At 40.2% G+C, this 144,179-nt stretch overlaps 2 protein-coding genes across 2 annotated transcripts; both read left to right on the top strand.

Annotated features, from left to right (window-relative positions):
- Positions 1 to 43,428: 43,428 nt before the first annotated feature.
- Positions 43,429 to 104,253, top strand: hs6st1a (heparan sulfate 6-O-sulfotransferase 1a). The gene is made up of 4 exons (XM_062440896.1): positions 43,429 to 44,302; positions 96,300 to 96,522; positions 98,017 to 98,265; positions 102,120 to 104,253. The coding sequence occupies exons 1-4, from the start codon at positions 43,803 to 43,805 to the stop codon at positions 102,435 to 102,437; spliced, it is 1,290 nt and encodes a 429-aa protein (XP_062296880.1). The 5' UTR covers positions 43,429 to 43,802; the 3' UTR covers positions 102,438 to 104,253.
- An 8,337-nt stretch (positions 104,254 to 112,590) lies between these two features.
- On the top strand, positions 112,591 to 143,004 carry uggt1 (UDP-glucose glycoprotein glucosyltransferase 1). Its single transcript, XM_062439972.1, has 40 exons — positions 112,591 to 112,635; positions 114,681 to 114,819; positions 115,184 to 115,263; positions 115,575 to 115,705; positions 115,822 to 115,934; positions 116,035 to 116,209; positions 117,356 to 117,452; positions 117,547 to 117,625; positions 117,872 to 117,972; positions 120,888 to 120,987; positions 121,115 to 121,175; positions 123,209 to 123,300; positions 124,894 to 125,044; positions 125,555 to 125,674; positions 125,763 to 125,848; positions 126,546 to 126,681; positions 126,819 to 126,950; positions 127,963 to 128,127; positions 129,802 to 129,922; positions 130,800 to 130,898; positions 131,652 to 131,746; positions 132,148 to 132,354; positions 132,463 to 132,594; positions 132,739 to 132,869; positions 132,951 to 133,046; positions 133,373 to 133,475; positions 133,602 to 133,681; positions 134,498 to 134,687; positions 135,131 to 135,289; positions 135,411 to 135,496; positions 135,657 to 135,741; positions 137,170 to 137,258; positions 137,377 to 137,478; positions 137,630 to 137,714; positions 138,346 to 138,528; positions 138,679 to 138,839; positions 138,976 to 139,090; positions 139,537 to 139,653; positions 140,829 to 140,979; positions 141,678 to 143,004. The coding sequence occupies exons 1-40, from the start codon at positions 112,605 to 112,607 to the stop codon at positions 141,695 to 141,697; spliced, it is 4,596 nt and encodes a 1,531-aa protein (XP_062295956.1). The 5' UTR covers positions 112,591 to 112,604; the 3' UTR covers positions 141,698 to 143,004.
- Positions 143,005 to 144,179: the final 1,175 nt, after the last annotated feature.

Genomic DNA, 144,179 nt, shown 5'->3' with positions numbered 1-144,179 from the left:
AGCAATTATGTGCTTGTTAGGAGTGGGCTGGAGATAAGAAAGATGTGTCTTGTGTCTGATTACTTTTGCTCTGTGTTCCTGGGAGAAGCCTGGGGGTCCTTAGAGGGACAGTGCCAAACCCCCTCTGCTAATCTACACTGGGCCCTTGTGGAAATAATGCACTTTTGCTTGTATTGGATTATTCATGCATGAAATATTGAGTAAATGGGAATGTGGGAGAGCTTTTATGCGAGGCAATAGTTGCGAACATTAGGCACCCCCAGTCCTCTTAATGTCCCCCCCCCCCCCCCCCCCTCTGAACAGTTTGAACGGCCACCTCACATGCTTCATTGTGCGGTAAACACTTGACTGCATGAAGGTACCGGTACAAATAAATGCTGAGTATGAGTAAGGTTTTTAGATTTTGGTAAAAATTACAAGGTCAAAACCTCTCTTTGAGTGCTCACAGTAATCACACGCAAATGTGTAGACACACTCACACAAACATACACATAAACCATCTCAGCCTGTGCTATGTGTTGATGAGACAGGAGCATGAGGGCTTGTATGTGCATCGCTAATGTAATTCCATCTCACCAGATGGCCTGGGTTTCTGCAAAAACAGTTTTTTTTTAACTCTTCCCCCATCTTCTCCCATGTTCTCCTTCAATCCTCCTACTCCTGTATGCTGCACCTCTTGTTCTCTTTCTCTCTTCGGCTCCATCCTTCAAGTCTTTTTTTTTCTCCTTTTCTCCCCCCCAACTTGATTTTCCTCGTATATTTCATCTGCGGCTTCTCCTCTCCCTTTCATTCCTCCCTGTCGTTCTTCTTCTGTACTCATTTTTCAGGCTCCCTCTCCCTTTCACTTCCTCTCTCTCTCCTTCTCTTCACCATCATGTGATCTTAAGCAGGACTCATTATCATCAATCAATGGCTGAACTTCTTACGCAGCACCTATGGCTCCAGTCAAGTATTCTGCAATGCTGATCCGCTCACTCACACACACAGAAACACATGCTGAAGCCCCTGCTCTGTCTTTATCTCCGTGGCTGTTTGACCAGTCAGATAGAGTGTGTGTCAGACATTAGACTGACATGTTTCCTATGCTCAGGGCTCTCCCTCCAGAGGCATGGCAATCAGAAAAGCTCATTTGATTGAATTGATGCTGCGGGCTCAGAGCTCAGGGCCTGGCTGAGTGATGGCTGGGCTGATTATAATGCGCTGCAGCATTTGTCAAACATGCTTGCAACACAGTGGGCTATACTCCAGAAACCAAGGATATCCTACTGTACGGCCCCCATCCTCCCTTTACCTACTGCCCTTGAGCAAACACCCACGTCAAACCCCATCATCAGAGAGCCAGGCAGGAGAATTGACTGTCGGGGTGTTTTCTGCTCCTCGCCTCGTCATCGAAAAAGACCATTAGGGTTGTGGCGTCAAGGGTACAGTGAAGGAGGTTTTTGTTTTGGATAGCAGCCATGCAGTAGAGTATTCAGGGGAACTGGGGATTTGAATAGCATTCCATTACAGAGCACAGCAATGTGGGCGATAAACCCAGGTTTTCCTGTTTTTGTTGTTTCTCATTTTCTGTGCCTGAGCATTATGACTCCGAAATGTGTTTTGGTGACATTAAACCATAAAAAAAAAAAAAAAAGGCACACAAAGGAGACTACAGTGTAGGGTTTTTTTCAGCCAGCTCAGAGGGTTTCCATAACAAATGTGGCGCTGTCATGTTAAGTTTTGCATGTGAGCTTCTTTAATCTGTATACCTATCTAATGTATTCTTACTGAGCTACCACCAAATGTAATGATTCATAAGTGCTGATTTATTCTAGTGTTCGCAGTAACATCAGCAAAATACTGTGTAAAGGCACGAAATCTGATGTAAAATGTCTGCAGATTTCAAATATTTTCTAAAAAACTGTTTTCAGTATCACTCAGAGCTAAATTTGGAAGAGGTTATCCCTGACACCTGGCTCTCATTGCCTTTTTCATTTTTGTTAGTCCTTCATTTTCTGCCGTTATAAGAAAAACACCTTCAAACTTTTTTTTCAGTTCACTGAACTGAAGCAGAAGAGGAGACACAAAATGTTTCAAGGTCAACCGTAAAAGCTTGGCACAATACTCCCTCCCTCGATCAAAAGATTTATTGCTCAAAATTTAACATCCCTGTAATCTTGACTCTCATCAGACCTCTCTTCTTCTCATTCTCTTTTGTTGGTTTGATTCGCCTCCAATTGCTTCCCTGGAGATTTGAGCTCATTTCATACACTGTGCACAACAGTTTACACATTATTGCTGGAATTTACACTCTGTAGAACAACTGTTTCCTGCAAAATATGGTTATACACCACTGATTTGCTTTGCCAAATATGTACTGTAATTCCTGCTTGGATTATGTTCACTGGCAGCATGTTTTGCAATCCATGAAGTGTGATTAGGCTAGGATTTTTGGATCCCTTTTGTTGTTATATATCATACAAGAAAAACAAATAAAATATATGCAGATACTTTAAGAATGAACATGTTGCATTGCCAGTGAATAGTTTTCAGATAGGAATTGCATTTCCCACAAAACAGATTTGCAAATTATATAGATGTTATTTTTAGTTAACAGGACTCCTGTAGAGACAAGAAATAAAGATAAACTCACTGCACATAATCGCACATACATCAACATCACCTGTGAACATGTGCGCACCTGTGCACGCTCGCACAGCAGTGAATAAAGCCAATCAGTGGAGTCTGTCATGGCTGACAGTGAGCTAGAGAGCCAGTCATGGCTCTCCCTGAGGCCAGATGAAAATATATGAGATGTACACTCAAAGTTCACTCTGAAATTCCCCTCTCTCATTGTCACTCTACATGATTCTTTCCATCTCTCTCTTTCTACTTTTTTTACACACACACACACACACACACACACACACACACACACACACACACACACACACACACACACACATTTCTGCTTGGCTCTCAAACACCTGTTCCTGAGGTAGAATTTCTGAGTAGCCACAGAGGAATCCATTGTATTTCCTGCACATCCTTCTTACTGTACCTGGAGACGCTGCTGCATGCCAGAGCCTTTTTAATATTTTCTTTCTCTTTCCTGCCAGTCTCTCCTCTCTTGCCACCTCTCTCCATCTCCTTTATTTTATCTAATATAATAGGATAATCGTGTCAGTGACCCTGACTGCACAAACCCCTCAGGCGATTATGAAGATGAAACAAAGTGGTTTACATAATTCTGTTGACCTGTCAATTTGCATGTGTGTGTGTGTGTGTGTGTGTGTGTGTGTGTGTGTGTGTGTGTGTGTGTGTGTGTGTGTGTGTGTGTGTGTGTGTGTGTGTGTGTGTGTGTGTGTGTGTGTGTGTGTGTGTGCAAATGTGCATGTTTGTGCATGGACTACACATGCCTGTATTTGCTTTTTAATGGCATATAATGTGTGACCTTGTGTCAAGGAGTTATCAGCATTTTCTCAGTTAAGCCAACTTACCTGAATACAAAAGAGGTCTGTTGGACTTGGGAATACAAGCACAGGATTTCTCCCTCCCTCTCCTCTTTCTCACTCTCTCCCCGCTGTTTCCCTCCATGGGTCTCTCCCTCACGGTGTGTGTGAGAATTAGCAAGGTTGTTTTTCAGTGCTGCATAGTTGCAGGCTATTATAGAAGCAATACCACCCAGGGGACGGAGGCATTATGAGTGTTGGAACAGCTAAGAGCCAAGGAACAGATGAGTTCTCCCCTGGCTGTGTCTCTATCCATGCTTTATGCTGGTCCTGTGGGCTTTCAGCCTCCATAAACACACATACTGTATAAGGCTATTCTAAGATTTGCCCCGTTCCCCCATCCTGAAACTCCAAAACTAATGCTGTTTAATAAATTCTCAGGCTTGGTTGTACATGTGTGGTTTCTTAACTAGAGAATGATCACGTGACTAGATGTAGTGTAATACTCCATGTTTACACAGAGGATTGTGTTTCAGTTAAATGAATTATCGAGAGGAGTCACAGTGGGAATTCTAATTGTGTCATTCAGATGGAAAGTTTTTTAAACTTGGTGCTATTGATGAAACATGTTTAATATGCAGCTATATTAAAGGGTTGTTTCACCAAGTTATACCATTTTTTGTAGATGTTATTTTATTATTTATAAAAATGGAAGTGAAAGGAAGTTATTTGTGTGTGACAATTAAAATATTCAACATCATCAACATCTCTTTTCAGAAACAGTGTTCAAACAATAGACTGTATATAAAGATTGACTTACCAAGGTGTGACGCATTGGTTTGCAATGGAGCCAGTTTTGAAGCCCAGAGTTGCTGCTTATAGTCTGCTCCATCTTTTTTGTTTGGAGTCAGGAACATCCAGGAGTGCAGTGTGTTGCCTTTTCAGGCTCTGGAAACATGCTAACGTTAGCTTACTAGGAATCCCCCTATACACACTTGGGCTAACATCAGTTACTTTAGCTAAATTGTGCAGGTACTGTAATTAAATAACAACAAACTTAGTAAAATATAGTGACATTAGTCTGATTCAGTGAGAGTCCAGGGGCCAGGGGGAGCAGCAGGTGAACCAACTGTCAATCACAGTCAATCAATACTCACATGGCATTTCTCGTGAGAAGTTGATGCTTTTTATATGGGATTCAATTGGTCGCCGGGAATATTTTGTAGTCAGCGTCTAGCTGTTGTTGAAGGCATTGTTCTTCAAGGTATTTCCACACTGTCTTCATCCTCAAGCCATGGTAGTTACCGTTTGATCCAAATACACAGTTTCTTCTGTAGAAAGTTTTATTCTCATTTAAAACTATTCATAGGTGGGTGTGTGGATAATACCATAATACCAAGTATTTTTAATAATATTTTGCTACCCCGATAATTAAATTGCCTTTGTCAGTTCAATGATCTCTCTGATATTGTGTTGACTGTTCTCAATCAGCAGTGACTGATATAGCTATCCAACTGATGTCTTTTTCAGTGTAATAGAAACTGCAGCCATGGTCGCCTGGAGCAATCACCCTAACATTGGTTGTCTTGTTTTTTTAAAAAAACAAACAGGCCAATTAATGAGTTGTTATGTCTGTAAATCAATTTATAAGCAGCTGTGTAATGCATCAGTTACTATTTTTGCCATTTTTCTGTAATTATTTTTGTGACCCAAAACTACAATTAGGTTGGTGGTCATATTAGTATTGCCGTAATTATCAGTTTCAAACTTGAAAATAGCATAGACATCAACTTCCAAGCTGTAATTACAACTGGGAAATGCTGATTTTTCTGAAAGCTCTCTCACTTGACACTTTATAATCAGAAGTGCCGGAAAAACTTGGATGCCTCATTTCAGCCAAAGTTAAATTACAATCACACAGCTGTCTTAAAATTAACAATTAACACAGATCTTAAAATTAAAAAGCGAGGGAATCTTTCCCATCTCTACTATCCATTTCCCTAATGTGAACACACTGTTAGCACACTGTTGCTTATACATAGTGAGTGATTTTTATTTTTTTTAAATCTATTTTGTATTTTGGCTTATTGAATGGAAATTTGTGTAAAACTACCTTGAATTATACTTCAATTTCTATTTCCATTAATGTTTTTTTACTAAGTTTGTGATAAGACTGTCTTTACACCATTCAGTGTGCTTACGTAGATGATAATGATGTCACTCGTCACTTGGCTATTTATATCCCCCCATTTCCCGTGGGTATTTGCCTTAGGAGGACCTGTAGTTAATTGAAATGCCAAACATTTAATAGTATTGGGTTGTACATAGAAAATGCTGTATCTAGATATTGCTAAAACTAAGAGGGACAGTTTTTTTTAATGTAATCTGGATAATTCAACCCTTTGGACTGGGTTGTGATTGTTAGCATTTTTAATTCAATGTGTGATTCATTTGAAAACAACAAGGACAAATTCAACTGTCAAGTCTACCCACTGTGTTAATGACCCACAGTTTGGCACCCACAAGATTCAAATACCACGCAGTAAGCATGTAACCACATGATGCACTGACACCTCCTCATCTTTGTCATGTTTCATTTGTTTACATTTCGCACCAAATACAAACGACAGCTGTAAACGACTGGTTCTCCTTCCCTCTCCACCCACTCCCTCTCTCCCTCCCTCTCTCTATCTCCCTCTCTCTCCATCCAACCTCGGTAAGCTATGAACTGGAGAGGGTATAATTTATCATGAACATGACAAATTACTTTTGGTGGTGTTGAGGACTAGATTGGTTGCCCGTGTGTGTGTGTGTGCGTGTGTGTGTGTGTGTGTGTGTGTGTGTGTGTGTGTGTGTGTGTGTGTGTGTGTGTGTGTGTGTGTGTGTGTGTGTGTGTGTGTGTGTGTGTGAAATGGCACAGGGCCTATAAAATGATATGCAGTGTCTTGGCTGCAAGGTGGAAGGTGGGAGCTGATTTGAATTACTGCTTTGTTCTGGATGTGCTGGTGTGTTAAGAACGACTCTGGCCACATGCTGCGGCCAGAGATCACAATCTGCTCTTTATACTGTACCAAGGCGTGTGTGTGTGTGTGTGTGTGTGTGTGTGTGTGTGTGTGTGTGTGTGTGTGTGTGTGTGTGTGTGTGTGTGTGTGTGTGTGTGTGTGTGTGTGTGTGCATCCATGTACAGATGTGTGTCCATGTGTTTTCATTACTGTGTCTCTTCTGAATGTCTGTATTTTATGCATTTATTAACTCGTATGTGTTCATACATTTAAGCGTGTTTCCATGTCTTTACTGAATATGCATCAACTATGAATGTGTTTTGGTTTCCACGCAGATGTTTATCTTATATCTTTCCCAAACAGGTGTGGTGTTATTGTTTTGCAGATGTCTCTTTCCATACGGGCGTGTTAGGCACCAACATCTAGCAGGAACTGGTTCTCATCAGTGCTAAAGTAAGCAGTATTGTCCAGATACACGCAATGCTGCAACAGAACAACAGAGGTAGGACCAAAAGGGAAATAAGGGCTCTCTGTTGATTCACATTAGGCTATTATCACGCACTCTGTCATGCTCTTTGTAAGGGGGAGTCAGTTAAGAAGTTTTCCATTCAAGCAAGAGAAAGAATTCAGAACAGCATTTGTCTTACAACACTATAGGCATTGACATCTACAATAACTACAATAAAATATTGTTCAAGACATCAACACACCTTCACAAACACCTGTCAAATAAAATGAATTGCTTGTGCTTTGATGTTCTTGTTTTGAAGAGTAATACTAGTTGGAATAAAGGATCTGCATGCTCAGTTTGTGATACAAACGAAGAGAGTTTAAACCTTTGACTAGAGGGTAACAGCTTGTACTGGTTGTTCAGTGAGAGGACAGGGTCTATAATTAGTTTGGCACTGGAGTTGTGGAGGGTGTGAGAGTTCGATGCAGTACAAGAACTGTACCAACCTAAGAAAAAACAACATTAAGATGCTTTGGACATCGGTTTTGGAAGACCAGCTGCACATTGGACATCTTTGTATTAGTTTTATGTTTTGAATATTGCCAGAGTGAGGCTGTGTTCAAACCAATTTGCAGCTCACCCAGTCCATACACACAACTCCAAGTAAGGTTGTTGTATGTCAGAGGCATAACATCAACATGCATGGGTCGATACAAAGAAACAACGAGTAGTAGAAAATAAAACATTTTGTTATAGTTCATATAAATAACCAAGTTTAAAAGAATGAAACACTCATTTAAAAATGACTACTGTTTGCATTCAGTAGTCTGATAGGAGAAGAAATGAAGGACTGGATAGAACATGGTCAGATTGTCTGATAATTCCTGCTGCTTTCTGAGCAACCTGTTTCTCCCAGAAAGAGCACAAGTCGCCTTGCTGGACTCCAATTATCTTGGAGCAGACATTTGCAATACCATCTAGGATATTCTTGAGTGTCACAGGCAACCAATTAAACCACCAAATAAATGGGAAAGTTAAGGAACTTTCAATGAATATCTGATGAGATCATATATAAAGTAATATCACAGATGTGAAAAGAGTTAAGTTTTGTCTAAGTTAAGCTAAGAGTCGAACACTGTTCCTAGATACATGTGTTGACAATTTGAACATCCTTGCCATGTTCAGTGCTAGATTTTGGTTTGCCATTATTCTACATGAAATCAATGATACATTCCTTTGGGGGTATTATAGAAGATGTTTTCCAGGTTGAAGGAATCTCGACAAGTTCAGCAAACACTAAGCTGGACCTCACTAAACTGCTCAGCACAATAGTGCAAAATGTGCCACAGATGGCATCAGGACCAGCAGCTCTCCTTATGTTCACCCTCTTAAGTAGGGCTATGACATATTCCTGAAATATTGCAATATCATTCTGAAGAACAAGGGATCCTCTATGCATGGAAACATTTTCAGAGAACTCAGACCTTTCGAAGCAAGAGAAAAATTAGTTGAAAGTGTTCGGCAAATCAGAATCATCCACCCCATTTACACTGATGGATTGTTTAGTCTCATTTGCACATGGATTAATGGAGGCCATTGTTTTAATCCCTTGCCACTGCTGTATTACATTTTTATTTTTTCCCCAATACTTCATTTTAGCCTCCCTTATTTCATTACTTCTCTTATTTCGCACTTCTCTGGCGATAACCTTTTTCTCCAGGCGATTGCCAGAATAATAGGTCAGTTTCTTTTTTATGAATAACTGTTTTAAGGTCTTTTGTTACCAAAGGCTTCTTATTTGGATAAATAACCACCTTTTAAGTTAGGATGACTGAGACGACACAGAATGTAATGTACTATATGTTGAGAGAGTGTCAGATAGTTCATTAATATCATTGCAAATATTAAAACATTGTCTTCTGACCAAGTCTTCACTGTTCTCTCCACACGCTCAAGGCACCTACAAGAGGGTTTGTACATAGGCATAAGATACACACAAACTGCAGAGATTTGTAAACCCACTGAAGCATAACAAAAGTCGATCATAGAATTCTTCACATACTGTTTATATGTCCTCAGTCTTGTTTAATTGACAGTTCAATTGATCCTCTGGGATAGATTTAGGGGCATCTGGCCAGTTCGATGTCTGGGGTACATATCACAATCGTGTTACAGTACCTCTGGTTGACGTAGAAGCACACACTACCTTCAATTTGCTTGTTGGTAACCTTGAGTGACCGGACCAGTCGAAATAGGCTACCAAACCTACTTATTGACAGTTCCTCTTCACGGTCTGATTTGCTGAGCCATGCCTCAGTAAAAAGAAAAAAGGCAGGTTTTCTTCAGTTCGCGTTTGAATTTGACCCACGCTTCCAGCTCATCTAACTTGTTGAGGATAGACAGCATGTTAGAGAGAAGGACTGTTGTCAGTGCAGGAAGGTTGTGGTGGTCACTGTGACCCACACTTCCAAGTCCTTAACATATTTTACACCTTCTTCATCTTTTACGCCAATTAGTCTTTTTATCCATTGGAAAAGCAAAGATGTCGGGTTGGAATGCTCTGTGGTACAACACCAAGATTTCACACATTGAATGGACGTTAAAAACAATTAAACAAGATAGGTAGGCTACTCAAGTCATAATAATAATAATAATAATAATAATAATAATAATAATAATGTGCTGATATTGATTATCAATAGTTTTGAGCTGAAGTCAGTAATAAACATTTTGAGTGGTTTGTCTAAGTCTAAATTTCAAGTCATACAATTAATTCCAGAAAAATCTTTTCAAATACACAAAAATTACAGAGAAATGTCTGTAAAACAATTAACACAATTTCACACACAGTCAAATATTATGATCATAGTATTATCACAAGGAAAAATATTAGTAAATTATTGCCATTCATACCTGAAGGGAATCAGCCAGTTTGGCCAGAGAAGGACATCAATGTGCATGTAGTATGAACCCAAAAATGTATTAAGCCTAAAGTGTTTTTTTAAATGGGGTACGATCTTGGAACATGGTATCTTGTTCTCTGCATATGTCATAGTATAAAAGGAGTTTATGACCACTTGGGTCTCATTTTCATAATTTTGGCTATAATTTGTATGAGGACATTTTTATTATGCACTCATCAAAATTATTGCTGAAATCTTGGCATTGCTGCAACAGACTCCATTGGGGCAAGACATGAGTGCTCAGATGATCAGACAGATTTTAAACAAGCTAACAGTTAAATCAGACGAGTCTAACCCATTTTGTTTGGAGGTAAAAATGAGATTAACAGCCAGGTCTCCAATAATGACAGAGGGCGTGGTCAACAGGAACAAATAAAGGCTGGCCCCAAACACAGGCTGAGGAAAAAACAAGGATTGATAACTTGGTTTTAGATGGATAACGTTTGTAAACCATGATGAATTTTTATAAAAGACAGTTTGAATACTCATTTAACTGTTCATTTTCATTGTATCTTCCTAATATGTTTTACTAACCTGGGTTGAACTGAGTCTGTAATTATAATATTATGTTGTGGTGAGTTGCCTTTGCTGCATTTTTTTAACTTGTTAATTTCCAACCTGTAGTTGTTTGTATTATCTCGAGAGATGAGTCTAACGATATCTGCCAATTTTATGCTGTAAAATTGTACAGTCATTAGAGTACAGCGTAAACAGACACTGCAGGGAATAAACTGGATATTAACAGTGATGGAGCAAAGTTAACTGGAACATGAACACTGTACAGCCACAATCCACTCCCTGCTACAAATAAACAACACACACACACACACACACACATACACGCACACAAAAGGTATAAGAAACAATGTATGGAGCCAAACCCCATCAGCACCGGTCGCTTTATCACAAGGGAAGGCAAAAAAAAAACTCCAGCAGGAGGACAGGGAGAGAGGAGGAGGATCGATATTCCAATACTCCCCTGTCTGCTCCACTGGCCCCCGACGTTATCCCACATCATCACAGCGGACACAGAGAAGACAAATGACTCCCATGTCGGGAACATGGGACCGGGGAGGGAGGTAGAGGGGGTTTGATGAAGGGTAGTTGTGGGCTGATGGGACACAAGATGTACTGTACGTCCCTAACATCAGCACTGACAGTGACAATGTCTTTGCAGACTTGATGGCACGAGTGTGTTGCAAAAATCAAAGTGACAGAAAAAAAGAGCCAGGGTTTGCTAAAATAATAGGGGAGAAGATTGACTGTGAAATGCAAGTAAAGGCATACGACTCAGAAATGAGACGATAGAGAAAACAAAATATACTGCATGTCTTTATCAGCTGTGCACCAATGAAGAGACTGCACAAATTGTACATTCTGCCACAAAGTCTCAAGGGACACGTACATATACGCACACATACATAGACACACACTGACATGCACACAGAGTCAGATCTCTTCCCTGCGGTAGGTAGACAGGTAGATACTGCAGGTAGGTGAGGCCTGTATGTGATATGTGACAGCTCACAGAGTGACAGACTGGTTGCAAAGAAAAGGTGCAGGAACGAGGGAAGATGGATGAAGGGGAGAAACGCTCCCTTTGTACCACAAAGAGCTGTCTGTTGTTTTTGATCTGCTCTGACTTCAAAGTGCAAAAGTCTGTTTTTATTCCCGGCAGAACTCCCTCTGTTGCCTTATCACACATCTCATTTGTGGGGCTCCAAACAAACAGACAGCAGCACAGGGTTGAGGGCCCTGCTAGATTGAGCTTTGACAAATTAGATTTTGCAGTGATTGATGCTGAATCAACAGCTGAAACAAAGTCGAGGCAGAAGGGTGGGCTGAGAGAGAGGAGGATGGGATGATGTGAAGAGGAAGAAAGGAAAGAAAGAAGGAAGGACATAACTCAAAAATTACAGAAAGAAAGCAGAAAACATGGAGAAAGAAAAAGGGATCAAAGAAAATGTGTCAAAATATTTATTTGCATCTTTCATTTCACAAGAATTCAGCCAGGCAGAATGGCACCCATATTTATTGACAATGTCAGATTGCTGTTGTAATTTGTGGGCCGGGACTCAGGGGCGTTATGAGTGGAACTTGCAATTAGATTTATCGAAGCTTGTGTGTTTGTGTCAGTGTGTGTGTGTGTGTGTGTGTGTGTGTGTGTGTGTGTGTGCGTGCGTGTAATTAGAAGTTATTGAAATGTGGTGTCCCTGTAGCCCAACTATTACAGCTAAATCAATATTAATCAAAAACACAACTGACGGATCAACGCATAAAAAATGCAAAGAAATGCAGATACAGAAAGAGAGAGACAAAGTTGGAGTAAAAGGGAGAAAGATGCAGATCTGTGTCTTGAGATGCAAGACTTAGATTGAGATATTTATAACAGAAAAGGAAAAACTGAAGACATTATATAATGGTGATGACTGATTAGAAACAAAGAAAAAAGAACAAATGCTTCAGGCGTCTCTTTTGTTACACTAGCATTTCAATCAATCATTCAAATTAGTTCATCCAATTAAATCACCTTGAACTTTATTGAACTTTGACACACAAATGTAACCAATAGAAAGTTGTCTTTATCACATACCACAGTTTTGAGTTTACAGATTATAAGTGGTCCAAAATAGATGAAGCCATTTTAGCTTTTATTTAACCCTCCTCTGTTGGAGTATAAACTGTGTCATAAAAGACCAACGGTTTGCAGGCACCTGTAATTCAGGAGAAGCTGTTACAAATTTTGAATTAATGTTTGAATTAAACTAATGGGACTAGCTAACTCTGAGAGATGTTATTCAGTATCTCTTTTTTTAAATGATTTACAATCCTGAGAAACCATATCGCAAGGAATAATTAGACTGAACATATTGAATTGTTTAATGCTGTAGGTTAACATGCCTACACGTTCAGTCATGCTAACAACGAGCTGTTCATAACACAGAGGGATATCAGGTGTGAGCCACAACACACTCATCTTTCATACCCGGCCGTACCACTTTGTCTGACTGCTACGCAGCATTAACTAGTTCCGCATCATTACATTTCAAGAACATAACGACAGAGTTAACAGTAATATTCACAGTAAACCTTGTGGGCACACAGTATGATTGTGGAGTAGTTTAAAAGAATAGAAATTATAATAGAAAAGTAAAAAATAAATGATATACAGTTAGTAGTAACACCTAAACTCCAGGTGTTGAGTGTATGTGAAGACTAGTAATGAGCACAGAAGTTGTTACAGTTAGCTAAAACTGATGGTTAGGTGGTTGAAATAGCTAGTTAAAAGTAATAGTTCACACCATTAGCTAAAAGTAATGATAAATTGTTGACTTAGTTAAAAGTAGTCTAATGGAAACACAGTTGGCTAAAAGTTATGTGTAAAAGTTCAAATAGTTTTTAGCTAGTTATTGTCATGGATAAATTGTAAAATAAATATGTAAAAGTACAAATAGCTAGCTAGAAATAGTGGCTAAATGATTGAAATAGATACAAGTAATGAACAAAGAGTGTGCTAAAAGTAAATGGTTGAAGTAAATGGTAATGTAAATGAAGGGGCTCACACTTGAGTTAATCTGACAGGACTGACAAAAATGTCAAGAATGACAAACGACCCAGCGCAGCTAAAATACAAAGAAGCTTGGAGAGCTGTTGACTGGTGTTAGCATGTTCCCAGCTGGCAAGCCTGGTCGTTAGCTTGCCGGCTACAGCAGTGTGCCCACAAGCCCTACGAGTCCTTATTTCACAGAGCCTTTAAAACCACATATTTTAAGATGTAGAGGTAGGTTTTCTACTCCTAGTGCGACCAAGCCTTTATCTCCACTCTTCCCCCTTTTCTTCCTTCCTCTCTTCTTTCTTTACCTGCTCTTTTGCTACACATACAGCCCCCTTGCCACGCTTGTTTTTGTGTACCGTGTTGTATTTGTGACAGGGCCAGCATCACAGCCTGCTTTATAGGGCGGCGGACAGAGTCTCATTGCCAAGGTCAGACTAACAGAGTCCATTATGGGAAAGTAATTCACGAGTTTACAATGGAGTGCATTTACACACTCGGCGTAGTCTGCGGGATGAGAGTGACTCAGTCATATTCAAAGGATGGTTTTTACATCATAGCTATTGAGTTATTAAGAACACCTGCTCTTTATGCATCTGTGTGTGTGTGTGTGTGTGTGTGTGCGTGCGTGCGTGCGTGTGTGTGTGTGTGTGTAGAGGTTTACGCGTGCACGTGTAGATGTAGTGACATTTGCTGCAATGTCTGATTAATTATCTCATACAGCTTGGACAGATCGTGACAGGTGTTAGTCATTTCATTTTGGGATTAGGAAGGTGGGAGGAAGACAGGAAAGGGGAGATGAGGGGAGGGTTGCAGAGGTGTATGAAAGACAGGGATGCAAATGAACATGACTGAGTCTCAAGAATATCATATGACATGAAGAGAGAAAAGTGTGTGTGTGTGTGTGTGTGTGTGTGTGTGTGTGTGTGTGTGTGTGTGTGTGTGTGTGTGTGTGTGTGTGTGTGTGTGTGTGTGAGGGACAGAAAGAGACTAACCCCTATCTTGTTTGGAGCAATTATCTCTCTATTCCAATCACTGTTGATGTCTGAGTATAATCGTCTGTAAACACTAAGTGCACCTATACTTACTTAATGAGACAGCCACACACACACACACACGCACACACACTCAAAAGCCATTATTATTGTCTGATGGCAGTTAGCGGCATTACCACCATCTTTATCCTCTTCCTCGCCCCTCTCGCTGCAGAGGAAGGAGAGTTAAGGAGTCAACATAGCCTGGATGTCTGGTAATGAGAGGCGTCAGCACAGATTGGAATAAAGTATTTCTAATTAATCCCAGAAGTATAACAGGTGTGATGTAAACACACCTGGAGCTCTGAGATAACCACTTTTTAATAAATAGGTGTTGCCTACTCTCTCTAAAATTATTGTAAGCATAATTTTTCTTTTTAATATTTTGAAGATGTGCATGTGGCAAGTTAAACATTTGGTATCATAAGTGTAAATAAATAAGACCATTAGTTGTATCATATAGCAGTATGAATACATGCTACTGCATATTGTTCACTAACTAATGATAACTTTAAAACTTGTTATTGGGATGTCTTGTTTTTTTGTTTGTTTGTTTATTTGTTTGGGTTTTTTTTAATAATTAATCAATTTGTCATCTGGCAAAGAAATTCTCATCACACGGTCCACATTTTCAAAGCTTAGAGCCACATCTTGTGGCCTTCAGCAGTGAATAGAGTTTGCTCATCATGAAGAGGATTTATTTATCACATCAAGTGTGAAATTTCAGTCATGGAAAAAAGTGGCCGTATGGGCGAGTGTGAAATAGGTACAACTTGTAATTAGAATTTTAAGTAATTTTTGTAATTTTTTTTTTTTTAATTTCCAAGTAAATGAACCGTCAAATTCAAATGAATTAGTCATGTATTATGCCTTTCCATGGCAGGAACTTTCCTCTAGCACTAAGAACCTTTTGTGGAACTCAAATACTACTCTAAATAATATTCTAAACAAAGTGCTAGGGAGATGTTTTACCCCCCAAAAAAGTCCCTGCTTGGGATGGTTGTTCTCTCCAGACTTTGCGCTTGTGGTTTGTAGGGCTGACCATCATTGGTTGGTCAAACACAGACAGTGCGGCTGCTACAACTTCATTCACAAAATAAGGACGTAAACTAGTATTACTATTAGGAACAGAGGAAAACATTTCCCGTGGTCTGTTAATGTTAAAAGGCTTTATTGTCAGCTCCTGGACTCATTTTTTTTTTAAACAAGAAAAAAAATAACTTTTTGGTGTATATGTGTACAAATTGCAAAACCTGGAAACTGACCATATTTGGTATTTCTACTTGAATGAAACAATTGAAAATGTGTTGGCAGTTCACATTTTTCTTGCAATCAGTGAATCATCTAATTGAAGAGCAATTTCAGTGCTAATTGCCAGCCTGTGATGTTTTTGACTATGAGTGGTTCTGTAGCAGTGTTTAGATTAACAGGTTCCCTTGAACGCCCCACACAGGTTTCTGCTGACTGCATTATAAAGAGAGTGGGAAGCATCAACGGTGATAACCAGTAAAAGGTAGTAACGTGCCAATAATAGAGGTGAAGAAGGTGAAGATAATAGCACAAAAGAAATGGTATGCTCAACTCAGAGTCTTTACAGAGTAATGGGTGATGGCTCTGACCCCAAAAAATACAAAAAATAACAAATGGAGGCATTGGTGCTCACAAATGAGTGTATATCACTTCTTTCTTTAATGATGCACAGCAGCAAAAGAGGAAGAGGATCACAAGATAATGTAAACAATACAGGTTCCAAAACATTAAAAAAAAGCCTTTGCAGTGTTTTTATGAAGTAGGATTCAATCGGGCTTGTTAAGGAGTAAGAATTAAACATGCTGTGTTCTGTTGAGAAACATCAAATGCAAACAAACTAAAACACAAAGCAAACAACAAATTGTTTGCGACAGAAACTCCACAGGGTTCCTTAAAATGTAAGTAATTTGAGCTGACTTTATTCAGTGAAAGCAGACATGCAGAGACATTGTCACTTAACAGGAAATCAGAGTAGGAAATGAAAAGGAAGTGAGTTTCAGATGTTCTTCATCTGCCTCAATCATCAGAGTATAACAACATGCAGGTGAACTCCACTGGTGGAAACAGACACATGGTCATACTGCAGTGAAATTTTAGAATCATTTCACAATATCAGTGTCTGTTTTGGTATATGTAAAAACATTACAGCTAGTAAGATATTGAGCTTTTGAACTATGTGAAATTTAAATTGCATTATGATTAAAAAATGAAAAACAATATAAACTGAAATTCTATATACAGTGCATCTCACCATTTGGTGGAGAGTAACTAAGTACATTTACTAAAGAAATGTTCTAAATTTAAAATTGGAGGATTTTATTTATTTATTATATATAACTTTTTACTCCCACAGCATTTAGTTGACAGCTGTCGTTATTTTGATGTTGGATATTTGAAATACAAAGCATACGATCCTCTTATGAAACATGTGCATTCTTATGGATTAAACCACCAAACAGCATATAAAACAGTTAAATTACCCCCCCCCCCCCCTTTGTCCAACTACATTACTAAAATAAATGAATTACATATTTATAATAGTATAATAATATGATAATAGGATCTCATTATGGTATTTTCACTACTGAATGGAGTATATTCTAATTGAGCTATTTTCCAACTAAAGGACTTTTATTCAGCGTATTCATAAATTATTCGTCCTTTAGTTATCAAATGTGTCAGATCAAAAAAGATTATCAGAGCTGTGTGTCCTGGTTTAAGCGGAAAGTGTTTTTTTTGGACTTCACATAGCTGCTACAGTGATTTAAGTTAGTAAAGACACAACTGGCAAAACCCCAACATATTCTTAGACAATATTGCATGATATTCTGGTCCACCGATTCCAAAAAAAATTATATATATAAAAACAGAAATGACAACAATCTCACCTCATGGTCTGTTTAACAGCTGTGTTGTTTTCCTTCATATCACATAAGCTTCATCACAATGAGGAATGAACTTTAAACCTCAACTTTTAATCCAACATGGATAATGAGTCAAGACAAGTCTTCGGGAAAGATTGAAATCAAAATATATACAATTCTTTGGCAGCATGGGCAAAATTCATCTGCTGATGAAGATCATGTGATATTTTTGAAAGCCTCAGAACAGCTGCTAATTATACCTTTAACTGTTTTGTCAACTGTTGTTTCCACATTCCAGATTACACCTAAAGTATATAATTAGTGTTTGATTTTCTCTTGTAAATTGCCATTACATGTGTAAGTCTTAAAAATATGATTACGGTAGTTTTGTGAAAAAAAGTTTTTGGAATATTATTTAAAGATGTACTATATTTTCTACATTCTGGATGTTGTTTATATCCACTTGTGATGCCTTAAAAGCCAATGCTGCATGACACAAGAATAAAAAATAACTTCAGACACAAATGAAAATCAAATACCATATTAAGCCATCATTATGAATGTCAGCAGAAGCCACCAGGTGAGATGTTGTGCAGTGCTGTGTGAATAACATCTATATCAGCGTCTGATGATGGGAACTCATCAGCTTGCTTGGACGGAGATCTGCTCTGTGACGCATTTTTCACCTGTTTAGAATGCAGCGTTATCAGTTGGTTAACCACCCACCATCAACCTTCTCCTCCCGTCCCTCTCAGCTCTTCTCTCTATCTTTAGACATGCCTAGCAAACTGTTTCACGCTCTGTCTCTTCAGCGACGCCTGAGAGACCTTCCCTCTCTCGTTCTCCATAGACATGTCTGGCTCTACCCATTACCTTTCCCTAATAGAAAACCGGTTTTTCTACCAAACATTTCAGCAAATCTGTGTCTTCCAAACCATCATCCCTTTACTCTGAAACCTCTGAAAGCCTAACCACTTTATCTTTGTGTGTTCAGCACATTTGCAGGTTGAATTCAGGTGGAATTGTGTTTTGATGAAAACTAATTTAGTGCTGTTTGTGGCACTGCCGGTATGAATTTGGACCAATTAGACAGGAACGAAGGAGGCGGATAGAGAGAGGGGACTGATGTGAGTGGAGGCAAAAGAAAAGATAAGAATATTTTAAAGTCCGATGGAAGTCATTTCCTCATTTTGGAGTCTGTGAGTGCATGTGTGTGTTTGTGTGTGTGTCCTTTCTCCGTGTTTGATTGGCTTTGCATTATGATGAGTGTACGGGGGTGGCGGAGTGTTGACATGCAGAGCACAATGCCTCTATAAGCAACAGGATAATGAATGCATTTGGGCTCCCACGTTCAAAAACAACTAGCGAGGCTGTTTACTCTTTTAACAGACAATGTTCCTCTTTGCTTTTCTAATTTCTCTCTGTAAGTGGCAGTACAGGTGTATGGGTGGGTATGGGTGGGGGCAAGTGCAGATTAGTGTGTGTGTGTGTGTTTGTGTGTGTGTGTGTGTGTGTGTGTGTGTGTGTGTGTGTGTGTGTGTGTGTGTGTGTGTGTGTGTTTGTGTGTGTGTGTGTGTGTGTGTGTGTTTGTACGCACAACAGTGTTGAGTTCGACTGAGCTTCCAGGCACAGAAACTCATTTAGGCTGGAGCTTCAGTTCAGAAGAGGCCCGGGGCAGCGGTTCCTCCAGGTTGACATCAGGGATGGCTCACATTTTTACCCCGTTATCAGAGCTTCTCTCTGGGCTCAGCCTGGTGGGAGGCCTGGCTGCTTTGCCGTTCCTCCAGGCAAGACAGATAGCAACCAATCACTGGCACCAAAGAGACTACCCCTCGGCTCTTACTGCAGACTCACATTAGCATATCCAGGTGTGTGTGTGTGTGTGTGTGTGTGTGTGTGTGTGTGTGTGTGTGTGTGTGTGTGTGTGTGTGTGTGTGTGTGTGTGTGTGTGTGTGTGTGTGTTTGTGCTAATCAAAATGCAGTAGGGGTGCCTGGTGTACTCTGTGTGTGGGCTTAGCCTGAGTTTAATTCCCGGTCAAACTGGAGTGTTTGATCATATTTTGTTTACTTTTGTCATCCTTATCATCTGAAAACTGCATACATGCCTGCACTGACACACACACACACACACACACACACACACACACACACACACACACACACACACACACACAAATAGACAAAGCTTAATCACAGCAGCCCATGTGTGCACTGCATTCGCTGGTCTTTCTCATCTCATAGCACATGATTTATGTGAAAATTATTTGCTGCTACAAACACATACACACACACACACACACACACTGAGATGTATACACACTAACGCACACAGTCCGTCATTGTATTTATGACAGCAGGACGCTGTGCCAAGGGGATATTGGACTTTCTCTTCAGTTATCAATGTTTCGGTTTTGATTGATGACCTTTATTGTAATTATTTATTGAAAGGCAGGAACAGGATAATTAGAAAAGGTCTGGAGGGGAGGAAAGTGCTGATCCAGTGGGAATTCTGAGGAGGAAACCGGAACGCTGAAGGTGATAAAGTTCACGGCTCTCCTCAGAATTCCGTGTCAGTGAATGAGGAAGAGGAGGGGGAGATCTGCAGCAGGAATCAATGATCAGAGCTAATGGCATACTAATGATGTAACTACTCACCTATGCAGCACAGACAGAGGGGGAGAGAGAGATAGATGGAAAGACTGGAAGAAAGAACGAAAATTAATTTATTGAGATACTGAGGTGAACATCAGAGGTCTTAAATTGACCACTAATCAAAACAAGTCACAGACACAGTGAAGTAGAGATGATACTGAGGAAAGAATAACACTGAACAATTTCTAAATTTGATTCTTACAGGAGGAAATGGAGCGATCACCACATAAACATGGTTATCAAAGTAAAAAACAAGTAAGATGTAGTTTTTTATCTTTCGTTATGTACTTTCAGATGTCATTATTCCACTGTGTTAACTTGATATATACTTCACTTTCAAATAACTCACCATTGCTGCTTCGCATGATTATTAGTAGCGGAAATATGAAATCACAGTAATGCAGTTGTCATGGCTGTTCTCAGAGCAATCACTGATAGAGGTTGTGACTCATGCTCCTGCTTTCCCAATTTGCCGTGCACAACTGTAACTGTTATTGCTTAAAAACAGTAAATGTATACATCACACTTTGTTAAACTTCTTTTAACAGACTCCTAGAGCTAACAGTGATTCATAATTGAATAGTTGTTGAGATTACAAAAAGCCAAAACTATCAACCTCATGCTGGTATTACAGGAGAAGTCAGGGAATCATCTTCTTCATCCTCTGGGGACCATGAATGTCTGAACAACATTTTATGGTTATCCATTCAACAGTTTAGATCTTCCTTAAAATAATATATCCTGAAAAACCAGAGCCGAAGGTTCATTATTTACAGCTGTTGCCTTTCTCAGCACCATTCTGTGTCATAATTACCTCAACTGGCAATTAACAAACAATTACAATTCAATCTAATTAGATGGATACCAAATACCGTAATAGAGGTGACTTATGAAAAACAAGACTAAGAGTTTACAGCTTTGTTGGTGGTTCAACTGAATGCATGCTCACAATGATAATGCTAGCATGTTGCTATTTAGCAGGTATAATGTTAGCATGGTAACAACTTAATTAACAATCTAATTTGCACTGAACATCTAAGGCTGATGGGAATATCATTATTTTTGAAGGTAAAGTGTGTTGCTAGATGAAAATAAGGGAACCGGTTCTTATAATAAATTGGGAACCATGAACAGCTGTGCAACATGTGGTGACAGTCTTTCACATCCGACCAACAGACCAACATTGCCATCATTAAAGTGCAGTCACAATACAGTTCCGTCTTACAAATATTTTTCCATTTCCTGTTCACTTCTATTGAAGTCCATCCAACAGACAAATTAAAACATGCATTTCTTGTTTATTTTTGATGTCCAGCCAGCTCCTGCAGATTTGCAGGTCAGACTTTACCTTTGTTCAGAAGTGCAGGGAAATTTCTGTGAATGCAAACTTAATGTGATCTTAGACCCACTAACATGGTCAGAAACAAGTCTCAGTTATCAGTTTGTTACTGTACAATAATGGTAAACATGTTGCAGCATGTATTTAGTAAATTTGAAAAACATACAGTACCAGTCAAAAGTTTGGACACACTTTCTCATTGATGTGAATTGGAAAGTGTGTCCAAACTTTTGACTGGGACTATATATTGACATGTTTGGATAAACGTGAGACCAGGTTACTGAGAGAACTTATGCATTCACACAGTGCTGGTCAGTCATCAGTTTCCCCTTTTACTCCAAATGATGAACTAAGCATTCACAGCATTTGGACTTATAGCAAGGTGAGAGAACCAGCTCTGCAGTGCACAATTTTTGCTTATTATGTGGATGTGTGTGACTTTGATAAATGACCTAATGTTCAGCTTGGACTTAATTATACCTTATTTATTTCAATATCAGTTTGAGTCAAACCTTGGATAGAATTACTTTGGAAACAACTATGAGTAAAAAATATTTCCTTTTATTCCTGTGCATTGTTGCCAGTTATATTTTCATTTCTGTGAAATTTGCCTCACACACTCATGTGCACATGGAAAAGGGAAAAAATCCCTGTAAGAAACCTTATCAAGCGTATACCAGTCAAAAGTTGGACACACTCTCCCATTCCTTTGAATAAGACAGTGTGTCTAAACCTTTGACTGGTACTGTATATGACTAATGAATCTGGTTCCCACAGCAGGAACCTAGTTGTGGATTAGCCAATTAAGGATACCAGGTTCATTTTCACAATAGCCAAGTTACTTACTGTATGTGTATGTAAACATAGTAATTGGTTTGTTGGTCTTTGATCTACTTTTTTGGGTTAGTGGATTAAGCAAAACATGGTTGACACATCAACATTTCTACTGTGTATGCCTTAAACTTAAGTCATGTACACAGCTGCAATTTCAGAGGTTTTTAAGTGTTTGCCACAGTACTGCTATTGAAACAACTTCCCTTTCATCTAGTGGGATGAAATGGAAAATTAGCACTTGTAACTGTGTAACGTTGCATCCAAAATGATTAAATCTAAATGCAAGCTGAGACCGAACTAAACTGTGTTGAATGTTAGAAACTGTAAAGTTGAACCACGAAATTGGTCAGTTGTCAAAGCTCAACGGTAGACTTTATGAAAGTCTAACACAGGCAAGAGGAAGTGTGCGCTCTCCCACTCCCACTGCAGAGCCTGTCCTCTCATCCTCTCTCTGCACCATCAGTTAAAAATCTCAGCAACCGCCTCATCACACACAACAGATATTTGTCATACACTTAAAGTCTGCCAATACTGGTTCAGAAAGTGTCAAATTTATACGTCTGGCTCAATGGCTGACTGTTTGTTCTTTGTCTGGTCGATCAGTGTTTAACTGTCATCTGATTGCTGCCATGCTTCATATTGACAAAGGGACATCCATCAATGCTAATTAACTCTCTAACTGAAGCTAATGGAAGGATGAACCCTAGCTCCATTTCACCATGAAGCACAATGGCAGCATAATGGTTATGGTTTGTTTTCTTTTTCTCATTAATGTTTCCTATTGTCTTCTTTTAATTATTATTTTAAATAGATAAGCACAAACTAAGAGCTCTGTATATCTTATTCATGAAATGTGAGAAAGAAACCGTTATTTTAAGTAGTGGACTGATACAGCCAGGATGTCACTGGTGCAGTTATTGCAACTGAAAGTGCACATGTGTAAAGAAGATAAAGGATGGAGTTTGATTTGAAACCAAGGACCAAAGAATATCTGTCAGCTTTCAGATGCAGCTTTCCGCCCACCGTATAGGGACAGGATTTTCCCAAACAACTGAAATGGATGAGTACATTGGGTCTGATGTGTCGTAGTGATCCAAATTATTTATGTGGTTTGCTGTGGAGTAGTCTGGGAAAATGGTGACTTATTAAAATTATAATCTAAAATTATAATCTTTTAATTTTTCTAAGAATATATTATCAGCATAAGCCTGAGTTGAACTATGGTATTTTCCCAGAAAGCTATACAACCTTTATCTAATCTGGTAATTTCATTGAGATCTCCATTGCAAGACCAGACTACAGAATTAAATTAATTAAGTGGGAAGACCTTTGTAATTCATTTCATGTATATAGTGCAAAGTACTGGAACCATATACTATAAAGATGTATATCATGAAGTATGACGTCACCCATTGGAGTGGTTTTTAAGTCCGGAGATGCTGCTTAGGGTTGGCGTCACCTCTTCCGTTTGGAGACAGGTCCTTACAAATAAGGAGTGTGGGGCGTTGCCTTCCACGTTTGCACATTTACTGGGAACACCGAGCAGTGCACACCTGGGCTAACGTGAGGCAGGTATTATAATCAAATAACAGTAAAGCCTTAGAAAAGGGACACTTTTTGAATAGAAGTCAGTTGGATGATTTTGGAGCCAGCATCTAGCTGCCGTTGGTGGCATTGCACTTTAAGGTACTTTCACAGTAGAGGTATCAACAGTCTGTCCTGGCAGTAGAGTTAGATATAAGATATGTAATATACTGAGGTTGTTTTACAAGGATGGACATAAAAATGTTCTCTTAGTTCTCTTCTTGTTGCTTGTGAGGATCATTCTACTTTTTCATTAATACACAGTAATTAGGATTTTAACTCCAGTAATGTAATCCCATTTAGATATATATAGTAACATACCTTGAAAAAACTATGTTGATATCGGGTCGAGTGAAATATGTTTGGGGTCTATGAATGGTACCAACCATTTATAAGAAACCGGTGTTCTTCTTAAAAATAATAATTTCAAAAATTAAGAAAATGTGGTGGAAAACAAACAACCGTTACATGAACAAAGTGACAGTGACAGCACTATGTATCTCAACCTGTACCAGAGTAAACAGAAGCCTAATCTAGTCTAAATTACGTTTACCCCATGGCAATACAGAGGTTCATTTACTTTATCTACAGGGGCACCACAGTTTTGATGATTTCCTTATTGCTTTCGTAATGAAAAACTGTAGCTTCTTGCTGGTTTATGTGCACTTGGACACATTATTTATTAGTAATATGATGTCTGCTGAGAATTTAAACACATAACAGTCACAAAAACACTAAATTGACACAAGGTTCGGGGCACCTTCCCTCACCACAGCATTCTGAATAAACAAAAATGTATGCATGAACACAGTACAATCATTAATTTCCTCTGAAACACACTTATCTCGTATGGAGTGGTAAGGGAGATAAGGTGAGAACTGCAGCAAAAGAAAACAACAAAGAGGTACACCAATGACAGATACTGCAACTACACACCAGAATTTCCTCAAATTTTCTGTATGAATACTTACCTCCTGTATCTACCCTCCCTTTCTCCAAAACAACTTTTTTTCCCAGGCTTTTATCTGACTGGCTGTTGAGGAAAGGCGCATGAGGCTGCCTCAGTAATGTGACATTTAGACAAATTCACCAGGCGTACCGGCGGGATGCTGCCTCCACTGTGCACGAATGTCTGCAAATTTCTGCAAATACACCTTTGTGCGTATGTGTGTGAGTGTGCTTTCATATGTATATGTGTGTTTAAAATTGGGTTGACAATCTGCCTAACTGCGAGAGGTGGAGGCTCTGCTTTAAGACACACATGCTGCTTCAGCGTTTGGCAGACAAGCTGCAGCCCTTTTGATGTTTGTGTTCTCAATGAGCTTCCATAGTCATAAGTCAGCGCAGGAGGCCTCAGATCCTGTTGAAACAGAACGTTTCTCTTTGAAAACCTACAGGACCCAACTGTGTTACCGGACCAGAAGCCTTTATCTCTTTCCAATAATATCACTAGTCATTTTCCTGCTTTTCTCCCATCTTACTACCACAGCTCTGTGTTTCATTCTGTGTCTGTTTCTCCGTGTTTTTCCTCTCACTTCTTTTTGTCACCACAAAACTCCATCATCAGATCTGTCTGGCTGTGAACCTTGAGCAGCCCGAGACAGACGGTCATGGTGAATTGGTAATATGAGTCACAACTGAGTATTGGAAACATGACAGCCTTCCGTTTTTTGTTGGGGTTTTTTCGCACAGAGCTTTCAAGAACATTCGCACAGGGTTTTTTTTTACAAAAATGTAAGAATACACACTGAGATACAGCAGAGATACACTTGAGTACAATGCAGCGTTTCAATTTCCAGGCAGAGGATGTGAAGTAGGAGGACGCTGAATAGATGGAAATAAATTCAGATTAATTGGCAGGGGAAAGAAGCAATGCAATGAAATTAGGATGGAGAGACAACTAAAGAGGGCACCTTTCACCCCAATGAAAAGAGGGAGAAACTCAAAGAGGGAATATTTAAGGAAAGAGAGAACGTGTGTCTATGTGTGTGTCAGAGGCAACCAAGTGTACAAAATCAAAGTGCTTGCACCTCAATCAGTGAGAGTTCAGATGGAGGGTGACAGAGTGTGTAGCAAAGGGGAGGATGAAGAGAGCGGTTTTAAAAAAGAGGAAAGAAATTAGATGAATCAATGGAAGCATCTCTGCGGTTATTTTTCATCTTTTAGGGTCAATTCTATTCCATTACTATTTATCCTCAATCACACAGTTTTCGCATTATGGCAAAGCAGAGCATCCAAACACTGAGAAAATTACTGGGGGTGAATTTAATTTCTCAATCTCCAAATTGATTTAGTGGAACCTCCTGCACTGGAGGCTACAAACCGACCTCTGAATTTAGCTTATATTATAGCTTCTGGTGTGCGCTGTCAAACAGACGGGATTTCAGATCAGCGCAGAGTTATGACCTGACTACACTAAGATGATAAGATGATTAAATATCTAATTCACTTTAGATCATTAACTTTAATCTGCTGATACTTAGGAGGCAGAAGAGGCTGGTGGGGGAGGATAGGGAGGAGGGGAGGGGAGAGAAAGAGAGGGAGGGGGAGGAGCTCCACGCTCTGGCTTCCATCATTCAGTATTCATCATGGAATCAGTTTTATCTTCACTGTCCATCTGACAAAATGCAGAGAAGGACAGAAAAAAACAATCCCAATGAAAGAAGAGGAAATATAATGTATGTCAGTCTGTTTTTTTCTATCTGCTCTATCTATTTTATCCATCTGCTGCTGCACTTTCTGTGTGATTGAGATGACGTTATCCTGTTACATCCCAAAATAGGAGCCTTCATCATGGTACTTGTCTTAAAGAAACATACCAGTGTTTTTGTATATTTTGGTTCATTGACTTCAAATCTTCAATACTTTAAACTACTACTAGCCATATCCTCAAGTATTTAATGGTTTTTTAGATTAATTAAAATGTTTGTCTTATCTCCAAACTGTATTTTTTTCATTTATTTAATGAAAATCAGTATGCAGAGACTTGAAATTTGCTGATACGTAACATATTAAAGAGAACATTTAATTACTATAATTATTATGAAAAAATATGATGTAATTCTGTGATAGTTTGCGTGAAAAAAAGATTGTTATTGCAGATTGGTGTGCTCATGTATGTGCAACATTCAGGACTCAGTCAAACAACATCAGTTTTTAAATTTTCCTTTTCACTTTCAGTCTATGTGTGCTGATCATTTTACTTTTTTTCTTCAGTTTTAATTTCTGTAGCTTGAGATTTTCAAAGTGGTCCAGCAACCAAGTGTCACACATCAGATGTCAGAGCTTAATTTCAGCCCAAAAAACATATCCTCAGAAGTCTTTAAAACAAAACAATTCATGTTTTTAACTACATTTTTCACAATACCGTAAAATAGTGTCAAGTTGCAAAAGCTTAAATGTTCAGTTATAAATTCCAAAACATACACAAGTATGAATGGATGAACTGAAAAGAAAAACGCTGCCTGTTTGGTAGGAAAACTCTAAAAACCTGTTGCATGCTTTGGGAAACCTTCAAGCAGGTTTTGTTTGCTCTACTTGTTCCTCCTGTTAAAAGATCCCTTTTAATGCCTTTTCATTGGAAGTGAAGGGAGACAAAATCAACAGTACTCCTTTTGAGCCAAAATGTGTTTAAAGTTTATTTGGAAAATTCCCTCTTTAGGTTTCTCTTGAGTTTGTTGATTGGCAGCCTTGAAAAATTGGGAACTATCCTTTCAGGAAACATGGTAAACTTCTTTACGTTAAAATGTAAGGTTTATGGTCAGGTAACTAAAACACTTGGTTATGGTTAGGGCAAAACAGTGGTTATGGCTAATAAAAAGGTGAACATTAAATGCAAACTGCATGAATTAAAGGCGCATTAAATGCCCCTCCACCACCATGGCACAGTACCTCCTGCAATGTTACTGAATGTTGGCACTGGACGTAAATTGTAAATTGTGCAGAAGTGTCCAGTATGACCATAATTGCTGTGAGCTCTTCATTATAAATTGTGTTAAACTGCAATAACTATGGGGAAATAAAAGTTCATCCACCTCCTCTAAACTTACTTTGCAGTTGTCGAGCCCATCGTTGAAGGTACTGCATCTTGCCAGTGAAGGCAGTTCACCTCATCGACTGGGACCACACTGATAAGGCAGAGAGGCAGACATTTGTTTTCATGTCCTGAGAAGATACTTTGGCAGGCCCATTGCTTGACTGAAACAGAGCTTTGGTTACAGTCTGCAATCTGTTGGTGTCAGAGAGACAATTCTGAAGCCAGATCCTGCAGCTATCTTTGGAACAATATTGTATTTGCCAATCAGTCATGTCAATACTGTGCAATTGACATGAGGCGGAAGTTGAGTTAGGGGGCAAAGGGGGGATGTCGATCAGATCAAACGGCTGAAGAGATGAAGCTGACACAGACGAGAGGCGGAATGGGATTCTGAGGTGAAAACCACCAACAGCCCAATAAGTATTGTCCATTTATTTCAAAGGAGATAAGCGGTGACAGAGGATAGTGTGGATTTTCTCTCTGTGAGAACCTGATGCCATGTGGCTTACAATAAAAAGAAGAAAGGACATGACGAGGGCAGAGACGACAAGAATAAAAAAGAAAAGTGAGGAGTAGAGGAGAAAAAAAGGAGAAAGAAGGGGGGAGGAAAGGGGAAAATGAGTGAAACAGTGTGAGGTTACTTCCATTAGCCACTCTTTGTCTTCCAAGAACTGGAGCAGCAGCTAGATCAGATTGCACCCCACTCAAACAAAGAGCTTTGGTTATTTGAGTCCTCTTGCATTGTACCAGCTAAATTTCCCAAGACAAATGTTGACAGAGAAAATTGATATTGACTGCAATATTATTCTCCGCCGATCACAAGGCATTTCCTTCACCAAAGTTGGGATCTATGAAGTCTGCGCAGTGTTTATCTGCATTCACATTAAACTGAGCTTCAGCCATGTGGAAAAGGGTGTAAACATCGACTTTGTATAGAAAATTAGTCATCCATTTGCACTAAATTAAACTGGCTTATACACTTAATATTACTACTGATGTGAAAATGAAATGTATGATAAAAACTTACTTTGCAATTTGGACATTTTTAAATGATGCATTATTCTGCAAATTTGCAGCTCTGATAATCAAGTTTAACTTTTTTTTTCTTTTACAAAATACTTGAGTTCACTCTTGTTTGTCAGCTATTGAGCCAAAGTAATCTCCGCAAATCAATACATGCTCAGTGGCCAGTAAACAACAGACAATGGTTATGCACAGCATTTTAAATAAACCCTTAATCATTAACAACCGCCTTGAAACATGACATAATCCAATTCCCTTTAGACACATGCCTGTATGGACTTTAAACCCTTGTGTCAGTGAGAGAGAATTAAGTATAAAACCTGCACCACCCATAGAAAAAATATGTCCTCTGGCAAAAAGTTCAAAGGTCAACTTGTCACTAGAAAATAATAATCCTACGGAGAAAAGCACGAGAAAAGCACGGGCGCTCAAAAATGTGCGCACACACACGCAGGGGAATGTTCCAGCAGTGTTATACAGACGACACGGGGTAGGTTAAGCCTGGGGTATGCTTGAAATGAACTCCTGTCGTCCAACAACGTCAAGGCATAAGCGTTTGTACCTGTTCCAAATGGCCACACTTGAAGGTGGGGTGAAAGGCTTGCTGTCACACAGAGGGGCAGATGAGATGATTCATTCAAATGGGGACAATGGCACACGCTTTTGGACAATCTCATCTCTCCTCAAAAGCGTTCATGGTGTTGTGCTCCCTATACAAGAGAAAAGGTGACAGAAGTAGCTGTGGGAAGAATGAAAAAAGAAATGTGGAGCGACTGCTGTCTCTCACCTCTCGACCCGCACAATCGCTGTATGAAGTAGATGTGATTGTTGGACTGTTTGGTTTTGGAAAAGTAATAAAAACTTTCTGATGCAACCTCTCAACATCTGAAAGGTGGGTGTGACGGGGTTTCAGATGTTGTTTGATGATCTGACAAGTGCTTCACTTGAAGCGTACTGACATTTTTAATGAGGTGGGAAAGAAAAAAAGAGCTAAAGCTGCAGGTGGATACATGCTCAACTAAAACATTGCGTCTCCTATAGGGCTGCAACCAATGATTACTTAAATAATTGATTAATTTGCAGATTATTTTCTTGATTAATTGATTGGTCTGTGACATGACATGTTGAATTTCTTCGAGGCCATGGCGATGTCTTCTATTTGCTTGTTTTATCTGACTAACAAAATCTAAAGATTACTGTTATAAGGAGTATGATGATGAACAAACAGCAAATTATCACATTTAAGAAACAAACAACATTTACAATAATCGTTTGCTGCAGCTATATTCTCTGAGTCATTTTGATAATTGCTGATTTGCAAAAACAAATACATTTTGAGAGAAATGTTATGCTGCCCAGATTAGATTTTATATTATATCAATATAATAAGGAAAAGTTTTAAATGACTACACCTGACAAGATGCTTTGATTTTTATATTGAAGCTGTTTGCAAAGCTTTCACAGTGTATTTCACTTGTTTCCCCAACAATATCTTCTCTTGCAATAAAATATAATAATAACAAATGTTATTTATAGAGCAATGTAGGCACTCAAAGACAGGGTACTCAAAGATGCTTTACACAGAAGAAATAAAAATCTATGTATAAAACACACTAAAAGCAAGAGAACAAACTCAAAGTACATTAAGTAGCAGGGGACATTAAAAAATCCACTTGTAGCAACAGAATTGTATTTTTATTTAATGGCTTAGGCAACTCAGAACAAAGAAGTAAGGTTAGTGAAACATTGTGGTTGTGGTTAAATATTGAATAAATCTGTAAAAAAAAAAAAAAAAAAAAAGTAACTTGAGGCACAAGACAACATATTTACTGTACTTACACTGAACTGAAACCTCAATCTTTAACTGAAACCACAATGCTTCTGCTGTCTGAACGTAACCACATGTAGGACTCATGATGTAAAGCCTGGTATCTGGTGTCCAAGTCTTTCACTTTGTAAGCTTTCCATGTACTCCAAACCCATATTCGCGACTTGCATGTGGTCCAAAAAGTAGCCACATTTAAAAAGAAATATTGCCAATGGATATAATCCAGGCAGCAGTGGCATGTCCCTCTGAATGTACCTGGCAGGACAAATTAGTGGTATGTAAACAGAATTACTAGAGGACAGGATGGCACAATGACATCTCACTATGTACACACTCATGCAAAATCACCTGTACACATACAATTCACAAACACACAAATACAAATGTGTGTGCACAACATTACATCAACACAAACTCCTATTATCACACTGTAAAACGTCCTCAGTGTCCTCTCTTTCTCAGACACGCATAGTCAAACACTAACAGTCTCTGGAATGTAGGAAATACATGGCGCCCAGTTTTGTTTTCTTTCTACAGTGTGTGCACTTCCCCTTAGGCACATCCAAAGAAAATATTTGTGTCTGAAACACTCTGAAGGTTCAGGGAATAATTCATTTCAGGTCCTCATGATGAAAACAGATTGCTAATTCTTTTGACTTAATTTTATTTTGTTTGTTTTTAAAAAAACAAACCAAAAAGTCAGTTCACACCAGAGTTGGGAAGAGTATGTGTTTGTGTGTGTGTTGTGTGTGTGTGTGTGTGTGTGTGTGTGTGTGTGTGTGTGTGTGTGTGTGTGTGTGTGTGTGTGTGTGTGTGTGTGTGTGTGTGTGTGTGTGTGTGTGTGTGTGTGTGTGTACCGTGTTGCCTTTGTTTTTATGTTTTTTTCCCTCAATGGAATTTGGTCCTGGCCGCTGGCTGAATGAAAAATAAAGCACAAACAGACGGAGCATGTCTGAGCATGATGTGTGTGTATAAGTGTGTTTGTGTGTGTGTATGTGCGTGTGTGCGCAGGGCGGACATTAGAGCCTGACAGCAGATTCCTAAAGATCAAGACAATGTAGGGACAAAAATGTAAGCACCATGAATGAACCCTGTTTTGCTTGTGTTAACTTGAACTATAATCCTCTGACCACATGTTTATTTAACATGACAGACATTTTTTAATTGGGGGTATTTTATGGGTCTCAAGCATATGTAAATATTTGTGTGTGTGTGTGTGCGTCAATGCGGTGTGTGTTTGTGTGTGTGCGTCAATGTGCTTACAGTATTTGATGTTTCTTTCTTTTCATAAACATATGTGACTCTCATTTCATCATAACAAGACAAACTTCACTAATAAAATGTTCCAAAAATACATTACAAGTGTAAAAGACACAAAGAGACACAATATGTGCATGTGACACACTGGAGCAGGACATAATACACAGCTCGAAGCCTTCGGAAACAGTATGAAAATATCCATCTAAACAGGATCATTATGCAAAGGCAACAATAAACTGGTTCTGATGATAAACAGACTGTCATATCTCCACACCCGAGCCAGAGGGCAACACACTCTGTGACATCCATCTTCTTTAAGTAACGCCGCTCGTAATGACGCTGGTGCATGGTGAGAGGAAAGCACACACACACATGCGCCAATGTACCGTCATAAACACACAGACGTTAATGCTCACAAACATACAGTATTAATATTCCTCTCTGTCGCATGAACACAGCAAGACAAGCTTACACACACATACACACACACAAAAATCTCCCAGTATTTAATACAACTGGCTAATGCCAGGGGCGAGGCAGAAGTCATAATCATGAGTGTGTTTAACAGCAGTGTGACAAGCTGATGCTGCTTCAGTGTAAGTAAAGAACATTTAAATAAGCAAGTCTGATTATTCAAGACTGAGCCTGGCTCGCACATGCTGGTTACCCTCACTCGCTCAGCTCCAGTCATGCTGGGATAAGCTTGGGACAGGAATGGGACATGGGGAAGAAAAAAGAAAAAGAAAAACATCCTCCGTCAAGGTGCAAAGAGTCCAAACATAGCCTGAGCCAAGCTGAAGTTTTATTATTTGACCAATGCAGTTAATTCACGTGACATGGTTGTAAACTAAGGATTTGCTGAAGTCATGGAGATGCACATGTGGTGTCCACAAAGCTGTGGTAAACTCAGAGGAGATGTGGTGGATGTGTGTATGTGTGGGTGGGAGGACAGTGGGAACAGATCCGTTTAGTGCAGGATGTACAACTAAGATGATTAATCAAATTAAAATAAGATAATTTTAGTGGTTGATTATTTATTTTAAGTCATCTTCGAAAGAAAAATTAACAAACTTTACATACATCTGGCTTCTCTAGTGTGATAAGTGTGTTAAAACAGGACAGCAGCAGACTCATTGTATGTTTAATACCAATAACAAGCAGTTTGATGGTAAAATTATCATTTTATAGACCCACAGATTAATTGATTAATTGAGAAAATAATTGGCTGATTAATTGATCATGAAAATGGTCACAGCAACACTGGCAGGATGTGACAGGATGTGGCTCAAAAGGAAAGTAGAGCTGGAACTTATTAAATGTCATTCTTTCAAGCTTTTCAAATGCAAGATTTGCTGCTATTCTTACTGTTTTATCAAAGTTAATAATATATCTTTGAGTGGAATGTTGATCAGACAAAAACAAGCAATTTAAATATATCACTTTTGGCTCTGAGTGAAGCTTTTTTAGATTACCAAGCACCAGAGCCTTAGGGCCCCCCAAAAGCCCCAGGTTCCCTGCATAAGAATAAGTTTTGGTAACTTGATCATTTGCATATTTTTTTGGAACTTCTCTATGATACATTATCCACGTAGGCATGACATTATTACATAGTGTTGTGGCCATTTCTTGTACAGTTTTAAACTTAAATTTTATTTTAAATTGTTGCTCACATGTTGCATATTCCTGATAAAGTTGTGATAAAGCACCACAAACTAGAACAAATTAAGATTACTTACATTGGCTTATTACTATAAGAAGCTGTGATCTGCATTTGTCACTACAGTCAGACAATTTCAATGAACAAATAATCAGCAGAATTACAGTACCTATCATTTTTACTGTTGATTAATGCAGCTTTTTTATTAATTGAATGACTGATTAGTTGATCAAATATCATAAAATAGTGAAAACTGCCAAACACACCCACACAACTTGCTAACTTTATCTGAAAAACAATTTAAAACCCCCAAATATTCAATTAACAGTAATAATAAAATAGAGAAATGAAGTGAATCTTGAGAAGTTGGAATAGGAGTGTAAACATTCAAACATCACATGTAGGTGAAAGGCTAAAAGTAATGCCCACACACTGACTCATGCCACAAATGTATTAAAATAGAGAAGTTTTGCATTTTTGGCCTTTCTTTGTCAGGTCAAAAAGGAAAAAAAGACTGGAATTGAAAACCATAGTTAAAGTTGTGGTTTGGGGTCAGTGTGTGGGCATTACAGGGTTCCTCTTTTGATCATTTGAGAAACTAGAACAAGGAACTGGCATTTGTTTCTTACTAAACGACTTAGATGATTATTAAAAAATGTTGTACATTAATATTCTATGACTAATTGGTTAATAGACTAATTATCACTTCAGGACATCCACTAGCTCCTTATGTATACACAGCAGTAGTGGAGGAAGTACCCAGATCCTTTTCTTAAGCAAAAGTATTAATACAGCAAATACTCCAAAATACTCTATTACAAGTAAATGTCCTGCATGAGCCAGCAGCAAAATGTAGTTAAAATATTGCATTAAAAGTAGTGGTTTGGTCCCTCTGACTCGTATATTATTATATATGACATCATTAGATTATTAATACTGAATCATCAGTGTGAATCATGTTAGCTGCTGGAGGTGGAGCTAAACTTTAAACTACTTTATGTACAGTTAGCTAGTTTAGTCCCCTAGGGTTCCAGCCCCTCCAAAGGGTCAACAGGTAAATCTGAAGACTCATAAGATGATTAATGGGAGAGGAACGAAGAAAAACTGTTCTGATACATAAGTTCAGTTCAGTTTTTGGACTTTTTTCAAATTTTTGGTGACATTTTTGATAATTTGAACATTCACTGAAATGAAAGCATATGAGAAGTTTAGAGGGAAAAATCACTATTTGGTGGAGCTGTTAACAAATCACATCTGAAATGTGACATGACTACACACTGCTCTTTGTAAAACGTCAAAAACCAAAAAGGTTGGAAACCACTGGTTTCATCTTTAACAATGTGCTGTCTTTTAAAAGCTTATTACATTGGGCCAAATCTTCTAGAGCTGTCAAATAAATGTAGTGATATTTCTTTGTGAAATGTAGTCGAGTGGAAATATAAAGTAGCATAAAATTAAGGTGAAGTAAAAGTAGCCTACCTCAAAATTGTACTCAAGTACAGTACTTGAGTAAATGTACGAAGTTACTTTCCACCACTAATGCACAAAAACTGTTTTAAAATACAGCTGTAGTGTCTGACTGTCTGAAAATTATGAACACCTGGCCCTCCTGAACTCTCCCTGAGATGAATTATGTTATGACAGGTTTGACGAAGAGGATGAGTACGGAGGCCGTTGGAGATCCAGATCCAACTGGGAAATCATGGAATCTGAAACTGTGTAGAAGCACACAGGCAATTATAGCCTGACTAAACACACATCACATCATCAACCCCAAACCGCTCAAAGTGAAAATATACCCTCATCCCTTACCAACCTCATTTGCCGTCAGCCACAACCAACTGCTGTTTTCACACCCACGGGCTTGCTGATTGGGCTGATCTTACTGATTGAGCTTCATTTAAGAAACATGTGGGAATCAGGCCTGGTAGCGTACCAAGATTACACGCAGCTAGTCATTTCGCTCTGCCCTATTACCACAATAAACATCTGCAATAACAAATGCTTGAGAAATTGCCGCTAAAACCTCAGAGGGGAGTAAGGGGGTAAAAAATAGCTTTGGTAGAGCTGGTCTTATTATCTGAACATCCAGCAGTTGAAACATGTCTCTCTCTTTGCTCCTCATACATGTGATTAGTCAAAACATGTTAGACAGTAACCATATAAATGTGCCTGACAAGTTATTTGGCTGCAGGACTCAGTGCTGACCACCAGTGGCAGCAACACAGAAGCAATGTGAACCAGCAAGAGCTGTTGATCTCACGGTTGTAGGGCATTCAGTCTGATTTTTAAATGAATCAGTTTGGCGTTTTTTTAGGGGGTTTTTGTACTAATTATATTTGAACTTTTATGAGTGCTTTTGTCACAATTTCTTATAATAGGAAGTAGCATTGTATCGAAAACAGAAGTGCAGGAATAGTTCACTGATGACATTTTAGGGACATTTTGTTTAAACTTCCCTTATTGATTTTCTTGTAAATGCAACAAGTCCGATTTAGATCAATTTTATTTCGATCAGCAAGGCAACCACTCTCATTTTTATATGTTTGATCCAATGGAGGTAGTTATAATTGCTTTAACTGATACTGTTTGTTCCTCATTAGCCTAACACAAACTGATTCTGAACTGATGTGTATGTGTATGTCTGTTTCTGTACTGTTCCAGCTGAATATTTCATGGATAAGTCATTCTTGATTAACTCTTACATCATATTGTTAAAGTAACGTTGCCATTTTCTATGTTTCCTTAGGGAGATACAACAAGTCCAGTGTAGGGTGGAGCGAATGGTGACTATAGTCTGCACAACATTTTAGACTAAGACATAAAATAATGTATTTTTCACAAACCATATGAGGATATTTCCCACTAAAAGTCACTATTTCAAAACACTGTTAAAAAGATACCTTTAAAGAAGAGCTTTTAGATGGTAATTTTCTACCAAGGTTGCATGTTTTTAAGTAAGACTTGAAATGAGACAGCCTTGAATTAAAAATTGAAAGTATTATAGACTGGATCTGTTCATAACAAACATATTTTATGAAAAAAGGTCAAGAAATCAGCAGACTTTACTCCTTTGCACCACATTTTTTTATCTAAACTTTTGGTCAAGACCTTAGTCGGAGCATGAGGAGACATGCCTGATTCACACAGAGCTTAGTCTCTTACATGTAAGAGGGGTCATCAGTTAACAATCAACACACCTAAGGGGATAGGAGACATTTTTTAGACAAATGTGTTCACAGAAAGACTTAGTCCTACCAGTACAAGCAGGCTTCTGGTAGTTTTACCAACATAAATTTCATCATAAGGATATTTCAAGATGTAAATCCCATTCTGGATGGATAAACACATCAGATACAAAAATCCTTTGTTTTACTGGAATTGTTAAACAGGGCACAATTGTCTCATGAGACAAAATCGTGTTGTAATGGGGCCAGCAACGTCACTGGTGCTGGGAGAAACATGAGCTTGTACCAGCTTGTTTCTGAAGTCTGGTCCTGGCCTCTAAAAAAAGGGGGCTGGATGTTAAAATTGTTGGCCAAGAGAGCAACCAGACAACGGCAAATAACAATGTTTCAAAGAAGTATTTGTGATAGCACAAGAGTGAGTACTAGCGCTGAAAGATGGGTGCTGTTTCTTATCTTCAGAAGAGCTTCTCTTGATTTAGTAAGGGCACACTCTTGAGTATCTTCCAAAGTGGGCAGAGTACCCTCTCTTTATAAACTCCCTACAAACTCTCTAAAACAGCATATAGATACTATTTAATGACAGTAATTCCCAAAATGCATCAGCACATGAATTTTAACACTTTACCTTTGGAAGATATAAAAAAGCCCATATGTGAAGTCAATTGATTTTTCATTTTAGAAGCAATTTTTAAAAAATCTTTGTCAGATGTGATCTACAATTTGTCAATAATTCCACAAACTACAGCAAAAATCTATACTTAAAAAAAAAATGTTTGTAGTTTTTATAATTATAATTATAATGTTATTAACCAACACAAGCAGCAACCTAACACAAATATAATATAGTAAAATACACACACACACACACACACACACACACACACACGCATAAAACAAACACACAAAAAATAAAAAAATAAAAAAAGTTGGGGGGGGGGGGGTTACATATATTGCCATCTGTTCACGTCATCTTAAGGCATTTTTCCTCTATGGTTTTCTAAAAGATTTAAATAAAGTCCATAAGGCTAAAAAGCTCCATCTGTAGTCTTCAGGACATGGTGGCTGAGAAGGGTGACCATATTGAGTTATACTTATCTAGAGAGATTATATTTGTGTAAATTATATTTTCAACTTTAGTTATTTTCAACATTGCACCAGTCTACTCTTGAATGTGTGGAATGCTGCTGCTCTTACAAAATTAACTTTTTGGCAACAGCAAAGCTGCAGACACCCACATATTATTGATTAGGTCATCTAAACAAAACCCCTATTATACAGTGTACAACGTCAGACTTAATAAAAACTTGTCACAGCACAAATTTTCTGGAATACTTCAATCCAAAACTTTTGAACAGTGGCACATTCCCGATACATACAGTATGAGGATATGACCATTTATTAGTAGATGAGCATTTCCTGTAAATGCCTCCACACCCTGGGAGTCCAGTGACACCCGTGTAATATTTTGGGCTGGGTTAGTTGCAATGAGACATTCTTGGAGGTAGACTGAGCTCTTCTCCAGACCCATTCATCATTAGTTATACTACAGCTTAGACCCAAGCCCTTTTCAGATGGAAAATCTCATAATATTTTGTTCATAACTTTTTTTTATAGATACTTTTTCTGTTTAATTGAGAGATATATCTTGCAAGTAAACATATGTCGCAATAGGGGGCTTTGGGTTGTTCTTTAGCCTGATTCCTAAATGTAAAAACTGCCTACACCCACACACAGTCTGTCTCTCACCCTCTCTCTCTTCCTCTCACTCACTCACTCACTCACTCCCCACCACACACACACGCTCACTTCTCCATTACATAATATGCTTTTTACATTTTTTTTATCAGAAGTCACTTGTGTGCAATACACTTATTAACCTGTTTACCACTATGTGCAATATAGCGCCTGTGCAGCAATGTGCACTATAATGCATATTTGTAAATATTTGAATTTGTCTCTCTCATATCTTCCTTTTTTCTCACATTTTATCATATATTCTAATCAGAAGTAGAGCTAGAAGAAATTATATTTCACTGCTGTCAATGTTTTCATCCTCTATGTTGCTGGTGAGTGGCAGTTCAGCTTGCTACCGCTAGCCAAACAGCGTCATTGAAACACTGACTTTTAAAGTGTAACTGTCCAGTCTTCTGGGTGGTCAGGTGTGCACACTCAGCAATGAACACACTGGTAGGGCGCCCACCATCAGTGCTTGTTGTAGGCACCTCTATGATCTGGCACGTGGCAGTGCTATCAATGGGACCGCATTAAGGGCATTACACCAATCACTCTGCAGCTGATGGACCAGTATAATTCTGGATCTGCAGTCATTATCCAGGCCAGAACTAATGATATAAAAAAAACAACAGTTTCAGATTCTCAAAGATTTACTTCAAGCTCCTTGTGGAAAACAGATCACAGATTTGTAAATCAGATGGTCTCCATCCTTCACAGGAAGGCTCAAGCCTTTTATCCACAAACACTGAAATGACTCTGCACTCCTGTGAGGCTTCTCATACCCTGTGACTCTCAGATAACACCCCCTTCTAAACTTTCCTCCTCCTCTCCGGTCTTGTGATATTGAAAATTCCTGTCCTAATTAGAGATAGAGCTAACAAGGTGTATCCAACTTAGTTTGCACAATTATCAAATCTAATTCCTATTCCTCACCAACAGACAATCATTTCTCTTGTCTCTGTCTGAGCCGTTCCTGAGGGGTCCTCTATCAGGATGGCTCTGCTTAACGCACGCTCCATTGCCAACAAGACATTTCTCCTCAAAGACTTATTTGTTAGGGAGTATGGACTTTCTATTCCTCACTGAAACCTGGTAGTGAAATATGTAATATTTGTTCATCAATGAACTTTGTCTTGCAGACTTTAGCTCCATCGGTACACCAAGGCTATTGGGGCTTGGTGGTGGTCTTTGCAGTGATTTTCAGAAATGGCTTTAACTGTTGATTGGTTAGTACTGAGACTTTCCTTTCATTTAAACTTAATATGACCAATGTTGGTCAGTTGAAACCTTTTTACTGTATTTTAATTTACTGACCTCTTGGTCTATATGGGCCTTTCCTGCCTGATTTTATTGAGTTCTAATCTTCAGTTATAAATTTGGTCAAAGTTTTATGTATTGCTGATTTTAACTTTCACTTTGATAACGCTATATATGTCTAAGGTTGCATCTGAATTTCTTGATATTCCTGAGTCTTTTTACTTTGTACATGTCTCCGGGCCCACACATAGAGCGGGGCATACTCTGGACATGGTTTTTTCAGGCTTAACTATTGAAATGTTTGCTTGGAGGATTTCCTTGTCAGCGATCATACGTGCGTTCTTTTTGATGTTTCCTGTAATTTTGATCTGCTGCCTCATAAACATATGTCTCATAGGCACATCATTACCCAGAGCACAGCTGAAAACTTCACAGCTTTATTTGACCCTGATGTGCTGTTAAGCTGTAATGATGTGGAAACCTTGATCCAGTTATTTAATGAACAGTGCTCCTCTGTATTGGGTATAGTGGCTCCTTATGAATCTAGACAACTTCCCTCTGTAAAATCCTCACCTTGGATTAATGATGCAATCTGCAATTTTAGGCAGAAATTTAGGAAGGCAGAGCGCTTATGGAAAGCCTCCAAACAAGAGGTCCATTGGCTGCATCTTGAAGAGCTTTTCATCTATTTGAATGAAGTGACGAGGAAGCTATAGGACCACCTATTTTGCCAATCTCATTTGAACCAACAAAATAAATTCAAAAGTTCTCTTTGAGACTATTAAAAATGTGCTATATCTTGGATCGGTTATCAGACATTTTAGCCATATTTTTTAAAAATCCGTTTTATGCTGATGATATTCAGCTGTATTGCTATATAACCAATTATCCATTTTAAATGAATGTTTAGAAGTAATCAAGATTTGGATGGCTGACAACTGCCCTCAGTAAAATGCAAATAAGACAGAAGCTTTATTATTGCTACAGAAGATATTACTCATGACGTGTTTGTGTTCAGCATAACCTTCGAAATCTTCATGTCCTTGGATAATCATGTCAGCCAGCTTATGCACTCGCGTTTTTTTCCAGTTGAGGAACATTGCTAAATTAAGATCTGTGGTGACCAAGGTTGAAATGGAGATGATCATTCATGCTTTTATTAATTCCCTTTTAGATTATCGTAGAGCTCTTGTGACATGTTTACATCAAGTTTATCTGAACCGTCTCCAAAATGCAGCTGCTTGGCTTTTAACCAGAAATAATAAGAGTTCACAATTTTATCCTCCCGGCACTGGCTCCCAATTAAATTTTGCATCCACTTTAAAATACTTGTGCTAACCTATGCATGGTCAAACACCCGAGTATATTGCTAACCTCCTCCCTTATACAGCAACTCGGCTCTTAGGTCTGCTGAACAAAAATTACTGGCTGTCCCTCAAACCCAATAGAAAACTCGAGGTGACTGTGCTTTTCGAGCAGTTGGACCGAAGTTATGAAATGCTCTCCCCTTATCACTGCGATCCATAGACTCCTGTGACACTTTTATGAAGCAGCTGAAAGAGTTTTTATTCAGACAGGCTTTTTGTTAGCCTGTCTGAATAGAGGCCCCACTATATTTATTGCGTTTTCTTTTTTCTTTTCTTTTTTTTAGGTTGTCCTCGTCTGTGTTTTTGAATTTGCGTGCGTCTTTGTCCTCATTTGTTTGTTGTTGTGATTTTAACTTGTCAGCCCTGTGCTGTTTGTGTGATTGATATTTTTAATATCGCTTGTATTTTTCAATATGTAAAACACTATGTGATTTTGTATATGTGGAAGGTGCTGTACAAACAAACTTTACTTACTCTCAGATGTGACAACAATATCTCTTAAATCCTAATCTTGAACCACTTCTCACTTGGAGATAACTCCACCAAGATATTTGTCTTGAAGAGATTTCTGAGTTAATATGATTTAAACTCTTTATTATTGTTAAGCTACTTTATTAATCTTCCCACACATATAAATGACGAAGTGAAGTTTTCCCCTAATCGTTATAGTTGGGATTGAAACTATGTTTATAATAGAAATGTAATAGATAGATAGATAGATAGATAGATAGATAGATAGATAGATAGATAGATAGATAGATAGATAGATAGATAGATAGATAGATAGATAGATAGATAGATAGATAGATAGATAGATAGATAGATAGATAGATAGATAGATAGATAGATAGATGATAGATAGATGTGTTACAGCAGCTATCACATAAACAGAGTGTATGTGCAGATTATATGTAAAACGATTATATTGATGATGATGATGATGATGATGATGATGATGATGACCAAGGTACTCTGGAAATGTAATATGTTGCAGATTATTAGTTACCCTATTTTAAATTTAATTAGTAATGTAACTATTTCAATTACTTAATCAAAGTAATGTTACTTATTACATTTGATTACTTTTCCAATTTTCCCACCAAAATATAAATTCAGGTGTTTTTCATGGATACTGACATAATTTATAAATGAGATTATTTCTTATAAAGCATGATTTATCTCTCAAAGCAAAATGTATTCAGTAGCTCATGTAGATTTTGTAATATAAAATAAAGATATTTTATGAAAAAAGTCAAAAGTCTTGCATGGGTTTAATTGGTACTGTGACACCATTTAAGCCCATGTGTGCTACAAATGAGCCCATATCATGATTTGTTTACAAAATAATAAATTATTGATTGATTGATTATTGATTTAAAAGAATTAAAAACGGCAATATATGTATTCAGTAGCATTTTAAATATTAAAAAATTAGGGGGAAACCCTCCTCCTGAGCAAAATCTCAAAGGTCTGACTTCAGATGTAACCCCCTCTGTAACTGTAATTTAATTAGTTACATTTACATTTATTTTGTAATTAAATCACATAACGCCGTTACATTTAACTAGTTACCCTCCCAACACTGATGATGATGATGATGATGATGATGATGATGATGATGATGATGATGATGATGATGATGATGATGACTGGGTAAGACAGTGGTTCTCAACCTTTTTTCAGTGATGTACCCCCTGTGAAATATTTTCTCAGCCAAGTACCCCCTAACCAGTGCAAAGCATTTTTGGTTGAAAAAAAGACGTAAAACAGTGTCATCAGTGTCTGAAAAACATTGCATTCCCTTGAACTAGGCTATTTGAAAAACAAAAAAAGATATAAAAATAACTAAAGACTTGTTTAAAAAAAAGAAATAATTAACTAAGTTATAAATAAAGATTTGTGCACTTAAAAATAATTATCATCTTAAAGTGCTGTCTTTTAGGATTATAATAAAAATATGTTTTTAAACTGAATTCATGAACTCAATTGTTGATAAATAAACATTTATGATTTTTGAATTGATGCTATTTTTTAAATATATATATTTTTTAAATATCATGTACCTCCTGGAGTGCCTTCAAGTACCCCCAGGGTTACTAGTACCCCCATTTGAGAACCGCTGGGGTAAGAGATGGTAAAAGATGACGAGGGCAACTGAGTGACGCAGTCGTTACGTGTCAACCAATAAATTAAAGCGACTCTCCCTTTTGCTCGGTTTTCGTAGAGAGAGAGAGAGAGAGAGAGAGAGAGAGAGAGAGAGAGGGAGAGGGGGAGAGAGAGAGAGGGGTTGAAAAGGTAAGGATTCGCGCTGCATCCTGGGTACATAGCTCCATGGTGATGCAGTGAGGCTGTGGCTTGTGTTTTTGTGTTTTTGTGCGGACTGGAAACCAAAGTAAAGTAAACGGGGGAGGGTCGGCCACTGCTGCTGAAGTGAGTGAGTGAGTGAGTGAGAGAGAGAGAGAGAGCAAGAGAGGGGGGCCGGCTTTTAAACGAGTTACAATGCGTCTTTCACGGTGTTGAGCGGTCTGTCGGTGAACGATGAGCCAACTTCGCCGGTCGTCTCGAAGCGATATGAGCCACTCTTGAGCCCCGTGGAAAACCCATCTTCTCGGCGGGGGGGGGAGAGCGAGCATGAAGAAGCCGAGCGCCCTGCTCTGTGTCGCCGGCTTGACTGGGAAATGGTAGCGTGCTGCAGGAACCGCACTGGGAAGGACCATGGTCGAGAGGAGCAGCAAATTCTTGTTGATCGTCGTCGGATCCGTGTGTTTCATGCTGATTCTCTATCAGTACGTGGCCCCCGGGGTGATCAATTTCGGCTCCCCGCACGGTTATTTCACGGAGGAGGACGAGGGGGACATCTTCCCAACTCCGGACCCCCACTACGTTAAGAAATACTACTTCCCGGTCAGGGACTTGGAGAGGACGATCGATTTTCAAATCAAAGGGGAGGACGTGATCGTGTTTTTGCACATCCAGAAAACCGGGGGAACTACCTTCGGCAGGCACCTGGTCCAAAATGTCCGTCTGGAGGTTCCTTGCGACTGCAGACCGGGCCAGAAGAAGTGTACCTGCTACCGGCCGAACCGCAAGGAAACCTGGCTCTTCTCCCGGTTCTCCACCGGCTGGAGCTGCGGCTTGCACGCCGACTGGACCGAGCTGACCAACTGTGTGCCCGGTGTGCTCAACAAGAAAGAGAACAAGCAGAAGAATCAAAGGTAAATCTTTGATGTCTTTAAAATGTATTTCACTCTGCAATCAGTAACAAAAATAATTAGGTCACATGTATAAATCCATAAATCCATAACATGCATAAGCACATAAAAAGGGAGGTAGATACTCAGTTGAAATCAACACAATTTAAAAGATTCTTGCAGTCCAAAAAAGATGTAGGCTGAAGCGATAGTTTATAATGTCTACCTATCCTTTTTAATAACAATAATAATCTTATTTGACCTCAAAATGTAACATCAAACAACCAATCAAAAAACAATTTGCATATCTTGCACCCTGTCCTTCTATGTCAGTGTTTCTTTTTGATTATCATGTCATTTTTTAACATTTTCTAAAAAAAACTTACTGCATGGTTTTAAGTCCCTCTTTACAGCTGTTCCATGAATTCACTCCTTTTGACTGAAATCCAATATTTTACATCAATCCTCCCTAATTGTTTTGTCTTCCCCTCTGAAATATATTTACTCTCTTTTTAAACACAGAATCTAATCTACAGAAATGCTTAACTGTAGCTTAAGAAGAAGCCCCAAAATGTGAAGTTTGAGATATAACCTGTAATCAGAAAATTGAAATCTATATTATTGTCATTATATCACTGAAACTTGACTACTGTGTTTGTAATATGTTGTTTTAGATTATTGTTGCAGTGCAGAAACAGTAGTGAAAATATACCTTAAGGTCTAATAAGGTCACTTTCAACTCACTAAGCTTTTAAAATTGTGTTTCTGTAACATAAGATCACATTGAGATAATCAAAACCAATCAAACCAAAAGGAAATGACTAAACGAACGTTCTCCATCTTCACTGCCAGTCCCACTTCTCTCTAATCTCTGTCTGGTTTACAAAACGGCCTCTAATGCAGGGCTTATTCCTCTGGAGAGACAATTATAATGGGTCTAATCTAAGCAATTCACTCAAAATATCAAAACTTTACGTGAGTATGAGGCTATTTTTGGTTTAATTTATACCACAAATATGCAGCAGTTACACCAGAGAGGATAAAACATTAACATAGGGTAATAAAATGTTGTTATATCCCTATAACTGAATGCCACAAATTGGAGCCTGATGTTAATGAGTAATGTTACATTGGTCTCTTGGTTATCTGAAATCAAAGGTCTTTCTTTTGACTGAGTGGGACAGCTTTATAGCATGGTTTCAGATTAAAGAATAGCCAGGATTGTGTGCATCTACATGAAGTAGTGGGTTGATAATAGATTCTGAGAGACAAATGATTATTGACATTTCTACATTGCGCTGTCACAAATGCCACATGAGCTCAACAGCGTGTCTGACAATTGTTGATGGGTGCCAATATCAAGGAGCCCTCCCACTGAATCTCATACAGAGACACGGCTGAATTTATTTCAGGCAGGGGAGTGTAATACATCCAGGCAACATTTCCACTCAGTAATAATCCCTCACATTGACTGCGAGGTATTCAGACACGACACACATTCTTATTAAGTTATAACCCATTTCTTCTATGCGCCTCCCCATTGTTGTTGCCAACATATTGCATCCCTCTCCCAGACATATTGACGGCTGTATCAACTTCCATTTCACTGCACCCTTGTGGTTAAAGGGTATGCTTGTTGAATGGGTTATGTGTCTTTGTGTTGCTTAAGCTTGTTCAATATTTTATTTTGGCTGTGGATAATCAATAGGACAAAGGGGATGCAGAAATATGTGGGAATTTAAAAAAAAAAAAAAAAGAAAGAAGTGTTTTTCGCCTCCATGCCTGTCTGTCTCCCAGCCAGCCACGCTGGAGATGTCAAGCCGGCTGCTCTGCTTCCCATGGCTGCTTAAACTGGGGATCAGAGATGCAGGCTGGGCAGGGCTGGGCTGGGCGGGTAAAGGGGGAGAGAGGGGGGACCCTGCAGGGGTTTGGCTCCGCTCTAATCCGGGTGATTATTACCGCTGGGACACACACACATACACACACACTAGCGCTGTTATTTGCTGCTGGCGTCAGTCCTGACTCCCGTGGTTTCCCCCGGTCAGAGGTGATAACGTGTCCGGCCATTCTGCATGGCGAGCTGAGATATCACAGTGGACGCAGGATAAACGGCCTTTCATCACTTTGTGAGCGCTGTTTCAAAGCCTAAACTCGTGTGGTTGTGTGTTTATTTGTGTGTCTGCGTTTGTATGCACCTGAAGAGGCCTCAGGAACATAAAGAGACAGGAAGGCAGAGTAGATGCGAGAGGTCTCGGTATGAATGCAGGGGTGTGAGCGCAGCAGAGAGAGGATCTCTCGCCTCTGGTATAATCGACTATCCTATCACTCCTGACAGGAGAAACAAGGGACTATAAGCTTAATAGCACCCTGAAGAAAAACAATGCTGCTCCATATTACACGCAGCTCCACTTCCACAGGGAAGAGAAGTGAATTGCTGTGATGAGAAGCTCTGAAGAGAAACTGGAAGCACACTCTGTCCAGAGTTTTGTTTCTTTTTCTGTCTCATTGCCTGTTTCTCTCTATATGTGCTTCTGTCTGTGCGCATTTGCTCCCAAAGGTTTAAGTCTCTCATTGTTTGACCCCCTCGTATCCCTGTGGTAATGCTCGTTTAGGCACACTTGTCTTCATGGCAGTAGCAGTGCGGTTGAGAGGTCGGAGAAAGTGTGAAAAAGATCGCCTGTGTTCACAGGATGGTGTTGAGGGATTTCTTGGCGCAGTGTCGTATGCATAGTTTTCAGATCAGCTGTGCGTACTTTTGTCAGTGGCAGTACGCTGTCTCTAACCCCAGCCAGTTGTGTGACAGATTTATGTGTCTGACACGTATCTGCTCACTCTGTGGAGGAAGTGGTTTGGAGTTGCTGCGTTAACAACAAGAGATAGAAAAACGCTGCAGACTATCTAGAAATCTTTGGCCACACAGCAGCAGTCCCAGTGTTTCCATGCTGCAGCTGTTGTCATCCAGCTGTCAAGCGGATTTTACACAAACATTGCAAATGCTGCAAAAATAAAATGTGAATTAAGGCCATTTCCATCAGCTGGATTGAAGCATAAATGCCTCCTGAATGTAAAAGACAAAAATCCACAAGGAAAGATGAAAAAAAAAAAAAAGTCAAGAACAGAGAAGTAGATTAAAGAATGAATCAGTACTTGGCAAGTTGTAAATTCCATTTCCTGTATTTCTTCATATTTACTGTATTGCTTTCATTTCAATATGAAAACAATTAACAGTTGTTTGAGTTTTTGGTTAATCTGCTGATTATTTTCTTGATTACAGCAAAGTGTTGACATCTTTTATATAGCTTGTTTTGTCAGACCAGCAGGTCCAAAACCCAAACATGAACTGTGGGTTTTTTTGGTCATTTTGCCAAAAGAACTATCATGAAATACAATGTTAAGATTATCAAAATTGTTGCTGATTAATTTCAATCAACTATTTGCTTAATTGACTAATTGTTTCAGCTCTACTTGTGTGTATCTTGGAAACCAAAGTATAATGGCATTTTAGCTTACCAGATGCCCTTTAAATGACAGAGAGAGACAGTCGGTCTGACATTTGTGAGATCTTAAAAACATTTCTGATTGTCTAAAGCCTCTATTAAACTGTTCTGTATGGATGTTGTAACATTTACAAGGCCCATTGTCCTGGCTGTATTATTTATTGATTCTACAGATGGGTCTCTATTGCTGTTTATTGCACAGTTTCTTCAAAATGTTTCTACTTCAATGGAGCATGAAAAAAACATTTTTGAGACACTGGGGAAATTGGAACAAATACGTTGGTTTTTCATATTCAGTATATCGTAAATTGCGGGGAAGGGATGCTACGATGGATTAGGCTCAGTTTGGTTTGGTGACAAATGTGTCAGCTTTAGAGGAAGGCGCATTAAGCGGGAGTGAGCGGCGGCGAGATGAATGGTTAGTAATAGGGGAGACAGGTCTGTCTGATCGGTGATGAGATGAGAACGAGATGAAGGGTGGCATTGTGGGACAAAAGAACTTGCATACTAAACACAGTGCCACTCGTGGATTTGTCATTTTCCACCTCTTATATCAGTTTTAATATTCTTAACTGATCCCATGGGACACACTGGCACACAGTCTGAACACACACACAGACACACAGAGTATACACCCTAATGAGTGTGTGTGAAACAAACAGAAACAAACCCTAATGCAAGGCCTTAGATATGGAGCTTTTAATTGGTTAAGGAGGTTCCTATCACTTTACTCAAATTAGAGCCACACCATCAGATGGAGGATACCGTGTGTGTGTGTGTGTGTGTGTGTGTGTGTGTGTGTGTGTGTGTGTGTGTGTGTGTGTGTGTGTGTGTGTGTGTGTGTGTGTGTGTGTGTGTGTGTGTGTGTGTGTGTGTGTGTGTGTGTGTGTGTGTGTGTGTGTGTGTGTGTGTGTGTGTGTGTGTGTGTGTGTGTGTAATCGAGCGTCTTAGTAAGCGAAGTGATGGGGCTAATTTTACTGCCTCTATCTCGGTCCTCTCTCAAATCACTCCCTGTTTTTTCTCTGCATCTCTTTCTCTCCCGCCTCCTCTTCATCCCCTCAGCTTGCCATTGAAACACTTTCCCTCCTTCCTCCCTCCATCCCTCCATGATGGTGTCACTCTCTAATCAAACAGCAGGCTTGCTTTCCGCTTGGTGGCTTTATGGCCAGGGGGCTCTCTCTGTCTCTCTCCTTCACTTTTCTCTCTTCTTTTTTCTTCTTCTCTCCATCTCTGCCCCCTCGTCTTTCTATCTCTCCTTTTGCCATCCCTCTCTCTCCCTCTCCCTCTCCCTCCGAGCGTGACTACCGCATTAGAGGAAATGTCTTTTCATGGAAGATTTGCTGCAATTTCCAAAATGGCTGCTTTGCCTAATGGACAACTGCCTTGGTTCTAATGAATGATTACATGTATGAGTATGAGGGGGAAAAGGGGGAATGGGTTTGGGAGAGGGGGCAAGGAAAAGGGGACAGAAGAGGAGATGGAGACGATGAAGAGTAATATGAGGAAGAGGATGGCAGGGGGCTGGGACAAGAGGCGAGCTGTCAGTCAGTGATTGAAAAGATAAAAGATTGAGGGGTGAAAACGCTTAGTTTCATTGCTGGGGAGGGGGGTAGTCAATTAGCACGGTTGTCAAGCACTGGGCATTACTCTTCTTTCAATAGGTCTGTTTCAGATTCACAGCACAAATCAGTGCGCTCTAAGATGGCTCAGTGATGTGTGTGTGTGTGGGGTAAAAAGCGGATGCGTGTGCATGTGTTAACCCAGCATGGTGCCATCAGCCAGCCAGCCAGCACAACCCAGAATCCAGATGAACTCCAGGAAGCTGCAGAGGCAGTCCAGGCTGATTGGCATGTATATTTATATGTGTGTGTGTGTGTGTGTGTGTCCATGTCTGTATGAAGTGCATGTGCGCGCTCATGTGTAGCCAGGCAGGTCGGTGTTAATCCAATCAGATTAGCCGGGTTTAAGCGCTTGCGGCCAGGCGCTCCAAAGCCGGTTACGCCCGCTCATCCCGCGACTGCGGCTGCGGCTGCACCACCTTCCAGCATTCCCAACAAACATTCTCACATCCCTCCAGCCAGTTATTCCCTGCCTGCTTACTGAACTCAAATCGCCTTCCCTTATGGGACAATCCAGCTTATTTTACTGGAAACCAGCATTTAATTGGCTTGTGAGAAATACCTGTTGACTTTGTGAGGAATGGGCAGATGCATTAGAGTTAATTTCATGGTGATAAGTTAGCAAACGTGATGGATTCTTGTTCACATTTGTCCTTAATCCTTCATTAGAGATTAATCAGTGCATTTTTTTTAAAGATTGATTCATCTTTGTGGTCATTACTTTATTTTTCAAGTAAAAATAGCAAACATTTGCAGGTTACAGCTTTTTAAATGTGAAGATTAGCTGACTTTCCCCTCTTTTATGTCGTTGTAGGTTTTTTTCACTGGTGGGTCTGGTTGTCAGTCAGAATAAGCTATTTTAAGATGTCACTTTGGGGTCTGCTAACTGGTGAAAAGGATTTGTATTTGACATTTTAAACACTCAACCAATGGTTTCTAGCCCTTTTTTGGCCTTAAACCCAGCCAGCCTCTAAAAAGAACAAGTCCCAAAAACCCAAATGATGACAACTTGGAAATATGTTTTATTGTCACCACTTCAATCAATATGTAATTATTTCTCCTCAAGTTGTTTTGTTTGAATACTCTTTTGAGGCTTGAAGAGATACAATCATCCACTAATTCATTTGATAAAAGCATAAATCAAAAGAGAGTATGAAAAAAAATGTTTTCTTTCCAAACTTGGTAATTATCCCATGACCCTTTATATTTATGTCATGACCCCTTGGTGGGGTCCTGACCAAAATGGTTGGGGCACCACTGCACTAAACAATCAATTAGTTCATAAAAAGAAATACAATCCAGGAAGAAAATTAGCAGATATAATCGCTACATTTTTCTCCTGCTCACTGACACAGTATCCTAACTTCAATTCAACACTAGATCAGTCTAGCAGAAGCAGATAATGCAGTCAAGCAAGTGGCTCTTCAAGTTTTATGCTCTGCCCATCACAATATAGTGAAAGGATGGTCGACTAACACGTAATCTCACACATAAAAAGGGTGAGATATGGCCCCTATGTGTTTTCTTCTTCAGTGGCTTGAGGCAAGTGTTGACAGGCCTCTCTCGACTACACCGCCGCTTCCTCTCGACCGCAAGAGTTCAACTGTGGTTCAGCTTGGGGTCAGCGTAACGTATAACCCAACCTCGCAATTCAGAGTTGAAACTGTAGCTCAAAGAGGCTATGCGGATACCTCTGATGGGGCCCCCTCGCTACAGACACATGGGGCTTTACTTTGAGTCCCTGCCACATCTGCCGTCTGAAGCCATTTTGCCGCAGACCACTGTTTGGCTGGAGTTGATCAGGGATGCGTAATGGCTTGATTAAAACCAAACTCATGCTGTTGGGGGGGAAAGAAAAGGTCTGCGGATTCTTCTGTTCTTAAGGACGATCATAGACTTAACACTGTGCCTCGTCCAAACCGCTAGGGTCAAGTCGAGTTAAGGCTGTTGCCAAAATTGATTTGCCCCAGCTGTCTCACTTCAGCGCTTTGTAAAGACGGGACAAGGACAGGAAGCTGCTCGACCGCCAATGATTGTCTCTATTTGTGGTCTGTGAGGGGTTATCTTAGGTCTGCCTGCAAGCCTTCAGTATCGATTAGCCGTTATGGATTTGCGAGGGTCTTTCATTGATTGATAAAACATGAATGACACCAACATAGCGCAGAGCCTCTCCAGACCCATCAGACTGTACATGCAACAACCGAGTACAGGGAGGAAAAAGCAACAGTGATGTATTTCTTAATCATTACACAGCCTCCGTGACTCTGTGTGTCACTCTGTCTCTTCCACCCTCAGCAGCCGACTGTCAAATGTCACCCCCACTCCCACCCCACCCCACCCCCTCCTCACTAAAGACATTCTGCAGCTCCGTGGACAAATAACCGTGCAGTGAATGATTAGCAGACATTTCTATGGCTGGTAATGAGGGGCGCTATGCTGCAGCAGCTCCGCCAACAGGATTACTGTCTATTGATTAGCCTAGCCTAGCATTAGCCTTGCTAGCTAAAAGCGACTGACTGATTAGTAGGCATTTCTATAGTGGTTAATGAGTGGTGCTATGGTATGCTATCCATGAGAATAGGATTACAGGCTATTAATCAGACAAGAGGCGAGCAAAAGTCATTATCTGGCCCTCTTGGCAAAGTCAGTGGCTGATTATAGTTCCTGGTTTCTAAATCTGGTTTGGCCTTGTCTCTGTCATCCGGTCTCTCGCTACATATCGACCCTGAACGTCTCTGTCTTTTCTTTTAATGTCCCGCCCGACGGTGCCCAATTCTTCGATGGCACCCCCTTGTCTTTTCCCTCCTCCTTCCCGTCTTCCGTTCCTCTCCTGAGATACACAAGGACGGAGGGAACGAGCGGGAAAGACATCCCCGGGGACCGCGCTCTGCATCCATTAACGGCACTGTCTTTTCACGTCCCAGGATGTGACAAGTCCAGACAGGATGTGACCCGTGAGCTTCTCCTCATCTCTCTCAGTCAGAGCCGCTCTCAGTATTTGTAAACACATAAATAAATGCATCCATTTTCTGCATGCGTTCCGTTTTTATGAATAAATGCATCTATTCATGAAGCTTCACGTGTTTGCGGGAGCGTGTTTGTATGTGTGCGAGCGAGAGATCGCCAGAGGAGGCATGTGAACGGAGAGGGGAGGCTGACAAGCGTGTTAATTGAATTGTGGGAAAAATGCAAATCCCGTACTGCCTCTTTGAATTAGGGGGAGGAGTTTTAACTGATTGGGACTGTCTCTTCTTTAGGCACACACACACAGTAGGCTAACTTTTACCAAATCCCAAAAAGAGAATGAATGATACTGTTGTGTCCGCATCCCTCCACGCCTCACCCTGTCTTTTCCCATCATTCCTCTCCATTTTTCTGCCCATCATGCCATCTCAGGACTTAAGCCTTTTGTCTTGAGTGTGCATGTGTGTGTCTGACCAGAAGAGCTAAAAGGCTGATGCCATTCATGGAAAGACCGAGCGAAGGAGAAGGCAGAGATTCCTCATTCTGCTACACTTGGTTTGTCTGTTTCGCTCTAGGGCAGAGCTGTAAATCACCAGAGTTGCTTCTTTTGAAACTGAAAACGTTATCCGTGTAGTGTGTGTGAGTGTGTTTGTGCGTGTGTGTGTGCATTCAAGCAGAGGTTGCATGTGTTCAAGTGTATACAGTGTCCAAATTAACTTTTTGATTCACCTGCCAAAAGATCCAGCAGCCAAGGAAAGTGTTTACCCGCTAGAATAATAAATTGCCTTTTTGTGTCACATATACACTAATTTCAATACCTTTCATTGAGATTTTAAAGTATTATGTTGAATAAAAACACACAGAACACCTCATCACATCCTTAGCATCATACTGTAGGCAGCCTCTTGAAACTCTCATCTCCAAACCTCCATTTCTCACAAAACGTTCTCGTTTTTTATGTGCTTCATCCTCCTTTTCATCTGTGGCTTTTCATTTCATAGGTCGGCTTACTCCTTATAGCTATTTTATTATTGGTAACTTGCAGCAGAGAGGTGGCATGGGACAATTTAGTGGATAGCTGCGATGTCGTCTAGCTAATGTCCTGTACGGTAAACTGTGCAGAGAAACTAGGAGCACTTGAGATGGTCTGTGGCTGGCGCTCCTTCACCTCAGACCGTCTTGAGCTCTTCTACAGTTTCACAACACCGTTTTGATGTGGGTATAGAAGTGCTTTGAGTGAGTCCCTTTACCATTAATGCAGTCCTTTTATCGGAAATGAGTGCTCGGTGGGTGTCAATTTGGGACCCGGGGCGTATACTGTGTGAATGTGTGGTCAATGTTCACAAGTCAGTGTGATGATATTATGCGTGTGTTTGTTAAACCACAAACTAAATGAGTCAGTGGTAGAAACATTTGAGAGAAATATTTAGCTGTAAATCTTCTCACCAATATTGTTAGTGTGATTTAAACTAATTATTGTATATAAACTCCAGGCTTCAATAAATGATCTACATATTATGAAAATACATTTGTAACAAGCATAAGTGAACTTATTTCTGTACAAACTTACAAAACTTTCATTAGGTGACTTATATGAAGCTTCTTGAGTGTTGGAAGTTTGTTTTTTTACCCTGAAAACCGTAGTTTCACAAAAGCTTTCAAACTACATCTCACTCTTTATGAAAAGTCCATTTTTGTTTATCTAGCTCAGTATCACAAATCACACATTTGCCTCAGGGTTTTTTAGTGCAGAATACCAAAATCCTCTATCCTTAGACCCTCAATTAGGATAAGATGGAGCTCCTCCAAAAAATGCTTTTTAACAAGGAAGAAAGTTGAAGAAACATCAGCAGAAATTTACTGCTGTTTTCATGTCAGGTGGAAACAGGTGAGCTCACAGACAGAACGGGAGCTTTGATGAATAAATGTAGATACTGTTACGAAGTTTGAAACACGTGTACAGCAGGATATTTGATTTGAACAGCTGTGCGTGCAGATGATGGATTTCAGCGGACAAACAAATATAAAAAAGACAGACCACTGATTGTGCTCCTTTTTTTTCAAGAGTGGTGCTTCGTTCCCAATGAAACCGTCTTCAGCCAAGTGTAAATAGTACAGACTGTGATCTGCAGAGAGCTTTTTAACCAGAGTGCTGCCATGAGTTATCATTTTGTTCAGTATGCAGAAAAAACTATGATTATCTTCAACGGATCAAATTTGCAGTTTTCTTTACAGCCGGCAAAATTTGATTGTCGCCAAACTTTCACTACTTTCCATACTTAAACCAAACTTTTCAAAGCTCGTGAAGACAGTGTTAATAATTAATATGACGGGTCAGTTTTATTTGTATAGCGCCAAATCACTTTAGAAGTTATCTCAGTGCACTTTGCCCGACAGCAAATCTGGACCGATTTCAAAAATGAGTAATTGTTCCGCCTTTCTCTCACCGCACCAACACATACTGTACATCACCCCTGCACACACACAGCTGTCAGGGAGCTGATCCGGTCAAACAAGGGTTAAATAAATCTCTTTTCATCTAGATATAGATTGCTGCAGAGGAAAACTTAACAGTTAAAAAGTAGGACAGTCCCATCCTGTAACAGCAGTAAAGAGCAATTGAGAGAGCGAGGGAGAGCCCTGCTGAATAAAGGTCAGTGTTAAAGCTAATCCAGTTATACTATTCTTAGTGTCTCTTCACCTCTTTGTCTCTCATTGCCTCCTCCTCCTCATCCAGCACAGCGCTGTGGATCTGGGCCACGAGTATGTAGGTTTCACTTCTGTACTTTAATTTTTTTCACCTTCCCACCCTCTGATTTACCTTTTTACTCCCCCCCTCATCACCACCACCACCACTTCTCTCTTTCACTGTCAAAAAAAAAGTTTCACTTCTTCCCGCCCCTCCACCACCACCACCCTGTCGTTTTGGGTTCCCAGCGCGTGTCAGCTTCCTCCAGAGAGAGGAAGTGATGTGTCAGGAAATGCTTTTATCTTCCAGTGATCTGATCTGATGTGAGATTGAGATAAACACGGGAGGAGTGTCGTCTTCTCTTTCGCTATCACCCAGGAGAACTGTGAGATGGAGAAGCCCTCTTTTTTTTCTTTTTTTTTTTAACTGTCTGCGACTTCTATTTCCTCGTGTGCACAGATAGAAAACTGTGGTGGTCCTGGGGCCAAATTGCCAAGAGAATAGTAGCAAGTGTGTCCTTCAAACCTGTTCAGCCCCTCAACTTTCATGTGTGAATCCTAATAGAGAAGTTTAAGAGGTGGTCTTTCTTCCCTTATGATACGTATGTCTGCTGACAGCCTTGTTGTCTGTCAAAGTGGCTTTGAGAAAAAAAACTAAACCTAAACTCAATCTAACCTCAAGTCTAACTTAATATCAGTGTCAGATAAATACAGAAAAATCTTTTACATCACTTTCAGGAGCTCCTGTGCATGGAAAGCACGTTTTTATAGTGACATTCACAAGAATAGTGCATGACAGAGATACAAATGTATCAATATTTTAGATTTTGCCTTGGGTTGTCCTAACAAGCACATACAGTAGATCGACTGTTTAGAGTTTAATAAGAAGGGAAAGCCCAGTCCCATTGAGGCCAGACTATTTTCAGGAGTCAGTGTAATGTCTTTAATTGAATTTAAAAAGCTTCTCTGTGTTGCAGTAGATACACACGGAGAGGCTAATACACATTCATCACACATTCATAAATTTCAAACCAAGCCAGATATTTTTAGAATAGATCTTAACTTAATCAGAACATTTAGTTTGCAGTCTGTCCTTCAACTAGTACTTGTGCATAGGTGCTCCTACGAGCAGGGGGAACTGCTCACTAACACAGATTGAAACACTGGAGATATGACCGGTCTGTCCTTGTCAACTGAACCTTGGAAGAAAAATGTTGGCGTTGACCCACCACAGTTACAAAACTCAAAGGTTTTCAAGTGGTGTGTTTCGGGGCAATTTGAAGGGGTTCAACTTTCAAATGTCCTCTGATGAATGGGAACACCAACCTGGAGATAACCAAACCAAAAATGTTTTGACTTTCTCAGCAAATAAAAGCACAAAATGGAGTAAAACATGATCATTGCGGTTAACCGTTTCCCAGTTGTCCGTGTTATGCGGTAAAGTAAACAAGCTAATGAGACTCCAATAAGAAAAACAATGTGTAGAAACACGTCAGTTTGGGGAAAAGTCGTTGTGCAACAATATTGCAACAGAAAGTAACCATTCAGTCAGAGTGTGGAAACTTCCTTCTCAGCGCTTAAAGAGGAAAGAGTGATCTATTCACTTTCAATCTATATGTGTGACCCTGGAGGTAAGCAGCCATCACATCAGAAACAACCATGCGTTTAAAAAAATGCAAAGGTATGCATTGATGGAAGATGAAATACAATCCTGAAAGTGTAGTTCGAGTAATAGATATGAGAGTTTGAAGATAAGTCTGAACCAAAATCCTGCACAGCAGTTTATAATATGAAGGCAGGAAGGAGGAAAGATATCACTGCACCAAATATTTTATCTTCTGTCCCAGCAATCGCCAGTTAAACGGCTGAAATTCAGTTCACATTAGACGGTAGTTTACATGAAATGTGTGCTGGCTAACAAAGCACACTGGTCGATGAGCCAGGTTAAACTTTTTTTGTTTGTTTTTGACCGTGGGGCAGGCTGCATTTTCTCATGCAAGCGTAAAGTCACTCATAAGACGACCTGAGACGTGACTCTCTTCACTGTGATGGAAAGTAACAAACAGGATCTGAAATCTCCAACTCCCAAATTCTCAAACAGTGATAAATGTGTCTTTTTTTTGGTGGATTGCTCAGTAAACATTACCCATTACATCAGCTATCAACCGTCGAGATATAAAAAACATTCAGCCTTTTAGTTTTTGTTTGTTGTCAAATTTTTACTTGGCGGAGTATCCACATCCTTAATTATTGGACAAATCAAACCAAAACAAAGACTACCAAACAGCCTTCTGAATGTCTGCCTGTTGCGCTGCTGCCATCTAAATTTCTATCAGGCTGATATCATTCCTAGAAAGCTACAGCAGATAGCAGCGGTTGCTCAAAACTTCCCACCAAATGTTCCCTGCCACCACCAATGAGCCTTTCAGGAAAGGCATTTTAATCACGCTGGGAAACTGTTTAACTTCCAGATGTTGTTGTTCTCTCAGTACATTGTTGTACTTTTCAGTTTAATGTCATTTTTCTTTTTAAGCTGAGAAATGAGAACAAATCCTCACGAACTGTTGTCAGAGCACTGTGGGAGAGCGACTGAACTACCAAAAGAAAAAGAATAAAAATAAGGAAGTTAACACATATAAACATAGGAAAAACAGACTAAACGGCTAATCATTTGCAGGAGGGAAAGAGAAAGCCACAACAATGACTATAATGCAACAAAAACAAGAAAACCACGAAAAGTAAGTAAAACAGGGTGGCACTGTTGTGGGATTTATTTAAAAAATCTGCCCCATAAGCAATCGATTGGTTTCTCAGTGGCCATAGCAGCAAAGGAAAGCGAGAAAGCCATAAAAACCCAAAGACCTCCAGGCGGTCTCTCTAGTCCAGCAGGCCTGTTCCAGAAAGATGTCACCCTGCCATGACATGGGTTATTTCCCGCTTGCGTGATGCTGGCTTTTTGCATGTTGAGCGCCACAATGCAAACACTCGGAGGCACTCATGCAAAAATGCAGACCAGGCCTCTCTCTCTCTCTCTCTCTCTCACACTCTCTCTCTTACCACACACACACACACACTCTGCCTCTGTCCCTCACTGACTTTATGGATGTTCGCTGTTTGACGTTTTCTCTTGTTGAATGTACCCCCCCTCCTCCTCCTCACCCGTCCTCTCTCTTCCTCCCTTCCTTCCTTTCTCCCGTCTCTCTCTCTCGCTCTCTCTCTCTCGCTGCCGTCTTTTGTCCAGCATCTCTTCACGCTTGACCAGCCTTGCTGTGACTCTTGACTTCAAAGAGCTACTTCATTCATCAGTCACTCATCAGAGAGAGAGGGCCATTCAGTGGCGAGCTAAAAGAGAGGGAGGGGACGAGGAGTGAGTGTATAAAAAAAAAAAAAAGAGGGGGAACGAGTGTATGAAAGGAGGGCACGAGAGAGAAAGAGGATCCGTTCTTGACCGCGGGGAACCTCGGGAGTCACAAAAGCAAAAAAAGGGACACGCTCCCACACATCTACACACTCATACAGTCAGTCCCAACACTCACACACTCTTTTTTTTTTTTTGTATCCTGTTGGGTGTGTGCAGATGCTGCATACATGATCCGTTCCTCCTTTTTTCTGTCTGTCCATCTTCTTTCTTTCTTTCTATCTCGTCTTTCCCCTCCATTCTTTTCACTTGAGCCGGCAGTACAAAAGGGGTGTTGAGGCCTGTTCCTTCACGTAATCCCTCTCACTGCACCTGGTGTGTGTGTGTGTGTGTGTGTGTGTGTGTGTGTGTGTGTGTGTGTGTGTGTGTGTGTGTGTGTGTGTGTGTGTGTGTGTGTGTGTGTGTGTGTGTGTGTGTGTGTGTGTGTGTGTGTGTGTGTGTGTGTGTGTGTGTGTGTGTGTGTGTGTGTGTGTGTGTGTGTGTGTGTGTGTGTGTGTGTGTGTGTGTGTGTGTGTGTGTGTGTGTGTTCAAACGCCTATCTTTTCTACAACTCGGCCTTTCCCGCATTTTTAAATCTCGCCTTCCGTATTTTCATCGCCTTCCATGCTCACTGACATTCTCCCTCTTTTTTTTTTTGTGCCCAGTCTTCTATATTTTGAGGTGGCTGGCAAGCTAGTTTTCAGGTCAGTGGGAATTGCTATTGCTTCCACTCTCAGCTGGAGTCTGCCTCACACTCAACTGCACAAACACATACACACAGATATGGGCTCACTCTTTGTTCGTCCCTCTCTCTTTTGTGTTAGCGGTTTACACGGACATGCGGTTGTGTGGTCCTCTTACACACGGTCGCCTAACTTGTAAAGATGCACGGTTCGTAGGTGTGCCGGCCGGGTCGCTTTTCATCCGTCTTTTGGCTCTTCATTATTCTGTCGTTTATTTGTTTTTCTCCCCCAAAGTAATAAGTCATAACTGAAAGTCTGTCACGCTCTGTGTGCCACTCGCCTCGACCTGTTTTTTGCGGTTGTTCACTTTCTGTACAAGCGAGAGGAGCTTTCTTTTATGACTCACCGTGTGTGAGTGTGAGAGCACGTATGTATCCCACTGTCTATTTCTTATCTCAACAAGCAGGTTTTGATATTTATTGCCTGGTAAGAATCCAGGTTTATGTAAGGACACGTATCATGATTAATGCCTGGGAAAGTCAGAGAATTTGATTTCACAACTTTATATTAAAGCATTCACCTCCTTGTTCCCTGGTTCTTATTAACAAAGATGGTCTAGTGAGAGGACACAGAGAGGTTTTCTGGCAACTAGGGACCTAACTTACCAAACTTATCTTTTAGATAGTAGTGAAAGTGAAAATAAAAGCTTAAGCTCTCAACTGCAACTGTAAGCATTGATTTTTTTTCCCTGATTATTTTCTCAAATAATCATTTTGTCTGTAAAATGTCAGAAAATAATGAGAAATGTCCATTATAGTCTCTCAAAGCCCACGTGACATCTTAAAATTACTTCTTTTTTACCAACCTATCAACCCAAAAAAATTGACCCTACTATCAACTTTAACAATCAAAATCAGTAAAACCTTGGTTGTGTTGGGCAATTGTACTTGAAAAATAAATTAAACAATTGATCTACTGAAAATTAGTCATTAATTATTTTCATTTTGTATTGATTAAAAAGCTGCCCTGTGGAGTATTCTTACCAACAAAGTTTCTCTTTATGTTGCAGAAAGCAGCACATGTTCTTTCTGTCTAACAAACATGTTGAATACATTTTCTTCCACATAAACTTTAAGTTATATTTGAATTCTTGTATTCTTTACATCCATATTTATTTGCTGGCAGTCGTCTTCCCCTCTTCCTTTATTGGTGCATCGTCGTCTCATGTGGATCCATGTTAAACAGTATTTGATGGTTGTTATATTTTAGAGAAACATAGTTGAACACAACCGTTGTCACCGTACTAATTAAACACCAGGTAATGTCTAAAAGGCTTCAAAAAATATTTGTGTTGTCTTTTTTTGTGCAGCTGCATTTTGAATGTTTTTACACGTGTAGAAAGTATGGAAGTGGATTCAGCTGAGAATCCATCAAAAATTTGGTGCAAGCATTTGGCTTGTCCGCAAACCGCAGTGTTTGGATTTTGAGAATCAAATACCATGTCCACACACACACACACACAGACAGACTTAACTGGGCAAAGCCTCATCATTGCGGACACACAAGCTGCCACGTGCCACTACACACCAGCGGCCAGGAAAAGCTCAGAGAGAGCAGGTGTAAAGGCACACATGAATCACAGGTCTTAATAAAACAGTGGAGGTGTGGAGTAGTTAATGAAACACCTACTCACATTTTTGTTACTCTGAATGCCAGAATGGAAATGTGTTTCAGCTTTTGTTTGTCTATTTTGTAATTGACTTCGCACACATGATTTTTTTTTTTTTAAGGTATTGGATTTAAAGCTATAAAGGGAAATCACTGTGTGAATTATGTGTGCGCACACACGGTCCGTTGTGGTGAGTCAGTCAAGTTCTTGTAAGCCTGGGAGCTGAGTAACGGGCCTGCCTCAACATGCACACATGGACACACAAACACACACGTACATGCACAGACATATTAACCCTACCACTGGAGAAAACGGAGGTGGAGGTAGAGAAACGGAACTTAATAAAATCACCAACGTAGGAGGAAATTGGAAGGGAGGGATAATTGCGTTTGAGTGGGCAAAAAGACAGAAAATCGGGGGAGGAAAGAGAGATGGAGCGAGCGGTTGGAGGTAAAGAGAATGAAAGAAAGCAGAGATGGAGTGAAAGGGAGGAAAACAGAGGGCAAGAAGGTGAGGGGAAAGTATCTCTTCATCTTCCCCTCCTCCCCCTGATGGAATGTTAATCAGCGTAAAGAGGTCAGGCTCTAGGCCTTTTGGCGTTTCAGAGAGAGTGTTTTTGTGTGTGTGTGTGTGTGTGTGTTTGTGAGTGTATGTGATGAGGTGAAAAGGTCGGACATGGTGTCCTGGCCTTTTGGAGCCTTGTCTGAAGTGCTTGAAGTGAACAACTGCACACAGGGGTCCGATACAATGACTGTTACAACCTTCTTTACAACATAGGCCCCAGCCATAAAATGTAGATAAACACTTCTTTGATTCATCAGTTTCGACAGAATTATCATAATAATGGAGCACCGCGTGAGAATTTTCATTCAGAGACATCAAATATTCACTTCTGGAGAGAAAAATGTATGCATGGATCATGTTTTTCATCTGTAAAATAATTTGGTTTTACTAATGAATCGCCTGCTTTTTGTTTTCAAGTTGTCATGTTCGTGTGCTGTCAGTATTTTTATTTTATTTTTATAAAGGTAGCTGTCAGCTTTTTTCAAAGGGTGGATTTATAATTTGTGAAGCTAAACTTTCAACATCCATACCTGTCGTTTTCCCACACATTTCACAGTGAATTCTGTTGCCAGTGGGCTCGCTTTGGCAGGCAGACACAGAGGACTGTAGATCACAAAACAGGCAAAGGATCAAAATGTGTCACACATGGCAAAGATTTAAAAGGCATTGTACATTTCACACTTTTATTACAGTGGTCTGTTATGTGACGGCGATTGCCCAGGGGTGGAGAGAACAGGCTTGCACAGTATTGAGAGAAACATATTTTTTACCATCTCAATTGAGCGCATTGACAGTAGTTGCATCACATTTCGAAACACTGCTTCCCCCCCCCCCCCCTTACTTCAATTAAAATTTCCCCTGCTCCAAAATAATACACAATATATAAATGAAGGTGCAGCCTTGAGACAGCAATGCTTTAGGAAATGAAATGAAGGATCTTTGTTTATTGGCCAGAAGATTCTTCACAGCAACGAATTAAATTGGAAGCCATTTTTTTTGGTTTTAATGAAAAGAAATTGGAGCCTCAGGTAATTTTTTGAAATTGCAGCAGTCAGTATTGAATTTTTTTTTTTCCTGATATGATTCATCATGCAGTCATATTACAGGCAGGGTTTCAGACTGGCTAGTTTATAGTTTTATGGTTAAATCTTCCTGAGGTTGTTTATCCAGTTCTGTGTTGAACATGAAAGACGGTTCTAAAAATCACATACAAATGATACATTAAAGCTGCTATGATCAATGTTTTTATATTAAAGTCCCTCTCCACTCTCCTGCAGCTCTTACCAGCAAAAGAAAACTCTGTTAAACCCTGTGTGCTCCAGCTGCTCAGCATCAAGTGTCAGACAGTTAGCAACTAGCCGGTGAACATGGTGGCACATTTAGCAGCTAAATTGTCAAATATGTCCTTCAGGGGACCAACGCAGAACTAAAATGAGTGAATATTGGACTTGAATGATGGTAATGTTGCTCCATGTCTGCTGCATGTGTAAATAAATAAGCAGCTGTTTCACCATATGCACTTAAAAGGTGATATTATGTCACTGTTGTGTTTACAGCTTGTCTCCGTTGCCCCCGGAAGGCAAAAACAATCTGTTTAATGCAGCTTTAAATAGATTTTCCGACAACTGAACCATGTTCATTAGTATAATTTTCCTACTACTGACATTCAGCATGCCTGTCGTGACATGAAGTAGCGCAGATTCACCCTGAGCAAAACATTTGCATGCAAGCAAATACACTGCAGGTCAGTTAAAGGTCTGTGTAAAAATTAAACGTAATAAAATTATAACTTCCTACAATATGATAAGCTTATTTTTGGGAGGATTTTGCATTTTGGGGCTTTGGAGTTTTTGGGTTAGTCTTCTTTCACCAATTTATTCTCTTACTTCACACTGATTGCCGTATTTCTTGGGTCACTAGTCCAATGTAGAGAGTGCCAGTTTGTGCCGGCCTCCTTAGCTGAGGTCGTTTTTTTTTCTCGTTTTTTTATACAGCTAAATCATTTGAAGCAGGCATTTCAAACCAGAAGTGCTTTTCCCTTATTTCAGTTTATTGGGCCGTATAAGAAATTGGGCCGTGTAATTTCACTTGGGACCAAAACAATCAGACCAGGACCTTGTTGAGGGGGCGGGCTCAGTACGTCTCACTGCTCCTCTTAAGCGAGAATCTTTTGAAGAGAGGACGAGACCTGACCCGCCATCCATCTAAGCAGGTATACACACCACTGAACAGTGTGGACGAACCAGAAAATATTCACGACGGTTCAATTATTCGTTGCAACAAACCGTGTTGTAAAACGGAGAAATTAAACAAAAAGACACGATTGAGTATTCAGAATCCCATTTCACAAATAGTCAGATAATCCTTTTTGTGTGTGCATTAGGACCACAACAGGCACAATTTTCTAAAGGGGAATGTGGTAATCAGTGCAGTGATCCACATCCGCAGCAGATGCTGACACTTCATGTTTGTTTAGCTGTTAAGGAAGTTCTCTACAATTCCTAGTCGTATCGACAAACATCTGACTCACAAAGAAACAAGGATCAAAGAGATTGAATCTGTCATCAAAAAAAGTTTGAAGAATTGCACAAAAAGTTGAACGGTAATTAAAGATCTCCTCCTGACGTGTTTCAAGACATAAAAATAGCATATTGGAATAATAATTTGTGTCTGATAAGTTTTCTGCACAAAAAAAAAAAAGTAATTACCTCTTTAAAACATTATTAAAATGACATCTCCTTCTCCCTCATTAAAAAAAAATCCTGAATCTATGAATATAAAAATATTGTTAATTTCAAAAGCAGCTGGACACAAAATGTCTCATATTTCACTGAAAAGTCCAGTTTCAGTATATGAGCACTGGAGACTTCAAATTACAATCATATAAGACACATACTTAATGCCAATTGGCTCCAGACTAGTTGTGATATCACAAAGCACGCTCATGATTAAGCATCTTAAACTATACTAAACTATCTTTTTTGGTGGGGAGCAGGTGGGGGTGCAGAGAAACTTTCCACTTTCAGCAGATTAATGTGAAAACAGCTTTGTAGTGTCAAACTCTGCACATACATCATTCAGCTCAAACATCACAGTCAGAAAACAACAAAAAAAATAGTAGAGGGAGACTTTAAAATGTATGTTTTACATATATTATAAATCTGTTGGAGTCACGCATACTAATACTACTACGCATACTAATGTACCTCAGCTTTTATCTACATGTGTGCACAGTGTAGAAAAAATACCCAAATTACATGATGTCACACCTTTCAAAGGGGTTTTACGGCACCGTATTGACGCAGCGCTGAGTATGTTTACTAGAATTTGCAGCTTGGGGATGGACACTTGGAAAGCATCTTAATAAGCAGCTTACCTCTCCTCAAACTCTCGCCTCCCCAGTCTCACTGAATTGAGGTTAGGACATGTTGTTCCCCTCGCTGTTGTATCCACCAGTCTGTGCGCCAGAGGTTATGTGCTTGATCGTAACATTGCATTTTAATGCGTTGATGCATATGTATGATCGTACACACGTTAGCTGTCAGCTTTGCCACATCTCCTTTGATTAATTTAACTCTGAGGTGAAAATAAAGTGACTCCGATGCATGCTCACCTACACACACACACAAACACACAGTTTTTGACAGTGTTGACTCTTGTGGATATCTAGATATCAGGGATGTGGTCCCTGTGGAATAAGAGATGCTGTCTCTCGTATCTCTCTCTCCGTCCCTTCCCCTCTCTCTCTCTCTTACCTACCTGTGCTCACTCTTGTCATCTCTTCATCTCCTCCTGTCCCTCTCTCTATCTCGCTCCTGCTCTTCTTCTCCCCTTCATCAGATAGAAGCAGACAGCTGCCATCAGGCTTATTTCAGGCTCTGACACACACACACACACACACACACACACACACACACACACACACACACACACACACACACACACGCTTCCCTTCCCTCTCTCCTCTCTTTCACACTTCCTCTCCGTTTGTCACCTTCTCTCGTAATTTCGCCATCCTCCTGTTCGACTCCAACTGAACACACCTGCTTTGTGAAGGCTTATCAGTGTCGAACTTGGATTGGCTTCTGAAGCTCGGCGCCTTCGTCGGCAGAAGATCTGGAGGAAGATGAAAGCAAACTGGGAATCACTGCTCTGCTACTTCTTCCTTTCTCTCTACCTGTCCATCTGGTCGCCTACTCTAGGGAGGGGGATTTCTCGCTGTGTGTGTTTCTCCCTCCAGAGTGTCGGCCCCTTTGAGCACACATCTCTCATTCATTTATAATGAGGTGTCAGGCCTTCCTGTCCCTCCAGTTCCTGAATTTTTTGGCATACCGTCTCTGTCAGTCCCAACATGCCCGTATGTCTCTCTCCCCAATTTATACATCTGTCTACCTGTCTGTTTGCTGGCCTGCCTGTCACTCGTTTTGTCAAATAAATAGGTCACCCACCTATCCATTTGTCCTTCTGACTGGCCATCTTGTCTTTCGTTCTTCTGCCCGTCTTTCTGTTCACCCCCCCATTTGTCAGTCTGTCAAATTAATTCTTCTGCCTCTTTTAAATGAGCCGCTGGCATTCTGAGCTATTGATCTCATACAGCGTGATTACTCAGGGATTTCAATATGTAACTTTTCTCTCCCTCTTTTTTTTTTCATGGTGGTCCCGTCCTCCTCCTCTACGCTGGCCTTTTCTGCAACAGGTAAAAAAAAAAAAAGAACAAAAATCTGACCTGTTTTGTGTGTTTGTGTAAATCAGTTCTGTTGTCATAAGACTCAACGGTGTGTCATGGAGGTTTGTTAATCCAACAATTTGCTCTGTCCTTGTGGGTTTCAACACACACTCACACTTTGTTAGTCTCACATACACTTACAATCTCAGGTCACACACACACTCCATTTGTGTTGATTTACTAAACTGGTTAAATGTTAACTCGACTTTGAAGGGCTGAAGGTCTTTTAGTCAGTGTTTGTTCTCCTTCACAGTGTGTTTGCATGGGCAGATGTGTGTGTGTGTGTGTTTGTCATCCCAGATGGGATTGGCCTCTTCCTTCCTTCCCTTCATGCAGCCCGTGGGACTCATTTGTATTTGTGTGATTTCTTTATAATTGTGAATGCTGAAGTGTGTGTGTGTCTCTGTGTGTGTGTGTCATCACCTGCAGGATGTTGTTTTCCCTGAGCTGTCTCTTGTGATCTCTCTCGCCTCTGAAGAACCTCTTCTCTAATTTCCCATCATTCTCTATTCTCTCCATCCCTCCTTCTTCTGTTTTTTTTTCTTCCATCCTCTTCCTCAAGTCCCTTATCTCGTCTTTGCAGCGGAGCCAAGCCCAGAAACAGCACCTGTACGGACCTGTGTGTGTGTGTTGTCTCTTTGTCTCTGTGCTGCACTCCAGTGCAGTCAGAAGAGGTATTTCTCCTCATTCCACCGCCCACCCTTCTGTTTCTTCCAATTCCTTTTTTTTAATCCTGCATTTACTTTCTTCTTCTCTTGCCTTCTCTCTTTCTCTCTTTCTCTGAGTGTGTATCCCCCCCTCCTCCTCCTCTCCCTCTCTCCCCTGAGTGGTCTTCAGCTTTACAATCTGTTGAAAATCTGTGTTTCCAGCCCAGTGCCCCGCTTCCTCCTGCAGATCCTAAGTGTGTGGATATTCATCTGCTTGAATACAGTGTGTCAGTCTCTCCCTAGTCTCCGGTGCATCGGTGTGTTCTTGTTCAGTCCACTGATGTCGACATGAAAGCAGCCGAGTCTGCCTCCTCTTCTCCTTTTATCATTTCGTCTTTTGTTATATCTTCTGTTTTTCCTTTAACTAACCCGAAAGCCGACGCAACAACAACAGCCAAAACAATCTAACTTCCATCACCGTTACGCCAGGTAGAGTCTGCCGCTCTGCTCCTCAGGCTGGCAAGCAGAACACAGACACACCGATATGTATTTGACTCAGAATGTGGAGTTGGTAAAAGAACTGTTGGCGATGGGAGCCGTGGAGACTTGGGGGTGCTGGACCTGCTTCCACAGATATTTTGTCAGAAGCTTTTTTTTTTCCCTCCCCCTTTTTTTCTTTTTTGCCTTGTTCTGTACCTACTGTACACCCGTAGGGAAACAGAAGAAAGGATGACCCAGATAGAGTAAACGAATGAGGAGGAATTGGGGGGGTGGGGTGGGGGGGACACTGAGATATAAAAAAAAAAAAGAACGCAAAAAAAGTAGTATTGAGAGAAGGGGGGGAGGGAGTGGCCGTCGAATTATTTACTGGCGACACCTGCTTCATGTCAGCATTCCGTCGAAAGAGACACATTCTTTCCTTCCCCTCTTCTCTCCCTCCTCAGTCTGTCTTCTGCATTTTCCTCTCTTCCCTTTTTTCCCTGCCGCCCGTGAAAACGAAAGGACGAGGGAATAGGAGGGGACAGACAAGAACATGTCATGCAGGGAGGGAGCGAGGCAGCGTCCCATGTGTGCCTGTTTGTGTGTGCGTGCGTGCCTAAGTATGCACTTGTCTCTCTGAGAGTGTGTGTGTGTTTGAAGAGGGATTCTCAAACAGCATTATTAACTCATCTGGGTTTTGCATGAGTCGCCTCCCATTCTCAGACAATGCACTCTCTCTCTCTCTCTCTCTCACACACACACACACACACACACTTTTGACACACACACACAAAAAGCGGTGCAGTGCGTCTTGACAGCTCCCCAGGCTCCTATCCTGGAAAGGCGAGACAGGAGAGCAGCGGAGCATGCTGGGATAGTAGAGGACCCGGACATTCATCTCTGAGCCCCCCAGCTCAGTTAATACTTAATGTCCCGACACACGCACACACACACACATACACATGCACGCATGCAAACATGCTCGCGCACAAACACACACGCACGCACACACACACACACACACACACACACACACACACACACACACACACACACTCAGGCAGTACCAGTATTCAGACGTGCACAGTCATGAACATACACGTGCACACCCGTACACACAAACAGATACACAGATCCCACACACGCATACTTATACACACACACACACATACACACACACACTCACACACTCACACAGGATATAAAATATTCAGGAGCCCATGAAATAATGATGAACATTGATGGAATGAAACTTGCTAATTTAACTGGGACCTAGTCTTTCCTTTGTTACAGAAAGACGATAGACAATAGAGACTTGGACTCACGTTCACACACACACACACTAACTCACTCACACACACCGTCCTAGAACTAAGCGCAGCAAGAGAACAGGCGTGACAGCTTATAGGCACCGCTGGGACACACTCTGAACCAAAGTGTGTTTTTTATTTTTTCATAGCATCTGTTCTGGGCTTGAACGCTAGTGTGTGCGCATGTGTGTGGGCGTGCACACACTCACTTAGTACATATCATAGTAGGTGCATCTGAATTTTACAGTAGTTTAATTGTAATATACATATACATGTGGTGTGTAAGTAGGGCAGCTGTCCTGTTTGCTTCAGTGCAACAGATTCAGCAGCAGAGTGGGAAGTGCAGCAGTATTGCCATAAAGATTAATAATGCTGGCTGCCGTTTGTAGCATTGAGATAGAAGTTTGGTAATCAGTTAATTAAATCAGCTAATTAAATCAGTGTTTGGAGGCGAGCGTGTTTTTCACATTTTGCTTTTCTGAATGGTTTGCAAACAGTGGGAGGGAGAAGGAGAGAAAGCATAAGGAATGGAGAGAGAGAGAGAGAGGATATGAGGGCCTGTTGAAAACTGGCCATCTTTAACGATAAGGGCACAGGACATAACGCATCTGTGTGTGTCCGCATGTGTGTTTTGTTGAATGGAGTTCGTGTGTGTGTGTGGTCGAGAGTATGTGTGTAAGCACATGTGCATATATTCAAAGAGCTTTATTAACTCATCTGGATTTCATTCCCCTTGCTCTCATGCACGCTTATTCCCGTGTGTGTTTAACTTCAACACTTTCCAACAGCAACAACCTCACTTTCCCCCCAAGTGGCAAATTGTGTGTGTGTGTGTGTGTGTGTGTGTGTGTGTGTGTGTGTGTGTGTGTGTATGGTGCACAATTTCCACTGATGTCAGCATTTGGATGCAGAATCACCTTATAGAGAAAGTTGTTACACTGAATGCTTTTCCCTATAACAACCTGCATTAATGCTGTTATCCGGCACTGATTGTGCTCTTTGCTGCGCTAAGCTGTCAGATAGCGGCAGAGGTGAAATAAAATGTTTCCTCCTATATTCATGAATTCCAATATACACAATTACTTGAGCAGCAAGACCTGAATTACAGTAAACTTCACATTTTATGGTTTTCAAAACACAGTGAAGAGCTTTACGAAACAGTGAGGAGAGAAAGCCATTAAGATTAATAGTATAATGAGATGAAAGTGCTAGACGTGAATTAAAAGCAGGACTGCAGTGGAATAATATGTGAGAACACAGCCGGAAACTAACTAAAACTAAATAATGTGAAAGCTCGTCTGCGAAAGTACAGTTTTTAACAAGTGAATCCAAAGGTGGCACTAATTTCCCAAGTCTAAGATCCTCAGGCAGTGTGTTCAAAAGCCTCAGAGCCCAGACTCTACATCCAGGCCCCACGGCTTATTACTTCCTCCGGTGCCTTCAAGCTGCAGCACATTAAAGCTAAGTTAGCAAAGTTTGTATCATTAATACTTGGTGAGTCTATTCATCATGACTCTTGTCTGTTTGGTGAGGTAACAGGCTTCGACGTTACAGTTTCAAATTGAATTACACGTCTAAGGTGCATGTGCCTATTTGTGCGTACTGTTCTTAGCAGCGTCTGCGAGCGTGCGTGTGACATCGATCACTTCTCATCCACCGACAGTCTAAAAGTAGGGGTACCCCGCCGCTCGGCAGATTGGCGCTCCAGATCTCTGCTCGCTTCACCCTTTAATCTGTCCCCCGCCTCGAGATATAATCCCCCCACTTCCGCTGACCTACGCTGACAGGTGGAGGTTGCGTCGGGGTGTCCTTGACCTCCGCTGCACGGTGGGCCGGCGTGGCACTGGATCAGATCGGATCAGACCAGACTCACTCTGTGCTTGCGAGTGTCTGAGAGCCGGAAAGAGCCACAGGTATCAGAGAGGCTTTTTTTGGGATTTCTTTTTTTCCGACAGCGAGTGCAATGAGTCTCACCACACCTTATTCGATGTCCAAACATTTTCAAGCACGTCAGTTTCAACTGAGGCGAGTATATTTATCTGTAGGGAACTTGAACGTCCTGGAAAATACAAGATGAGCTGAGTTTTATCTTTGTTTCAGGTGGAAAACTCAAAAGTTCCAGTCCAAATTTGTTTTGGTGAAGTAACAGACGAGTGGGTTTTGTATTTTGCCTAACAAGTGTTCAAAATATAGACTTATAGTATGGGCCCCTGCTTAAAAGGTGCTGCTGTCCAGGCTAACAGGCATCCCGGATAAGAAAACATGGATTTGGTAGTCTGTAAGGAGCTGTCGTGTTTTCTCAGGCCTCTTTCCTGGCAGAGGCTTCTAGCCTTCCTGCGATTGTCAAAAGATTGACAGTGAGCAGTAAGAGTAACGTAATGCAGCAGGCATCTGAACACACTGGCAGCCAAGGAACAGTGAAATAAAAAAAACACAGAGATGCTGGTAAAACCTAATTAAGGGTTAATAATAACAAGGCTGTTTTTCATACTTTGTGAAAGTGAATGGGAGTTAATGGTTTCCCCTTAAGGTAAGGAAATGAGCCCACATATTTTAATTTATACTGACTGTGTTCAGATACCGGCAGGAGTAGTAAAAAAAAAAAAAGGGGCAGGGGGGACATGCAGTAGATGATTTGCTCAAACCCCCGGCGTTATCCTCAGAACTGAGCCGTCTGTGCAGGTCCGAAGAAATAAATCCATTTGTCTGAGGTCATATAGTCATTTTGAGTTGTTCCTAAAGTAATATACCAATGCAAAATAGCACAGAGGCAAGATAATTGTTTGTATAGAGTAGTCTACAGTCAAATATATTAAAAGTGCTCTTATCTTACAACATTTGGTTTCAGTAATTATTGTGTTTTTTGTTTTTTTTTTACAACGCTGATCAACATCTGCAACATTAGCATAATGACCAGGGAAGCTCAGAAAGAACATTAGAACACTGCTTTACATTTACACACAGTGGGTGTAGCTTCAGGGTGGGAAACAGCTCAAATATTGAACAAAGCAAAAACTACACCCTCACATACTCATCTGTCAACTAAATCAGAACAGAAACAGAAATTACCACCCTGTCATATCATATCTGAGAGTCCATTAGTTTTAGCTGACATGGGGTGGTAAAGCTCTCCTTTGTTTTTTGCACCACTTGTCTTGCTACATTAGGTATCCAGTGACCACAAGTAGTTTTACCAATATAAGTAATTATAGAACTAAACCTTCCAGCTATAGCTTCTCATACTATTAATAAAGACTAGGATAAAGCTGCAACCATTAGTCAATTAATCAATTAAGTCTATCATAAGAAAATGAATTGCCAACTATTTTGATAATAAGTTAATTGTTTTAGTACTTTTATCTATAAGAAAAAGCTGAAGTTCTTAGGGTATCTCAGCTTCTTAAATATGAATATTTTCTTCAGTCTTCTTTTGATATTAAACTGAATATCTTTGGGTTGAGACTGACAAAAGAAGACATTTAATGTTGTATCGTGAGCTTTTCAACATCTGACACTTAAAAGATCAAACCTCCATTTGATTAATCAAGAAAAATAATCCACAGATGAATCGATAATGCAAATAATTGTTAGTCGAAGCCCTAGAGAAGTACTGACTGCATCTTCTATACAAAGAAAGACTCTTATTTGTCGGTTTGTGTATAAACTCAACTTAATTCAGCACATATAAAGATGGTTCATCCATCAAGGCCTGTCCTACACAGCAGCAAGCCTATAAAGCATGAACGCTGAAAATTATAATGAAGATGGACACTGTCCTTCAGCTGGAAGGCATGTGATCAAATTCCCTCAGGACAGCAAGCATCCACCTGGCTGCTATGTCCTTGTGCAAAGCAGCCTCAGACCCTCAGATTGGTATCACACTTCACAAAAGTCTTATCTAAAGGCCATGGGCCGTACTTGGCCAGTCTTGGAGACGGACCTACTGCTTCCCCGGAGAACTGTGAATCCCCTAATATTATAAAAAATAATACCCTCTCACACTGTGCCGCCACAGTCATTGCGGGAGACCCTGTAAAATCCATTATTATCATCATCATCATCATCAGTAAAGCCCATGGCGCCTAAAAGATGCTGTACATCATAGTCCCCATCTATTTTTCCAGCTGGCCTTTTTCCCCCTACAGGCTAGTTCCAGTCCGGTGGCTATGGATCTGTGGAACTGTAGTCAATTACATCCCGTAGTTTTGTATCTGTGGTCACTTCTTTTAACCCAGCGGTCAGACTGTCCATCAAGTAGACCTCCAGCTATCACATGTAATAGTTAGAGGATCAATCAATTCCATCACCGCAAGATTTTTTTATTTCTGTCAATGTGTAGAAAATGAAAAGTACATCTGAGCCACATGCGGTACGTGAGTAGTAATTGGAGGTGAATGCCAAAGCCTGCAGCACTGCTTATTTTAGAGTTGATGGGAAATCCGTGCTGTTGCTTTTTGAAGCTGGAGTTTGAAATTTAGTCTACCTCAACAATAACTACAGTCGCATGTCTGAAATGTTTATTTATGACCTTTTGTGCCACCCGGGATGATATGGTACCAAGTCTGTAGTGACTCTTGTAGATCTTACATTCATAAAAGTAGATAATGGTGACTTTAAAGTTGCATCCTGTGTAGAAATTAGATTTTATGGATTACTAGTCAAAATGAAAACACTGACAACAGTCTCATCCGATGATCCATTTCGTGGCTGCCTTAAAGCTTTCAACCATAGAAGACAACATTGTCCAGCTCCTCTGTGGTGTTGTTACTTTTATGGAGTTTATTTATTGTTCATGTATTTTTTTACTCTATTTGTGCATTATTTATACCTCTGACCAAATTAACTTCTTCTTTTTGGATAATAAAATTTGATTTGCCAGTTGATAGAATCATTGATGATCAAGTTTCTATTTAGTTTTTTGAGCTATCAAAAGACTTTTCATCCATGTTGGCTTAAAAGTTGAGGGTTAGTTTATTCTTGACTTTTGAAACAGCAGTCGACAAAAGAAAAAAGAAAATCATGTGATATGATCAAAAGCTCGACTGTGCTTTGAACCTCAACCAAAAATATAAGTCGGAGAAACTAAATATCTAACTCCCACAGGTGTCATTATGTCAGGCTTCAATGTAATACTCTATGTCATAATGAGGTATGGTTGACATTTGATTCAACAAAAACCGTTAGTTTGTTTCCAGTGAACACTCGTGCGCAGCTCTGATGTATTTTGTCTTTAACTTCCTCGTGTTTTCTTTATGACGTTGCCAAGTGCTGATTGAGCATGGGAGTAGAATGAAACGGAACAGATTAGAAATCTACAGTAGAATTTTAATTCTCCTCTTCTAATGGCCTACAGTAGAGTCAGAGTAATGTGAAAAGGATTAACGCGGGGATGAATGCACGAGAGGAGGGAGAGAGGCTGAGATTACAATGAGAGCTTTGTTTCACCAACTATCGAGCCGAGGTTTCTGCAAGGATCCATTATTCTTGCTTTGATGCTGCTGTCTCGATGAAAAGTGGTTGGCAGCGATGCATTGTTTCAACAGCAAAGGGGATATCACTGCAGTGCTATTCAGCATAATTTAGCCTACTCACCCCCCCCCCCCCTTCCTCCTAGCCCACACCCCTAACTCACTCCCCACCTGCTTCGTTGTGACTCTGTGCAATTACCTGTGGTGCTAAATCAGACTTTGACAGCAGTGGCTAAATATGGAGCTTCGTGCCCACCTTCACCTTATCAAACTTTCAGGGGTTTGCCAAAGCGGAAACCACTCCCAACAGGGGATGGAGGCCCCTGATAAACGCCCCGGTTACCCAGGACGACGGTTGTCGAGGGCACCGTTTGTCAGTTATATGGGCTGGTTGTCAAGGAGCAGATTGTCAGAGACCAGGGAAGTCGGGGACAATTAGAAGATGGGTGATTTATGGCGCGTGATAAAAAAAAGAGCTGCTGCCGTGTTCGGTAGGTGTCAGATGTCTGAGCACCGTCATCCTCAGCTGTGCGTGCTTGTGCGTGCTTGCAGTCGGACGCGTTGATATGTCAGAGTGTGACAGATATTCGTAGCTCGGCACTTGCAACATCATTTCCCATCGCTCCTCTCAGCACAGATGTTCGCCTGTGCACGCCCGATCTCACACACCCTGCCGCACACACACACACACATATATATACACACACACATAATGAGCAGCACTCCACACGCATCCCAGCTCCAGCTGTTCCAGCAGTTAGTGGGACATGGTAGATGCCTCTATTAGAGAGCCGCAAATCCCTACAGAGGTAGGAAAAAGAGATGGAGTGAGCGATGGATGAGGGATGAACAATGACCCCTGTGCTGCAGGGAGGGAGGGAGGGAGGGAGGGAGGGAGGGATCACGCTCCGGCTCTGGCAAGTCTCAAAGCAGACATTCTGGACATTTCTGGATCTAGCTTCAGAGATTTTTCAGTGGGGGAGAGGTACAAGCAGCAGGGGTGTGCGAGGGTTTTAAGGAGGGGTCTTGGAACTGGTGATGAATGCTAGCGGAATGCTCCTGGAATGTTGGATCCAGCTTTTTTTTAGAGGCGGCCCCACTCAACGAGGGCAGATGTGGCCCCGAGGGAAATCACAGGATCATCATTCCGCCACTGCTTACCTCTGTCTTTCCAACACACACACACACACACACACACACACACACACACACACACACACACACACACACACACACATACACACACACACACACACACCTTCAGATACACACACACACACACACATTCCAGTGGAACATTCTCCGCTGTACGACCGTCAAGGGGGGAAAGTTTGAGGGGGGAATTTAACCCCCAGCTGTGGAGGGGTGGCTACCTCCAACCTTCACAGATGGTTTATTTACTTTTTACAAGGATTTATGTTTGTGAGTGTGAAGCTCCTGCCAGCAGCTGGTAGTACTGTGGAGGTTAAACGCTACAAAATAAAGTACGGAGTTGGTAAAATCCCTCTGTTACAGCTGGGTCTCTTTGGTGCGTGTTCTCACTGCCGAACCACATCCGACCTCAGCATAAATCTTATGTCTTACTCATCCAATCCCTCCTATTCCTCCCTTATCCTTGCGTCCCACCACCACTCCCCCGAGGACAGGTGGTGAACTGGCTGGGTCGTCGTCCAAAGCATCGTGTAGGTAGACCGGCCACGGCTGTCAGCCACAGCGTAGGCTCGATGAACAGACTTGTCCTGCAGGCTTTTTGGACGATTAGCTTTCCCTACGTGTCTCGAGGTCGATCTTTTTTCAGCAGTTAATAATGTTTCCTGTTACATTGGAATGAACCAGTGTGGGTGGATTAACAGATAATAGGCTGTGGGAAGACATGGGAAGAAGACACAGTGAGCTTTCAGCATGGTGACCCAGTGTGGGAGGTATACAGGCATGCTCTGATAAGGGCCAGACTGCTAACTGTTTCCTCCAGTTCCCACTGAATGCTAATCAGGACGAGCAGAAGACAGTTTAAGGCTGGTTTCTCTTATTTCCTCTGTTGAGCGTCTGCCTCTTCCTCCCCTATCCATCTCTTTTTCTCTCCAGACTGAGCACAGATAGCTAAGGAAAAGACATGTTTTCTATGTGTGTGTGTGTGTGTGTGTGTGTGTGTGTGTGTATTGGGGCGATCCATTGACTCACCATATGGAGTAGCTTAATTTGCATAGTGTATTGTTCCCCTGGCACATGGTCTCTTGTGAGCTTTAGCCTTAATATACTCCGTCTCTCTCTCTCACTCTCCAAGTCTGACCCTTAAACACACAATCAACCACAATTGCACACACCCACAGTCAAGTCTGTTCTTCTTAAGGAAGCTTAAACCCTTTGATATCAGCAAGAAACTTCATGTTTTTTATCAGCGAATCTTGACTAGTGTCCTCTTTTATGCTGTGCTCTGCTGGGGGGGCAGGATCAATAAGATGATCAGAAAACTTGGCTCTGTGATTGGCCTTAACCACGACTCACTTGAGGTCACTGCAGTAATGAGAACAGGGGCCAAACTAAAGACGGTTCTGTATTTTGAAAGCCATTCATTACATGGTGCTTTTAATGGACTCAGACGCTCATTCAGTGAGCGACTAGTGACGCTTCTCTGCTCAACGACTCCGAGGGTCTTTCTTTCCAGCAGCGGTCAGACTTTTTAATCAACACTATCAGATGTGGTCTAGATCCATGGCACCTTTCAGCTGTTAATAATGTTTCAAACAGCTTTTTATGGTGTTGTGTATTTGTTGTGTACTGTGAAAATAACGTCTAAATTGTTAGTTGTCTGTAGGAGTTGATTTGATGGCAAATGAGTTCCCCCATCGGGGATTAATAAAGCTGTCTAATTCCTAATTCCTCTTTTTTTTCCCCCCCCATCTTGCTCCCCCCTACCACAGCATCTGATCCAAGGATTTGTTTGGGATTCTCTCGGATTCACCCTGATGCTCCCCTTTTTATCGATGTGTGTGTCTACATGTGCACGTGTGCTCCTCTGTACATGTTTCTTCTGGCCTGGCACATGAATTTAATTACATATCAGCCTCCACCCACACAGTCTTTGATATCTTCCAAGGAAACAAAATCTTGTATTGTTAGCTGTGTAGAGGGTAGGCTGTGCCGCTACACATTCAAGAACACACACACTGATATTATTACAGTGATGTAGACGTTCCATTGACTAACATCCGTTTCTAAGCCTAACACTTACTATGACTAAATGCTCGACCTTACATATAATACAAACCTCTTTAAAGATGATTCCAGTTTATTACAATGTGTGTCTTAGGTTTGTAGTTTTGGCCATCATTTCAATGGATTATGATAATATTATTAGAGCCAAATTAATGTGGGAACACAGTGACATTTCTCCAAAGTCTGACATGGCAAGAGATTAGTGATCGGACAGCCATACAATACTAAAGTCAGGATTTCCCATACAGTCATTTGTTTGTGTGTTTTTCCGCCTTTTATACTCTGTCTCCCAAACTGACACGGATGTACCTGCATGGACTCGTTGCCCCCCCACCCCACCCCCCCTTCACCCAATCAACCTTCTTTTAAAAAATAGAAGCATTTGCACCCTCCCCCCACCCATCAGCTACCACCAAAAAGAGAATCTGAGGGAAACGCTAAAACTATTATTAATAATAGTATATTAAATACTCTAAACAGCTTTATCTGTAGGCTTAACTGAAAGTAAACACACCACAAATATTGGTAATAACATATTCTCATATATAAGTATAAGACAACCCTGATTATAAGATAACCCCCCACCCCTTCAGTCCAGTTTTTGGACTGTCATACCCCAAGGGAAGTGCCCCTACTCTTAATCCAAGGAGAAGGGCTATGTCATTCTTGAAGACATTTTTTCTTGTGAAAGTGAAATAAAGCAGAATGTAAATCAGATATTAATGTAGCTTGTCACACACACACGTGTTCACCTGTCAGGCCCTTGGAAGAGGTCAAAATAATTTTCATCAACAGTTAGCATTTTGCAGAATGTTTGTGCTCCTCCTCGTCATCTGTGACAGCTGTAATTCTTGGCTGTTTGACAGTCAATTTGGACCATGGTCCGTTTCTGCAGTGAAGACGTCAGAAGACATTTTCTACGTTTAGTTTTCACTCATCGTGAATTTATTTTCTCTGTGGCAGAAAAACATGTCACATGAGCCTTCGGAAAGTCCTGCAGGTTAAACTCTGCCAATGAAATCATCTACTGACTCCAACTGACTTACTATAAAAAGACTTGAATACACTAGCTAGCCTAGCACCATGTAAGCTACAAATATACCATCTATTCTGAATATACCATCTTATATTTGGGTCAGTACAATAATTTTTTTTTTGTAGTTTTTCTCTCTCCAATAAGTTTATCCCAGGAAACTGGTTAGCAAAGGTGGGAAGCAAACTCAGAAAAAGTTTATTATTTCCCCAAACTTTGTGATATGCTGCTTTGATTAATCACAACAAAGAGGGAATGTATAGTGTGATCAATCAGTCACATACTGAGCTGAATCAGACAGATTCTGACCTATCTCATCTTGCTATGACAATGTAAACAACATTAAATCGGCAGCCTTTCCCTTGTTTTGTAATGCCACACCTTAATAGGCTTAATATTGTGTTTGAGTAAAATGTAATAGTAGTCTCTTATTTCAGGCTTGGCGGGGCACCTCCACTATAAAACACTGCAGGAAACCTTGATTAGGGTTTGTTTAAACCTGCCTGCGTTTGATGCCCCTTCTGCCACACTCCCAGATCTCAACATGATGTCATTATTACCAGTGCACTAGGAAGGAAACTACAGACATAAGACCATGTTGTGATAAATCAAAAATATCGTTCTTGCCAGTCTCAGTTTGTTTTTTTGTTGTTGTTTCTTTTGTTGTTGCACAAATTGTAACAATGGAAAGACTTTCATTACCTCTACTTCCACCTGACCTTGCTCCGGTCTTAAGAACAATGCATTACTTCTTGCCTCTCTTGTAGGAGCACTCTGCTTTTGACCTTTTGGCTTTGTGTTTACTTTCATTTTAGCGGGTAGGATAAACATGTCAAATTTGATATATACTTTTTCCACGAGCTGCGCGCTTATTGTTGTATTTCCGTTTCATTTGTCTTCTATTGTGAGCAAATCCCAAAGCCTGGGCTCAGCTTGTGCTGGAAGAACAGCAGCCTTATGCCAGTTTAGTTCTATAAGGCAAACGAGCAGATTTCTTGCCAAATCCAACCAGGTGGCACAAATTGCGAAAGGCGCTGTAAATGCCGATTGAGGTTGCCAGGTTCCAAATTAATTTAGTTCTGATTTATTGATAGTAAAAAATTTCCAACGTTTACATTTATCCTGCTTTTGCTTTCTGGGTGTGGCCCTCAGCTAAATGCTTAATAGTTACTGACAACGTGAACAGTTATTGAAGCTGACACACACACACGCGCACTCATGCACCCTGTCCTCTGCTGTGTTGGATGTCGGGGTGTTGATGCTCAGTAACTTTCTATCCCGCTCGGTTGACGAGGAGCGTTGCCAGGCCGACAGCTGCTCCGACTCCACATTCCCCTGCATGTGATTCGGGATTGGAAACTCGGGGGAGAGTCTTCCTGGGACACACACACACACACACACACACAGTGAAACACATGTACTTAGAAGCACACATGCACCAGCTTACACACAGACAACCACACATATGCAGGGTGGGGGGGGGCTGATGAGCTGGAGAGGCTAGATGTCACAGGCCTTATAATAGAGGGATGCCCTCTTAAGCTGCTTCACACCAGAACCCAGAAAATCAAACTGTCATATCAATGAGCGGCTCACCCCCCAAAAAAATGTAAAAAAAAGAGAGAGAGAAAAAAGACCATCCCCCCCTCTCCCTCTCACTTCACTTTTCTTTTTCAGCCTCTCTCTTCTTTCGCTCTCCCTCCTCTTTTCTTACGCCTTTCTTGAAAAGCAGGTTTGATGTTCTGTGGCGGACTGAGAGGCCTTTTCAATTATTTTCGGTGTCATTCGTAATGGTATAAGAGCGAGAGATGAGAGAAAAGGGAAGAGAGAGAGAGAGCCGAGAGTGGAGGAGAACATAGGCGCTGGTAGAGCAGAGCTGTTTGTGGCGGGCTAAATGGAGATCTCATTCAATTTTAGCTATGACCAAAAGCCAGGTTCCTTTTCTAAGTGCCTGTTTGCATCAAATGCAGCACATCATCTGCTAAAAAAAAAAAAAAATCCCTTTCTTCTTTTTATCCAGGGCCAGAAGACTTTGTATCACTCCAAAATATCTCCTCTAAATCTTTTTTAAATTTTTGTTAAAAAGGTTGTTTCCCCCGCTGTCCTCCATGTAGGATTTTGTGTGGAATTAATGGCCTTTTGAATCTCTGCATAGTCAATATGCACCCAACAGATGGTGCATGCCTCCTCTGCTTTTCTTCTTCCTCTTTTTTTTTCACCTTCTCTTTTTTTTCTTCCCCTCTCCACTAGCCAGTAACAATTTGCTGCTCAGTGTATGTTCACTGCATGTTACTCTGCGTCTGTTTGTTCTGCTCTCTTTCTCACTCTGTCACAGATGTAGCCTGAAATCACGTCTGTCACACTGGCCTTAATCTCGGGGTTAGCAGCTGCCAGTTGATTGTGTGTGTGTGTGTGATAGAACACAGAGAGAGAGAGAGAGAGAGCGATCTTGTGTGAAAAATCAAATAAGGGATTTAATTCCCCTCACTGCTTTGGTCACCTGATTGTGTAAATGATTGTTTGAAGCCATTGGTCAAGTTAATAATTAAAGCAATAGTTTGCCACTTTGGGAAATTTGCTCTCTTGTCAAGAATGAGTGCCACTCATACATCTTTATGGTAAATTTGAGGCTACAGCCAACAGTTGATTAGCGTAGCTTAGCACAAAGACTGGAAACAGCTAGCCCGGCTTGGAGCAATAACTTCCTAAGTATCTGCTGATTCCTGGAAACCTGGCAATAACCAAAACCTCATTGTTATTTTTACAGATTAAACAAACACAATATGATGTGTTAATTAGCAAGCTTTAGATGTGTTGGTAGGCGGATTTTGTGACCTTTGGACACAGCCAGCTGTTTCTTCCTGTTTCCAGTCGTTATGCTAAACTAAGCAGCTGTTGGCTGTAGTCGTGTATTTACTGGTCAGATACGAGAGTGGCTTCAATGTCTCATCTTACTCTCAGCAAAGACAGCAAATAAGTGTTTTCTGAAAATGTCAGACTATTCCTAGAAGAAGAAATTGAGTCTGGTTGAATGGAGTGGAAGTGAGGAAGGAGTAAATGAGGACGAAAAAAAAGAAAGAAGGAAGGATGGACGCCACAGCCACACAGCTCGTTTGAGGCAAAGCTGCGGCTGTGAGCTTGAGTTACACCACCAGACAATGGGCTTCTTTCAGTCAGACTAACACACACACACACACACACACACACAACACAGAGGCATTCTATCTCGAAAACTGTTGTCGCTCCTGTTGCACAATGTTGGCTCTTATTAATTCATTATGGCCCCTTCTTCCTGCTGTCCTGCTGTCCTGCCTCTCCACCCTTTTCTGCTTTTCATTTTCTCCACTGCTTGTTCCATCTGACTGATCGGAGGCGGCTCTGTGTGTGTTTGTGCACATGCACCAGCCCTGTCACATGTATCTGGCCTGTACGGTATGATCGCATATGATAACAAAGGCCAATTTTAGCTGTGAAATCCCTCTGACATTGTGTCTCGGGAGTCAGGGCTGCATAATGAGAGAGAGAGAGAGAGAGAGAGAGAGAGAAGGCAGGGGAACGTTAACGGGGAGTGTCATCTTTATTCTTTAATCCCAGGAATTTCTTTCCCATTTTCTTCGAGCTTTCTCTTCCCACCCTCCTCCTCCTCTCTAGGCAGTGCTCATTAGCCCCTTGGCCCTCTCTAAACAGGTGGGGCATGTTTGGCACAGCCCTCCGACATGCAGTCAGGCTTAATTGGGCTTGGAGGACCCCTTACCCACACACACACACCATACATACATCACTCATATGTTCCCCCTCCCCTCCCTTAACACATTTCCCTCCATTCTTAAAGAGCCAATTGTCCCTTTCCTATTCCCCAGGGTGAGGTTATGGTTCCTGGGCCGGAGAGTGTAAATCCAGCCCCGGGCCAGTCTCCAGGCCTGGATGACTGACTGACTGACTGGTCTCCTGGCTGCCCACCCCCCCCACAACCCAAACCGTCTCGCCTCCTGTCTCTGTCAAAAGATGATAACAACCACTACCCATACAAGCTCCATTGATATGCAGACGGATCTCCCAAATGTCAACGGACTCTTCTAGCCCCTGGCTCCTCCGTCTCTTCGCATCTCTTTTTCCCCTAGCTCTCCACCTCGCCTTCACCTCTCCACTACCTCTCTATCTTTCTGTCTTTTTCTCTCTCCATGTCTGGCTTTTTTCCAACTCCTCTCTCTGTGCTCCTTTTGTGTCTCGCTTGCTCAATAATTTTTTAACCTACGGAGAGGATTTTTTCCCCCACCTCCCCTCCTCCTTCTCTTCCTCCTTGTCTTACTTTTACTTTTCAAGGATTCACAGAGACTTGAGAGTTATCCTCATGTGACTCGGTGCTGTTTGTTTGTGCCGTGTACATGTGTGGATCTGTTGAGACTCTCTGAGTAAATGTGAAGCCTCATCGTACCTGTGTCTGTGTAATTACAGCCACATCAGCCTGTTTTCTCCCTTTCCTAGGAAAACACTTGACGCTACCTTGAAAGACTGTTTTTATGCCAAAAAAAAAGAAATCCTGTCTCGCTTTTGCTTTTCCTTCCCCATCTTTCACAATCACACACACACACACACACACACACACACACACACACACACACACACACACACACACACACACACACACACTCCTACTTGCTCAACAATATCTCATTATCCTGTTTATCCATTCAGTTGTATACTTTTTCACTCACACACACACACACACACACACACACACACACACACACACACAGATGTAGCGCAAGAGCAGAGTTGAAAGAAAGAAGTATGTGGTTTTTTTATATGTGCGCACATGTGTGTCCGTGGGGTTTGCACAGTGCAGGTGGGGGGAGGTTTGAATGTTAACTGCCTTATCACTCCAATTTCACACTCTCGCCTCCAGTCTCACACACACACACACACACACACACGAAAAAACCCCACAATGCACATGCACAGAAACACCCTGTTGCCTCCAGTCTCGTATGTGACGACTGATTAGCGGGGAAACAGTGGGGTCACACACTCGCATACACACTAATCCCAGCCAGAGGGGGAGGTTTTTTTTTGTGTACGAGTGTGTTAATGAGTGTGTGCGGCTGCTTCTGTAATGGGGCCACCTGTCTACTCATTAGCCTCGTTACCCAGCCTTTTAATTGCCCCCAAACTCTGCATCATGTCTCCTCAACCTCCTCCTCCTCCTTCTTCTCCCTCTTCTTCTTCTTCTACTTCTTGTCTTCTTCTTCTTTCCTCCTTCCTTACTTCTTTTCTCCTGATAATTTCCATTCATCATGTTAAGTGAGCTACTGGGACATATCAGTAATCTGACATCATCGCACACAGCAAGTGTTTGTGGGGAACAGAGGATTATGTCGTACTGTGCAGGGGAGTGTGTGTGTTTTTGTGTGTGTGTATGGTGGGATTGGGCGGGGTTGTTCCATTGCAGCATGCCCATATGTCAGCGAATTAGCAAAGTGATTGCTTTGACCTCGGTATCAAGAGGCATATGAACATGATGCCGGGTGGAGAGGAATTTTGCATGAGCACACATACACACACACACACAGACACACACACACACACATGCACGAGCAGGGCTATCGGGTTGATGTGTTACCTTGAACAACCCTTAAGCTCCACCTTCATTCCTCTCTCTCTCTGGCCCATATCTCTCCTTTATGGCTGCATGATTACGAAAAAGGAAACTGATTATTAGGGCAGCTCTGTTACAGCAAAAATCTTCATCATGATCATTTTGGTCGATACTGAGATGATGATTATTTAACACGATTTCTCACTGACTTTGGAAACATCATGAATTTACTGAACTTTTTTAATAAACTTGTCTTAAGCAGTGAAGTTCCCTGAACTTAAAATCTAATTCAACGGAGAAGCCAATAAAAAAATAAACATAAAAATAAATAAATAATATATTAGATCAAAATAAATCAGATCAACTATGTTGTAGTACACTTTCACAACCTACTGAAAACTACTAGACATATATTCAATAAATAAAAATAATATATAAAAATAAATTAGGCCAATATAAGAGATCATGTTATTATAGTGATTGTTAAGATACATGCTGTATGGTATGATCAATACTAAAATAATTATTCATCATGATACTTTGAGAAGTGAGAAGTTAGACAGGAATCTTTAACTTGTATTATTCTGCAGTGTGTTTACATGACTTAAGTAACCAGGTTACAGTCTTTTTTCTCCAGAAAGCTGATTTCTCAACGGTCACGTGAACAAGAAACCTGCTTTCCTGTAATGGTTTGAATGGGATTAGAGAAACCTGGTTCCTACAGGTAGATTTTTCCACCCTGGAGAACACTGATTTCTCTTCCGTGTATATGCGTAACCAGGTTTCTAATCAGCTTTTTACAAGTAAGCATGTGCACAATAACAGAGTGCAGACAAAGAAAGCACGGCGCTGAGCAGCTGGATGAAAAGACAGATCATTACACGCAACGAAGCATCCTCTTATCTAAAATAATAGCATACAAAGTCTGACTGAAACTAAAACAAAGTCGCCTGTAGATGTCTAAATATGTCAGTTTCCACCACTGATCATTTGACTGTTCCATTCAGACACATTTTCTGTCTGTCTCTCACTGCGCTGTCCGGCTGCTCTGACACACAATGCGTTGGATTTATAACACGGTAAAACCAGAGCATCATTGCACAGTGGATTGCCGCACAATAATAGTTTTGTCTCAATTTTCATTATTGCTGGAAGTCAAAACCGTAATTGAAAATACATATTGCTAAGTCTTCCCTTATAATCATGATTATTTCTCTGTGCCAGGAAACCACATTAGATTGTTTTATTGAATTTTTTTGCAGTTTAGCATACATTTTCACTTTATTTGTTTGAGTACAGTATTTCTCAAAGTTGCTGAGAGTCCTGTTTTCATATTCCCAGTCGTTACACTCGTATTTGTAGTCCTTTATATAAGATTCAGTTAATAATCACTTCTTTATTACTTTGGGATGTAGCTGCATCCCAAAGGCAAACTTAGCACCGAATCTATAGTTATTTGTCATGATCTGGCTTAAAACCAAAGATAAACTGAGAGCTTGAGGGGGGATTTATTTTCTAATGTTGAGCTAGTCCATTCTGCTTCTTAAACTTAAATAGTTTTGGTCTAATGGTGGGCATTAAATAGAGCAACTGAATGTTTCATATTTCAGAGATTAGCAGCGGGTGACATGGATAGAATTATAAAACTAATGATATACTATAGTAGCCTTTCTGGAAAATGAATTAAGAAACTGTCTGAAACTGAATAAAATATCAAACATTAATGTCTGTTTTTGCTTAATCCAACAAATTAAATACCTGACAAATCAGGGCTTTTCATCACATTTCACCCCGAGACAATAAAGTACCTCGGTATAAATGGTATTGCCAAAGCTCTGACAGTTGATAAATGTATATTTCCTGAAGTCATATCTTAAATATCACCCAGACCTATCAGGACTACACAACTTTAAATCGTGAAAACATTGAAAAATGATCTGTGATTACTTGCGCAACTCTGCTTGTCCTCCACCCGTCTCTTTCACCAAATCCATCTTCTTTTCTACACATCCCTCCCTCCCTCCTTCCTCCTTCAGTCTCTGTCAGACAGCTTGCTGGGCTGTTGCCAGTCAAGTTACATGAGAGAACAGGCGGCAGTACATTCCTGCTGAACATAGCTTTGCACTCAGGGGATTCCCTCCCCTGTCTCTCCCTCTCTTACCCTCTCTTTGTTTGCTTCCATTCCTGTACTGTAACATCGAGCTATAGGCTACACTTCCCTCTAATACACTCTTCCTCTTGTTTGCTTCTTTTCTTTGTCTTGAATCAAGGAAAAGATGCTTTTCTGTGTGCAGAAGTACAACATGCCATACATTATCATGCACTTGTGGCGTAAGCTAAGTTTTCACACGCTCGTTAGTTATGGTTGCACGGCAACTCTCATTTACTTTGCCAACTTGCATTTTTTTGTCAAATCACCTTGCATGCAGAGCCGGGCTCGTCTGAATACTTTGTTAGTGACGGCAGGGGCGCCGAAACGTTCTGCATGCTGGACCCAAATTTATTATCTCCCTGGGACCTGGGATGAATAAATCTTACTGTACACAGCCACCACAAGAAGGCCCCATTCTGGGTGTTACCAAGAGTTAAAGGAATGCTTGACTTCATGCTTTTTAAATCATAATCACATGGCACCACTTTAGGATTCTCACGTTGAAATATTATAGGCAGACTTGATTTTATCTGCTGACTGACTGTTGCAACAAGTAGACTGCAGCGCTGCAACTAATGATTAGTTAGATTTGGTTTATAAAATGTCAGTAAATATAAAAAAGTGATCATCACAATTTCTTAGTGCCCAGTGTGACATCTTAAACTAGCTTCTTTTGTCAGACCAACAGTCCAAAACCCAAGTATTCTCATTTTAAATTAATACATGAAAGAAAGAGGAGATGACTTCTCACATTTGAGACGCTGTAACCAGCCAATGTTTGCTGCTTATTAAATTATATTTAATAGACTGTCAACATTTCTGACTAATTGATTAATTGTTCTTGTTAGAGCTGCAAGGATAAGTCAATCAGTCAATCACAATAAAGTTAATTTTGATAACCAATTAATCATTTCAGTCATTTTTCAAGCTGAAATAAAACTAATTCTCAGCTTTCAGCCTCTCAGAAGTGAGGATTTGCTGTGTTTGACAGTGAATTGAAGATCTTCTGGTTCTGGATGGTTAATCAGACAAAACAAGCAGATTGAGGATGTCATCTTGGACTCTGAGAAATTTTAAATGCAAGTTTTTCACTTGCGAGTTCTTCACTTTGATCTTTCTTTTTAAATTTGCTGACTAAATGTTAAATAGATTATTCGAAATGAATCAGTAGGTTAACCAATAATGAAGATTATCCTTAGTTGCAGTCCCAGTTCTATTTGTGACATTTTACATCTTGTATGTTCTACAATTAGTATGTTTGTAAGCTTACAGACCTGTTGGAATAACTTGATTGTAGTGCTGCAATTATAATGTATATTATTATCAATGAATCTGTTGATTACTTTATTTAGTCAGAAGTTCCCAAAGAAAACATCCATGAACAGCTTATGTCTGAACAACGGTCCAAATCCCCAAAGATATCTCATTTAAAAGATATGAAACAGAGAAATAAGACATTTCAAAAGCTTGAACCAGTGAATGTGTGAGTTGTATGAGTTGTGTAGGTTTTATTTTCTCTCTGTCAACTTTCTTCTACTAATCGGCCATTTCAGCATCACTGGACTTAAGTAGGACACTTTTTTCAGCACTGACTTGAAATAAAAAGCCCAGTATCTCAGAGTGAGTCTATCAAATTAAATATTTAAAGGTATGAAAAACTTTCATAGGGTTTTTAATTTTAAACCCACTGTCGATGGTTGCTTTGAGATAATATGATTTCATTATGAACACCAGACTTGGCCTAGTTCAGTCACGCTGTCCGGCCACATCAGCACACAACGGATCAAATTGCCTCCAAAAGTCCCCAAATCCCAGTCAGGATGTCTATGATATATAGAAAGTGTGGACAGTTGTAATAGAAAATGTTCAGAAACCATAATATAGATTTCTTGGAATAATCTGATGTCTCTTTGCTGAGAGAGGACGAGGAAAGTTTCTTCATATTAAACCACAATCTCCTGGATGTCTGCTGGACCCCTTTCTAGACGTTGTGGCCCCTCTCCGTCCCCTCTTTCCAACCCTGTCGCCTCTGCTTCCTCTTACTCTCCCTCTTCTCTTTCACTCTGTTTTTTTCACTCTGTCTCTCGTACGTTTTGTGTGTTTAAAGTCCAAACTACAAAGGCGAGCTGTCTGAGTCCCGAGGCCGTTATTGATCTACTAACGGAGAGGCAGAAAAGAAAAAGAGACGGAGAGCTGTACGGGGAGGAAGAGTGAGCGAGGGCAGGCAAAGACGCCTCGAGAGCTCGTCTGAACCGGAGGGTCTATTTCTGTCTGGCTCAATGCGTCATTATTGGCCAGAAGACACCCAGGACACACGGGATGATATGACGGATGAGGAGCGGAGGAAAGAAGAACAGGAGTAGGAGGGAGGGCAAAGGGGTGAAGTTTAGTCTTGAGAGGTCATCGTTGATTTGGTGCTCAGGTACGGGAGGAGCTGACATGTAGACGAGGCATTTCCAGTTTCACAACCACAACTGATTGTTTTTTGTTTAACACATGAAGCTGATCAATCTCCAACCCTGCAATCATTTGTTTTAGGGCTAAAAATGCATGTTTGTGTGTTAAATTCAACGACGCATATTATCCAAAAAAAAAAAAAAATCAACATCAAGGCCTCAGTGGAGTCAGTTTATTGAGATTCAAGTGCTGATCTGTTCTTCCTCACACACACACACACACACACACGTACACACACTCATATCAGATTGTGGTCACTTTTGGGCACATTACATAGATTTATATTCATTTCCTGGAGACTTGCCTGAAACTAACCCCAAACCTAACCACCGACCCTAAAATCTGCTTTTTCCTAGCTGGGGACACGGTTTATGTCCCCAATATTGGACAAGATATTCCCAGATAACTGGTCTGAAATATGTCCTCAAAAGTAGCCTATGACAGACCCACACACACACACACGCTTTACACCCAGGATAGGGTTGGAACTTATTTAGATTTTATCAAACATCATTCCAATTCAATTACTTATCTATTATTATACAAGTAATGCTGGCCCCGCACTAGAGGGTAATTGGACAGATTTTGGGTCTGATTGGCCCCTCCCCAATAATTGTGGGTGTGTTCCTGATCCGAGGCTGGTCTGAACAGATTATCTGCTAATAATAATCCTGTAGTGTGAGAGGTTTACAGACTTAATCTTAATGTTACCATCTGGATAGGAGTCTAACCCTGATTTCAAATCCTAAATATCAATCATGTTTGATATTTACGACTTGAAGTCCTGTAGCGTAAAAAGGAACAGTGATGGAATATTGAGTGGAAATCTGCAATAGCCAATGAGAGCGAGCTGACCGGGAAACGCCACCAACTGTTGTTGCTGCAAGATGTAAAAGCCTGTTTCCATCTTCTCAGTCATGACTTCATCCACATTTTGTTTTTTTGGCTTTTTTGTTTTTCGGTGCAAACCATAACGTACACACAAGTGCAACCAGCTGACGACAACGGTCTGCCTCCATGTTTGTGTTTTTCTGGGGTCACATTTGATCACACAAGTTTCTGTGAGTTCCCAAGGCCGCTCTGAAATCATTTAGTATAAACGCCAAGTGTGTGGTCCTGCATCTTGACTGAATCATCTGGTGTGCAAAATATTAAAACTCAGTTAGATCTGTCATGTCTGTGGTCTCCCATGTTTTTAAAATCAGTTAAGATTGAAAATCTTCCATTGTGCACCAGGCATAACAAAAGGAACCAAAATACACTGAAAGCAAAAAAACAACTTTATTTTCAGCAGACCAGATGACTTCAGGAACACTCTGTCCCCATTCATTTACATTGAAAGTGCGTCATGAAGGGATCTCCTGATGTTCGGTATGAACAGGAGGAATGATTACAGCAAGAAAAACTTGTTTCAATGTTCGTTTGGGCACCTAAATATTGTTTTATGACAGACTTGAAAAATTGTCAACCTATTCATTAAGATGTCTGTCAGCCGGTCAACAGTTTGGAAACCATATCTCTCGCACCTTTCAGACATTTTTATAACTTTATGAAATTGAACTTCTCTCTCAAGGTCTCTCTTTTCCTTTTTTTTCTTCACACTGTTACTTCTGTGGCTTTTCATGTGTAGAAACAAGTGCAACCATCAGTGCCTTCAAGGCGTATTATTACCTGAACAATTATCTGACAGTTATGTGATTGTATGACAGGTGTGGCCTCTGTGAACCATGAACTAAATCTTGAAATTAGTTTGTACCATGTGTCAACGCTGGCCTTTTTGCTCTAGACTGTAGTCAATTATTTAACGTCTGTTCCATTATTTTGAGTGAAGCTGCAACAATTAGTCACTAATCACCAATTATTTTCATAATCGATTAATCGTTTTGACTCTTTTTAAGAAATAAATTGCCAAATTCTCTCATTCCAGACTTCTAAAGACGTCACTTTGAGCTTTTGGAAACAGTGATTGACATTCTTCACAATTTTTTGACATTTTGTAGACAAACAGCTATTAAATTCATTAAGAAAATAGTTTAATCAATAAAGAAAATAATCATTTTTGCAGCCCTAATTTTCACTTTCTCATTCCTGTCTTTTATGAGGCTCAGTGCCACTTTCAGGTGCTAGCTCCAATCCACTGTTGTGTCAAACACTGTACATTTATTAGAGTGCAGTAGGTACAAAGATTGCTCTCAGGAATCAATAAGTGTACAAACAGATCTTTGTTTGTGTCTAACAAACAAACCCACACCAATTTAGAACCTGTTCCTCATACCCAGCTCTAACCCAGGCCTCGTCAGAAATGCTGAAATATCACAGGTGATGGAAAGTTGGCAGATCGCAGCATCCAGCAGTGATTTATTAAGCCGAGCCAAACGCCTATTTTTATGCCTTTGCACCAGCAACAGCCGTGGCTGGAGATTTGATCTTGTCTGGTTGTCTGTCCGTCCCATTCTTGTGAACGTGATATCTTGTGAACGCCTTGAGGGAATTTCTTCAAATTTCCACTTAGTCTCAAGGATGAACTGATTAGATTTGGGTGGGCAAAGGTCATTACGATCCAATGTTCATCCCATTCAAACACGCTTTTGGCCATAACTCAAGAATTCATTAGCTAATTATGTCAAAGTTTCACATAAATGTCTAAGAGGATAAAATGATGAGGTGATGATATTATCCCAAAGGTCAAAGGTCAGCTTCACTGTGACATAATGTTCTGCAAATATACTTTACTGGCTATTATTCAACGCCTTAACTCACGACCAGAAAGGAAGATTGTCACTATATTTGGTCAAACGCAGAATTGGTGACACTTAACTTGGGTGTCCACCTTGAAACTGTGGTGATTGTGTAGATCTTCTCTACTGCCGGGTCGTAGATGTGTGTGAAGTATTTAGTTTGAGTATTTGTAGCGTCTTTGCAGCAACATCCATATCTGAAGCATTGTCTACTGTCTTGGCTACAGCTTTGTGTTTAATCAGAATCAGCTTTATTAGCCAAACATGTGAACACATGCAAGGAATTTGATTTGACACAAGGGGAAAGACGACAAATAACAAGCTAGATGATTAAAATAGGGCTAAATTATTCACTGGAATCATACATGTCAATATAGTGATAACTTCCATTTCGCCATAAAAAAACACTTAATACCTTTTTTATTAAATTTCTTCAAATTCTTTATTACAAACATTATGAGTCTGGACAGACATTGATATAAACTGCAGCTTGACTGGTTGGCAAAGACATACAACCATATTTCTAGTTGATTAATTTTGCAGCCAGAAAATTAAAGTTGTTCAATTCTGGTGCATTATCTATCTCTCTACATCTGTGTGTTTAAATTTTGATTAGCAGCCACAAGCACATTCTTTTTTCGGGGAGATAAAAACATGCCACCTTACATCTGTGGAGGGATTTTTAATTTTTTTCTTTTGTTTTTTTGAGCCGTTTGAGTTCACGTCCATTTTTAGAGGTGGGAAAGAGCTGTGTTGTTGAGTGGATCTGGTTTCAACAAACATCCGTGGACTATTAATAAATCATGCCTGCTCTACACAGTGGGATGGCGTCGCTCTGTTTTGTGTGTGTGCGTGCATGCGTAAATCATACTATGAGCTATAACCTTAAACAAGGCGTCTGAACTTTTCACGCTCTTGAGAGAGAGAGAAAAAAAACCTGTCTTTGTATCTCTTGTGTGTTGCAGCCACAAACCACCTCCAGTATTTCTTGTGCTCCTGTTGTTGCTTTCCTGTCATAGGAGGAAAGCCTTAAAAAAAACATCCTTAATTGGAGCAAACCATAATCTAAAAATGGTAACCCAAGCATGTGAAACAGTAGACCCAATCCTGATTAATGAGATTCCTTTATACCCGCTCTTTCTGGTGCAGTAAAACAATTTTAAAGCTCACCATTCCTCGATTTGCAGCGCACCCTCCGGGATATTATGCAAGGGTCCTGGTTTGATAACAACAGGATTTTTAACAAAACCAACTCCTAGAAGGGAGAACACATGGTAATCAGGCAGAGGCACACAACTACGGGGCGGGAGACGTGAATAAGAGATTGGCTGAGAGAAGACGGGCGACAGAAAGGGAAAGATTTAAGCAGATAGGTTAAGCGGAGAAAGGGGAAGCTGTAGAGGTGGTGATTTGTGACACACAGGAAGCAAGCAAAGGGCTCATTTTCCTCGGCTCTGAGGGACCATAACAGGCCCAGCCACTGTGTGTTTCCTCTTGATAACGCTCAACAAGTTCCTATGTACTCGCATTTGTTGGCTTGCACACAATAGTTCGACCAATATGGCTTTTTGAAGGCCAATACAGGAACTCTTGGGTTGAAGCTACTCATGTTTATTCTGTTATCCTAATGTTTTCCATTAAGTATATCTGTTGTCATACCAAAAAAGCTAAAGAATTACAAGTATTCATTGTTTATCTCCAAGAATTATACACTTGGCACGGTGGAGATGGCTTACAAACGTCTCATCCTCACATATTTATGGCGCATGTAAACACACAGATGTGCACGCAAGATGGTGAAGTAGAGAAAAGGAGGCCAGAAAGCTCTTCTGAAACAGTGAGAGAAATGGAGGATGACTGACGGCATGCGTTATCCTTTCTTACTTTCTTTTTTTATAAAGTCTAGACAGCTGACAGGGCCTGGTTGCAGATAACTAAAAACTAAAAAGGGGGGGGGGGACAAAGCAGGGAAGCAGGAAAGCAGGAGAAGTTTTGTGTAAAATGTATCACACGTAAAATGTAGTCTGCAAGAGTACTCCTCAAAGGCGCTGCTCTCCAGACTGCAAATTCCAGCACCCAGCCGCCGGATCATGGGCTAAAATCTCGACAGTGAGAGATTGAGCGGCTCGTATTAGCTTTGAAGTTAATGTGACATGCGCATATGCTTCAACTTTGAGCAGTATCACCTGTGATAAAAAAATATATCTGCTATAATATTCTGCCGCCTTGGAGGAAGTGTGTGCGTGTGTGTGCGTGTGTGTGCGTGCGTGTGCGTGCGTGTGAAGGGAGGAAGTGTGTTAAGGGAGTGGACTGGCTGGTAAGTAAGTAAATGTGTCTGTGTGAGCATGTGTGTGGGCTGAAACATCATTACCTAGGGATCTGAGTACACAGCCAGACATCATTAGGCTTTAAGGCGAGAAAGTCTCTGCGGCACCAGTTTTGCAATCTGCCTGACCCAGCAGACATGACAGGCAAGCATGCTGTTTAAGATCATTTATTTAGGTTTGCATGCCAGTGTGTGTGCGTGTGTGCGTATTTGCTTCCTGTGTGTGTTTGTGTGCGATGTTATTTATTTATTTTGCTTGGTAATATGCCTGAGCCTTCATTATAGCGGGAGCCATAACTTTGATAAATCACTTGGGCTCGGGGCCCTCACTGCTTTCACAGTATTAGAAAACTAATTGAAATTCTCGTCCGCCCCCTCCTCTCTCTCTATTTCTCTCTCTCTATTTCTCTCCTTCTCTGTCTCCTTCTTTCTTTTTTTTCTTTCTCTCTTTCTTGCTCTCTCTCTCTGTTTTTCACCCATTCCCTTTTTCTCTCTTCCTGTCTCTGTAGCGAGGGCCAAACAGTGCCGTGTTTTCTTCTGTGGAATAGAAGCCAAGAGGGGGAAAATGTCATCACTGATTTAATAGGCGTAGTCTTGCTGAGAAACACACACACAGGCTCACACACACACTCACGCTCGCGGAGACACACACTGCACTCTGGGGAGTGTTAGGAATCCTGATAATGTCATCATAGGAATCTCCATAATGTACCCCGCTCTCCTGCAGGCTCCACTTTGACTGCTCCTCTCCGCTGCCTCCCTACGCCCCTGCTTTTGATTAGATCTCGGGATGAGATTTTAGGTTTAGGTTGATGGGATTTAGAGTTTAGATACTTGTGTCTATGGCAGTGATCCCCCCCGTTGTCGCCCGGATTGAGGGTCTGTTTGGCTCGTTGGCCGGGATCTCCCAGCTGCCACTGGATTTAGGCTTTAGTTGTTTCATTGTCAGTGATCCCCTTGCTGCTTTTAGATTTGTTTCATTTGCAGGGATCTCCATGCTGCAGCCACGTTCAGGGTGTGGTTGTTTTGTTGCGCAGGATCTCCCAGATGAAATTTGATTTGGGGTTGGTTTGTTTTATTGTTCAGGATGTCGTTGCTGCTGCTAGATTTAGGGGTTTGGTTGTTTTTACTATGCACCATCTCTCAGCTTGTTGCTAGATTTAGGGTTTTAGTCGTTGTGTTGTCCAGGATCTCCTGCTGCCGCTGGATTTCGGGGGTTTAGCCACTTATTGTTAATATCCAGACACTGCTACTGTTTGTGTGACACTTAGGGCTTTGTGTCCACCAAGCAGCCCCTCCTCTCTCGCCCAGGCAAGCTTTGTAGTGTGAAGCCAAAGATTTAGTGTTGGGGTCTGTGTGTGTGTGTGTGGAGATGTGAGCAGGGTTTGTGGCAGCTTGTGTGGACCAGGAGATTTCGTCGAGTCCCGTCAGCACACAGAATTCTCTCTGCAAACATTCCTCTGACGTGATGCAAGCCCAGGAGAGAGGAGGGCAGCAGCGTGTGTGCGCCTGTGTATACTTTTGAGCAGCGGCGTGCGTCTGTTGCTCAGACAAATCCATACCATCGCTCCCAGATACACTTCATGGCACACACAGACACACGCACAGGTTGCGTGTGTGTGTGTGTGTGTGGTTAATGAGGATGTGTTGATTGATTAGACTGCAGTAATTAGCTGGAGTGTGAAGGCCTGGAAAGGTCTCCACTCTGGTGGGAGTGTCCTCTCTGGAGAGACATTGAACTGTGCTATGCACCATTACGTTACTTACACACACACACACACAGCACAGAAGCGGTCCCATCCGAATCTCAGATGCGGGATGGGATGAGTCATCTCTCGGATGCAGACCTAATACTTGGTGCAAGAGGAAGGATGTTTGCTGTGTGTGTGTGTGTGTGTGTGTGTGTGTGTGTGTGTGTGTGTGTGTGTGTGTGTGTGTGTGTGTGTGTGTGTGTGTGTGTGTGTGTGTGTGTGTGTGTGTGTGTGTGTGTGTGTGTGTGTGTGTGTGTGTGTGTGTGTGTGTGTGTGTGTGTGTGCCAGGGTCTCAGGCAGAAGGATGTTTCCAGCATGGAGATGCAGATTGCAGAGTGAGATGTGCTTGTGCCAGCAGTTTCTTTTCCTGCACAGTGGCCTGAACGCTGACCTGATCCCCCGCCTCACAAATCAACTCTCTCCCTCACCTCCCCCTCCCGCTCATTTGTAGTTTGACTCCTTATCTGCTGCTTGGATTTCTTTTGTGCATCACAGGCCTGTTTCTAGTAAATGCAAATAATTTGGTATTGAGTATGACAACCTCAGTCTGGAGAATTCCTCCTACTGAGTTGCTGAACTTCTGCAGTAAACCATTGTAAACAGTGCCACCACATGGGGAAAGGGGGAATTACACATGATGCAGTGGTGTTTTTATCATCTCGGCACCTTTTGCTCCTCACTCCTCTTCTCTCATCTCTGCTCTGCTGTGCTGTGCAACATTATCTGAACAAACTCAATCATTTCAAAAGGAAAAGATGTGGAAAGCTAATAAAATTCCTTTTTTTAAAACACTTTTTTTTGCAGGATATGCTGTTACTGGCTTTATTTCTGTCTTCTAAATTTAGAGTGTTTCAGTTTGTTGTTTTATTGATTGATCTGGCAAGACAAACATTTTTTTGTGCAAATAACGCAACAGTTTGTTCATCTGAATCTCTCTTCTCTTCTTTATCCCTCTGGTTCCTCTCTCCTCACCCCCCTCCTCCTCCTCCTCCTACTTCTTCCTTACCTCTATTTTGCTCCACTTTCCTCACCCCCAACAGGAAGTTCTACTACATCACTCTGCTGAGGGACCCGGTGTCTCGCTACCTCAGCGAGTGGAGGCACGTCCAGCGGGGAGCCACATGGAAAACCTCCCTTCACATGTGCGATGGACGAACTCCGACGCCCGAGGAGCTGCCCTCCTGTTACGAGGGATCTGATTGGTCGGGGTGCACCCTGCAGCAGTTCATGGACTGCCCCTACAACCTGGCCAACAACAGACAGGTACGGAAAAAACATAGTTCAGTACAACCATACTAGTAGCTCCGAATCCTCTCCTGTGTGCTTGTTAACAGTTAAAGTGAGGTGATGTGACTGACAGTTTTGTTTTATTCACTGACAAGATCACCATACCAACTTAATTAGCTGATACCAAAAAAATACCTGTCCATTAAGCAATAATTGTACAGAAGCTTCATCACATCACAGTTAATGACATATTAGACTAAATATTAACACAAGAAACCAAACACACACACAGTAGATAGATTTTTCAAAAATGCGTTGTAAAAACTGCAGGTTTTTTAAAATTTGATTGCCTCACATGTAGACTCGCTACAAGTTCGAAATAGGAGGAAGAGCAAGGCTACAAGACAAAATACACACATACAAACATTAACATACAGGCACACATACACACAGTCAGGAGTTCGCCTGCTGGCCATAAACACCTCAAATTCACACCTTCTTTTTCTCACGCTATCTCAGTCTCCCACCTAAACATGTTGGCCAGCTTATCTCATCTGCAGCCTGAGGGTGTTATTACTCAGGGTCCTATGACTTATACATTTGACACACACACACACACACACACACACACACACACACACACACACACACACACACATACACACACACACACACATACACACACATACATACACATACATACACATACATACATACCTGAGGCATCCTGGTGGACCAGTAGACTGAGGTGCAGACAGTTTACTGCTGTGAAGTTCCTCTTCCTGACTGTAACACCAACATCTCCTGGATGCACTCAGCAATTTGGTGATCTTTGAGGACTGCAACTAATGGTTTTTTTCACAGTCAATTAATCTGTTGACTGATTTTTCTTTTTTGATGAAGTGATCAATTATTTAATTTATAAAATGTAAATCCCTAAAAAAACCCAAATATAAATTTCCTTCCCTCATCTTCTGAAATTCAAAACCACATTTTTAACTCATTTCACTCCTCTTTCTTTTGTTTTCAATTATTTTTTTTTATTTAAAGCAAACAGCATTTTGTGTATGAAAGGTGCTTTATGAGTAAAGTTCATTATTATTAGTATTATTATTATCCTTTTAAAAAGGGATTTAAATTATTTTGTTTGATCAACAATGAAACAGCCAGAGATTTCCCATTAAAGAAGGAAAAAACAATATTTTCATAATCTTGTGTCTTAATTCAATAACTTGGATGTTAACGAGCTATCAGTTTATATTGATGAAGTCATCAACACATAATTTCAGCACTGTTCAGCATCAATTCACCAGGATAAATTCCATTATAAATATTATGCTTGATGTACCTGCAATTGATAAACCTTCTGAAATTCAATATCACATATTTCCCGTCTCTGTTAATTATAACTTAAATGTGACACCTGATTGGTTGATCACTTTCAGCTAAACATGCTGCTCTGTAATCTCTCTGTACGCCAGATTCTTCCTTAGTTTAGCTCACAACTATCCACTGATCCCCTGTCTGCAGGTACGCATGTTAGCAGACCTGAGTCTCGTCGGCTGCTACAACATGTCCACAGTTCCAGAGAAGAAGAGGGCCCAGCTTCTCCTGGAGTCGGCCAAGAAGAACCTACGAGACATGGCCTTCTTTGGGCTGACAGAGTACCAGAGGAAAACCCAGTTCCTGTTTGAACGGACCTTCAGGTTGCGCTTCATCAGGCCCTTCATGCAGTACAACAGCACCCGAGCTGCAGGGGTGGACCTGGACAATGCGACGGTTTGTACAGCAACTCAGTCATCTTTTTGTAGATTAAGTTGTGTATCAAGCAAAAATTCAAGAGAGAGTGCATTTACAATAGCGTTAAATGTAAAGTATACTCAATTACGACATGTATTTATTAGGGCCCGAGCGGCGACTGCAAGTCGCCTGGCGAAAGCCCTATTGAAATGCTGAAAAAATGCTATATTGAAATTGTAATGTTTATTATTATTATTATTATTAGGGCCCAAGCACTACAGGTGCGAAGGCCCTATTGTTATTATTATTATTATTATTATTATTCCGACATTTCGTGCCCCAATTTCGCCCCTTTCCCAAATGCGAAAATGCTTATACTTTTGCACGGACGTCCGGCCTCATCCGAAATTCGATATTTTTGGGTGGTCGCACATGGTCGACGCAGAATGGCGGAATAGCGCCCCCTACAAAGTCCAAAAATGCCCATAGGGAATTTTGCTAACTTTGTCCTATGCTCACAAAATTCGGTACACATATGTATTATACCCACATATGCAAAAAAGCCTCTTGACCTCATGACCTCAACCCAACAGGAAGTCGGCCATTTTGGTTTTGATTTTTCCCGCCTAAAATTAACTCCTCCCACATCGTTCGCCCGATCAAGTTCAAATTAGGTACGCAACATCTCCAGACCTAGCTGAGCTTAAGTTGTGCTCTGCGCATCCATAGGTCAAGGGGCGTGTCTGCCAGGGCTCAACTAACTTTGGCGTGCTCGCCATGTACATACGAGTGGCTCTCACGCCCACATACTTCATCCAATCAGCTTCAAACTTGCTGGACATGATGATGGCTCCGCCCTGAACGTCCCGATATATTAACTTCCCACGTAACTCATAGCGCCCCCCGGTGGTAACAGGAAGTTAACTAAGATTCATTAAAATTACATACTTTGCCCCATCAACTTCATTCAGAACCAGTTGGTGAAGCTACATTATGAAGACTGTGAAGCTACGAGTAATGGCGTCCGTGTGGCGACGCGGCGACCATCAATTCCTCGCCATGAAAATACGTTTAGCTTTTTGATGGTTTTATTGAACTCGTATCATCATGAAAATTGGTACACAGGTCCAGGGTGCCGACCTCAACGTCTCCATTCGCTCATAGGCGATCTCACTCGTGTCGCCCCCTAGTGGAAACAGGAAGTGCCATATTTTACATCATCATTGTGCGATTTCCACAAAACTTCACATGTGTAATCACTGTCCCACCCAACCGCTTGTGTTTTGTTACACTCTACTGCCCCCTGGTGGATGAACCATCAACCTCTCATAACTCCTTCATGCTTTGTCCAATTCACTCCAAACTTCACATGACTGATGAGTGGCCGCCCTGAACACACCAGACCACACCAGACCATATGTGTAACTACCTGTGACTGCCCCCTACTGGATGAACGAAACATTGCATTTTTGGCCTCCTTCCAGGTTTTTTCTCACTTTCTGCTTCACGCCACAGCCCCGCCATGCCTCAGGCCCCGCGGTGGCATGGGTGAGCGAGGGCCCGCCATCACCGCTTGCGGCTTTAATTTTAATATGTTTCTTTAAAAATGGTTCAAGGAAAAAGGTCTTATTTTCTCCCTTAAATACAGATATGGCAGTGGTAGCAAATTTCAGTAACAGACCAGGAAATAAAACAAGTATTTCCAAAAGAAGTGAAAGATTATCTGAGAAAAGATGTAGAGGGAAAAGAAAATTAGAAAAAGAGGGACACAGAGAGTAAACACAGTGGTCTTATATAGCTGTGAAATGAGTTGGGATGACTGTCACTGTTAAAAAAAACAGCAGCTTCAAAGATGTTCTTCACACTTTGATTGGTCCAATGTGGAAGTTCTTAGACTCAATTCCCAGCCAAAAAAGAAGAAAAAAAATCCTCCGGTACACAGCAGAGAGGTGATTTATACATCAAAACCAGTAGGGAGGATAGAAAATAAAATATGCCCTGCTCATGGTGGCTGTGGAAAGGTGGGCCCATGGTTATTATCACAAAAAAGAGAAAATATTACATGGGAAAGTTTGCAGTGTGTAGCGTCTGACAGGTGGGGGGAGGCAGTGTGTGGCATTGAGTAGAAATGAGTTTTTAAAATTAGCTTTCAAATTAAATACTTCTAAAGGCACCATGTGATATCCTGACATTAATTATTTTTTTAAAAGTCAAATAATTACATCAGCAGGTGATGAAAAGAATATTTACTTTAGAAGCCCCTGCAAAGCTGCTGAAAGCCCACTTATGCCCTCGTGGCTTCAATATCCCAGTGAGTCATTTTTGATTGGAACTGGTTTCTAGATTATTTGTGTGATAGATGAAGTCTTTGTGTTGCTGACTTTCAGTTCAATGCCATCTTCATTGCTTTGTTTCGGTGTCCCCTGCGCTGCCCATCAAACATCTCTAATTTTCTTACAGCGATGCAGCACGTCGCACCCTCTATTGTAGCACGCGTTGCTCACAAATGATACACAGCGCTTGATCGCTGATTTCAAAGGGGTTCTCTTAATTAAACACATTTCCCCCTCCTTGTTGTGTTCGCACACAGCAGATGATGCATGCCAATAAAGCCAGCTGCATTGCACAAGTTAACATCAAACATCATCTTGCCCCACATATTGCCAACACAAACACACACACACACACACACACACACACACACACACACACTCACTCTCACTCTCTCCCTCTCTCTCAGGCCTTATAAAGCTCTTGTACAAATGTCATGTAATAAGGCTTTTCCTCAGCAGGCGCTTTCCCAAAGGACTAAGAACCTTTTCAGAGACTGTACCTGCCTTCTGACCAAAGGAACTTTACCTGCCTTTCAAGTTCCTCTTTGATAGGTGCCAAACAAGTCCCTCCTCCGTGGTTACATCCCAATGGTCCAGGAACTATCGGGACAGGTTTATTCATTTAAAAACAAAGTTATGTTGTCAGCTTTCCAATTAAACTGTGAGAGAATAGAGCTGAGATTACAAGCTAATGAGGGAGTAGAGCACAGGATAGGCAGTAGAGCGATTTAGAGAGAGAAGAAGCAACGATGGGAGAACAAATTGAGTGAACACGAGAATTAAAAGTTTATTAGTTTAATCACAGTAACGTACTAAAGCAGAAATAAATTCCCATAAACCAAGCATCATGGCGGTTATTTATCAAGCGTCTCGGACTCCCTCTGGAATGAAATGTGCTAAAAGTTAACCTTCAACAAAATTAATCCCACACCCTCACTGGTGCAAAGCCGTATTTTCCCTGTTACTTTGAGGTTTTGAGCACCTCGGTTTTTGTGGCGAGAGCATCTCTCAAAAGGTCAGTCATAGTTGCCAAATCAAACATTTAATACTCTCGTTGTCATCAATAAATATGTCTCCTCCTATGATGTGTGGTCGCAACTGGCAACACCTGTGGAGCTCTCCTACATATCAGCAGAGACAGGAGTAATTTCAAAAGTTAAGAAAGTCGATCATGCTTTTGCCATTAGTCTTAGTAGTAGGATCGTAAATGGAGGACTCTGAGAATATTTGGTTCGTCAGGGTTGATTTCCTGCCATGAGATGCTTGATAAGTGCAGAGAAAACCAGACTGACTAGTTAAGAAACCAGTTTTATGGAGATTTCTCCCTTCCTGGCTGTGTCCTTGTAGTTCAGTCATCCACTAAAACATCAGAGTCATGCTGCACTGAAATACAACCAAAAACACATGACTGTGTGATGTTGTTTCCTCTTGTGTGAAAACTGCTTCTCAAAGACCAGAGTCGTCTTAAATCTACCACTGCTGTAACTTGTATTTTTTTCTTTCTGTGATTTCATTCAACTGTTCAGTGGTAACACATCACATTCCCTCTTTCCCCTTCAGGTCCAGCGCATAGAGGAGCTGAACGAGCTGGACATGGAGCTGTACGACTACGCCAGGGACCTGTTCCAGCAGCGCTACCAATTCACCAGGCAACAGGAAAGGCGGCAGCAGCGCATCAAGAACCACATGCAGCAAAACCACCAGGGTCTGGGCCTTGGCGTCAACCTGTGGCCCTCCCGCAGCAGGCAGAGCGCCGTCATGACACTGGAGGACGGAGAAGGAGAAAGGGAGGAGGGTGAGGAGGGAGGCAGAACGGAGGAGGCGGGCAGCAGGCTCCCCACTGAGGACTACATGAACCAGATCATCAACCGCTGGTAGCGGCAGAATGAGAACAAACGCACAGACATGCATATGTAATGTGAAAAACACACACACACACATTTACACAGAAAGTGGCGCCTGCATCAAAGACCCCAATAACTGACAAACAGACATTACCACAGAGTTGGGCTGGAATGAGGGTCCAAGTGGTTGCTATGGAGACCTGGGCTTGGTCCATTGCATCAGCTCATGTTATTGAGGTTTGCCCAGTTGTTATTAGCACCCGCTTGGCCTTTCCCCCCCCCTCTGAGTTTCTCCATCTCTCCCATCATCATTATTGACTGAGCTGAGGAGAGATAGAGTTGCTGACAACTGAGTATCTCATCCACCCCTGCCCCCCTCCCTTTCCCACACCTTCCTCCTCCTCGTGTATTCCTCTCGTTCTCTGTGGCCTGATATGGAGCATGAGAAAATAAAATTAAGTCTGTGAATTCCCATTAATCCTCGCTAAGGACCAGTCTACTTCCTGGACGCAGTGCTCCAATTTCAAAGGAACTGGAAAAAGCTATGAAAGTATGCTAATGGCTGAAGCTGAACAAAGGAGAAGGTGGGAGTACATGAAAGACTGTTCCTAAAAGGAAGAGCGAAAGAAGCGGAGAAAAGTTGGACTGAGTTCTGTAATAAAGCTTTCTGCTTAAAAAAAAAAAAAAAAAAAAAATCACCCATGAACATGCTTTGGTCATGATATAGTGACAGACAGTCTCATTCTAGGATGATTTTATTTGTATTTTTCCTTTTTTGTGTTTATGCTTTTTTAAAAGCAGAATTGTAATAACACTGAGACCAATTATGCTGCCTAAAGAAAAGTGATTCCTTTATTTCTTTATTTTTGTTTGTTTTATAAGTCAAAGCTAATGGATTGGATTGACGTACTATGGACCATAGCCATTACTAAAGCCTTGCATCTTGGAAAGAAAAAGTGGCCTGTTTCTCTGTTAAAGGTTCCCAAAGCTCCTGTCGCTTAACGAGTTCATTATTTCTCCTTTTCTCTCCTTTTTTTGTGCGTGTGCGTGCGTGTATGTATGTGTGTGTGTGTGTGTGTGTGTGTGTTTCAGTCCTGCAGAGAATGACAGCCAATTACAGAGCCCGAATCTCACATACTGTACGTGTGAAGAAATCAAAGGCAGGGAGAGGAGGGAGAGGAGTGAGTGTGCTGCAGGTTGTTGCCAAGAACCGTGCTGTGTGAGCGGCAAGCGCTTTGGAAGCCTTAACTCAGACAAATGCTCGAGATGGGAGTTGTGGAACTACCGGTCACCATGGCAATGTGAGCCCTTAATGTAGTGGGTGGCATTTTCAGTTGCTCGTTTTTTCTCGTGTTTTTTTGTTTTGTTTTATTTTTTGTTTTTTTTACTCTGACCAGGAGCTGCGTTGTAAAAAGCAGCGGTCTCAAAAAAGCCTCTGTCCCACTTGCTGAAAGGGCACACACTGCGCTGGTGACCTGCAGTTCGTCAGTGTGACCGGTATTTCACTTGGTTTTACCCTGAAGGACGGACGGGGCGAGGTAGCAGTGCCTCTATGTACTGGGATCATAGTCAACATTATTATTGCCAGATAATATGTCTGCATTATACTACAGTAATTTCTCTGACTACTCATGTGTCTGTGTGTATGACTGTGTTTCAGTATGTGTGTAAATAGTATGTACAGTATGCCTCTGATTGGCATTTGTGTATGCCTTTGTAAATAGTGTGCCTGACTGTGAGAGGATGCCTGATGAGTTTTTTTTTTTTGAATGACTGGTTCCATGACCAATAATAACTTGCCATTTTTATGGTGGTGGAGGGCAGGGCAAAAAAAAAAAAAAAGACATAAAGTCCCTCCAACAGCATGTCACAGCAGTGTGACAGCAGCAGTGATGCAAGCCAATAATCTCCTCTGCCCTTTCCTTAACCATTAATATTTTCTTTACCCATTTTCTTGTCTCCTCCCCATGACATGGTTAGGTGTGAGGACTGTGTTGCTTTAGTTGTCTAAAAATTCTGAGTTTGTATTTGTAAAAATCTGCCCGTGTTACACGTCTTCACTCTGTCAGTAAAATCTCTGAGTACGGTTGGGTTCTGATAGCCGGATAATGAACCCTATTAAGAATTTCAGCTACATTGCCACTGCAAACATCAACATACGACATACTTAACTTCAGTAGCAGCTATTACCAAAAATGCTGCCTCCATAATTTTTAGATAGGGTCACATTGTTTATACTTTTGAAGGAAAAACAAGTGACCCCTATAGATGCAGCTAGGGTTATAAATTTGGATAGCTGTGATAGCATCTTTTTTGCATGGTGTTACTGCACCAAAATTAAGTCACAGCTATCAAATACAAATTTTGCGACTGAACCAAAATACTAAGACTGTGATAAAGTAGGGTAAAAATGTCTGCAGAGATTATATAGCTGAAATTCCTAATCAGGTCACAGAATTTGGCATAACATCAGTTTCTGGTTGGCAAAATACCCAGATTTGTTCATCTCTAATTCTATTATTGCTCTAAAGCTCTCTATTATTAAATCTTTAGTCTGCTCTTTTTTTTAATTGCAAAGAACAGCATAGACAAACATCAACTGTGGGAAATTGTATTATCTGTAGCCAATTAATGTTGACTATGTAACAGCTAAAACTTAACTTCTGGTTATTGTCTGTACTTATGCTTAAGCGGTCATGTCATCCTCCAAGTTGTAACTACAGTTGGGGGAAACTAGGACTTTTTTCCTAAACGCTCCAATATATCCAACAGGCACTTAAAACTTACTTAATAATACAGAAGTGCCTGAAAACCAAGCAAACATGGACGCCTCACGTCAGCCAAAGTCTGTCGCTCTGTGTAATTCAACTTTTAAATGGATATAATGTAATTTTTGTTCATGCGCAGTGTTTTAAACCCTCATATAACTAACTTTGTTATCATACAAACTTCATGAATTGTCAGATAAAGTGAACGCTTGCCAGTCTTAAACATGGGAATCTGCCCAATGCTACCCATTCATCTGACATGGCATTAACTTGGCATTAGCCAAAGATTGTCTGTGTGAGAGAAGAAGCATCACTCTGTAACACCGCTCTACGACTGAGTGGACTGTGTGTTTTTGTAGTGCAACTGACCAACAGAGCAGCAATTCTTCTAAACACCTGTCTTAGCTAATTGTACAACCTAAACTTCAGTTAAACTTTTTATAGCATTATTGTGAAATCATCAGCTTAATACTTCTGTGTTTGCAGACTACACCACAGTATGTCAGACACATTTGATCAGCATTTCACATGTTATGCTCTTCACGTGAACATTAAAAACCCTGCTAACAAAAGGCGATGGCAGAGCTTCGAGTTAGATTCGTTGAAGAGAATCAAAAGGATTTAGATTCAATACTGGATGTGGATTTGATAAAAACGCTACCAAAACCCAACCTTAACTAGAAGCAAAGAGTCAGAGCAATAAGAGTGGAAAACCAATGAGAGGGTGGAGAAAAGAATGTAAAAGTGGGAAGGGGAAAAGACGTAACACAGCACGATTTAATTAAACTGAATGTAGGCCAAGTTCGGTGTCATCCGGAGGGCAACCGGCGGATGCATGCAGCAGGCACTTCCTTGGTATTAACATAAATAATGTGTTGCATCCTGTTCTTAACAATAGATATTTTTTAAGTAAGAAGGGAGGGGAAACCGACAATTTAGCCGTCCACCACCCCCCCATTGTTAAATTTCAACTAATCACCCTGGATCCGCAAGTGTGTCTATTTTTTGATCAGCTCCTTTCAAATCAGGGATGATTCATGGAGGGGAAAGAGAGAAGAACAGAAGGGGGATGATGACAGGTATTGGGACACATCCAGAGTCAATATGCTACTTTTTGTGTAGCCCTCAAAGTAACGCAATAGGGACAGGGAAAATGGATAAGGAAAGAGAGCTCTCTTTTTTTTGGTTTTGTTTCGTATTAACTTCGCTTTCATTGTATTATCGTGGCAGAAACTGGAGACTTGAAAACACAGCGGCTCCCGGCATTTTGCCGTCAGACTTATATTACACCATGTTTGGGCTTCAAACCAATACCTGGTTCTGCATTATTGGTGAAGGAACGAATACAAAACTGAAGAGCGGTGTTCTCTTCTTTTAAGAGTGTTTTCTTTTCAGCTTTCCACTTTCTGTGATGAACCTTCAAGTGACCATCATACTTGAAGCAGTCCTTAATAATCCCCCCGGCCCACCCCCGTACCTGAACTGAAAGAAAACTCAATCCTTTTCACTGAAGTAATGATTCCAGAAATTGATGCTATAAAGCTATAATCAAATATTTTATGTCATCATGTTTATATGATATCCTAACAGCGTTTTCCTTTTGTGACAATGAAGCAACCCAGGTGTCGCTAGCATCATCCTCCTTTTTTCTTTAAAAAAAAAAATGATTTGTTAAAGAGGGTGTGATAAAGACTTTTTTTTGTTTTTGTTTTGTTTTTGGGTTGGTGTGCAGTTTGTCTCTGGCTCCTTCTGTATGCATCATTCTGGGTTTGTTTCTTATGATTGCAAAAATGAATCATCAAGCCACCAATTAAAATATTTCATTTTTACAGACCTGACTGTGTTTTGGTTTTCACTGCATATCATTTTTGAAGTTTCCCACTCTGTCGCTCTATTTTTATGCACACACACCCACACCAAAAAACACTACTTTTACCTTTGTTTATAGAAAATACTCCACCACATTTGAATGGGAAATATTGTATTTTTGTTTTACTCCATTTCATTTCACTGCTATAGTCACTTTTCAAATTCATATTTTAAATGTAAAACAAGTCTGTCATATATGCATTGATATAGATAACACTAACAACAGTATAACGTGTTAAAATGAGCTCTACCTTGCCAACATTAAAATGTTGCTTACATGTATATATCAATGAATTAGTACTATATTAAAATAATACATATACAGTACATGTTTGATAAATATAACACTACATTTCATAATGAGTACTGTTAGTTTTGATACTAAAATTTTTTCTGGAAAAAACATAGCCTACTTCTACTAAAGTAAGATTTTGAATGCAGGACTTTTAGTTGTAATTTAGTGTGTTGATCATTTTGGTATTGCTATTTTATCAATTAAGTAAAAGATCTGATTACTTCTTCCCCACCTTTCAATATTACTGTAAGACACTCAGTAACTTTACATGTGGGGGCTTTGCCCTCCAGGCTTGTGCACCTCCATCCTCAGACCAATCTATAACATGAGGACATCTCCACCATTCGCCTACACTAACCATAGGACCGTGACCCCATAAAGCAGCCTGGCCCCCACCCTAATGACAGCCTCAGCTCTGTCAACAGTGATCTACAACCTAATTCAATCCACAGACATTCTAACACACGTATATGCACACAAATATGCTTCTTCCTCTGCTGTGGCAGGTAGGCATTTGGCAAGGCAGGGACAGATACTGAGGGCCGGTATAAATATAATTCCCTGTCCTTGGCTGAGCACAAGCCTTCGCCCTTTCTCGTCGACGGCCCGGTGAGCTTAACTTTGACCCCCCCTGCGGCAGGGCAGAAAAATTATTTGCCTGGACAGCGAGGGGCAGAGGCAATTGGCTGGAGGGAGATCAGAGCGGGCAGACAGCACCAACCAGAGTGAGAGTGTAAGGGAGACGGGGAGAGCTGGGGAATCAGAGAGGGCCTTTATGTAAGACAGGAGGAAAGAGAGGATGTTTTTGTGCCTGACATATGAACAGAGACTGAGAGGGAAATGAGGGGCAGCAGGGGAGAAAGGGAAGACTGTGCAGCCTCTCTGGCAGCTGGTACATGGTGTATTGGACTGAACGTGGTCTTTAATCCTCCCCGTAGCTCTGGGTCACTGTCATTTCAAGTGCAGCTGGACTAAACAAACAATAATGGCTCAGATACTGCAGAGGGATGGACAGCTTTTGTTTGTCTGAATGTGTGCATGCGAGTATTTGAGAGAAAGTGCTTGCTCGCTCCTGCAGTGGGAGTCAGGCTCTGAGCGATTGTATGGGCTCTGGCTGCAGTCCATTATTAGGAGGTCAAACTGGCTGCAGCTCCTCATTGCTGGTCCCATGCTTCTTTCATGCAAACAAAGAAGCTCTGGCATTATTATCGCTTATTTTCAGCGTGGAATTCTGCAGATAAGTTCATACTGAGTGCCTCCCTTACATGCATCATAGCCAGGCTATTGTAGTTTTGGAGGAGTGCCCTATTGGCGCTGGCAGCAGTCACGATGGAGTTGGTCTTTTTTGTCTCTGGTTGAGTCATTTCCAGCCATGGCATGGCTTAGACCTTCATCGTCAAACATACAATGTGGATAAATCTCTGTACACAAACAATTTGCAGAGTTTCAATACCCTGTTTTGTCAACAAACAAAAAAGGTGAATGCACGGGGGCAATGAGAAAATGCAATCCAGTGTGGAGCTAGTGCACTTTTTTTTTTAAACTCCAGCAATAAAATAAATATGATTACATTGGACATCTGGGGCCGTTATCTGACCTTCCAGTCCGGGTCTGGCTAATCTCCCAGGTCAACACCAAATCATCCCTCATGATATTAAAAGGATTGACCAGCAAAACCTCCCATGCAGCACGCTGCTCCGAGGCTCTTACCGCCTGACACCAGTGGGAGTCCAATCAGAGGAATCCCACAATCCCATTATGGTCTAAGGAAAAGTGTGTTTTATTATGTTTGCGTGTGTGCGGGTGGAGCTTTGCAAGCCTGTGGCCCAGGAGCTCATAAAGAGCTGATCCGCTGCAAACTTATTAACCTCTACATAAATGTTGATGTTGGAGAAATGTAGCGGGATACAACCCTGGGTCAGGGCCAAACATGAACTAGAAGGCTGTTATAGAGGTAATATATTCACTTTATACACATGAAGTGGCACATGTTCACACGAGAGGCCGTAAAAAATGAAAATCGTAAATGTTGCTGGCACAAAAAAGGTGCTTGATCTTAATTTTAAAAGTTCTCCTTTTGCTGAATAAATAGTGTTGTCAAGGTAACCAAGACTGCCCATTTCTCTATCTGTATTTAACATATGAGCCCCGTGTTTGTTGGCTGTAATGTGGTGAATTAGCTTCATGTAGGAGACCCCGGCTGACCCCCATTATACAGTCAGGGACACATTTAATTAGCGGCAACTCACGTGAAACGACAAAATGTATTAATATTAATGGAGGTTTAATTGAGGTCGTTTTGGTCCCCCGTCGAGGCTTTCAACCTCTAAAATGGCTGACGTGTGATAGTGTGAGGAGAGGGAGCCCACACCCAGGGTTCGTCCATTTCGTATGTGACCCCGGAGAGGATGACAGCCATCTCCCATAATTCATCTGAGGATGTCACCTTCTTGACAGATAAAAGGCCCTGTGGACAGTGTGTGTGTGTGTGTGTGTGTGTGTGTGTGTGTGTGTGTGTGTGTGTGTGTGTGTGTGTGTGTGTGTGTGTGTGTGTGTGTGTGTGTGTGTGTGTGTGTGTAAAGTCATTTTTAGTTATACTTGTGCGGACACTTTGACCAGTCCTCAGAGGGATAGCCTACAGATTATTTTTGTGCTGCAATGTGTGTGTCTGTGTGTGTGTGTGTGTGTGTGTGTGTGTGTGTGTGTGTGTGTGTGTGTGTGTGTGTGTGTGTGTGTGTGTGTGTGTGTGTTGTGACTGTCTGTGTGTGTGTGTGTGTGTGTGTGTGTGTGCGTGCACATGCATCTACATGTGTGAGGTGTCTGCTCGTGCACTTCAAAGTGAAGGTCAAATCCAACAGGATAATTAATGTCACTGCTTTTTATATAATGTTAAATCAATCCCTGGAACTGCTCCCTCTGGAGGATCAGCTGTCCAATTTAATTTAGGCTGCAGAGCGAGAAAATGAAAAAGCAAGCCCCATGTCCCTGCACCCTGGGACAGTGTCTCTGTACCTTTCATCTTCTTTTTATCAAGACCACACAACAGGTAGACAGGGGCCTGGGACGTTTCACCAATCTGGCCCAAAGGGACGGTCTATTCAAAAGATACAGCCTTTCAAAGAAACTCAAGCTAAAGTTTTACCAAAATGGACCCCAGGAATCCCAGGTGCCTTTTGTAAAATGAGAGGGATTTCAGTTGCTCTGATTTTTCATTACTGAATAACAAATACTGCTAACCAAAGGGACAGCTTTGGCTTATTCCAAATACAGGATTTATTTCCCATGGCTATCACACCATGCATAACATAAACCTCATTTCCATGAGCTGCTTTTCAAATTAATGAGTGCAGTTTTCTCAAATCAAATCCCAGATACTGTATATACGGATCACCTTACCAGTGCCTGGTTTAAAATTAGTGAGGTACCTCTACACTCATGTACATTCTCAATTATTCTTCTACATCCTCCTTTTAAAGTGCAAATCTCCCCTTAAATTGTATTCATATAATTATTCATAGTTATAGCGCAGTTTAAATGTGTTTTTTAAAACTATTCATATTTGACAGATTGTGCGATCAAAAAATAATGCCATAAATGGATTTTTTTGAAATCATACAGCTTCATACAAAGTGCAGTAAACAAAAGAAACCTCAATTAAATCAGTATTGTCTTTCAAACAGCTTCAGTTCTTCTCAGGGCACCTGTACGCAATTCTTCAAGGTACTCGGTCGGTTCAAGCATCTTGGAGAAGTTCCCACAGTTCTTCTGTGAATTTAAGCGTCTCAGCCGCTTCTGTCTCTTCATGTAATCCCACACTGACTCCATGATGTTGAGATCAGGGCTCTGTGGGGGCTGTACCATCTGTTGCACGACTCCTTGTTCTTCTTGTCGATGAAGATGGTTCTTTATAATTCTGGCTGTATGTTTGAGGTTGTTGTCATGCTGCAGAATAAATTTGGGACTGACCAGGTGCCTTTTTGATGGTATTTCATTATGGATAAGAATCTAAACATCTAAAGTGCCTAAAAGTTTTGCACAGTACTGTACATGAGAATGCAAACATGCACAGTCATACCACTCATATTTACTGCCCTGCTTTCCACACCCTAGGTTCCATATATTATAATAATAATGTATGTGAGTTTTTACAGATCTTTTGTTTAGATTAATGATAAATCAACTTTTAATATAATCCCACACTGTAGACAGTGAATGATAGAACAACATTAGAGCTCTATAGCCGCATCCACAGTAATTTTTACAAGGATACATTTACATAGGGAGAGACCTGCTCTCAGATAAAACTCACTTCAGTGTTTTTTTTTTTTTTTAGTCTGTGAACCCATGGAGCCAGAAACTAATTACATTTTCATGGACCAATTCCATAAAGTAACGTTTTCTCAAATTAATAGCTGGACACTGTTGAGTATAGTGTGCCAGTATAGTATAATTATACTTTATGATAAACCAAAAATTATATTATCAGAGCTGCAACTCTAGATGTTAGTTGATTAACTGATTGTTTTTATGATGAGCCCAACCAGAACATTATAATACAATTTTAAGTAAGGAAATGTTTATGATGAAGAAAAATTAACCTGCGTATATGTACAATATATACAATACAATATAGTTGAAGTTTCAGTTTAGATACATCAAGCAATCAATAAAAAAGATAAAATATTTAGAAAATGTAAATAGAAAAATACAAATTAAATTAAATTAATAAAAAATCTGAGAGTAAGAGAAAAAGGCTTATTTAAAGTTAGAGTAAAAACTAGGTTAAAATAGATTAAAAAGACAAAATAAAAGTAAAATGAAATATAAGAGATAAAGTTTAATAAAAGCTGGACTAAGACAAAAGAAACATGAATAAGATCGATAAGAAGATACAATGTATAGAATGATAGTGATAAAGTAACATAAAATGAAGTAGAACAAAATTGTAAAACATCAAAATAAATTTAATAAAATAAAAATATAAACACACAATACATGTATATAGTTTAATTTAGTATTTTTTAATTTTTTAATTTGGAAAGTAAGGGTTAGGCAGCAAAGTCAATTGCTATATGGGGTTCAGTTTTCCCACACACTTTAGTTTGTAATTATCTTGAAGAGAAATTGGATATTTTGTGTTCACGTTACGTTTATTTTTTATTATTATTATGATTATAACATAATGATAATGATTTTGAGTCATTTTTGAACAGGCAACGTTTGCGGTGACCTCATTTGACTGACAGGACCCACCCACTCCCAGCGGATCATGGATGCAGGAAGCTCCGGAGCCGGCTCCGGTGAGGCGATATCATTCATTTATTTAAGTGTTTAAACCATAGTCGACTGTATTCACTGATAATTATTAATATTACTTTAGAGGCTGCATCATTAGCAGACTGTGAGCAAACTGAAACATATAAAATTAGGTCGTTTTTAATGCTAATTCACTGAGCTAGCTCCTGTAGCTTCAACTCGCCTTCATTAAACAGACTGATGAAGAGCTCTATGTATGACTTTAATATATATTACAGCAGTTTACACCTCTAGTAATGTGACATATCACACGGATTTTACAGATAGAAGTTAGATTATAATAATAATTGTCATTAATACAATCCGGATGTACAAACTGAGCGCTGATTGGCTGGAGGAGCCACGCTGAACTTTCCTATTGGACAGAAATGGAGGAGCTTTTTGTTTACTAGTGATTTCCTGTAACTATCTATGATATAGTGATAAAGGATGGGATCACTGTTTTTAAAGTCTGTCTAAAACAAACAGTCAGTTGCCCAACTGAAGCCAACTTAGTGGCCATTAGCAGATCACCTTCATAATGCACTTGCAGTGTAAGTGATGGGAACCAAAATCCACTTCCTCTGTGCAATAATGTATGTAAAAGTTTAATCTAGAGCTAATATGAATATTCAGGGTCATGAAATAAATCTGAGGGGTGTTGAGCAGTGGCAGAGCTAAGGGGGTAGCTTTTGGGGCTGCAGCCCTGAATGTTTTGTCAAAAGCCCCAATCTAATTCATTATGGTTATTTATTTATTTCTATGTGCATTTTTTTTTTTTTTTGGAAAATTGTTGTTAAAGATCAAAATAAATCACTACTTCTACTATTACTACTACTACTACTAATTTTTGCATTAGTCATACAATTCAGTAAAATTAAATTCTGCATGTTAAGAATTGCCCCTAGCTCTGGTTGCTCTGGGCTTAGCCAGCTCAGTCAACTCCTAAATCTGCCACTGGTGTTAAGATGATAGATTGGATGGGAAAGAAAAGAGAGAAAAAATGACAGCACTCGCTCCATTCAGCGAGTGTTTGGTGACATTGCAGAAGGTGGCACATGAAGTTTGGTGGCAAAAACTGACCGACGGGTAGGTCTTTGAAAATCTAGTCAAAGGGAAAAAAGAGAAGGAAGATATTAAACGGTGAATAAGTGTGTTTTTCCAAAAGCTATATACCAGTACACCTGTCAGTAAGAAAAAATAAACAAAAATAAAAAATATCACGTCACTTTCATTTGTCGCCCCCCACCGTATTTGGCGTCCTAGGTGACTACCTATGTGGCTAATATTAGAGGTTGCTCTCCTTCTCGCGTTTGTTTTATCTGTTGAAACATTGACCACAGCTGCTAGACATGCAAGAGAAGATGTAGTACTTTGCTTTGAGTACATCTCAAAACTTCAAAACTGTGTTCAAGTTGCTACTTTCTAGGACTGCAATTCATTATCAGTTAATCTCATGATTATTTTCTCGATTAATCATTTTGTCTGTAAAATGTTAGAAAATAGTGAAAAATGTCTGAGCTCATGTTGATGTCATCGTCTCGCATATGACACAGAAAAGTTTCAAATCTTCACATTTGAGAAGTTGCTATATGATTTTGATACATGAAATGTCTGATATCAATACATTTCACAATACAACAAATGTATGCATAATGACACGTAAAGCAGTCATGTTTGAAACAATGAAATATATCCCAAACTTCAATATATTTTTACCTACGACCTGCCAAGAATTGTTAACTACGACAACAGCAATGTGTTAAATGATAACATTCAGTACGCAGAAAAATGTGAATAATGATCAGCGGGGTTCACACTTACTGTTGTTTAGCTTATTTGATCCCTGTGTTCCCTCAGCATGCTTTGGATGTTTTCACACCTTTATTTTAAGATGTGTCACCCATGATGTGAACTGAGTTTTCGCACTCCTTTCTGTCTCTATAACACACATTCTTTCTTTGATTTATTTTTTGGTCATACCTACAATGATTCTTCATCTCATTTGCTGCTCCATCCCACCTAATGTCCCCTTTGATCCTTCTATCAGGTGTAGGTTTGAGGATGTGGCTTCTGTGCGTCCTGCTGCTGTCGTCGCTCTCTGCAGTAGCTGTAGGTACAGACTCCAAGGCTGTCACCACCACGCTCACAACAAAATGGACTGACACTCCTCTGCTGCTCGAGGCCAGGTACAACACAACTTACATAAGACATTACATTTCAGTAGCAGATAGCAGATAAATCAGCATCCTTAGGGCTGGTCGGGTCATTACTGAGACGGTCCTCTAAATGAGTTTAAACTGTCTCATTGACATGTCCTTGAGCAAGACGCTGAATACATAAAGGCTTCAGATGCTGTACTGTTGACCCTGAGCTCTGACTTTCCTACAGAAAATCTTTCTTTCAAACTTATTAATTATTCAACAGCCTGTTTGGATGCACTGATTTTAGTGTTACATAAAAAGGATTTAAGCATTTTACACTTTGAGCTCGACATATTCTTTCTGTTCTCTGCTTCTCTACCATTGCCACCTTCGTCATCTTCTTTCTCAGTGAGTTCCTGGCAGAGGAGAGCCAGGAGAAGTTCTGGGACTTTGTGGAGGCCAATCAGAACATAGAAGGAGAGCACGACGGTAGGTTAAAGCGGCTGCAGCCAACGCTAGAGTAGATTTTACTTTTAGTCTCTGTGCTGTGAGCAGCCAAATTTATGATGTGTGTGCAAGCGTCTTGGCAGCATTTGCAGTGTCAGTGTTTTGTCCAAATACTTATGCAAGCAGTAACATGGAACAGAGCTGCATGTTATATATTTTTTTGTTCTGTTTATGTGCCTGTGTTAAAACAGTCAACCCTATGACAGAGTTAAAGAAGCAGTTTTATGACAGCTGAATAGAGAGAAAAACATAGTAAAGAACATTTCTACTACATTGCCTTTTGACTTATACAGACACAGATCAGGCCTACTATGAACTGATTGTGAAGAGAGCCGATGCCTTGCTCAGCTCCGTCCAGGTGAACATGCTGAAGTTCGCCCTCTCCCTGAGAGCCTACTCTGCAACAGTATACTCCTTCCAACAGGTACCAGAGAGATGACATGAGTCTGTGTGGGTGTGTATGTGGGTAAAGGTGGCTAATATTCCTGTGAATGTGTTTTCATGTTTGCATAACGATCCTGCTGTTCTTCATGTTTTTAGATTGCGTCCAATGAGCCTCCTCCCTCTGGCTGCTCAGCATTTTTTAGCGTCCATGGAGAGAAAACATGTGATACAGAAAGTTTTGCAGCACTGCTGAAAACGGCACCACAAAGGTAACTAAAGAGAGGAACAAGTGAGACACTATGGCAAAATGAATCATTAGACTAATTAGAATAAGGACCGGTCCTCACGATTGACTCGTCTCTCTTTCAGGCAGAAGCCGTACCTGTTCAAAGGCGATCACAAATACCCAGGATCAAATCCAGACGCTCCTGTTGTCATTCTGTACGGAGAGTTAGGAAAACCAGACTTCCAAAAGCTTCACCAAGTCATATTAACCAAAGTCAATGAAGGCCTGGCGACTTACGTGCTCCGTCATTACCTGGCTGTAGGTCTTTCTCACATTTCCAAGAAAAATATCAACTGAATGTATCAATAAAGAATACACAGTTCAGAGTAGAGAATGAGTCACCTGAACAGTTTAATTAAATAGTAGATACAAAATGGGCTATTCATACCAGCCTCTGCCATCAGTGTATGAATGTGTGTATGAATGGGTGAATGTTGGCATGTATTGAAAAGAGCTTTGAGTGATAAGACTAGAAAGGCGCTAAATATGAATATATGCAGTCCGTTTACCATTTATCCTTGTAGGTAGAGCATTGCCGGGTGAAATCCCAAAGTTTCTTTAAAAAGCCAAACTGTCCTCTCCCTTCACAACTGCAGTAAGTCTGTTAATCAATATTTATTTAAGTAGACATTCTCAGCCCCTATGTGTGAATATACTGTATGTACCTGTTAGTGAATATGAGGTGTGGTGATGATATAAAAGCACTTGGGTTTTAACTTATCCTTAAATTAAAAAAAATAAAATAAATAACACTGAAGTTTAATTGAGTTTCTCATTTACACCTAGGATGAAAAGTGCTCCTCCAATATAACATGTCAAGTTGAAGTCGAATTGCTTCTTCCCTCACATGCAAATATAGCTGATAAGTTTTCCCTGTAATTATGCTAAATTATTCTCACCATCTGTCTTGTTAGGCAAGAAGTCCTGCACACTGGAGAGGTTGTAATATCTTTTTTTACTTCAAAGCTCAGAGGCCAATCAGAGGACAGTTAATGTCTCCCGCACTTTGCAAGCAACAGCTGGTTGTCTGTACTTGAAAGCTGTCCAAAAAAAAAAAAAAAGTGAGCGAGAATTTGTTTATCTTTTTTTTTTTTATGTTGCGAGAGTTGTTGTATTTTTACAGCAGAGATGAAAATGAAGACAGAAGCCACTTGGGCAATATTTTTTCAGTGCACTTAGTTGTGTATGGATTGGAAAGATTGTTACATTTGCAATCAGTGCGGCAGCAAGGAAATGATTATCTTAACTACTACTGCCAGTTCCTTTTCGAATGCATTTAGGCCCTCGCTGAAGACATCATCAAGTGGCATGTCAAGACTCATCAAGGGATCTGACACACTCGTGATAGGGACCACTAAGTTCTGCCTCTCATATTTTTTTTATTTGCCGCCTCTTTCCCTCCAGAATCCAGGTGGAAAGAAAGTCCATCTATCTGGGTACGGAGTGGAGCTGGCCATCAAAAGCCAGGAATACAAAGCAAAGGACGACACACAAGTCCAAGGTGCACACACAGGAATACACACTGTCGATACACACGCGGTGTAATCCCACAGGAGTCCTGATGTGCATAATGAGTTAATTGATTGTGGTTTCAGGGGCGGAGGTGAACGCTACAATGATCGGAGAGAATGATCCAGTGGACGAGGTCCAGGGATTCCTTTTTGGCAAACTGAAGTGAGTGAGTCTGTGTCAGCCCATGATAAAAATTCAGAGCTTGGATTACCTCCAGGAACTGCACCACGCTCACACTGGCCAAGCATTTTTTTTCCCTCTGCGGTTTCCTGCCTCAAAGCATCGGCCATAACTGTCTGATAAACTAACCTGACAATAAATTAATCTGTGAATCTTTTTCTGAATTTAGCAATTTAGGCATTTAGCAGATGCACTTACTCTTTGTTTTGTCTGTCTTTCTCTCTCCAGGAGCGTTTACCCAGAGCTGAAAGAGCAGTTAAAAGAGTTGAGGAAGCATTTAGTAGAAAGCACCAATGAAATGGCACCCCTTAAAGTCTGGCAAATGCAAGGTGGGTTTTCTCCCAAATCATATCCTCCTCTTTCAGCAGTGAGCAAATATTCTTTTCACTTTCTGCTTCCTACTGTAGCGTGAATGGATTTGTTGATAGTATGTGTTTCTGCCTGTTGGCTACATCACTTATAAATTATTGTACTTAACAGTCTGCTGACAGCAGAGTGAAACACATGTAATACTAACAGAGCTAACAAAAATAAACCATGAGGCACTCTGACTGTGCACCAAAGCTAAACACTTCCTCAGCTTCCAGATAGCAACTGCAGGCATTATTTCTGCCACTTAAATATTGAGGGAATCAATTTTATGATCCTGTAAATATACCTTCAGGATTCAGTCGGAGCTCAGCATCCATTAGTTTCGTACAGATGACAAATGATAATAGTCTAATGGCAGAGTTCCCAGATTTTGGTCCCCATCAAAGTGTAATGAATTGTTCCGTGACCAAAAGTGGCCAATCTGAACCTACAAGTTTATAAAAATGTGGTCAAACATTTAAGAAGGTCCTCTAAGGTCCTCCAATCAGGATTTGCTGGTTACTCCTCGATCTTGGCTTAAAACTAAAGTAGACTGTTATTTTGAAGTTGAAGTTTTCTTTTCAATCCTGTTTTGATTACGTTTTATGTCTATATGTATGTTTATGCTTTATTTCTTGTCTGCGAAGCCGTATAAACAAAGTTATTTAAGTATATAAAAATGCTCCCTGAAAGTCGAAAGTCCAGGCTTCAACTTACTCTACTTCCTCCTCGTGATGACGTCAGATTGTTCGCACATGCTCACAAGCAGCTGTCTGTTCTGTAAGATAAAGACAGACGCCCACATGCTGTTCTCCATTCGAATAATTCGGATTAGATTCAGGCTTGAACATGTACAGATATATTTGAGAAGTTTTTATTTTGAGTAAAGAACAAGGAAAATAAATGAAATCCTACTACAAGGACTTATTTTAGCTGTAGCTGCAAATTTATACCAGCAGAGCCCCAGAATATAAATATAGTCCTGGGAATGTGCATGATACATCCCTTTTAAAGCTGTTTAAAGTAAAAGGGGGGAAACTGTAAAAAGAGTTATTAACTAAACTAAAAAGAGCAAAAATGTGATCTTATTGATGGAGTTGTGAAGACTAATTTTAAATTCCCTCTGATTTAAATGCAACTTGGGCTGCACAAAAACTGCACTGCAAGTCTTTACTGATTTCCCTTTTATCATAAACATTTGCAACACACTCGATACATAGGAAAGCATTGAAAGTTAACTAATGTCAACGACACAATTTTCATCCCTATTGGGAACTTACTGCTGTTTCCATTGTTCCATTCATCTGATTTATTTGAGGAATGCAAGGATCATAAATAAATAAACAGGAATTACTATTGTTTTTTATTGCTTAAGCAGTGAGATCATTCCACCAGTGAATCAAACTTGCAGCTGAAAATGTATCTGTCTACTTCTGTAATCAATGACTTTGGTCGATCAGTACTCTCTTGATACATTTGAGTCATAACAACATTGAGAAGATATGAGAACATTGTCTGCTACCACATAAAAGCCCTATTGATTAGGATTACATCATGTATTGAATTACGAACTTGAACACTCTTTCACAGACGTAATTATATGTGCTCGTGGATTTTGTCCTCCTACTCTTTGTTGCTCTTCCTGATTTATGTGTGTGTTTTTTTTTTAATCACTAGCAGTAAAGAGTGTTATTTCCATCATTAGGTATGGTCAGGATGCTAGTGTGAGCCCACTTTGATTGTAGTAAATAAAGGATGCGAGGGGATGCGAGGGAATGTGAGCGTCGCTTGAGCTCGACAGTCAGACTGACATGTGGGCGTCTGTCTTTATCTTCTACCCCAGTGGGGCTCATTAGCTCAGCCTGTTTACAAAGAGGGGGAGACCTCCAGGGGCTAATAATCACACAGGCTACAACACCATTACAGAGATGCTCACTGCACTGAAATAATCCTCACTAACACTCTTCTCCTCCTTGCATGCTAAAGCTTTAGATGCCCTTGCATTATTTCTACAAATGTCTTATCTATACATACATGCTTATATGTGCTTATTTTTCCTCTTCCTGTGTGTTGACAATGCATAGTAGAAGCTGAGGTAGTGTTTAACGCGTATTTAGTTCTAATTAATGCCTCAAAACAAGCAGCATGACAAGAAATTATTTGCTAATTAATACGTTAATTATCTTGAAGGAAAGTTTTGACATTTTGGGAAATATGCTTTCCTGCTTTCTTGTTGAGAGTTAGAAATGAAGATTGATACCACTGTCTCATTTCCATGCAATAAATATGAAGCTACAGCCAGCAGCTGGCTCAGTTAGCTAAGCACAAAGACTGCCAACAGCTAGCCTGGCTCTGTCCAGAGGTAACACCACCTACCAGCACTGTTAAAGCTCACATTTTAAAAAAATATAGCAACAGATCAAATGACAATGTTCTTACTAGGCCAATAAATCCTACACACTGGTCCTTTAAGTGTTAAAACAATAACTTGCAATTTTATGGGGGATATGTGCTGCACTAGTTCTTACTAAGCTAAGTTAGCAGGCTGCTAGCTGTATACTTTGCACACAGATATGAGAGAGTTATGTCTCTTTTCATCCCCTCTCAGCCAGAGGAAGTTGATATCCTAAACATGATCATCATCAATGAAGTAACACTTGACTTTCTATTCCAGGAAGTTGCACCGTTAAAGCTGTCATTCTTGTTGAGTTTTTTTCACAGCACACATTGTGACAATGTTTCATACTTTTTGTAGTTTTTATTTGGTTAAAAACTTTCTCTTTTTGTGTTTTCTTTCTCTGTTCCCTCTTGTGTTTCCTGTTCTTTTGTTCATCATTTCTTTCCCTTTTTTTTTTTTTTTTGCCTACCTACCCGCCCACCTCCTCTTTTATAGATCTAAGTTTCCAGACAGCTGCTCGCATCCTTGCTGCTCCTGCGGTTGATGCCCTCAACGTTATGAAAGACCTCAGTCAGAACTTTCCCACCAAAGCCAGGTATAGAACACACACACACACACACACACACACACACACACCAAAAGTAGCTACAGTAAGTAAGTTTACACTAGATATTGACTAGTCTGCAGTTTTACAGTTACGTCTGCCCTCGTTCCCCTCACAGATCCATCACAAAAACAGTGGTCAACTCCAACATCCAGAAGGAGATCGCAGAGAACCAGAAGGTACAAGTTTGTTTGTCTATTATTTCTTCATTTTGTCTGTCTCAGTTCTTTCCAGCTTCCCTACCATATCATTTTATTTAAAGCACCATAACAGTGTTGGTGAGATTGACTCAAAATAAACCACAGTGCCCATGTTCATTGTAATGAATACATGTTTCTGGACAACAGTGAAGCTCTACGTCACAGAGGAATGAGATATTTCAGGCTTTAACGCACAGATAATATCAATAATTAGAATTAATTTATTGTTGGTTTTGTTCTTTTTGGAGATTTATTGACAGCGACATATCCGGCCATGTCCTTTAAAGCCTAATCACCAGAGCCTGACTTATAGAGTGGTTTTTGTTGATAATATCGGCCCCAATTGGATTAACAAAGAAATATCGTGTTTGTGTTAATGTTGGTAGATAAACAGAAAGAAACTGGAGCAAACAAATGCATCTTTATCTACATTTGACCACCGTTTTTTTAATGTTGTTGTTTGTGTTTTTATCTATTGTCACTAGTTTCCAGTGAGGTTTATTTGTTCAGATTTCTCTGTGCTATTTTCTGTTACTGTTGTGTTTTTTTCGGGGGAATTGTCTACATATTAGATAGTGACAGTTGACAGAAAATGAAGGGAGAGAGAGGTGGGGTGATGACTTGTGACATATGTCCCTTGAAGGGCTCAAACTGGAGGACATTTTGAATGCATGGTCAGCATCTTAAATCCCCAAACCACCAGGAAGCTCCATTACTGTCATTTTCAATACTAATTTATTCACACATTTTAAAATATCATGCATGAGTGCAAATCCTGCCAAAGATTTTTGTTCTGTGACTGTGTGTTATCAGCCTGCATAATATTATCAGATTATGTTTTAAATGAATTTCTTCATATCTCAAACTCAATATTACTATTAGTCTCAAAAATTGTAAATTCGATTCGACATCTTTTCTTTATCTCTGCTGCTTGACTTCTTCATCCTTCTTTCCTTCCTCTGTCTTGCCGTTTCCCTTCCTGCTGACCATGTCATTCTGTGGTCATGGATAATTTAGGTTTAGATGTTTGCCAATCTAATCCAATAAAGGAGGAAAATAAAGAAAAACAAAAAGCATTATTGCATACAGCCGCCACAACGCCGCAGCCTCTTAGCCGCCTGTAGGGAAATATCGCAAAATGAGAACTGAGCTTCCTTGTTTTTCTTTTGTTTCTCCCACCTTTTATTAGTGATAAATTGTAAACAACATCTGATTTGAAAAGAATTCAGTTTCTGACAATGTGTTTGGCTTTGCCCTGCTAATGGAATAGGTAATCACCCCTTTTTCTTGTCAAATATTTATTTGTTTCCACTCCTCCTCCTTCATACTATGCTCGCATTATCTTGGTGTGCAGACAGGAGTTTGGGTGGGTGGTGGGGGCGAGAAGCAAACGTCCTAATTACTGAATCAGTGATTCATTCGGCAGGCGCAGTGAGTCCTGCAGCGAGAAATGATTATTGATTGAAGTAGTTTGGACACATGCACTTGCGCGCAGACATTTCTTCCCTTTCTCTCACACACACACATGCTGTTTAAGTGGGATGAACAGTATTTGTGTTAATCATGTCTAGTTGTAATTGCAGTGTCTGGAGTATGATTAATCTGATGTCTTTGTCTTTCTGTAATGAGATTTGACTGCGCCAGAACGACTTTGAGCTTTCCTTTGACTGTGCAGACGCACAAACACTCACACATTTTCTCACGGCCAAGCACGCGCACACACACATCTACACCCTTTCTCTAATAATTAGATTTGTTTAGTTTGGGGTTTGATTGCTCTAAACAGACTGAAAAACAGAGCTGTCAGTGCTTGTTTGGAGCTTTCGACGTGCTTCGTTACAATTTGGGTTGACTGTTGCCTCTAGTTTTACAATCTAATTGACTACGCAATGTCCGGCTTTGACGTGATGTGCTACACAGCGTGGCAATCTGCTCAGCTGGAGTTGAATGGGGAGTTTCAGGTTTCGATGTGAGGGGGACATTTAGTTGTATTGACGCTTCTCTCTTCATAGTTTTTCAAAGGAACCCTTGGGCTGCAGCCTGGGGATTCAGCACTGTTCATCAATGGGCTGCATATAGATCTGGACTCACAAGACATCTTCAGGTACACATACACAATCATAGCCAAATGTGAATATATATGTATGTATGTATGTATGTATGTATGTATTATCAACCAGTTAATAAACTGTGTAACATCTTTTATTCTTTTTCCAAGTTGCTAATTTTTTTTTGTCTATGTCAACATATAACATTTATAATAATACAACTAATTATATTTAGTCACATTTAAAGGACCAGTGCGAAAGGTTTGTCTATCTATTGGCAGAAATGGGATGTAAGATTCATAAGCATATTTCCATTAGTGTGTAATCACCTGAAATGAAAACGCATTGTGTTTTTGTTATCTGAGAATGGGCCCTACATGGGGAGTGGATCTCCTTCCATGAAGCCCACTAAATCTCTACAGTAGCCCAGAAAAGACAAACCAAATAATTCTCTAGAGATGGTTGTTCGTGGCCACTGTTGGTTCTCTACACTCTTAAAGGGAAGGTAGAGGGGAAGGGTATTCAGTTAGTTGCAATTTGCAATTTCAACACTAGATGCCACTAATCCTTCACATTGGTCCTTTAAATTCTATGACCTTTTCATGGCGATACACTCACATTCTATGATTTATTAATACATTTGTTTACAAATTCTTACTCTAAACACACATTTACATGCTTGCAAACACACTGACAGTCCATAATTAAACACAGGTATATACACTTTATATAGGTTTTTACAGATTTCCACCTAAAAATACAAACATTTATTTAATTGAAGCCATCCAATTTCAACATAATTTTAACTCATCCAAACATACAGATAATAATGTTAATATAGCAACAGGATTCAGGTTATGAAATTCAAAATTAAGTTCATATAACAACAGAACAGAATTGCTGGAGTCTAATTGTCACAGAAGGAATTAGCTGCTGATTTCCCAGTCAGTGAAACTAGAGTCCATAGCATGCAGAGAACAGATGTCTTTTCAACCTGAATTTAAAAATAAATAAAAAATAGAAGTAATTACAACCTTGATTTGATTCCCCCATGCAACCAGAAGCTGTAGTGTTTCCTTACTACAAGAAGAACACATATAGTTTACAGTAAACAAGGTCATCTTGCAACCTGCCTGTCTCAGAAAGATGGGAGAAAATGCAAATGAGCTAATTATGTATCAGGAAAAATAATAAAGCAGTAAATGGTGTTGGACTGCAGCTAATGTTTATTTTCATTGTCGATTAATTTGTCAATTATTTTTAGATTAATGCAGATTAGTGGTCAATGTCTGTGAAAAGTCAAAATAATTGATAAACATACCCATTAGAAGTTTTGGAATCTAACAAAAAATTGTTAATTTTCTAAGAAAATAAGACAGAAAAGCTGCAAATCCTCACATTTAAGAAATGATTAGTAAAGAAAAATGTTATATTTGAAATGTTTCAAATTGTATGTTTAAAATCTGAGTTGCATCCAGATTTGTGTATTTTTGTTTTAAATTTAAATATTCAAAATAAACACATACACCCTGTTTATTAATAAAAAATGAAAGCTCTAGCTATAAATCTGTCTTACAGAGCAACTTTAATGCTCATTATTACACCGACGTACACACTCTGACTCACCTCTGTCCTTTTGTTACCTGCAGCGTGTTTGAAGTGCTGCGCAGTGAGGCCCGGGTGATGGAGGGTCTGCGCTCTCTTCACATCGAGACGCCCTACATTCACGACATCCTGAAGCTCAACGTCCAGCCCTCTGACTCTGATTATGCCGTCGATATCCGCAACCCAGCCATCAGTGTAAGAAATTATATACTGTATGTCAACATGCAATCAAAGCCTCAAAGTGCAGCTGCTTGGAACAGAAAATGCAAACAGTTCGAGTTACTTATGTTTGATCAATTCATGGTTCCCACATGTCCTTAGAAATACAACTTTCCAGACATGGAAATGTCTTGGGAAATGAAAAAATGTTCCAAAATGGAAAGACAAGTTGTTCTTGGAAAGATTTGTAATGTGCAACAAAGCATTTCAAGCCTCCAAATGTGTTTTCCATGACAGCTGGGAGCTCAAATGACAGCTGCGGTCAGGGATGAGGTCAAGTTTAAGTTGTATGACATTACATTTTCAGACTGATAATGTCTTTTAAAGTTTGCTGCAAACGCATAATAATACCTTACTAAATTACTTTAGTCCCCAGCAGTTGAATATAGGTTCTTATTTGCACTGATAAATAAATAGCAGCTTTGTTTGCGGCTAGGTAACCATTTATTTATATCTCCTTTCAACCATTTCCTTTTCATTGTTTAGTGGATTAACAACTTGGAAACAGACCACAGGTACAGCTCGTGGCCCTATAATGTGCAGGAGCTGCTCAGACCGACCTTCCCTGGAGTCATCAGGCAGATCCGCAAGAACTTCCACAATCTGGTATGCCCCTGCCTGATTATTCAACCATTTGTGAATCCTAATATCTGAATCCTTGTTAAAAATATCTGTGCGTGTTTGTGTGTTGAAGGTGATGATTCTGGATCCAATCCAGGAAAACGCTGCTGAGCTCCTGAGCGTTGCAGAAATGTTTTACTCGAACAACATCCCGCTCAGGTTTGTGTTTAGGACTGTGTATATTTTAGTTAGTTGTAAAAATACATTCTGTATATAACAGGAGGAAGAAGCGCCCACACAACAGGTGCTGTTTAGGCAGGTAAAAGTACAAAAAAACTAAATTCAGGAACTCTTGCTAGATATTTGTCTTTAAGTGCCACCCATGGCTGGTATATAATTCAGACTGATTATGTGTTTGTCAGACCCTGATGAAGAGTCGATACGCGTTGGTCTGCTTGATTGCTTTTGCTCTAAGAATAAATTCACTATATCATTTCACCTGAAGATGGGGCACCTTAGTTTTTTTTTTCTTTTCTTTTTCTCCATGGTTGTCTGCACAGCTTAAGGATAAATATCTAGTAAGACTTCCTGGATTTAGTTTTTTTAGATTCTGTATATGTTGGATATTATTTTCCGATCAATGTGGGGATAATATGTTTTAATATTCCCCCACAGAAGTTTCAAAAAAAGATGTTGCAGGGATGCATTTGCGATGTTTATTTAAAATCCATTTTAATTTAAGAGTTCAGTCAGGCAAGGTCTGGGAGACCTTTGATACCTCCCTGCATGTGGCATCTTGGGATGGTCAGTTTGTTTGAATACTGATGAAGCAGACAGCACACACGCTGCATTTTAACTGACCGATATGCATACAAGAATCCACTGAAGAAACTTATGTAGTCTGTTTGTGTTTTAGGATTGGGTTGGTGTTTGTGGTGTCAGATGAAGATGACATAGACGGTATGCAGGATGCGGGCGTGGCACTGGTCCGAGCCTACAACTACATCAGTGATGAGGTGGACAGCCAGAGCGCTTTTGAAGCCGTCATCTCGGTGAGTCGACCGAGTGTGATGAAGACCTGGTTCCTCTAAAGACTCCTAATGAGAACAGCATTTACAAGATGGATAGTCTTGATGGTTGTCTAATTAAAAAAAAAAAAATCCTTTCCGTCCCCTTCTCCTTCCTCTAGATGTTTAACCGTGTGCCCATTGGTGGTAAGCTGAGTGTTGGGGATGTAGTCAAAGTGCTGGAGAAGAGGTTCCCCTACGTGGAGGTCAGCAGCGTCCTGGGAGCCGACTCCAGCTACGACAGCAACAGGAAGGTGAGATGGGCTGAGTGTGTGTCACTGTGCCAAATGCTGCCGTGATTTTTTTGATATTAGCAGTCAAATCAAATCAAAGTCCTGTTTTTTAGACTGATGTAAAAGCAAGAATTTATTTGCTTTATCTGGGATATTTCAGACACACTGCCAATTTAAAGTGCTTTACAAATTGCATGAATATGTAATACAATCAAAGCAGATGAAAAGGTAAGGAGCATCTACTACTGAAAAATCCTAACATCTAAATATTTAGATGAGAGCAAAAAGTATATAACCAAAGTGGAGGAAAGCATTTAAACATTTAGGTAGCAGTGAAGAAAGTTTTAAGTTAAGATATAAACGTGGTCAGTAAATGATTGAGGTTGTTCCAAGTTTGTGTAGCTTAGTCACTTTGCTTGAATATGCTGAATTTCTTTTTTTGACTCCAGGAATGACTGAATGTTCATGTGGTGAAAATTAATCAGAAATATAATTTGAACCCAGTTATTTCTTGAAGTCTCAGTATTTTAAAGTGCTAAATCTGATTTACTGATAACCAGCACAGAGTCTTGAGAACAAGTGTAATGTGTCCTTGAGCTGCAACAATTAGATCCATTATCTGTTGTTGATTAATAATTAGTCAATCTTTTTTTTTTTTTTTTTTTACCAAAAACGCCAAAAATGACTGGTTTCAGATTCTCAAATGCGAGGATTTAATGCTGTTCTCAGTAAACTGAATATTTTTGGGGTTTAGACAGTTAGTCAGCGTTTTCTTCTTTTTTTTAAACAATTTTTTTCACATTTTCTTTACCAAACAATTAATTAATAGAGAAAATTGTTAATTGCAGCCCTTATGTGTTCATAATATCTGCATTTGAGACAAGTTGTCTCAAAAGCCTAAGAAGTTTACTTTTGGATATGTAATAAGAGTATGCGCTGACACAAGTCCTTACTCTACATAGGTTTTTGAGATGTTAAAATATAAATAGATCTCTATTCTCTACTTAAGTCTTTTTTTAAATCTTCTTTTCAGGAAGGACGGGCATACTACGAGCAGACAGGGGTGGGTCCGTTGCCTGTGGTCATGTACAATGGTGTACCTTACCCACGTGAACACCTGGACCCAGACGAACTGGAGACCGTCACCATGCAAAAGATCCTAGAGACCACCTCCTTCTACCAGAGAGCCGTCTACCTGGTCAGTTAGTGCCTACACACACACAGCTCAGGCCATGGTCACTTTTGGGGACATCACATAGACTTTCATTTATTTCCTTGAAACTTTACCCTTACTCTAATCCCAACAACTGACCCAAAAATCAGCTTTTTCCCATTTAGGGACATGTCTTTTATCCCCAATTCGACAAGCCATCCCCAACTAAGTCTAAAATTTGTCCCCAAAAGTAGCCTATGACAGGCCACACAAGTACACACACACAAATACAAACATAGACTTTGATATACAGTCTCTGGCATCATTGCAGCAGTGAGTTAAAGTGGGATTTCATTATCGGTGTCGTCATAATTAAGTGTAATGTAATAAAAAAAAGTCAATAAAGACATGTATTTGATGGCTAACGTTCTGTTGCCTTATATTCATCTTCAGCACAAAATCAATTTTCATTGCAGATGAGTTAGCAGCAAAAAATATCTACTTTCTGCATGTCTGTGTGACACCATTTTGAAGACTATTCAGTTCATTTTGAATAATGTAATGCAGTGAGACGTGCTCATACGCACATATCTAATCATTCTTATTAGGAAAAAAAGACAACACACATTGTTAATGCCATCAAATATGATTTAAGGTGACAAATTACACACAGCATATCCCAAAAAACGCTTGATTTGTGAGGCAGGTACCAAGATCTTTATTTTAGAGGTTTAAAATTTCTGACAATTATATATCAGCTGATATTTGTTTTACACTTGGCATAAACAAACATTTAAAAAAAGGAATCCTTAAATTTAGTAATTAAAAAACAGTTTTTAAGTTAAGTACAGAGCTGAATATTTTACAGTTGAAACACTGTTTCTAAATCAACTTGACAAATCTTTACCCATCATAGAAAAAGTGAAGATGTGCAAATGTATTAAAAATCAAAAACTGAAATCTCAAGAACAAAATGTGCAAAAAGTGAAGGGAGTATTTTCTGAATCCATTGAATCATCTGATTTGTCGTCAGGCTTTAGTTACATATTCAGTGACAATAAAACTGTGACTTTGCTGACAAAGCGATGACACCAAGGCTGAAAACATTTGTGTAGTGTTGAATGTTTTTGTTTTAGGTTGGTGCTGCTGCTATGAAACATAATTTAACTGAAATAAATTTGAGATTCAACAGAAATGAGACAGAGAGGTCTACATATCATCTCTGTCATAACATCAAAAGTTAGTGTTATGAAACAGAGTTGTTGATTATACTATAAACTTGTAGTTGTAGAATACATTTTCTTGTAGGCTGGATTTTGTCTTTTCAGATGGATCTTTGTGAGCATCCGCCATCTGCTGCTCTCTTCTATTTTATGTCATGCCAGTACTCCGAGGAGCCAAATCTTTGATTGGTTCATTGAAACAACTGAATGTTTTTCTGAGGCCTTTCAGTGCAGTCAGTGTTGTCTCGTTTGGTTGCTTTAGCAGTCCTAGTAATGAACATGGTGTTAGTCATAACTCTAGTTCTGTTCCTCGTTATGTTAAATCCAAATTTCTCTGTCGATACATAATCAGTAATTGCAATGGGAAAGTCTTTAACACTTGAGAGGGCTTTCTTAATTGACTACGTGGATGAAAAGCATGCAGCCAGGTACCTCCGGCGTCACTGTTGGGTCTGCAGGAACAGTGAAGAACATTCTTTGCAAATGTTTCCTGTAGGGCGAGCTTGCTACAGATCACGACGTTGTGGACTACATCATGAACCAGCCCAGTGTCGTTCCTCGCATCAACCCCAGGGTGCTGTCCACCAGCAGAACATACCTCGACCTGTCTGATACCAGTGAGTACACATTAGGCATGTGAACAAATATGAATCATTCAGATGTGAACATATTATACATTATGTATGCTAAAGGTGGTTTTCAGTTCAATATTGAGACATTCAGTAAGGTTCATCCTAAACAACTAGTTGCACGATGCATGATAAAGATGACTGATGTTATGCAGGTGTTATTTTTACCTCATAATGTGATATTTAGGCCTCACACCTTGAAGGCAGTAAAAGAAACTAATGAGCTGATGTTAGGGACTGTCTCAAACGTGCATACAACAAGGTTAGAGAGCTTTTCAGATTTTTGATGTGGACCTCCTCTCACTGCGTCCCCAGGTAATGCAGTCTGATCCAATAATAAGCTTTTTTAAAACCTCAACTTTATATTCATGTAGACCTCCTCTGATTATGTAAACAAGCCATTCTGACTCATACTTTTAAAACCTCCTGTTATATTTCTACTGTTAATTTGTACCTGCTCCATTAAGAGCTGCACAGCTTTTACTGTATTTCGATTGAGTTAAGAGTTACTTTTTCGAAGGTGGAGTTCAAATCTGAATCATGTTTTATTATTAATGTAGTTATAAGCTTGAATGTTATAAGATTTACTAAATATTTTGTGGAAGACTAAACTGGAACATGTATTTATGAGGAGAATAAATTGCAGTAGAAAAAACATTTGTCAAAGAAAATAAAAAAATCAAGGCTAATTCTAACTACTTCTCTAGGCCAAGCCCACAAATCCAAATCCAGATATTTTCCTGACATAAACAGATACAAACAGTAGTTCTGACTTACACCCCTCACACTGATGCATCTAAGCAGACTACAAATTATCATCTGTGGTGCATGAGCTCCAGTTCAGTTTTTTTCTCTCTATTTGCAGACAACCACTTTATAGATGATTATGCTCGCTTCTCGAGTCTGGACACCAAGGAGAAGAGCACTGCTGTGGCCAACAGCATGAACTACATGACTAAGAAAGGTAACTGTATGCAGTGGATCATATAAAAAGCAAATCACTGAATGCAAGAGAGTGCTTGAGGAGTTTTTCAGTGTTTCTGGAAAAATATTTAGTCACCTTCAAGCCTAAATTCTCTCCTCGTATATTCTCCTCTCTGTCCTTCTGTCCTCTCCTCCTCCTCCTCCTTCTTCTCCTCTTCCTCTTATTCATGTGTTTTAACACTTCCCCTGCATCAGGGATGACCACCACCAACAGGCATGGTAATCACCCTTTTCCTCCGCATTATTCCCTCTCCTTCTCACTTGCTCTTTTTTTTCTGTAAACTACATTTCTGGCAGCGTTTAGACGTGTTTGTAAATCCACCACCATTCTTCCATCTGCACTGCATTTCTCAGAGGACACAAATGACTAATTACGCATGTGATGATTGTGTGTTTGGGTCTGAAGAACTTAAAAAAAAATGTGTGAACATAACTGCTTACCAAACACTAAGAGCATGTTAGTTAATTCACAGTTTGTTGTAGCTGCATGGAGAATAAGATGTTCAAGGTTTTGATCAGATGAATAAACTTTAAAGGCTAAGATACAGAGCCAGCATCTGAAACTGTGAATTTTAATGGCATTTTTGCTTCTTTCAGCACAGTGTGCAAGATTTTTTTGTGCCATTTACTGAATTTTATTTTTCCTGAAGGAAATGTTGCCTGTCTGGCTTGCCCCTTAAGTTCACCTCTTTGTGTCACCTCCTTACAACCTTTCTTCTTCTGTGGCTGTTAGATGACGGCTACATCCGTCCTGTGACCTTCTGGGTGGTCGGAGACTTTGACAAGCCCTCAGGAAGCCAGCTCCTTTATGATGCCATCAGACACATGGTACATAAACTACTGCGTGCACCATCTCTTTCAGTATTGTTTTTTATTGAATTCAGCTGTTATCATGTTATGATGATATAAACAAACTGTTTAATAACATAATGTCTTCCAAATGAGTGATTTCAATGTTTTGTTGAATGTTGTCACAAAAAAGTGGAAATATCCATTCCTATCTTCCCTCACACTGTAACATGAGACTATTATTAACTAGAATTAGACTATTATTAAATGAAGAACAGAATATCTAATCAGAGTAGAAGGCTGAGTGAAGGACATCAGGCGCTTTAACGATCAATCACAACCTTTTTTGTTTTTGTCACAAGATCGTGAAATCAGCTTTTGTTATTTTACCCACAAACCCCTGACAAATCCTCCCCTAACACACACCTGGTCTGAAACAGAAAACCAGCAACAATGTACGACTGGGGATGATAAACAACCCATCAACTGATCTGTCCGCTGAGACGAGCCGTGTGACTCGGGCGATCTGGTCCGCCATGCAGACGCAGTCCGCCAACAACGCCAAAAACTTCATCACCAAGATGGCTAAAGAAGACACAGCCACATCCTTGGAGAAGGGAGCCAACATCGGAGACTTCGCTGTCGGGGTTAGTTAAGGACATATTTATGGACAAGAGTTCTCACTGCTGCAGGAAATTAATAGTGGAACTATTACTAGCCAACTATTATCATGAAGTTATCTATTTTTCCTTCAGGGTATGGATGTGTCATTGTTCAAGAGCGCATATGAGAGTCCCAAATTTGACTTCCTGCTCTCCCACGCTGCCTACTGCCAAGACGTGCTCAAACTGAAGAAGGGACAGAGAGCAGTTATCAGCAACGGAAGAGTGAGTCACAATCTATATAAAAACCTGTAACTTAAGATGTGGCTTCATCATGGACAAATATAACTTCTACTTCTAGGTATAAATATACGTTTTCGCACAAGTCACTGCAGCTATTCAATCAATACTTTTGTTTCCTGTTTACAGGTCATTGGTCCACTGGAGGAGGAAGAGGTGTTTAACCAGGATGACTTCCTTCTTTTGGAGAGCATCGTCCTGAAGACGTCTGGAGAGCGAATCAAAAGCAAAGTGCAACAGTTTGGAATCGAGGAGGACAGGTATGTAGATGCTAACAAGGCTAAATAAATGATTATCAGGAAGTTTTCAGATTGTGTGAGTTAACTCAGGATTTCTCTCAGGGCCAGTGATCTGGTGATGAAGGTGGACGCTCTGCTCTCCTCTCAGCCCAAAGGAGAGGCCAGGGTGGAATATGGCTTTGCTGATGACCGCTTCAGGTAAAGTTTTAAAACTTCAACATAAATTAGAAAAGCACCCTTTATTCCTGTTGAATCATGTGTAGTGAATGTTAAAAACACAAAACAGTTTTCCTTGAGGGTGACATGATTTTTTAGCTGTATTGTTCATTCTTTATATAATATACTTTAGATTGCCCTTGGCAAATAGAAAAAGTTCTCAAATTCAGTCATTGGACCTCAGATTTTGTAGTTCAAATTTTATTGATTTAACTTTTTGGATTCTCTGCAAACTGTAAAATTCTCCAAAAATCTTATAAACTCAGTATTTACTTTGCTTGATGATTGATTTTCTGATTTTTCGGCAGTGCTGTGAAGATCCGCCCAAAGGAAGGAGACGTGTACTTTGATGTTATTGCCGTGGTGGATCCTGTAACCAGGGAAGCACAGAAACTAGCTCCTCTCCTACTGGTAGGTGGATTGTTGTCCTTCTTTGGACTTCAACATCTCTTATTGATCTCTCCGTTTTATCACTTCACTTTGACCTCGTCCACATCTTATTTCTAACATGTCCTCAATGCGCTCTCTAACCCACAGGTTCTGAAGCAGCTGGTAAATGTCAACTTGCGGGTCTTCATGAACTGCCAGTCCAAGCTGTCAGATATGCCTTTGAAGAGGTGAAAATATAAAGCTTTTCTCTACAGAGTGAACACATTAAAGAAACGAATGAAAAGGGATTTTAAAACTGAAAAACACAATTATGTATGAAATTTCATTGACAGTGCAAACACTCCAACTTACAATAACAGCTCTTTTTCTCACTTTATTCTATTATTTTAATAAACTCTTATCACCACAAGCACATTTAATCAGTTTTCAAATGATTTAAACCAGGTTGACAATACAATTCAAGGTTGTCTTACTAGCTTTTTCCAGAGCTTTTAACTAGAGCTGCAATGAGTAGTCGATTAATAAACGAGGCAGTCCACAGAAAAATAATTTTAGTCATTTTTTTAACCAACAATGAAAAATATTTGCTGGTTCTACCCTCTCAAATGTGAAGTCTTTGGCATGGTAAACTGAATGTCTTTGGTTTTGGACTGTTGGTCGTACAAAACAAGACATTTGAAGACATCAACTTGGGCTGTGGAAAACTATGAAGGGCAATTTTCACTATTTTCTGGCATTTTATAGACTAAATAAATTAATCAATGATGAAAATAACCACTATTTCCATATCACATGGTGTTACTTCTGGTTAAGAGCTAGTAAGTGGACCTTGTGTTGAGATTGCTTTTTCAAACTACATTTTAGAAAATGTGATGTTTTTTCAATGAAAATCAGTTTAAAACCACAAACGATGTTTCTTATTTCTGATGCATTGGATAAAGACATCCAGTAAATCCCAGGATACAACATGATGACACCTCCACTTATAATGAAAGTCTTGTTGCTGCTTTAACAAGTGATTCCCCTTCGTTCTCCCTCTCCAGTTTTTACCGTTACGTGTTGGAGCCGGAGGTGACGTTCCAGGCGGACGGTAGCTTCTCTCCCGGACCAATGGCCAAGTTCCTGGACATGCCTCAGTCTCCTCTCTTCACCCTGAACCTCAACACACCAGAGAGCTGGATGGTCGAGTCTGTACGCACGCGGTATGACCTGGACAACATCTACCTGGAAGAGGTACAGCACTCTGTCTGACTGTCTGGGTTTCGATCGGGATCGGCAGCGGTGAAATATTTATTTTAAGTGTAAACCCTACAGCAGTAAACTCTTGTGTTTAAGGTTTATCGACCCACTCTGTCCTGCGCTCTGAATGAATGTTTTAATTCTGGTGTAATGGTCTGTGTTTTATTGTGTATCATCAGTCTGTTTAAACACTGCTCCCACTTACCCGACTCCACTTATACTTCAACCAAACTGATAATTGTTTACTTTTTTTACCCATTTTATTGAATTAGTTTCATTAACATTATTATGATCCTGTTGTTAGTCTGATTATTTCTATTCATTTTTAACATAAGAGAGCTTTCCCTCTTCCTCTTGAATAGATTGGATTTGTTTGTTTAGGTGATTTTGGGCTGCAGGAAATAAACTACCATTTATCTTGACTCCTGTGGTTGCAGGTGGAGAATATTGTAGCAGCACAGTATGAATTGGAGCACCTCTTGTTGGAGGGTCATTGTTTTGACGTCAGTTCAGGCCAGCCGCCACGTGGCCTCCAGTTCACTCTGGGAACCGCCTCTGAGCCGGTCATCATGGATACAATCGTCATGGCAAATCTGGTACATCACCTCATCTTGCTGCAAAAGCTTTCCTAGATGGTTAAACAGCATATTTTTTATTCACATTATCACTTTTTTTTTTGGTCCCAAACATGTAAATCTCATGTGTTCTTCTCTGCAGGGTTACTTCCAGCTAAAGGCGAACCCGGGTGCCTGGATCCTGAAGCTGAGGAGAGGACGCTCTGATGATATCTACAAGATTTACAGGTGAGTAAAGAGCTGATTGCACAGGAACTACAAATTGAACATCTGGAGAATTACCTGTGTTGTGTCAAAGATTTAAAATGTCTAATTGGTTATAAGATAAAGACTACGCACTCACACTTTTTGATCAATTGTTTCCTATTCTTTCTCTTTTCCGTCGCAGCCACGATGGCACAGACTCTCCCGCAGACTCTGATGACATTATAGTCGTGCTGAACAACTTCAAGAGCAGAATCATTAAAGTCAAGGTCAGTTCGGTTGTGATAAAGTGATGACAGCATGTCTGTCAACACAGCTGGTTGATGTCACTGAAATGTTGTCCCCAAACAAATGAATTCAAATCTAAAATAGTGAGCAGCAGCATTTCTACTATCCTCCGTCAGTCGGCTTTCTCATACATTTTAATGAGTTGAGGTGACTCCAGTCGGTGTTTGAGTAATACAGAACACATACAGTGTCTGCATAAATTCATGAGTATGCATAAATACATTTCATCTAGAAATTTACATATCATGGACGAGCCACAAAACTACAGTCTCACTCAGTTTCTATCACTTTCACTTTCTCATGTTTAACCATCTTTGATAGAGGATACAGGCTGCATATCGACTGCAGGAAATTCAGGACTAAATCTGCCCAACTTGTGAGTGGATGAGAAATTGAGTTAATAAAAAATAATGAAAGCAATTTTAAAAGGTGAAATATAAATATGTGAGCTAGGACCATGGAAGTGACTAGAATTTATTTTCCTTGTGTAGGATTTTCCGCAGTTTGGCCTTATTAGTTTTCCTTTGTAGTATAAAACAAATAGTGGCTTAGAGCTTGTATATATACATGTATATGCAGAATTTATATATGTTTATATCTTCCAGCATTCTTGCCCCCATTGTCACTTTTCTTTATCACCACAATGATTCACCAAAGTTGCGGGTTTTTTCCCAATGCTACACATCTGAGCTTTACATTTTTATTTCTGTATGCAAATGTAGTTGAAGTTCTCTGAGCAGTGCAATAACAATAAGGACTTCAAACACTGCATAAAACTGACTTTATGTCTAATTTCTAACATACTTGCATTTAACATGTTAATAATTCAGTTTAAGCAGGTCGAATACTGTACATAGACCTGAATACATAAAGTTAACGGTTTACCCATTATGTATTTATTTCCTTGCACTTTTACACTCTTCTGCAAAAACTTATTAACCATTTACAGAAACTATTTGTTGTGTATATTAATAGACTGTATATATGCACCGTATGTATGTATCTGTTTTTTCACCTACTTGCTTATACATGTATATAGTCATGTTTATTTTTTCTAATTTTTGTTGTCTGTATCTTGGCTGTATGTCCATGTGTGTCTTCCTGAACATTGTTTTGGAGGTGTGTTTAAATAGTTTGAGAGCCACTAGAAATCTGTGTCATATCTCTTGTGTGCATAAACATACTTTGCCAATAAAGCTGCAGCATTAGCAGTCAAACTATATTCTGTAACATAAGTCAACTAATCATGAAAGTTGAGTAATTCAAAAAAGGAATGGTCTGCATATTCCCCCACAGTCAGGGAGAGTATTGCTCAGCCTTTCTTTCCAGTCAGCTGGGTGAGCGACATTTCCAGAATATTTCTCTGATTGTAGTAGTAACTGTTTGTTTGTCAATTGTGTGTTCATCAGGTCCAGAAGAAACCAGACAAGTTTAACGAGGAGCTGCTGAGTGACGGGACCGAGGAAAACGACACTGGATTCTGGAAATCTCTGACCAGGTAACTGTGATTCAAATGTCTCTGTGTTTCAGATGTACAAACAGTAAAATAAGCTGTTTTTTAAATTTAGTTTCAAAAATCTAACGTCAAAAAAATATGTATTTTGTGTTACTTGCAGAGGGTTCACAGGAGGAAAGACGGAGGAGCCAAAGCATGATAAGGACGATGTGATCAACATCTTCTCTGTGGCTTCGGGACATCTGTACGAGAGGTTCCTCAGGTGAGCATCAGACATGAGACCAGGCGAAGAAAATGTGATTCTGTGTCAAAGAAATCCTCAAAAGTAACATCCTTACTTCCTCTGTGTATGAGGACTTCATTGATTTCATTTATCATTATTGTTATTTTTATTTGCTCTTCTTCCCCCTCAGGATTATGATGCTGTCAGTTCTGAAGAACACCAAAACCCCCGTTAAGTTCTGGTTCCTCAAGAACTACCTGTCTCCAACTTTCAAGGTAGGATTTTTTTTTCCTTTTTAACACTGCTGCTACTTTAAAATCAGCCGGCGTCTCATCATTGATGTGAAGATTTTCCCTGACAGCTGCAGCTTTTTCGCTGTCCATCGTGTGATGTGGACTTCAAACGGTAGTCCTGAAAATCGAGGCGAAACAAGCAGCGAGGATGAGATTTTTAGTCTCGTTATAGAAGAACATCTCCTAAAACATGGAGACTTGAGTGCTTTTCTTGGCCTGCAGTTCAATTCATCATCTGTTTCTGACTGTTCTTTTTTTAATTTCTGTTTTTAGTTTTTGGTAAAAATCCAAGATAAGAAATTAATGAGTAATTCTGTTTTAACCCAGATTCCCAGAGTTCATCAAAGCAGTTAATTAAATGCAAAGTAAATCCTGTTTTGTTCTTTAAACACTGTTTCTATTAGATAACATCTGTTTTATAACGCAATGTTGAAGTTGGTTCAGTATTCTTTCTAGTGCTGCCTGTGGAGTTTTCATGTTTTTGATATTTCAGGCAATTAAAAATTATTGTACTGACCATTTTTATTTTTCTTAAGTACAAACCATGAATTAAAAATGCTTTCTTCCTAGTTCACACACTGACAGGCCTGTTTTGTGTGTGATCCTCTCTCAGGAGTTCATCCCCCACATGGCAAAGGAATACGGTTTCCAGTATGAGTTGGTCCAGTATAAGTGGCCTCGCTGGTTACACCAACAGACAGAGAAGCAGAGGATCATCTGGGGCTACAAGATCCTTTTCCTGGACGTGCTGTTCCCCCTCGCTGTGGACAAGATCCTGTTTGTGGACGCTGACCAGGTGCAAACACAAACTATCATTTACACTAACTTGATATGATGATATAAATATCTCAGGTTTTGGACTGTGTTGGACACCTTAAGCAAGAAAGTGTTAGTTGCTACCCTGACAAAAAAAATACATGTTATATCTCGACTTCCTCTCCTTTAGATTGTGCGTACAGACCTAAAGGAGCTGCGTGACTTCGACTTGGAAGGAGCTCCGTATGGTTACACTCCATTCTGCGAGAGCCGGAGGGAGATGGACGGCTACCGCTTCTGGAAGTCCGGCTACTGGGCGAGTCACCTCGCTGGACGCAAGTACCACATCAGGTATGCAGACTCTCGTAGCCCTCAAGACATGAATGAAAGCATGTGTGTCACCTTCAAACAGCCTCGCACACACAGACACACTTTTACTTTATCTTTCATGCATATTTCATGTGTTTCTGTCATGTATCCTCTGTAGCGCCTTGTATGTGGTCGACCTGAAGAAGTTCAGGAAAATAGCAGCAGGAGACCGACTCAGAGGACAGTACCAGGGGCTCAGCCAAGACCCCAACAGCCTGTCCAACCTGGACCAGGTCTGTGACTGTCCACTTTTATCATGGGCTACATGCATTTCTATCTATCTTTTAATGTACATTTTGATTTGATTTGATTTTGTTTTTAGGCTATTATACAAATTACATATACTTAATATTACTGACAACCATTTTTAAAGCCTATGCTATTACATTGTATTAATACATCTCAGCCAGCCACTGGTTTCCATCATATTTCAGTGCATGATGAACTTTTTACTGCTTTTTATTTATTTATTTCTCAAAGTGACAATATTGATGTTTGATCAAGAAAGTGCCAACATCAGAGACGTGAGGATTTGTTGTAGCCGCAGCACGGAAGCAAATTCTGACTAAAATGAACTAAAGTTTTGGCAAAATGTGTGATGGGTGTGACTGAAGAAAGAGGGAACTACAGCTGTTTCCATGAAGTTCTGTTCTGTAAAAACCTGTTTGTTTGTTTTTAGGATCTACCCAACAACATGATCCACCAGGTGCCCATCAAGTCTCTGCCTCAGGAGTGGCTGTGGTGTGAGACCTGGTGTGACGACAGCACCAAGAAGAGCGCCAAGACGATAGACTTGGTAACAACAGTCTGCGTGTGTGTGTTCGTGTGTGTGCGTTTGTGTGTGTGCATGTGTGTGCGTGTGTAGACATCAAATTATATCTGGGGGGGAAAAAAACAAATCACTCAGACTTTGCACAGATCAGCAGTGTTGAAGTGAGGAGTGAAGGAGTTTTCTAAAGACCGTCATAATGCTGAATGGCCACTAGAGGGCAGACAGGCTGACTGTGAGGAAATCATTGATAGACGTTGTGTTATTATATGAATCATTTACTGGAACATTGAAGTGATTCACGTGTAAAAATAACAAACCCTAAGATGGAAACTAATCCCATGAGCTCAAAATCTGTGTCATGGAGGCTTCACAAAGAGTCTGATAATCTGATATAGTGTTAGTCTTGGTAAAGTTTACTAAAAACCATTGACGATTATCCCCTCTCCCTAACTGTAACCTCTTTACATTTACAATGTCATTTGCCAAATTTGACACAGTCATTTCTCAGTATAGTAAGTAAGTAAAAAATCAAAACATCAGATTAATTGCTAGTAAAGAGCAGTGTCTCTGTCCAGAGAAAGGTGGAGCTGTGGTCACATTCAGGATTTGTGAGTTAAAACCATTTTCACTCAGTGGTATTTTTTAAGTTAAAAATGATTAACTTTAATTGTGATGACCCTGATGTCACAAGATACATGAAACATAACAAAATATGCCAAATATACCATAAAGTATGTAAAACAAAAACTACAACTGATCACACAAGTGCATGTAAAACAATGTACATCAAGTGTGAACACTAGATATAAAGTACATCCAGCCCAGTCAGCAGTGATTTAAAACATCAACATTGTTCCCCACCAGTTTTATAAGAGACAAAATTATTTCTCAGCCTGTTAGACCTGATCTTTGAAGATCTGAATCTCTGTCCTGAGGGGAAAAGCTCAAACTCTCCATACAGAGTACGGAGAGGACATTCTGAAAGACTTGAGCCTTTGAAATTTCTCCCTTGTGAAAAATGTGAGACAGATCACAAAGTTTAAACCTGAGTTATCTCAAGTAGCCACTTACACTGTGATGCAGCCTGTTCTTGTCACCAAACCAGATAATTGAAAAGAAACAATGATTTTTTTTTTTACACTGCCTGTGCCCATGTTATTTCTTACCATTTTCTTCCCTGTTTCCCATCATTATCTCAGTGTAACAACCCGATGACCAAGGAGCCCAAGCTGCATGCTGCGGTGAGGATCGTGGCAGAATGGACCGACTACGACCAGGAGATCAAACGTCTGCAGACCAGAATGCAGAAGGGAGCAACACGAATCCCTACAGCACAGCAGCAAGGCACAGGTAATCACAAGACACATTTAAGAGGTGCATAAGCAGAAACAGCGTGTTCCTTAAAGCTGCACCAATCTTTATTTTATATTAACAGTTTATCACATGACTGTCGTTTTAAAGGAGTCTCTTTTAGTGACCAAAAATAGTTTTGAGCGTCTTACAACACCACAAAATGACTTGTTTCACTATCAATATTTGATCCATTTGATATGTTAACATTATTTTACCCCCATTCAAGTTAGCACAGAGCTAACAGGAAGTTAGCTGTTCTGTAGTGCTCTGCCCACGTCTGTACAATATGATTCATCCAGCCAGCGTCGGAATATCACACCTGACACCTGATTAAAAGCTGTGTGTACTGTGAAATACAGAGAGATTTATCAGGCACTGACAGGCTTAATCAGCACCGTGTGAACTCATTCGGAGAGGTCTCGAATCAAACCCACGTTTATTTTCTATGTAAAAGTTCCGCACTGCATGTTTAATGATGTCAGCTTTTTTCAGGTGATGCAGCTGTTTTATTATTCATGTACAATTGTCCCGAAAAAAACCCTCATGTTTCAGTCTGTGCATTTTGCCAGGACACTCAAAAATTGATGAAAATCGTGAATCGACCCCAAGCCAGCCCGGCTGTGTCACTCAGCCCGACTCTGATTTAAAACGCATCAATCACTTCATTGAACGTTTCTTCTTTGTCTCTCTTTCAGACTCCCACACAGAGTTGTGAGGATCCCGCGTTGATGTGATGAGACGATGAACTGGACTCTGTTTAAAGAGTCTTCTTCATTAAGAGGCTCCTCTCCTGCCTCGGGGACTGCTGACTGACCACACACCACTGCAAAACGGTTTAAATATTGTTCTGTTTCTGTTCTTTTTATAAAGTGTGAAGGGGAGTTATCGTGGTCAGGTTTAACAGGTTTTTGTGTATGTTTGTGTGTGCGTGTGCGTGTGTGTGCGTGTGCGTGTGTGTGCAAGCGGTGAGAATGTATTTTGTGAATCATGAAAATAAATAATATTTTCTTTCAGTAATTTCCCTGTAATAGATGTCAGTCTGTGTAGGTTTTTGTACTGATTGGGATTCTGGTTCTGGCTGTGGTTGAAGCACAAAGGGAGGAGAAAATCTCACTGCTAGTTAAAACGACACAAAAATCAAACATCTGGCGGTGGGAAGGTTTTCCAGTCACGGTCATTTTAAAGCTGGTCGGCCGTCCTCTAGTTTGTCAAAGTGTGCAGGTTGACATGTTTATACAATTATACATTTTGCACACAGTTCCCACATCGGTCTTGAAATTTAGGAATAATATCCACATTTTCAGGCCTTGAAACCAGAGCTCAGTGATATGTTTCAAGTCAACATTTTTTCCCTCCTTTCATGTCAAATTAATATCACAGAGAAAATTATCAAACTTATGTTAAATGAAGTGAAATATGATCTTACATTATTCAAACCTATAAAACAAACAATTTAATAGGTTATTTTGTTCATTTTTATGACTTTTTACTGGGAAATATTAATTTGGATGTCAGACTTTTATAATCCCTGCCCCTCTTGAGACGTTTCAAAAATGCAAAGTAAATCATGAAAATAAAGTACATATTTTAGTAGAGTGGTCCACAAACCTCCACTCATAAACCTTAACTAAACAAGACTTTAAGGGAACGTTTGTGGAATTTATAAAAGAGCAGGAACACAGTTAATGATGTTTACATTCATCAAATGAAAATGAAAAACAAATTCAGCAGATTAGATCAGATCCCCAGCTTTTTCGTGGATTATTAATGTCACTGTGACTCTCAGGGAAAGATGTTTGGAGCTTGTGTGGGTTGCAGCGTTAAGTACGGATCAGGAGAGAGGGGGACAGGTGGGTTTTGAGTTATGTGGTACTGTAAGGGAAAAGAAGCCATGATGTCCGAGCTTGGCTGAAAAATATTTGATTTCTGTACTTTTGGAGTACTTCAATAATCATGGACTTATGATCATTCTCTGTTTTGGCTGTCAGAAATTTTGTTAAATAAAATTCCCCAACAATAAAATGGGTCCAGTGTTTTGTCAGCTTTTAGATATTTACAGGTGTTTTTGCTTTCATGACGTCATACTGTTTGGCTTAAAGGGATAGTTTCACAATTTTTCAAGTCTTAAAACAGTTGGGTGCCCAAATAAACACTGACTCGTTTTTCTTGCTGTCATCATTCATCATTACTTTCCTTTTAATGCCAGATTCTCTTTTTGATTCAATCCACTGCAGACAAACAGGAAAACACTCAAGTCAAGACGGCTAAAGATAATCTTATTTTTTGTATTTATTTTTTTAATTGAGTAGTTTTCAAGGTGTATTCCCTGTTTTTGACTTTCTATTATGAAGAATTAGTTCAACATATTAGAGGAAAAATGTAATTCCAATATTTCCCCTCCTTTCTTTATCCCAATTTTCTCTAGATAAACACTTAAATACATTTTCACAATGGACTGTAGATTCTTACATAGTAAGTGCATTATGAAGCGATCCTCTAAAGGTCAGTATGAACAGACAAAACCTGTTTGTCATCATTTGAGCTCCTGACTGTTGCTTTAAGACACTTTATAAAAAAAAAAAAATTTAAAAAAAAAAGTGAACCTATCTTTTAACACAGGTGTGGTTTGTTACTTTGGGTGTCACAAGAAAAATCTGAGGTGACATGGAATTATCAGTAAAATATAAGACCGATCTGAATCCTGAATTTTTGTACATTTTTACATATTTTAGTCTTTTTTACTTTTATCTATTAAAATATTGCAGACTTTTACCTCAAAGTGTTACAATAAGTAATCTAACAGCTCTTTATGGAACAAGTAGCTTTTGTGAGTCCACCTAAAAACAAAACTTTCATGCCCATATTTTAAATATTAAAAACGGTTTTGGTTGCTGTAATTGTTCCTCTTCATAGTGGCTATAAAAGACTCCTTACTCAACTCCAGTAGAAGATGAGTAGAAATCTAGTTTTTGTTCTGTGTAAAAAAAGAAAAGAAAAAAAAAGTTAAAGTTCAACTGATATGAGAACAGAGACAAGTTATCAGTTCAAATTTAACTTTTTTTGTCCACCAGCTAGTCAATGTTCAAGCTTTACCAGCCATTCAACAAACTACCATCGCTTTTTTTGGGGGTTTTTTTTAAGTTGGTGGGTGAAGTAAATCTACCAGCCACTTGCGTATTTTACCGCATTTGGCTGGT

The sequence above is a fragment of the Scomber scombrus genome, chromosome 19, assembly GCF_963691925.1.
Source record: "Scomber scombrus chromosome 19, fScoSco1.1, whole genome shotgun sequence".
NCBI classification, from domain to species: domain Eukaryota; kingdom Metazoa; phylum Chordata; class Actinopteri; order Scombriformes; family Scombridae; genus Scomber; species Scomber scombrus.
The sequence above is the reverse complement of the archived record's forward strand: the minus strand, read 5'-3'. Positions and strand labels throughout refer to the sequence as shown.

Excerpts from the sequence above, each read along its gene's own strand:
- uggt1 (XM_062439972.1), top strand. The coding sequence starts at position 112,605 with ATGGATGCAGGAAGCTCCGGAGCCGGCTCCG. Across the intron at positions 132,355-132,462 it reads TCGGAGACTTCGCTGTCGGG|GGTATGGATGTGTCATTGTT; the intron begins GTTAGTTAAGGA and ends TTTTTCCTTCAG. Across the intron at positions 138,840-138,975 it reads GGACGCAAGTACCACATCAG|CGCCTTGTATGTGGTCGACC; the intron begins GTATGCAGACTC and ends TATCCTCTGTAG.
- hs6st1a (XM_062440896.1), top strand. The coding sequence starts at position 43,803 with ATGGTCGAGAGGAGCAGCAAATTCTTGTTGATCGTCGTCGGATCCGTG. Across the intron at positions 44,303-96,299 it reads AACAAGCAGAAGAATCAAAG|GAAGTTCTACTACATCACTC; the intron begins GTAAATCTTTGA and ends CACCCCCAACAG. Across the intron at positions 98,266-102,119 it reads TGGACCTGGACAATGCGACG|GTCCAGCGCATAGAGGAGCT; the intron begins GTTTGTACAGCA and ends TTTCCCCTTCAG.